The 144,179-nt window shown below is 37.8% G+C and overlaps 1 protein-coding gene across 2 annotated transcripts; it reads left to right on the plus strand.

Annotated features, from left to right (window-relative positions):
- The first annotated feature begins 41,697 nt into the window (after positions 1-41,697).
- On the plus strand, positions 41,698-103,777 carry pbx1a (pre-B-cell leukemia homeobox 1a). Of its 2 annotated transcripts, XM_081374741.1 has the most exons (9): positions 41,698-42,346; positions 43,390-43,463; positions 95,617-95,861; positions 96,076-96,266; positions 96,494-96,629; positions 96,771-96,930; positions 98,494-98,603; positions 100,677-100,766; positions 103,286-103,777. In XM_081374741.1, exons 1-9 carry the CDS (start codon positions 42,159-42,161, stop codon positions 103,376-103,378), a joined length of 1,287 nt encoding a protein of 428 aa, XP_081230867.1. In that variant the 5' UTR covers positions 41,698-42,158; the 3' UTR covers positions 103,379-103,777. The 2 variants fall into 2 exon arrangements, with proteins under 2 accessions (XP_081230867.1, XP_081230868.1); XM_081374742.1 differs by lacking the exon at positions 98,494-98,603 and having other exon boundaries at positions 41,728-42,346.
- The last annotated feature ends 40,402 nt before the right edge of the window (positions 103,778-144,179 follow it).

Raw genomic sequence — 144,179 nt, forward strand, 5'->3', positions numbered from 1 at the left:
ACCAAGTAGGCAAAAGGTGTGTGTGTGTGTGTGTGTGTGTGTGTGTGTGTGTGTGTGTGTGTGTGTGTGTGTGTGTGTGTGTGTGTGTGTGTGTATTTATATCATATGGTGTTTGTGTGTATATATAATGTCTGCAAATACATTGCCTGTTATATAATATATAATTAAAAACATAAATAAATAACCATTATAAAATGTGTGTATGTACTATATGCATACAGTATATGATATAAATATATAAATTTATATATAGTACTACCACAAATAATGAGAACCAAGAACAAATAACATGAACAAATATTTGTTAGACTCATTAGCAAATAGTTTTTTTCTGAATGAAAATGCATACATGTGTGATTTCCTTATGCCTCAAATTGCTGTTCAACCATAAAAATCCGAAAGCTAACTCGCAAAGAAACCGTTTATTCTGATTATTAATAATAAATTGTAACAAAATATTTAGTTCTCTGTAAAAAAAAAAGTTTTTTAGAAAAATGTTGTAAAAATGCTTCAGTAACTTATACTGTGAAACCGTATAAATGGTTAAACAAATTACATAAGTAATTTCACTGTAAAATAGTGCACAATTTGTTTGGCTTAAAATTTATATTGACATAATGTTGTAAAATATTCAGGCACAAAAATGTCATTCCATAATACCGATTGTCAACATTATTATTTTTTTTGTAATATATTTGCAACTAGATATAAATGCCATTTTACCTCTAAATAAACCAGAGTTTTTTTTAACTGTTTATGTATTCATCATTGATGGTCTTTTATTATTTTGCGACATCATATTCAGTTTTTGCACTGGTCTTTCCTATGCTGTTTGTCAGAAATCAAATCTATTCGCATTTTGTTGAGTTGCGTTTTCTATTTGTCACATCGCTGTCATTTATTCTTGTCTTTCTCAGCTCAGGGCTTTAGGGATATCCTTTATGCTGGGCTTGCATACTCCTCTATTCATGGATTAGGACCGCCCATACAATTTCATGAACCTGGCCTGTAATAGTAACCTTATTTCAGGCCAACAATGCTGAGCACACATTGAAGAACGGCAGCACGTACTAAAATAAAACCAGAAAGACACCCTGACTGTACCGGTGCAGATATCAGTCAGAGTTATGAGCAAATAACACCACTGAGACAGTTAAAGAATTACAGGCAAGCAAACACATCAACCACTTTTTATCTCCACACATGTTCAGCGTTTATCGAATTCAGCCTGTGTTCTTCAATATGTTGAACTGAGGTTGAAATTAAAGATAAGCAAATGACTTTGATAATGCTGTTGTGAACGTACAGGTTTGTGTGCATTTAATAAATGCATAGAGCAGCATTGCAGCGATGCGTCAATGCAATTTAAGCGCTGAGAAATTCTATATCCCAGTGTTGAATGTTGAATCTGATGTGCTGCGATAGGCATCCATCTATTTACGCGCTCAACATCACATTAGGTGAGGATGTGAAATGAGAGGCATTTTTTTAAACCACATGCCCACGGCACAACAGTTCCTCTTCAGAAAATAATTTTCTCCAAAATCTCTTGTTGCTGTGGTTGTTTCACCAGGAAAAGCAATACACAGGCCCATGAATCCTTCAGAAATCAAACTGTTGAAGGACATATGTACTAAATCAACAGGATCTTGTGTTACTTAAATTGTTATTCAGTTACTTCTAGCAGCATGTAATCACATATCGCTTAGAACGCCTTACACTTCAGAAGTGTTTCCGTTGACATTGAAAGCCAGTAAATAATACTGTGAGAGATCCATTGGGCAGCTGCCGTATCCATCCATCCATCCATCCATCCATCCATCCATCCATCCATCCATCCATCCATCCATCCATCCATCCATCCATCCATCCATCCATCCATCCATCCATCCATCCATCCATCCATACATCCATCCGCACATCCATCCGCACATCCATCCGCACATCCATCCGCACATCCATCCGCACATCCATCCGCACATCCATCCATCCGCACATCCATCCGCACATCCATCCGCACATCCATCCGCACATCCATCCGCACATCCATCCGCACATCCATCCGCACATCCATCCATCCGCACATCCATCCGCACATCCATCCGCACATCCATCCGCACATCCATCCATCCATCCATCCGCACATCCGCAGGAGAAATGTGTTGTTTATACTCATCACAAAATACTGAAATATTTTAGCTGCATACAACCCATTTTTGCTCTGATATTAAAACATTTTGGGCTTATTTGATACACTTCTTCCCACCTCACCAGTCCCGATTGAGCATCTCTGCGCTCTCTTAATGAAGTTTTAAGTTAATTCTGTACGCAGCACAGGGTCTAGTAGCATGCAACAATAAAACTACTTTCACAACCTAATACTGGTGCATTTAAAGCCATGTTTATGAGCTTGCAAAGGCTGCATATTTGGAGAAAATCTTCATTATAGGTGGCAGGTTCTTTTGCTATCTTTGAAATCCCTGGAGCGAAATGAACAGGGACAGCTACACTGCTTAATGCAACGTAGCCTAGCAACAGAAATTGCCACGACTTCAGGAACACACTCTCATATTTATGTTTACATGAGAGAATGATTCGTATGTCAAGCTGATGGGTCCTAATGTCTCCAACTCCCGTAGGAGTGCTCCTTCACTCGCTCTCTCCTCTCTCCATTTCTGCTTTTCTCCTATCCTCCTTTTTTCTTTCTTACTTTTTTCTTCTTTGCTTCTCAACATGTGCTGACTGATTGTGATCTGAAAGACGCGAAAGATTCTAAGTTATCAATATTTACTTACTATTCAATATTTGGTCCCACTTTTTATCAGGTTTCTTTAACTAGGGTGAATTCAGGTTGATTGGGACACTTTTTGCCATTGAGATGACTGGAAAAAAGTGTCCCAATCACCCTATGTACTAACATTTAAACATTGATACAATGCACTTATTGTGTACATACTAGTGCTGTCAATCAATCAAAAAATGTAATTAACCTTACTTTTTTTTATGTTTTTAATATATTTTTATGTTGTAATACTTTCAAAATAATGTAGACACTACTTAAAAACAGTATATTTTAAATATTTGTTTAATGGCATCTTTTTACTAAGCATAATGAATGAAGGTCAGTATCACTTGATACAGTATGTCTCTATTACATGGATTATAAAATGTAATAAGTTGACTTTACATAGAAAAAGTGAGGAAACTGATTGCCTTAAAAAAAGTAAAGTAGTGTATTCATTTTTAGTTGGCAAAACTTAATTAATTTAGTAAAAAAAAAACTTGTTGGTCAAGTAATATTAACTCAAAATCATTAGTTGTGTTAACATATTATTATTATTAAGATATTTTTTTTTTATGAAATCCAGGTGATTTCTATCCCTCCATTGAGAGTCCACGTAAACAAAACTTAAAAGATCCAAAAAGGTTATAAAAGTCATTGTAAAATGAATCCATTTGATTTTAGCATATTAATGACCTTAGATCTTATACGTTTTGGTTACCTGGACTTTTAATGGAGGTTCAGGAACCTCTCTGGTTTTCTTTAAAAATATCTAAATTTGTGTTTCAAAGACTAACCAAAGTCTTATGGGTTTGGAATAACATGAGAGTGACAAACTGATGACAGAATTTACATTTTTAGGTGAACTATACCTTTAACACAATCTCAAACAGCCTTCGCTCAACAGAAGGTTTTTAAGTGAATGTAGTTTTGGTTTTAGAGATTTGTGTCCAAGGGAAAGAAAAACTCAGAATTTAGCGCATAAATTAGGCACGTGGCACCTGGAAAGTTTTCAAGATCATCCATGACTATGGCTCTGTCTAGAATAATGCTGTGCAAGAAGACTCTAAATAGTGCTTGTGGAGCGAGAATCCTGGCTGTCTTCCCTTGTCACAGTCAGAATCCTGATTAAAGAAGTTTTGAGCGTGTCAATCAGTCCTAATAACAACAGGAACAGCAATATTAAAATTCTGGTTACATTACAAATGAAAATCCATATCCAAAATCCATATAACAAAGTATCAGGTCTACGTACAACCAGCAGAGATTAATTATGGTCGTTTAAGTATTGTCTGAAACTGACAAAAAATTAATAAATAACAGTATAATAATTAAGAACGTGCATTCGACAAAATGTTGGATTAAAAAAAAAGAAAATAAATGAAACAAATGCAGAGTTTACATGTCTGATCCAAGATAAGAGAGTTGAATGAAGCATATTGAATGCCTATATATAATGTATGTGTGGGGAATCAAAGTTTTTAATGAAATATACAGAGAAAGTTACCTGTAAACATTTAGTATAAAAAAAAAAAACAGGTTTCTTTTCCAAGAATGAGAGGAAGGCCATGAAGAACTGTGCACAGTGATGACAGTGCTCTGAAAAAAAAAAAAGTTTAAAATGGAATATTAAATTAGCTAAAAAATCTAGTTTTGCATTGACAAGCTCACTATATTTAATTTGCACAAGAAACTCAGAAAGTCTCTTTTCAACTGCCACTTTTTTTGTTTCGAGCAGCATGTTGATCAAGCGCTGAGAAGAATTCTTGCTTGAGGCTTTTGATTGTGATGCGATTAAACTCTGCATTGATCTGTGAAATAAAAAAAAAGTTAAATATACATTGTGCTTTTGGTTAATGTGTTAAAGGGATAATTGTTTGGTTTGCATGTTGGGAATGATTTCTTGTTAAATTCATCTTTAATGCATTAAATAACTTGAATGAACACAAAGTGTGTGCAGCTTCCATGTTTTAATGTTTTAAGCGACACTGCCACAACCCCCCCCCCCCCCACACACACCCACAATACTCACATTTGCATTGTATATCTCATTCTATAAAACAAATCCTGAAATTTAAGAAAATAATACTAATCTACATGTCTCATTCCACAAAACAACCTCTGCAACTTAAGAAAATAATATAAACCTACTAAATCTCTGTTCAACACATCTAAACATCCAAATATAAATCAGTAGAGTAATCTGTAAAAAAATTCCTCAGTCTAAATTGCACACACAATAAAAACATCTACAACATAAAAAAAGTTTCTTTACTGAATACATGCAGCCATATCAGTGACTTGCAAAGGCTGCTAATTTCGATTAGCACAATCCAACAACTTCAATAAAATAACATCACATCCAATATCACCATGTAACGCTAAGTTATTTAATCTGATTATACACAATCGATTAATGTATATTAGGCAATTCAGAAATAAAAAAAACCCCTGACAAACAAGCACCAACTCACTTTTCCATGTTTCTCCCCTCAGAATCCATTGTGAATTGACTCCACCTACATGTAGAACTGCGCATGACCATTCGAAAATTTCACAATACTCATTATTTAAGTAGAGGATAATTGATTATATTAAGTTTCATAAAGTAAGGTCACCAAACTTATTCAAAATAAGTTATAATCAATAAATTGTATTAGTAAGATATGGTTACCGTGATTAGTGAGTTTGGTTCAGCTGTGTTGGATAAATTATCTTGTTTGAGTCTGCTACTTAAGTTGTCACGTTTACGTGTGTTATTACTGCCAGTTTGGATTATTTTCATGTGGATTGTTATTAAACTATGTGTTGGAACTTTATTCATCATCTTTGTGCCTTCTTCTGCAACACACCATAATATGCCCTTTAAAGCGGGGCTCAGTAACTTCGGGATTTCTTCGCTGGATTCTCGCTTTTTGCTCGCAGGTTTCTCTCTAGAGCTCCCCCCACAGCTTCGGAATAGATATTTGACAACACTGTTGTAAAAACTCGTAGGCGATTCTCAGACACCAGAGGCTATAGATCAACGACATCAAAGCAGATGGGACATTCTTTAAAACGTCTTCTTCATTCGGGTTCAAACAGCGTGAGGGAGCGCAATAATGACAGCATTTTAGCAGATTTCTTTTGGCCGTAAAGCAATTGTTTACATCGCGAGACCTGATATCACGCGAGACTTCCTGACGCGCCGGCCGGCAGCCCGCCGGCTCAAAGTTGCAAGTGCGTATTTTCCGCTCACGGGCACCAGGGGGGTGCGAAACGACCACCATTCAACCCGAAATAAATAATGTAACCATTCCAATGACTCCGAAGCTGTTCAGTTAAGGTAAAAAAGTTACTCATGCTGTTTTTTTTCTTCTCTACTGGCTCAGGAGGGCAACATTTCAAATTTTTACCTGCCCTGCTAAAATGCACATTGTTCTTCATAGTTTTTGGCCCATGTAACCTTGTAAACAGTGCTTCAAGATTTTCAGGTAGGTCTAACAATTAAGTAAATATACAGAAATCAATTAATCAAACACTGCACAGTCTTCACTGCATAAATTAATTAAATATAGATTCATCCTTATTAAAGCTACAAAAGCTGAAACAGCTGCTGTCACTTTAAGACGCACATGATGCAGATCTGACACAAACCCTATTTTCTCACAACTCTATACGTTCATTTTACACATTTTAACTAATTTAAGACTTACGAGAATACATGAAGCGGGAATTTTGGCATCATTTTGTGTTTTTTTTGACCGTTCAAGTGAAAAAGAGAAGTGAAGCGGCATTCTGTGCGTCAGGTGTTTGAACACAGAGAGCCGCTTCACAGACAGCGCAGCGCACCAGTAAAGATTTGAGTTCCTTCTTTGCGGTTTAATAGCACCTGAATGAATGATAGCGTGATCATATACTCTAACGCAGACAAAGGATGACAGAAAAAATGGATGCTGCGTTAATTACATTAAATATTTTTTTAATTTTCACAGCACATACATGTTTTTAAATTGTACTTATATTTAAAAATACCTGCATGTAATTACAGCTGTAAGTAATTTCTGTAATTATATGTATGTGTTTGCTATATAACATGGACACAACAAATACATTGTACTTATTTTTTGATGTAAGTACATAGTAGTTAAAGACACCTATAAAGTGTGAAACAGTATTTTTCCAGACAGCTCACTTTTAATTGGAACCTCATCACTGTCATCTAAATTTTACAGTTCTTGATATTATAATATCCTGAATTTCCAGAATCATGGTTGGAGGTTTGGAGGGTCTGATCCCCATCTTTAAAACTTGAACCTCCTAAAGAAAAGGTCTTAGAAGTACATAGCCTACTCTATTTTCCAAATGTTACGGTAACACAAAGATATAATATGTATTTTTTACTTGTTGCCAAACACTGTCAGGCAGTATTTCGATAGAAAATTGTATTCATTACTTCATTATAGACATATACATATTAAAGATAAAAACAATAGACTTTTAAATGTTTTTCTAACCTTAATAATGCTGCCAAAATGACAATTTGTGTAGCATGAGACAAACCCCAACATATTTCCCCTGAAAAATACCCATAAAAATCCCTTTCTCCCTATGGGATAGACTTTATTGACTGTATGCTGCCTGGTAGTGGCACACTGAATTTCATTTCTCTTTCTACTGTTGTTTACAACTTCAAATGGCCTGCAGTATAGTAGCATTAGGAACTGTGCTTGAATAATAATGCTTTCAAATTGCACATCACTGATGATCCAGCTCACAAGATGGGAGACAAGCGAAGATGGTTTCAAACTTCATTGGAGGGTTCAGTCATCAACATTTAGTATGGGTGAAAAAAAAAGTTATTATGATGAGCACATCAAATTTGATAAGTGCTTTGTGGTCTTATATCGATCTTTGGCTGTGTATCATTTCATATCTCCTGTTCGCTTTTGTCACACACTCATTCTTGCTGTGTAAAAAATATCCTTGATTCCTTTCACCACATGTGAGACAATGGTGGGCCCTCCAGCCTTGTTGCCATAGTTACCAAGCAGTTTAGGCAGACAAGAATTGTGGGTGCTGACAACAGTGAATCAACTGATACTCCAGTGACCTCCCCATTCTATCAGCGATCACTGTTAATGGAACGTCTTAATGCGGCAGCTCTGAGAATAGTGCACGGTGATAAAAACCAGCAAAACATCCATATGTGCTGAAGAGCAGCATATCTGACCATGTATAAATGAGCATTTAAAGTCAACATGAAACCCTTTTCGTGCAACCCATGTTGCTTCTGTAATGTGATGATCTCATTAGTAATCGCAGGTAAAACGTGGTTCTAGAACACATATTTGTATATGAAGAACCAGATGAGCAAATGTTTACAAATCTTTTTAGATTTATTAAATAATAAAATCATAGAATTGATATATTGATTTTATTGTAGGCCTATTTGTTCAATGATATTATTCAAATATGTTCAGAGTATCGTTTGAGTATCACTATTCTGATTCCGATTCTGATTCTGCTTATTGATTCCAATTCTTATCGATTTCTAATTTTGATTCCAATAAGGTAAAAAAACAACAACAAAAAAACTTAGATATCATTCACAATTATACTAAGTCTTATTGCAAAACATTTCACTGTAGCTGAAAACCATGAACAAAAATCGACAGGTTAAAGAACACTTTCACAAAGAACTTTTTCCTATGGTTTAAAAATACCATAGCAAAAAAAAACCTCGCCTAACTAATATAAATTTCAAGCATTATTAAAGACAAGTAAACACTCAGTAATTAAAAAAGAACAAATAAACAAATTAGCAATAGCACAAATAAATACAAGATACGATTGAAATGAATGGTGTTTTAATGGCGTTACAAATATATTTACAAAAGTTATTCAATCAAGAACAGCAAGTGAATTTTCTGTCTTTTGTTGTTTGATTAACGTTATTATATAGAGACGGCAGCCGGAAAAGCTGCTGTCACTTTAAGAGCCGCATGGATCCAATATACCGTTAGACGTTTTCTTTGTCAACTGTTGACATTCACTTAAAACATAACCAACTGTGTTTAAGAGAATATTTTGACATTTTTTTTAAGTGCAAGTTGTTTAAAAAGTTTAAGTGCAAAAGAATTAATCGTGGAAGAGAATTCAGTTCAGTACTGCGCACTATTCAGTATGAGAGGCGGCTTTCTGTGCGCTCGCTTTAGGTTTGTGTGACCTTAGTCAGGTTAGATGCCATATTGAATTTAAGGGGAGACACTAGATGTTTCCATTGATCACACTGTATTTTATCCCTCACAGCCTCATTTTCATTGCTTTAAAAAGCTAAATATGGTGCTACCCCAACGCTATCTCACGACCAATTCGTACGAATTCGTACGAATGATAAAAAGTTGGCTAATTCGTACTAATTTGTACGACCTCACTCGTACGAATTTGTACGATTTGTCTAAACCCACGTGATGGGTAGGTTAAGGGGCGGGGTCAGGGGTAGGTCATTCGTATGAATTCATACGAATTGGCCAATTCGTAAAATATGTACGATTTTGCAAAAAACGTACTAATTCGTACGAGTCAGGTCGTATGAATTCGTACGAATAAGCCACCTCGTAGAATTTGTACGTTTTCCCGTGAGATCGGGCTCGCTACCCTGACTACGGTCTTTTACATGAGAAGCTCATTGTAACCCTTTCATCCATAAATTATGTCAACATCAGGACGTCAGGATTTTTTTCCACTGTGTGTTTTTATTGCTCTTAGAGCATACAAAACGAGATCAAAAATGTTTTTACACATATTTTTTAACCCTTTCATGCATGAATTATGATAACCTCAGTCAGGATTTTTTTTCCTGTGTGTTTTTATTGCTCTTAGGGCATGAAAAACAAGATTTTCAAAGAGATCTTCAGATGTCCACTTGAGTGGACAGCATGCGGTTATGGTTTAAACTGAAGATATACTGTATTAAATATAAGACAATAATCAAACAGATAAAGTATGTGAATTTAACAAACTAATCAATACAATTATATCAAATCATGTGAAAACTATAAAATATATACAAAAAATATAAATGTGAAATATTGCAAAGGCTTCATACAACTTAATACAAGTTGCACATCGCGTATCTTTGATATCAGAACATGAGAACGTGATTCCATCAGAATTTTCTACAGCCTGTCAAGGTACAACTGTGGAAACCACTCAGATGCTCCCTCCAGTGCACCAGAGTATGGACATTTACCCTTATTAGCTGATAATTCTGATTATGTTCAAGATAGACATGCACATTTCTATCATAGCCCTCCTCTGAGAAAACCTAGCGATACGTTTTTTCAATCTCATCTGAAATGATCAGTGTTGGGGGTAACGCATTACAAGTAACATGCATATCGCATTCAGATTACTTTTTTGATGTTACAAGTAAAGTAATGTGTTACAAGTAACATGCATTACGTAATCAGTTTTGTTTTAATGTTACGAGTAATGTATTGTAACATGCATTACCTAATCAATTACTTTTTGATCTAACAAGTAATTAACTACAAGTAATGTGCATTACCTAATCAGATTACTTTTTGATGTAACAAGTAAAGAAACGCATTACAAGTAACATGCATTATGTAATCAGATTACGTTTTGATGTTATGAGTAAAGAAACACATTACAAGTAACATGCATTACATAATCAGATTACTTTTTGATGTTGAGTAAAGAAACGCATTACAAATAACATGCATTACGTAATCAGATTACTTTTTGATGTTGAGTAAAGAAACGCATTACAAGTAACATGCATTACATAATCAGATTACTTTTTGATGTTATGAGTAAAGAAACACATTACAATAACGTGCATTACGTAATCAGATTACTTTTTGATGTTGAGTAAAGATACGCATTACAAATAACATGCATTACGTAATCAGATTACTTTTTGATGTTATGAGTAAGGAAACACATTACAAGTAACATGCATTACGTAATCAGATTACTTTTTGATGTTATGAGTAAAGAAACGCATTACAAGTAACATGCATTACGTAATCAGATTATTTTTTGATGTTATGATTAAAGAAACGCATTACACGTAACATGCATTACGTAATCAGATTACTTTTTGATGTTATGAGTAAAGAAACGCATTACAATAACGTGCATTACGAAATCAGATTACTTTTTGATCTAACAAGTAAAGTAATGCATTACAAGTGTCACACATTATGTAATCACATGACCTTTTTTCGATGTCAATGAAAATTACATTCTAATAATACAAATACATTTATTTACAGTAAAAAAAGTCACTGCAGATTAAGTTTTTAAGTTTCAGAAACAATATTCGCGTTATAATTATGAATTGTAGCTGAAATATAGCAATTGATGCATGACGCCCACTATACAGTGGATTAATCAGAGTTTTCTCTCAATCTAAAATCAAAACTTGGAAAATTTTACTGTGATATGACTCATTAGATATTGCTTGATGCTGCAATATTTTTTTTACCTACAAGAGTCTCCTAGGGTAGAAGGAATGGGTGGATATTCCGGAGCAATTTGGCATGTCTGACTGACCCTTGCATCTTGGTTTGGAGGGGGAAAAAATCAAAACACAACGGCTTGCCACTTGGTTGCAATTTATAGGATGATGCACCAGGGTCCAATGAAGAGGCTGATGTGCAGCTTTGCCATGAAAACCCGTGCAAATTCAAGAAAATGCTTTTTTAATAGCTGTCCACTGTAGTGACCACTATGTGTGAAAGGGTTAAAGAGTTTTTCAGATGTCCACTTGAGTGGACAGTATGCGTTTTTGGTTTTAACTGAAGATATACTGTATTAAACATAGCCCAAAACAGTAATAACACAGTAATACTGTGTATTTAACAAACCAATGAATAAAATTATATAAAATCATGTGAAAACTACAATATACAAAAATATAATAAAGCTTAAATTATTGCAAACGCAATTGAGTTTGTTCCTGTTCGACTAGAAGATGGAGAAGAACTTCAAACAAGTTGAACGTTGCATGTCTTTTGATATCAGAACATGAAGATGTGATTCCATCAAAGATCTGGTGGAGGTTCAATCAAAGTCTCTTTCAAGTCTTTGGTACAACTCTTTGAAAACCCAACTCATATTATGTAGAAAATGATCATGCTCCCTCTCAATCTACCAGAGTATGTCGATTTCCCCTTATTAGCTGATAATTATGTTTAAAATAGACAAATTTCTACCATAGCTCTCCTCTCTGAGAAAACCTCAGACTGAAATCTACATTGAACTATTTATGTTTTCGGACTGTGGAAAAAAATAGCTATCAGGAGTTTTGTGAAAACAGCAGTGTTGGGAGAACATGCATTACGTAATCAGATTACTTTTTTGGCGTAACTGCAAATTACGTTCTAATAAAACAAATGCATTTATTTACAACCAAAAAAGTTACTGCAGATTAAGTATTTTCAAGAACAACAGTAACAGTAATAGTTTAAAGAATAGGTAGTGATGCATGATTAATCAGAATTTCCTAATCTAAAATCAGTACTTGGAAAAGTTAACAATGATGTGACTCCTTAGATGTTACTTGATGTTACAACTTTTTCTTTTTACCTTCAAGAGTCTCCTAGAGGGAATGGATGGATATTCCGGCACAACTTGGCATTTCTTACTGGCCGTTGGCCATCTTGGTTTGGAGAAACAAAATTCTCTGGTGGCAGTGTATGATGATGCACTAGTGTCCACTGTAGTGGTTGATGTGCAGCTTTGCCATCAAAACCCATGCATATGCAAGAAATGGCTTTCTGAATATGTCCACTGTAGTGAAAGTGTTAACTGTAATTCGGTTCCCTTCATAGTTTTCATTTAAAGGCCAATTCACATTGCACCGACAGACGCTTTATCAGGTTTTGTCGGATCAGTGTGTTACCCCTGTCGGCGTCTGTTGGACGTTGGTTGGCACATGTTGAGTTGCCGTTTGTCGGGTTGTGGATATCTGAGAAGTGCAATGTGAATTGTCAGTGTCCGTCAGTGCAATGTGAATTGGCCTTAACAAATATGCCTTGTATAATTTTTTTTATTAAAAAAATCATACTGACCCCAAACTCTTGAACGGTAGTGTATGCAAATACTATTTTTTTTAAATAGTCGTATTTTATGTTTTAGTATGTATCCAATCATACACAAACTGTGTGATCGTTATGTACAAATACCTACAAATATTAATGACATTAGGCTGGGACTACATTATTCCCATCAATAAAAAAAATAAAAAACAGGCATGTATGTTACATTAATAAAGTAAAATATATAAAATATACTTCATGTTAACTTTAAGACACTTCCTTTTTGATTTTTCAAATCATTTGTTTTTGTTTCTTTTTTCTAAATATGATTAGTAGCCCTTCAGAGGGTCATATCTAGGTTGATGGATGAGGGTTTGGAACATTTAAATTGATACTATTGTTAGCATGATAGGGTGTGATGAAGCTGGTTGTAGGCGGATAATTAGGCTACTGTCAAAAGCTGCTGCCAATCAAAACTGCTAGTATAAGAACACAGTCATGGTGAAATACACCGTTGGCACGTTTAACTGCTTGTACATTTGCCCTCTGAGAACTTATATCTGAAAGTTGAAATACTATTAAAAAAAAAACAAGTATACAGCCAAGCATCTATTTTTGCTCAAGCTCAATCCATTGTCTCCTTTGTTAGCACCTACTGTATATGCTGTGTGTCAGATGGGATGGAGTACGAGCTTGCCCATGAACAGTTTTGACTGTGCACTAATGGTTTTATATGAGAGCTAATCACTGCTGTGCTGTTAGCCACATGCTCGTCTCTGGCTCAGCTTTGTGTTTCAGGGGTTAGCAAAATACTGGCGGAACACATGATGGCTCTTTACGAGGTGGAGGCCAGGAAGAGGGGGTCCGCAGACACCGCTAAAGAGACGATAATGACAGCTATTCACCGCAATCCAATTATGCAAAAGGGAGTCTAAACAATTCCATCATCCCCCAAATTAGATTGTCCTAACGAGATAAAGGCACCAATTAATCCTGAATTAATTTCTATAGCTCATTTTCCCAGAAAACACTCTAATATGCTAATGCAAATGAGAGACAGAAAAGAGAAAGCCCTTCAGCGGGGGTTGCCCAGAGTTCAGGTCGTTTAGTTTCGCAGAGTGTTCCCGATAAGTGCCAAGGTGCTACATGAAATTTTTAACAAACGAAGATGAGATTGCAAAACTCAGAAGTGCAAAGCCGTCTTTGAAAAGTCTGTGTGTATGAGCTTGTTGTTTGGTGGTTGAAACCCCAAAGGTCTACTGAAGCTAAACTATAGTAGGAATTATGGACATCTCTGTGAACAATAGGGCATCACGCCACAACTATTGGTTTGCTCAAAAGGATGATTCATCTGGCTGGCGTTGCTTTTGATATTGGTAAGATATGGTTGTGGGGCTCCAAAATGAACATTCGCCAAGTAAAATTAGACCTTTTTTTTATAGTAAATAAAGCTTGCCAGTTGGCTGGTATGAAATGACAAACAAAAACACAATGCGTCTAACTGTTTTTGTCAGACGTATTGACTAAAACAGGCTCATTTCCTACTGTATATAATGCTGCAAATGACCTGCTGTAATGCTGTGTGTTCTGTTTTTGTTTTGTTTTCTCTGTTCCCATTTGCCTGTTCTTATTAGTTCCCCTGGTTACTCATTCACGCTCTAGTTTGTTCCCATTCTGATTTTGTTCAGTTTTCCTTAGTTCTACGTCTGTTATTGTTGAAGTTAAGTGTTTGTATTGACGTGTCCCAGACAGGAACATAGTTTGGGCTATGGATTCCACGCGTACCAGATGTGGGCCGGATCTGGGCCGACACTATGTTGCTGTCAGGGGTACTTTTTTCCCTTCTACTCCTTCGTCGTGCGATTCCTACTGGCAACAACCAATCACAAATATGTTTGTCACAAATATGTAAGGAAAAAAACAAATTAATTCCATTGTAATAAGGACAGATATATTTGTATGTAAGTCACTGTGGATCAAAATCTCCAAGATGCGTAAACTTAAATGATTTTTTTTTATTTCATGGCCAGTAAGAAACATTTGTTATAAATAAATCTATAATAAACAAATGTATTTGTTTTCAATAAATGTATTTGTATCTAAATCACTGTTGATAAAATTCTGCTAAATGCATAAATGTTAATATAAAATGCAATGTAAAAGATAAATACATTTGAATAAATAAATGTGAAGTACATTTCATGGCTGGTAAGAAATATTTGTAACAAATAAATTAATGTATAATAAATTAATATATTTGCATTCAAATATATACAATTTATTTGTAAGTAAGTCACTGGATAAATGTGTAAATACGTACAGTAAATGTATAAAGTAATAATGCAAAATATGTGTTTATGGCTGCAAAGACATGTTTATGCTAGTAAATTTGTCTCATACTTTTTTTTTTTTTTTTTTTCATTTTGGACTCTGGGCTCTGGTTGATTTTAATCTCATGTTACTAAACACTTTTTTTTTGTGAGCGTAGTTATTTCCTCTATCGCCTCAGAAAAAGGGCAAAAGAGCCCTTTGAGAGCGAGCAAATCAGCCACCTTTCAATCACTGATCACAGAAAGACTCACCTCCTTCCTGTTGTCTAAATCAATCTACAGCAATGGACTCCCAGGGCTCCAAAATGTTCAATGGAAATGCTGCTATACTCTACAGTGGCCTCAATTCTGGATCCATGCCTTCAAAGGGGAGCCATAATTAAAATGGCATAATTACCATTGTCTGTCTTTCCAGCATTACCTTGTCTGTCCCAAATCAGCATCAGCCTGTGTGATCTGAACCAGGCCCTGCTGTAGGCCCACAAGCCCAGGGTCACGGCAGAAATTCTTTTGCTTTGTTTTAAAAAATAAAGGCATTATAGATTCAGTTCATCATCATCATCATTATCATCTTCACAGTCCTAATTGTTTTGCCTGCCAGCTGTCGGGTGGTGGGATAATTGAGTAATCTGACATTTCTGCAACAGCTTCCTGAAACAATCTCCCCATCAACACAGAATGTTTGTTTACCTAAATGAGGTGCTTATTTCATAAAGAGAAAATAAAAAAAGGCTTCATTTGGTGAATTGGTAATATATACTGTAGCTTGTCCTTGTCAGTCATGAATGAGCTTGCAGGAAATGGCACCAAATATATGGGAGAAGTGTGTTCTGATATTCTCTTTCACATTGATAAACAATATTTGGAATGATTTATGAATGCAAAAGGGACAGTAATCTTAATAATCAGTAAAGAGGTTGAATTGTCACTGGCTTTGATTTATTATCTCATAGAGCAAAACTTACAAGTCATGAATGCTATTGCGTTAACGCGTGCTTAATTTAAAATGACAGGTTTTTATGATGTCTTTTTAAACTCTTAAAAGCGCATTAGAAAAAGAATGCGGATATATGGTACATGGCTTTATTTGATTTGCTAACGACAGCTGCTAGGCTAGAGTGGATAATTAACAGAGAAAGAAACAAATCGACAGGTGCCAGCCGGCCTATTGATTGCAAAGGACTTCTAAATTTAGCTGTTCAATAGTAGGCGCTTTATATTTTGTTGAATAGCTTTTCAGTGTATTAGGAATGTGAAAAACCAAAGAGATATAATGGGAAACATATTTTGGATATTTTCAGTTGCACTGATTACACAGAGTAATACGTAAAAGCTAGATTTTCCCAATCCATGCCTTTGAGGATTGCACATAATGATTAATTATCCAGTTTGTTCATATCATCACCATTTCACGTTGCTTCAGTCTGTGTCATGTGTACATCTGGACTTGTATACCCTTAAGAAGACCAGTTAAAGGAAAGTCTTCATTTACTCGCCCTCATGTTGATCAAAACCTTTCTTTGGTGGAACATAAAAGGACAATACTCTGGTATCTTTTTAAATGAATGAAAGTGAATAAGGACTGGCGCTGTCATGCTTTAAAAATGAGAAAACAACTGCAAAAACAACAACATAAAAGTGGCACTGCACTGTACTGGGGTCTCATTTATAAAGCGTGCGTACGCACAAAACGGGGCTGGAAACGTACGTACGCCAGTTCCCACGCAAAGGTTGTGATCTATAAAAAAACAAACTTGACGGGAGAATGTGCGCACCTTTAAGCAAACTTTGAGCCGTGTGTACGCACATTCTGGAGACAAAGGGAATTGGCGACACCGATGGTGAGCTGGAGTTAAGTGTCTTTTTGGTCACTTTTAGACAGAAAATCTAAAGAAAATTTAACATATACAGAAAGATAATACAAATATAATTTTGCTCACCAAGCCTGTCACTTGAAGCAAATATCCATCCCTTCTTAAATGTCCGCGCCAGCGAGCGCGTTGGGCCGTTTAGTGAAACTGATGCAAATAACAGTTTAAATAAATAAAATAATGATTTAAACTATGTTTTACTCCTGATATAAACATTTAGATGAAATATGCCATTCAAATTAATGGAGTTAAGCACTTAAAGGTCCCGTATTATGCCCCTTTTCACAAGATGTAAAATAAGTCTCTGATGTCCCCAGAGTGTGTATGTGAAGTTTCAGCTCAAAATACCCAACAGATCATTTTTTACAGCATGTTTAAATTGTCATTTTTGGGGCTCAGAAAAACGCGCTGTTTTAGTGTGTGCCCTTTAAATGCAAATGAGCTGCTGCTGGACGACACAGGGGGCGGAGCTTCATGAGCTCGCGCTCAGTCTCTCAGGACAAATTCATCTCACGGAATGATGATAATATCAGAAACTCTCAGTAACGGTGTTCATTTCGAGTCGGACAATAATGCCTACAGAGTCAGAGTGCTGTATAGAGATGAAACATGTATAGTTTAGTAGTTTAATTACGGTTATTGTAACGTATTTGTCATCTGCTTGTATGTATCCATTATTTATTAATAGCATACAAGTCTGCTGTCTGAATGATGATCAAACATATACTGATGAGTTTAATAAAGTTAATTGTACATCACACAAAAGATGAAGCGTCAGTTTTACTTCAGAAAATCACCGTAAGAGCTGAGTAAACACAGTAAGTTATAAGAAGTGCGCAAGTACATAAACGAATTTCGGTAGAGTTGAGGGAGCATTCCTGTGGGCGGAGGTTAGTCAAAAAACGGTTTTAATGACGTCATTAAAGAAGGAAGTAGAGGGATGTAGTCCAAACGGGCCGTTCGATGTAGGCGACTTCTGTTAAATAAAATATCTCGCTTGGCATTGAACTTTGAGCTTTATCATTTTACAGATATTATTTATACTCTAACAACAACATTACACACTAACTAAAGTTTGAAACATGGGATCACGAAGAACGGGACCTTTAAACATGAAATCATTACTGAGAAGTTACAACATTTTTATGTTCAAATTCATTCAATAGAAATATTTGTTGTGGATGTGGTGTTTTTGAACACTTTTCCTCTGGCATGCTGTGTTTTAATGTTTTAACCACAGAGATAACTGCTTATCATGATAATACCAGATTGTCTGAGAAAATAGTTTCGTGCAAATAATGCCCAAGGCCTATCTGTTTCCATTAAAAATAGCAATTAAAAATACAATTCGGCCAGTGGAAAAGATTGAAAAAAACTTTCTCTGAAATGTATTTTACACTATTTGATTTATGTATTCAAAAACAAGGCAAGGATAGGCAACTACTTGATTTTTATTAATGTAGCCTAATGTGTCTTGTACCTTAAACGTTATCACGTGGATGAATAATCATATGCAAATGATATGCAGATGAGGATCTGCATAGTAAAACTAGGCGTTGTAAGCTCCATATATGGTTATTTCGGGCAGGAGATGCATGTGCGCACAATCTTCCACTGACTGGGATTCATTAAAGTGAATTCTGCGCAGGTTCTGGCGTACGAACGGTTTTATAAATCCGAATATTTTTTTGCGTACGCCATTTTTGGCTTTCAGGCGCACGTACACTTTTAGTAAGGTTCCTACGCACAGTTTTATAAATGAGACCCCTGGTCTGTACGACTCATGCGCATGAATTCTGAATTCATAAACCTCAAACATTCACAAAGCAACTGTGTGAGGAACAGACTGAAGTCAGTTTATTCACAGAAAGTATTCCCTTTATATTGCCTCAACTGGATCCAGTGTTATTTTAGTATTATTTATATGCTATTATATTATATTAATATTTTAAATTAGTTTTTGTTTTTAAAATTTCAGTTTTCATTTTAATTTTAGTTTTAGTTTAAGCTTTAGTAATTTTGCTGTGTTTCTTTTGCTTGTGGGTAACCAGACAGTTGACGGTCTCCATTGACTTCTATAGTAGCCTATTTGTTTTTTCCATAATATGGAAGTCGATGGGGACCAGCAATTGTTTGGTTAGCAACATTATTCAAAGTATCTTCTTTTATGTTCAACAGAAGAAAGAAATTCATATGGGTTTGGAACAACGTGAGGGTGAGTAAATGATGACAGAATTTTCATTTTTGGGTGAACTATCCCTTTAAGGACAGGATTCTGATCAAATCAGACTGGTTTTGTGAAATGGATCAAATGATTAATTGATCATTTCCAAGAATATATTGGATCTCAAGAATAATGAATTCATTATCACATGAACCACTTTAAAGGATACCTTTTATAGTGCTTTTTAACCCTTAAAAGCATACTGTGGGTCTTTAGTGACCCAGGACGTCATCATTCATTTTTTAAAGCTACACTGTGTAATTTTTTTAAGTTGATTCTTAGCAAAAAACACTTTGTTCTTTCAAAATGATATGTGCTCATTAATGTGTAATTACTTCAACTAACTAATCAAGTATTCTCATAAGCGTATAAGCGTAGTCTGCCATTTAGAATACATACGAGCGAGTCGCTCGAATGGCGGCAGCCATGTTGCGCCTCCATCTTGAAAATACATTAGCCAAAGAGAGACATACTTGGAAATTAAAGCTTCACCTTTTGCGTTTTGACACTCAGTGGCACAATGACGAATGCGAGGGGGAGATTACTCGCGACTGCCAGCAGATTTGAAATAATACGGCCACCGTAGGAGTTAAAAAGCCCTCGGAATGGGAGGGGCTAGAAAGTAATATTCAGTTGGTAGTCAAAAACAATTTCACTGCTAGATGGGAGAAAATCCTACACAATGTAGCTATAAAGTTAGACATCAGCCTTTTTAGTATTCCTCAATAAATTCATTATAAACAATATAACAAGAAAAAATAATACAATTATAAAATAATGCCTGTTTTCCCATTCCTTTTTTGTAAAAGTTGTTTAGGGTTGCTAATGACCCGAGGTGTGTAACAGTGAGGGTATATTTTTTTTCTGTGCAACAATAATTGAATCTTTGATGACTGAATATGTGCAATTCACCTTAATTCCACAAAGTTGCAATGTCTGATACACAATGATGAAGTGACATTTCACTCATAGTTACTGCAGGCAGAAAACAAAAGAATAGAAACTATCATCAGCAATAACTTGAAATGGCTCAGTGATTTACTGCAGAGCAAGTACTGAACGCAATTAGATATTAGTGTCACTGTCACTTGATGGTGGATCTGGTGAAGAAGCTGTCATATATCAAAATATTGATTTTGAAGATGTTGAAATTGATAGTTTTGTTTGAGATGGTGAATATAAGCCAGATGCTGAATGTACTGGTAAATGAGCTCTGATGAAGACAGTGATGATGGTATAAAACATCTGCTCAACTGAACCTTTCCAAGCTCCAAAAGGAAACAAAATATGCTTTGTTTTATTCTTTTGTAATTGTTACTCTAATATCAGGAGAGTTTTATATTATCGTGACAGGTAGAGATCCAACCATGTTAGATATAGTTCCGGGTCGCTAAAGACCCAATTATGTAATAATGATTGGCGAAACATTCATGCATTTAAGGGTTAAAAATTATTTTTAAGCTTTAAAGCCCCCCCTTTTTTTTACTTTTAATATATTGTCAAGATATTCTTCAATAATTGACATTTTGGTTTCTGTGTGTAAGACAGAATTATGTAAATTATGTAATTTTTGGGTAAACTATGCCTTTAAAAGTTCAGTTCATTCTCTCTAGTATGATCAGGGGTGTGATTGGTATGATCAACAGATAATGACCATAGACACACATGCTATTCTACAGTAATAATGTGTTTTATACGCATGACTCGTCCTGCACCCGCACCGATCCTCTTCTCCAAAGCTTTTGTTTGAGTGCTTGCTGACAGACATAAAACACCCCCCCCCCCCCCCATCCTCACTGAGATTCCCTCTCTCTCTTTCTCTCTCTCTCCCTTTCTTCCTCACCTAGAGTTGTTTTTCATTACGGTGTGAGCCGTTGCAGTAAATACGGCGCTCCTCAAACTGCGGACCTGGGCTGAACCACTGACCCTTGCATCTCAAACGCCAGTCCCAAGGTCCCTCGCCTCCAAGGCCTCCCTCTGTGCGGCTGTGGCCGGAGTGCGGCCTCTGTAATTCACCCGCTTGCTAGATCGCCTGCCAGCGAGTATTGATTTTTGTTTCCCCAATCTCCAGGAGAGAGGGCAAGAAAAGATTAAAAACACTTTGTCAGTTTGGTGGGGAATAAGAATTCCACGCAGGGGATACCTTGGAGTGTGAAGGGTCAGGGCTGAGGTACATCTTTATGGCCTTAACTCCTTCCTGACTAGAGTCGTTTTGCTCAGGCTCCTGCAGCTTCTTTCTCCCTCATTCTCTGTCCTTCCCATTTTTTCTATTTGTGTTTTCCCCTTTCTTTTGTATTATCTTATTGTGTGGAGGAAATATTTAGCCAACAGGGAACTGGCCTCATCATTATTAGGTTATTAAATGTGGCTGCATATGAAAGATGAAAACTTCCTGCAGAGAAGGTGGCCTGCTTAGTGTTTGTGGTGTTGTATCCACCGTAAATAATGTAAAAAAATAATGTTGCTGGATAAACGCTGACCCCAGGTGTTAATTAAGGGCTGATTGAGACATCATTCTGAGTAGGGTAACACTTTTTCAGCGGTCTGGGAACTATTTTTTCCATATGCATTTAGAAAAAAAAAAATCAGTAAAACATAACATTACAATTACAATGACCAAAAAACAACTTAAAGAGCACTGACCTGTATCACCTGACTGCTGCAGATTCATTTCGGTGTTGATAGTGTTACCATTGAAACGCATAAATTCGAGTCACAAACCGCTCAGAGTATAACATCTTGGGTTTCCATCTCTTACAAATGACAGTAAGCTCATTGTTTTGGTTCAGGAGGAACTGTAAAAGGTAGCTGCTGTTTTGCTCGGTGACTGACGTCTGGTTAACTCTGCAGGGTGCTCGGAATTATAGAAATACATATGTTGACTGGCAGATAGGACATTGTATCTTTGCATTCGGACCAATTGCAATGATTGGACGAACATTTTATGGTCCTACGCCTTACATAGACAACATAAATACATTTAGACCACTTAACTTAGAGATTGCTATCAGGATGTGGCAAGACTTTCAACCAGCATATCAAAACATTTCTGGAACAAATGACCTACCTACCTTTAATTCCCATACAGCATTGTGAATGATATAACAAAAACTATAATAAAAAATATTTAAATAAATATAATATTTAATTATTGCCTTGATAAATATTCATAATTTACTAACAAGTTATAAGCCATCAACCAAACACAACCTTATACATTTTGCTTGGTAGCAAAAGAGGACTTTGAAAATTTAACTAAATTTGTACAAGACTCTGCTTTAATGAGTGAAAGAACTACAATGCCATGAAGCATTGTGAATGACAATCAAAATTTTTTTTTTAATTACATAAATTACATTTTTGATTTAAAGATGTTGATTGTGTATATAGAAATAACATGTTTTACCTTTATTGCACAATAGCCTATGCATACCCTAGTGAAAAAAACCTATAGCAAATTGTATTTAAAAAACATTTATTTCATACTAAGTATAGCCTACTACAAACCCATTAACATATTACTGACAAACATCGCTTGAGACTTAGGCCTACTGATATGAATATTATAATTAAACTTTATTTGAAGTTCTTTTTTGCACATTGCACATTTCTTAAGATTCAGCCTAAAATATTACTATTAGTGAGGAGAGTATATGATCACTGTTTAATATCAGTCTTTAAATGCACGATAATTATAGTGTAGGCCTACGCAATAGTTCCACTTTAGCACAATCAAATATACTTAACACCGTGTAGGCCTACTACTAACTACACGCGACGCGACGCGACGCCGCGACACGGGATAAAAGGTATCTTTTCCATGTTAATCAGCGTTTTTGTCCTAACCAGCCGCGACGGAGACACGGCGTTTAACATTAAAAAAAGCACATAAACAGTAGGCTACCTGAGGTTATCATTGCCACACTTTATGTTTGTTGTTCAGGCCGCGACGTCGCAGAAAAATAGAAACCGCGACGATTGTCGGACACGCGGCGATTCTATTTTAAGAAACGGTTTCTATTTTTCTGCGGTCGCGGCTGGAACAACAAACACAAAGTGTGGCAACGATAATCTCAGGTACTGTTTATGTGCTTTATTTAATATTTAAAGCGTGTATTGTGACTTTGGATATCATTTAGTGCTCCCAGCTTTGTAGCTGTAGTAAAAGCAACAATGGATAATTCACCTCAGATCTTGAAATGAAACAGATGCAAACAAGAACGTTTAAACTGTGAACAAACACGTGTATTCTTTAACAAATATTGTTTTAGTAACTCATTGTTTTAGTAACTATTTTTAATAATGTTTAAATTGTGTAATATTTGTGAATTTGATTATGTACTTATCCATTTTCTTGTGATTTTGACGCATCTCGTAGTCACATCGCTTCTGGTGTGGACAGGCAAAATGCTTGTCGCTAGAATCTTATCGCATCGCGTCTGGTTAGGAGACGTCAGAATTATCGCGCGTCGCGCCGCGTATAGTTAGGACACAGTGTTAAGTACAAAATTAGTTATTCCAATTTAGCAGACTTTAAGTATATCAATTTAGTATACTAAAAATACAATTGCAGGGTATTTAGTACATAAACATGTAAATGTATTTGTAGTATACTTAGCATAAAATATTTAAAGAAATACATTTCAGGTAGGCCCAAAACACCAGTTGGTAGTAATGAACAGGGTGCGCCTCCCCCTCCGTACAGACATAATTGTCCCAAGCGAACGGGGATATTTATCACCCACACCCGGACAGGGTGGCTCTCTGGGCCTGGCCCGTGAGAGGACGGACCTAAGCGCACTGGGGCTTTCGCAGCGTACTTATGCTTCTATACAGAATGCCAGGGCCGTTTCTGCACGGTCCTTATGGCTGTAAGTGGCAAGTGTTTGAAGGGTGGTGCGATGGCTATGGTCTCGCATTATATCAGTGCTCAGTTCCTTATATTGTGTTTTCTTCAAGACCTCATGGAAAAAGGGAGCTACATGCACTCTCGGTTCATTCCTCGTGCACTAAATTCTCTCTTAGTGGAGATAAGGTTTCCCTTAAGCCTAATCAGGCCTTCATGCCGAAATGCTTTCCTGCGTTCACATCGGAGGTGTTAGAGCTATCCGCTTTTCACCCTCCACCCTTTTCCTCCATGGAGGATCAGAGGCTGAATGCTCTGTGTCCTGTCCATGCCTTACAGACATATATGACCAGGACCAGTGCTTTCTGGAAGAGCAACCAGCTTTGTTTCATGGGCGCCCCCTCACAGAGGGAGTCCCATATATAAGCAATGCCTCTCACATTGGCTTGTGGATGCTATAGCTTTGGCATATGAATCAAAGGGAGTGCAGCCCCCAGGAGACATCAGAGCTCATTCCACTAGGGGCTTAGCCGCCTCTTGGACTTTGTTTAGGGGAGTGTCACTGCAGGATATCTGCTCCGCTGCCAGTTGGGCTTCTGCTCATACCTTTGTGCGTTACTACCAGCTGGATGTCACCAGAATCTCGGTAGCACATTCAGTTTTAGGGGTGGGGTCTTCTTAGCCCTTCCCTGTAACCCCATTGGAAGTAAAAGAATAGGGGGTGAATGGGCCAGCAGGCCATGCACATTCCTGTCACCAAGCATGCATTTACATTCCTTCCTGGGTGTATATATACACATGTGCTGCTGGGGTTATTATCGTGTGTGTGCCACATACATGTTTCATGTCCTTCATGTGCACAGCAGTTATGTGTGTGCGTCAAGATTGCAGGTTCATGATTATGGGACGTGTCATGTACCGCCTCCCTGGGTCGACCGTCCTTTTCTGGCTTACAGAACCTCACTGTGAGTGTATTGGGCAATCAGGGAGCTGTCCATGTCTCTCCCATAGGGTTTCTATCGTAACCCCGGTTCTCTGAAACATCAAGTGGAGAGATCCACCAGCTTTGCCCCGCTTGCCGCACGAGAAGCGAATGGAGAATTGAGAATACTTACTGGAGAATAGCAGCGCTTGCAGGTGTTATATGCCCTCAGGTAAGGGGTTGGGGCCTTACCTGGCATTGGTTGCGCGCTTCTGTCTGTCTAGCCAGACTTGGTGCAACTGGATGCGTCTGCAGAGGTCAGGTACGGATGTCCTTCCCATAGCTGGATCTCTCCACTCGATGTTTCAGAGAACCGGGATTACGATAGTAACCTATTGCTTCCATACTCTAAAGATAGAGAAAAGAGAGAAATGGCATATTAGTCTTTATTCCTCACGTTTTTATAAGCACACACACGATTTTAACATGGATTGCTCACTGAAAGTTAATGGAGAGTGCAGACGAAAGCTCAAAATCAGAGGCAAATCTGCTCGTTTACGTGAGTGACAGACGCTTGTGTTTGAATTATCGAAAATGCAACATGATTTGCAGGTTTAAGAAGCACAGATGCAGGTTTAATATATAGACCTGTGTGAAATGTAACTGACATCGGCAACCACAGACTGTTGTGTAGTGTGAACAAAACAGCAATCTGACGACTTTGGAAGTCATGCAGAGTATGGGTAGCATTAGTGGCTAAACAAAAATTGTTAAATGTCAAAATGTGTTCTTTTAACAAGCTTGACACAAGAACTCCATGCCACAGTTCCGTGATCTTCCCAACAATCTCCATGCTGATTGCGCTGCACATTTAGTGCCTTTTTCAAATGATGCATCTTGTTTTCATCTGACATTTCTTCAATATTTGATGGCCCATTCATTCAAGTTCCCCTCCCCCGTCATGCTCTTACTGTGTTGTCCAGCACCTAGAGGTTCTTCAGCTCTAACCTGAGGGTAAGACATTTTGTGGTCTACCTTGCATCACATAGTCCATTATAACAAGTATCCTGTCCTCAAAAGCCTCTCCCCCCAATCTAACCCAAATATGGTTATGGATGATGGCCACAGCTGCCAGACCCCATCTGGATCAAAACTATACTCACCTTCACGTCTTTCCAAACCTGTATGACTTTCTTCTGTGGAACACAAAAGAAAGCCAATGGGGTCCAATAGTGTATTGGACGCCACTGACTTACACAGATGCAAAACATTCTTTACGATATCTTTTATGTTCCACAGAAGAAAGAAAGTCAAAGTCAAAAGCTTTTACATACAGTATTTAAAAGAACAGTATACATTAAATGCCGTATTTAAGGGATAATGTACTGGTGTCAGCCAGTCATAATCCCAAAATAAACTGACTGGGTGATCGGTTAATAAATAAGTGGACATTAAGAGATTTTAATCTGAGTTTGTATAATGTTAGACGAGAGAGACTGAGTGATTTGAGAGACATTAAACCGGACGGTAAAAATGATTGTTTTACAAGAAAATACTATTTTTCAGTCTTCAAATTGTCATTTCAGTACTTCAAATTGGCACATTTAATTCAGTGTACTTGCCTTTGTAATTATTTGTGAAATTTACTTGCAATTTCTGTGAGTGTATATATTGAATGTTGTGATTGACCAGCCAGAATCAAGTATAGACAACTGTGTAATAAAAAATGTGCACTATTGTATCTATAGTAGAAGTTGTTAAAACTGCTCTTGAATTTTATGGATTGCAATTGCAGATATCTAATCTTTCTCTGCGTTGCCTGAACCCTCTGAGGCTCCAGTCTGCATGACATTGAATGGTGTCATGACATTTACACTTGGCCGAGGGCTTTTTTATATGGCCGTATTCGCTATTTGATTCTGCAGTATATTGTCTTCATATTCAGCTGTACCTTTGAAAATCCTCTGAGGGTGAACACACACAATAAGTGCCCCGCTTAAAGGCATATAATTTTATTCTCTCATGCATATTCATTTGCTAAGCCTTTGAGCATAAAGATTTGTCACATTTAGATGCAGATTTCCTTTCCATCACTAGCTATATACTCTTTGCCCTGTAGGCATGGATGTGTTCTTTCTTTCTTTCTTTCTCCCTCTATTTTTTTTTCTTTCTTTCATTCTTTCTTTCTTTCCTCATTTCTTTCAGCATTTTCTCTTTTATCCTCAGCTCTTTTCAGCACCAGCCAGTTCTATTACGGGAGCCATTGTTCCTCTGAATCTTTATTCCTCTTTTTTTGAGGCTGGCCAGGTGAGGTGTCCATGTGTGTGTCGCCGGGGACCGTGTGTGTGCATCCATGCCTGGACACGTGGCTTTGTCTTGTCCTGGCAGCCCTCTGCACACACCAGATGTTCACATACATTATCCTGCTCCTTGTGGGCCACAGATTCCAGGGGAGGCTTTCCCTATTGTTCCAGCACCATTTACACCTATTTAACAATACGACTGCTTGGTTATCCTCATTTTTAAGGGATTTTGTTTGCCAGTCTAAAAGGTCATTAGTTACGGCAATTAAAGCAGCTGCTCTCTGCAATAAATCAATTCGGATTGTGGAAAATTGTTGCGACAGACATATAGACTCCTATTTGTTTTTTATGTGATATTATGATGCTATATTGAGAAACAGTTTTGGACACTTATTGAAATTGAGAGACACTCCTTTCCCTACATTTTCCCACAGTATTTTACAATATGCACCCCAATTAATGAATAGGTGATGAATGCATGTCCAGGTAACATTTCACCTCAAAATCAAAAGAAAATTACTATTCTTTAAGTAATTTCAACTTTCTCAGTGGTCATTAATTTCTCAAATCTATATACAATGCAAATAATGCTTTAGCGACTCGTGACTCTTGATATTTCAGAGCTTCCTCTTTTATTTTTTTATTTTATTTTTTTTCTAGAGAAACACAAACACAGACAGACTGGAATCTGATGGCCAGGTGGAATTACGGTTAGCTTGTCTTCTCTGTCCACCTTGGTCACTCACCGCACACGCTCACTGGGAATGGAAACATACGCCAGAGCTCCTTATTATGAGAGGGGAAATATTTTATTCAGATTTATTAATTCAAAACTGAAGCATGCCTGTCGACAGAGGGACAGTTCTTCTCAATCTGTCATCGTTGAAGTCAGACGCGCCTGACACCGCGATTCATTTGTCTTGTCGTCACTGACAGTCGGATTTTCCCACAGCACTCCCGCGAGGAGTTGCTCAGGGATTTTATAAGACGGCATAAAGAAAGGGAGGGGGAATAAAAGACAACACACTGTGACAAGGAACAGCCATTTCATTAAGGCAAATACGCCTGAAAAATGCTATGAACAGCACTGAAAATTCATTCTGCATTAGTTAGGTTTTTTCCCCTTCCTAACACTTTCTAAAGAGGAAAGAAAAAAAATAAGTATTGAGTGTGATGGTCTAAAAAGTCATGTTAGCACAGGGATGGAAATCGTAAAGAATTGAGCAATTCTGGTTTTTTAGTATTTTTAAAGACTAAATATTTTTGTAAAAAATAAATTAAAAGACATTTTCAGTAATAAATAAATGTAAAACAAATAATTGCAAAAGGTATGCTTTTAGAGTGAATACAATGCAGTGCAATAATTATTATGGTATTAACTATATATTAATATAAAAATGTGGCAAACATATTTAATTAATTAATCAATATTTTGTAAAATACTACGAAACTCATAATGTCAATCTTAATCTTAAATAAAGTAGAGGTGCGTCTTAATCAATTCCCTAGCTTCTTAGGTTGTGGACAAGTATATCATGTACACGAATTCGGGCACTGACATTAAGGATACTGGTTCACTTCACATTGGAACACTGATGACTCTTTCTGGCGACATGACAACATCCTCATTGTACAACATCACTACTGGTATTCATGAACAACAGCAGAAGGGATATCTTCATTATATAATTTTTTTTAATGTTATTTAATGCAGATCATGATAAATAAATGTGATTGTTACATATATGTGCAACATTTCAGCCGTAAGTAAATTATAAATGTTAGCTTGATTATGTTCATTACCTGTCTATGTATGCCCCCAAAAATTTAAATATTGTTTGTATTTTTAATAACGTTCATGTTTCATGCTTCCATTAAAGCTACACTGCGTAATATTTTTAAGTTGATTTTTAGCAAAAAACACTTTGTTCTTTCTAAATTATACATTCTCATTAATGTGTAATCACTTCAACCAACTAATTAAATATTCTCATAAGTGTATAATCTGCCATCTAGAATACATACGAGCGAGTCGCTCGAATGGCGGAAGCAATGTTGCGCATCCATCTTGAAAATACATTAGCCAAAGAGGGACATACCTGGAAATTAAAGCTTCGCCTTTCGCGTTTTTACACTCAGTGGCACCGTGACGAATGCGAGAGGGAGATTACTCGCGACTGCCGGCAGATTTGAAATAATACGGCCACCGTAGGAGTTAAAACGCCCTCGGAATGGGAGGGGCTAGAAAGTAATATTCAGTTGGTAGCAATTTCACCGCTAGATGGGAGTAAATCCTACACAGTGTAGCTTTAAGGGGAAAGATGGCTGCATCCAAAATAACTTCCCTACTATATAGCAGGCAAAAAACAGTATGTGACAAAAGAAGTATTTCTTAATTCACAGCACTCATTAAAGAGTAGGCAAAAAGTACCCGGATGACATACTACTTCCAGCGGGATTCGGTGTGGACACTTTCCTATCCCATGAGGCCACGTGAGAGGATTCATGAATGGCAGTGAAGCGACGTAACTGACGCTAGTAGGTCACATGATAATGACAACATTTCTAATGTAGTACGTCCAGATTACACTCATACTACACACACTCACTATATAGAACGTACTTTTTTAGCGGTCGTGAGGTAATTACTTAAAGGGATACTTCACCTCTGGGAAGATGAATGTGTATTTAAAATAGGTCATTTAAGTAGAAGAAATGTGAAGACATTTCTTAATTTGGAGCTTTCTAGACTGAGAAAAGCCAGAAAATGTATTTTGGCTTATGTGGATGAAAGACAACAACTCCCAGAATGCACTTGCTTCGCTGCCTTAGGAGGCCACGCCTACCGGTAAGAGTGCGCAGTTGAAAACAACAAGGCTAGCCTACGTGATGAGTTTGCCAGGGATTTACAGATCGCCCAAAATGTCCGGGATTCGGCTTTTGCGTTCTACAGTCGCCATTCATTCATCATGTTTACTGTGGCGAGCAGGACGAGGCTGACGGCCGCGGGAGAACGGCGCGAGGCCGGTGGCGTCATTACTGAGACGCGCCGGGTCTCGCATCTCTCGCGGAGGAGCGGGAATTTTCTTAGCAATGGTAAAACGCACATCAGCCGATCACTTGTTTAGCGTTCATGTAAACACTACATTCAGATTCACCGATCGGAATGAATTCAGTTAGATTGAAACAAAAGGTGTGCATGTAAACAATGAATGGCGACCGCAGAAAGCAAAAGCCGAATCCCGGACATTTTGAACGATCTCGTCTGCCGGACAAGTCCGGGAAAAGGAGGATGGTAACCCCTACTTACTCAGCTTTCTCCTACTTACTCAGCTTTCTCCTATTCAGCTTTCTCCACAGAACAAGAGCCTACTAGCTTAGCTTCCAAAGAAAGATGGCTGACACTGTGTGTACATTCTGTGAGTGAGATCCCTCCCTCTATGGGCGGGCTGAAAACATGCGGAACAACGCCATCTACTGGCTGTAGTCTTTAGCCTCTGGCCAGAAAATCCTCTGATGACGCAAAATGACGATTTTTGCGTCATCGGAGGATTTTTTCCAGACAAAAAATACATAAATCTCTTGTCTCAGCGGGATATGAGGGTGGAAAGCACGGTAATTCGAAAATACTACAGGTTTTCTACTAATACAAAGCTTAATGCTAAATCCTGAAGTATCCCTTTAATAAAAATAAGTACCTACTCAAGAGTGTATGCAATTTGGGACGCAGCCATTGTGAGCATTGATGATCCCTGCATGGGTAGCATAGTGCATTGTGGGACTTTTTTGGGGAGCGAACGTTTCAGTGCACTGGTAGGATTTTGCAATTTGAGAAAGCTCCATAATGGCCAACTTTAAACTTTCAGTGTGTCTATTACTAGGGGGCGAAATTCGACAGTTGTATGCAAAAGCCACAGATAGTAGAAATGCAACTTAATTCAATCATTTGGGGGAGTCGGACAACAGTTGAGCTTTGTGGTTTAGATTCAATAAAAAGTACCGGCTCTCGGTCACAGTTATCTTATTCATCTTTAGTTTCACTTTCATGGACTTTCAGTTTGTTTTCATTCATCACATCTGTTCCTTTGTTTGATTTTCCCGCCACTCATCAGTTGTCATGGACACTCATCAGATCATCACACCTGTTCATCATCTTCTTATTATCACTGTGTATTTAAGTTCCTCATCTTCACTCTGTGTTTGTTGGTTGTTGTTTGTGCATGCATGCATGTTACACACGCTGTTACTTTCTCTTTGTCGTTGTGGATTACCTGAGTTTGTTTGTTTGTTACCTGAGAAAGAACCATTTTGTTTATAGAAACCTTTTGAACTCTCATCTTCATCCCTGTGACACTCATGAGAGTTGTTCATTCAGAAATCGTTTGTTCAGACCTTCAGTGATCATGCTTTTTGTTTCGTGCTGTAGATTTAGCACTGGTGAAAGATTGCATGTGTGCAATGATCATAATAAACATAAACTTCATTCAGTTCTGGTATTTCAGGGTGTGTTCACACTTGTAGTTCTGTGTTTTATTTAACAAATGTGTATATGTTTATAATTCTATTGTAATTAAAATTTTCTTAAGGATAAAAAAATCTATCTTAGCTAATGCTGTAAACTATACGGGGAGCCCTTAATTACACATCACTATACTATTAAAGGTTACAATTAACAACAGAGTCCAAATTATTACATTGAGCTGCTATTTATTTTTAGATATAATAATTAACACTCAAATAAAAAAGACGTGCTGTAAATTGCGCATAAGGCTGGTTTTGCAATAACTTCTAAATCTAATTATAAAGTTCAGTTTCTACTCCAATTCATTTTTGAAATATAATAACAGTAGCTGTCATAACTTGTTTTCATGACAAATTTATTTTAAACATACATTAAATAATCAAGACATTACTAACAGGTTAAGTAAATATAAAGAATTGCCTAATATAGTGCATATACAAAATGCTTCTTTCTAGACTTCATTTCTCTAGTGAACTAACCTGCTGTCGACACTAAATGCCTGAGGTAAATGTAATGCTAAGTTGGTTATTATTCTCAAGCTGTTTTATTGATACACTTTATTGCCAAAAGTTTTGGGACGTCTGCCTTTACATGCATAATGACTTTAATGACATCCCATTCTTAATTCATAGGGTTTCATGTGGAGTTGGCCCACCCTTTGCACCTATAACAGCTTCAACTCTTCTGGGAAGGCTTTCCAATAGGTTTAGGAGTGTGTATATGGGATTTTTTTTTACCATTCTTCTAGAAGCGCATTTGTGAGGTCAGGCACTGATGTTGGATGAGAAGGCCTAGCTCGCATTCTCCGCTCTAATTCATCCCAAAGGTGTTCTGTCGAGTTGAGGTCAGGACTCTGTGCGGGTCAATAAAGTTTCCCCACACCAAACTCGCTCATCCATGTCATTATGGACCTCGCTTTGTGCACTGATGCGCAGTCATGTTGGAACAGGAAGGGGCCATCCCTAAACTGTTTCCACAAAGTTGGGAGCATGAAATTGTCTTGGTATGCTGAAGCATTAAGAGTTCCTTTCACTGGAACTAAGAGGCCAAGCCCAACCCCTGAAAAACAACCCCACACCATAATCCCCCCTCCACCAAACCTTACACTTGGCACAATGCAGTCAGGCAAGTACCGTTCTCCTGGCAACCGCCAAACCCAGACTCGTCCATCGGATTGCCAGAGAAGCATGATTCATCACTCCAGAGAACACGTCTCCACTGCTCTAGAGTCCAATGGTGGCGTGCTTTACACCGCTGCATCCGACGCTTTGCATTGCACTTGGTTATATAAGGCTTGGATGCAGCTGCTCGGCCATGGAAACCCATTCCATGAAGCTCTCTACGCACTGTTCTTGAGCTAATCTGAAGGCCACACGAAGTTTGGAGGTCTGTAGCTATTGACTCTGCAGAAAGTTGCCGATTTCTGCATACTATGCGCCTCAGCATGCGTTGATCCCGCTCTATGAATTTATGTGGCCTACCACTTCGTGGCTGAGTTGCTGTTGTTCCCAACTGCTTCCACTTTGTCATAATAACACTAACAGTTGACCATGGAATATTTAGTAGTCAGGAAATTTAACGAATGGACTTATTGCACAGGTGGCAATAAGCTTGTATAGCTTGAATTCACTGAGCTCCTGAGAGAGACCCATTCTTTCACAAATGTTTGTAGATGCAGTCTGCATGCCAAGGTGCTTGATTGTATACACATGTGGCAATGGAAGTTATTGGAACACCTGAATTCAAGGTTTTGGAGGGAGTGTCCCAATACTTTTGGCAATATAGTGTATCTTTCCGCAGTTGAAACACTGGTTAAGAGATGTAAACCTATTTATCATCCTCTCTTCTCCTGCTGCACTTTTTACTGATAGCAAACAGCGCTGCACTGCCGCGCGCACCCCCTTCTGTATTGGAGTGTGGATCGCCTGTGACTGAATGTATTTGTCGTGCGACTGCATGCAGTCCGTACTATATGGTTCGGGATTAATACATGTACCATTACACCCCTAATATATATATATATATATACAGCTTTAATTACATATATTTTGTGACAGAACTTACCTAAAATCCAAAACAATACTGTTCGCTGGGCTAAATGTGCCCATATGTGCGTACATATGGCAGTCATCTTTTTAGATGTCTTTGGTCTGGTTTCAGATGGCAGTGTTCACACTCATTCAAATGAACTGCACTGACAGAGTAATCCCACTATAGTTTGTTTTAACCAAACCAAACCTGCCAAGTGTGAACACAGTTTAATTTGATTGAGAATTGAGTTCTTATTCAGGTGCTCGGTTCCCAAACCTGCATTTACTGTAAGCTAAGGTGGATGATGTGTTGTCAGTGTTAAACATGTAGGTCTCTGTTAGTCCTGTTTATTTCTTTTCTCAATTTCTCTCTCCTTCAATGTCTTTCTCATTCCCCAGCCTCCCCCGGCCCAGCCCGCCCAGCCCCTGCTATTTGTAAGTTTGATTTGGAGCGCTGGGTCAGCACATAAACTCAGCCTGCTATCTGCCCACTGCTCTAAGTGGCCTTTTCGCATGGGAGGCTGGGAGGTGCTGAGTGGCCTTCCAGTAGCATCTCTTGACATTTACAGTAGTGTTCTCTCTCTCTCTCTCTCTCTCTCTCTCTCTCTCTCTCTCTCTCTCTCTCTCTCTCTCTCTCTCTCTCTCTCTCTCTCTCTCTCTCTCTCTCTCTCTCTCTCTCTCTCTCTCTCTCTCTCTCTCTCTCTCTCTCTCTCTCTCTCTCTCTCTCTCTCTCTCTATTCCTCCAAGCATCCACCCTGCAGCCGTAAACGAGAATGCTTTATGACAGGTCCCGCTCCCTTTTTACTGTGGTCAGGAAGAGCTGCGTGGTGTGTGTCCTCACAATGGCCTAGGAAACTGACAGCCTTGTGGAGGGATGATCGGGGGAAACACTCAAAAAGGGACATTTAGATGAGCTAAAGTTACCAGTAACCAACGTTTCAGCATTTTTCTATGGAAAACAGCCTTTTGCATATGAAATAGCGGGGTAACATTGTTCCTGCTTTTTGATCGGGTTTGAAATCACTCAGATCATGGGGTTTGTGTGTTAGGCTGTATTTATAACATTGAAGGTAATGACTGCAAAAAAAAGAGACAGCTTTTCCTCAGAGGTGCGATGCTAAGTGAACAGGTAGATTTCTTCTTATCCCCAAAGCTTTAGGAAAGCGCAAAATGCTGAATCAACCGCTGACCTGTAACCCATTTAAAGCTCAATGAAAGTTTAATTCCTCTAGCTCCACCTGAAGTCTGCGAGATGGAGAGGTTTTCAGGTTTGCACTTGATGCAGACTCAAGCTGTGTCCAGGTCTCTCTATTTCACACTGCCTTTTATACATGCTTGGGGGATACGGCGCCCCAAACAACTGAATATTTCATCACAGCCTCCCGCTGATAGATGTACTTGAAGCTTGCAGCGCTGCAATGTCTTCTCAACCTGGTCTGCACTCACCGTGCAACATTGATCAAAAGACGTGTCATGTACTTTACTCAGCCTCTGTTACATCGTGGCATGACAGAGGTGATGAGAATCTAATGTCTTACTTAAGAATAATAAATGATTGATAGATTAAATCCCAAAGGTTTTTTTTAACGAAACCCAAAGCTTCTGGAAATCCTTCACAATGTTGCACGCAATAAAAAAAACACTTTCATATTTTGTAACGTTAATTGCGTTAGATCCCTTGTCATCATAACCTTTAGTCTCTCCCTTATATCATTTTTTCTGTCCTCTGGTGTCGAAGATCACCAGTGGTGAAAATGAGAAGCAAAAAAAAAAAAAAAAAAAATGCTAAAAGAAATGCTAATATTTATTTCGCTGAGAGTTTAAGAGTCATGACTTGTGACGCTTATTTTTTGTATGCGACTATTAGTTAATTTAAAAATATACATTAAAAGTGCAATTAATATAAACAATGACTTAAATGATGACTTTACATCTATTTTGATGCATGTTTTTAATTTCTAATAATAAATTAAAGTAAAACATGTCAGGGTGGAACAACTGTCCTGATATCATAATAAAGAAAAAAAGACTCATTAAAATAATTAATTCTTTTAATAATAACTTAACTTTGTGAATGATGATAAATATAGCCCCAAGCAGCTATTAAGAGGCCATGCACAAAGAAGGCATGATAAGTCATGCCATTATGACTGGGAGCATCAGACGAACTGCAACAATGAGCAATTTAAGACTTATTAAGATGATTTAAGGCAAAATGGCTGAAAAATCAGAGACCAGTCACTAGTAATATGATTTAATGGTTTATCACTTTTAACCAATAGGTGGCACTGTGTACAAATTGATGGGGTGTGGTCGGAGTAATGTGACAATGACATACAAAGTTTGGTGTCAATATGACAAAGCATTGCAGAGATACAGCCCTAGGCCCCGTTTACACGAAGGGAAGACGCAGATATTTCCCTGCAGTTTGGCCTCTCGTTTACACGAAAACCCCGTTTTTATCAAAGAAAATGATTATTTCTAAACTCAAAGTGGAGATTTCTGATAACGTTGGTTATGTGTTGCCGTGTCAACTGGGAGAAAAGGGGTTTACACGTCACATTATGCGCCAGAAAATGCTTAACGTCGCTCGTGTTATTCGTTGTTGTCTATTCTGAGGATTCTGATTGGCTTGCATGGCTTTATCCTTCTCCCTACACTGCCGCCCATAGGTTTGGCATAGTTATGATGGTGCTCGATGGCGTATTTATGCGGGTTGATGTAAATGACAACTTTTTTGAAAATGATGTTGTGTGCACGATGTTATTATTGAAAACGGAGGGGGGGGGGGGGGGGGGATACTTGTTTCTCTAAATACCCGGCTATGTGTAAATGTGGCCTTAGTCGTTTTGGCATCATGTCATCATATTTGTTGATGCGGTATACGAAAACGGTTTTGTCTATCGACATGAAATCTGTTACTTTTTTGCCACCGTGGTCTGAAGATGATCTGACGAATTTCGTGAAAATCGGACAAAAGGTCTAGGAGGAGATTGAGCTTGAATTTTGTTTCTAGCCCTTACTGTTTAAAAGTTATTATTACATGGCTTAGCTGAATTTCAATGTAGAATGCGGTCTGTTATTTCTTGATAACAGACCGCTGCGAACTATAACAGACCGTTGCCATGCAAAACAAAGCGTTGCTATGGACGCGGAACGGACTATTTTCTTTGGCGGAAGCAATACAATCGTTTTTAAAACAATAAGCGCCTTTTTAAATCAATAATTTGTGTCAAATTAATTATTTATTTTTTAGGTAGCCATGTAATAAGCGGGATAATGTATAGAGAGGCGGTCGTTATAGCGAATAACAACCCCTTCAGGCTGATTCAAGACCCCTCCGCTTCGCGTCGGGGTCTCGTTCAGCCTGTCGGGCTTGTTATTCGCTATAACGACCGCCTCTCTATACATTATCCCTTACTTAACATAAACATGAGTGCAAATTTGGACAGTTGGTGGCGCTAGAGCGATTGAGTTAGAGACTAGAAAAATGCTGTGGTGACAGTTCAGACTGTCATCTATCTGTCTGCCAAATTTCCTAACTTTCCCCCAAGTGATTCTATAAGCTGCCATAGACTCAAGAGTGGAAGAAGATGAAGAACACTACTGATTACAATAGGTACACACCTTTCGGTGCTTGGCCCTTAAGAGTAATGTAACAGGTATTCTGAGTTTGTGTTGTTTTGGGTGGGTTTTGTATTATGTTTCACTTCTGTGTCCTAGTTTTCAGTTCGTTTCCTTGGTGATTCATTATTTGATTAATTTGCACACCTGTTGGTCATTTAGTTGATTGGTTTGTTTAGTGTATTTTTTTACCCTGTGTTTCCTTCCGTTCTTTGTCAGTTCTTGTCACGTTATGTTAGGTTGTTCTGTTCTGGTTTCATGTTTTCTGACTCCTATGTTAAATTTGATACTGCTTCCGTTTAGATCCTGTATTCATCTATATTTTGCAAGCTGTGGCAAGTAATATAAAAAAAAAAGACAATTTATTACAAGGCAAGATGGTTCTGGTGGTTCAGGTTTCATGTGGTCCGAAACCACACAAACGTAATGAAATGTATTAATTAATGACTGATTTGTCAAACTTGTTCTTATGTAAAATAAATAAAAATCTTAATGATACATTAGATGCTAACACACATGTATTTAAGGTGCAAGGGAATATATTACTTTTTTCAAAACATGACATTTTTATATTCGAGTCATTAAATCAAAACTTTTCGTGTAATTTATATAAAAGTTTTTGAAAACCAAATGAAACCAATGTGAATAAAGAGTACATTTCTAAAAATTGTCACATGTTTTACACTAGATTTTTTCTTTTCTTTATCGTGGACTCTCTTATTTTTGATTGACCCAACTGTCCAGCCTCACACTGCACAACCATTTCCATTTATAACTATTTAAATGTTTCCAAAGCTTTGAAAAAGATGAATGTGCTTGATATAAGTGAGCGTATGCAGATCACACGTTATTAGAGAGGACAATTTAGATGAGCTGGCATAAATATGAATGAAACGAGTGAGCTAGAAAAGTGTTCGGCAGCAGCACAATGTGCTCCTCTCACCGCTGGGAATACAGAAGTGCTGATCGGTAGGGAAAACCAAACTACTCTAAATTCAAACCACAAGAGTTCAAGCGTCTACAAGAGAATGTCAAATATCTGTAAGTGTGTTATTTGCTGCGTGAAGCTCATTGTAAATTCAGACTGGGCATCGTTTTTTTAAAGTGCGGGCAATTTCTGACACTGCTAGAATGACCGGGAAATGTTCAAATGTGGCAAACTATATCAAAAGGCTATATTCAAGCCTGATGTTGCATTTTTCTTCATTAATAAGAGATGTTCATACTGTTTATGCAGCAGTTAATTTTTTTGCTAACATTTCTGGACAAGTATGCAAGCAGCCAACTCTTTGTAAGTCAACACCGTATTCTTTCCTGTTTCGTTTGAAGATGTTTGACATTGAGCTGTGCGTCTATGGTGTACGTGATGCTGTAGAGTCTGTTCTGGCTGTAGGATATAGCTGTGAAGAGGTCAGACAATCAGTGTGGTTTGGTTTTACAGAGGAAGGTCACTTAGCCTATACATCTGTTCCAGCCCAGCAGTCTTCAGATACTATCACAGCAGCAGGGCCGATTCCTTTCACCACTAACTAGTTCCTCCTCTTCTTCAACTAATGAGAAATCTGATTGATCGATTTAACTTCTGCCACGGTGTGAAAAATGTCTTTTACCAAGAGTAATCCCATTTTGCCATTATTTGCAGAGAAACATTAAGTTGTTCCAATACAACATACGAATTGCGCTAGTCGCTCATTGCAATTCGTAACTTTTTTTGTTTTGAAGAATTGATGACTAATTCGTATAAATTAGTATGATGTCATTCATGTGTTTTCATACAATCTTCTTATACCCCATTGATGGTTAAAGGCCCCCTGAAATCAAAATGTAATTTTTTTTTTAGCTTTTAGGATAAATATGCTAGCCTTAAGGTTAAGAATAAGCTAGTGTGTTTCAAAACAAAGACAAAATTTGCATTTAGGAGATATAAACATTCAAAACAGTCTCTCACTTCCATTAAAATGGATCACGGATTTTTATGACATCACCGTGGACTTCAGCTTCTCATCACATCTTCTGTCCAATCAAATTCTCTTTAGAATCTAATGTGTCCCGCCCCCTATGCTATATACCACCTGGCTAAAGCGACCGCCGTTGACACATCACGGAGGAATATGGGTTGGAGATATGGATTCGGTTGACTAAATGCTATTGGCTATTTGAAAAGGGGGAGGGGCCATTGAATATGCTTTGTACAAAGCTGCATAGGCACTTCAGTGGGCTTTTAAGTTTAGGGGTTGGACTTCATGCTTTTTAAAAAAAAAATCTTATGTTTTTGTACGAATCACATTGTATGAATTCATATGAAATCACAACATCGAAAAATAGATGCATTTTCTCATGTTAACGAGTTGGTTGTTCCTATAGATAGAACTAGGCTAGAAAATTAAGTGTTACATTTATCATTTTCAATTATTTGTAATTTGGCACTTGTTATCTATCTTTCTTAGTAGGGTTTTTTATCTATCTTTCTTAGAAGGTTTTTTTTTTAATAACCATTTTTTGCTTAAACCATCTGAATTTAATACATGAGCTCTGAAGATTTAGTCAAAGGCATTGAAGGATTTATACATTATCCCTCACATATCTGTTTGCTCTCTGAAATTGATGATATTGTTTCCAATAAAAAAGTTGAGATATTACCTATACGACCAGTATATGTCAGCAGTCGCCTTCTAAGTAGGACAGTTTAAAGTGGTGTCGTTTCTCATAAGGAACATAATGGAAGGTGACACACCTCATATGTTGAGCACGGAGATGAGACATCACATGAATAGTTGGAGTGGTGCTTCTGAATATTTGTTCCAGTGATAGGTACTCAGGCATCAGAAATGGCCTCTTTAACACTCTCTTTATTGGTCCTTTTCCCAGCACCTGCAGCCAGAGCGTGACATTTCTGCCACATTCTGAGCTCCATGTCAATAGCCAGTGAATTTAATACCGTTAAATAGACCACATGGCTGAGCAAACTGCCTGCCTGATCATTTTCCCAAGACACATTGAGTGACCATAGTGTCTTTCAGCAGCATGAAGGTCTTTTTTTTTTTTTGTGGAAATGAATGTGGAATATGAAATTATATATCCATATTAAACACGCACACACACACACACACACACACACACACACACACACACACACACACACACACACACACACACACACACACACACACACACACACACACACACACACACACACACACACACACACACACACACACACATATATATACAGTATATATATATATATATGTGTATGTGTGTGTGTGTGTGTTTAATATGGATATTAAATATAGATATACTGTATAGGTGTTTACATGAGAAAAGTAGGAAACTAAGATGTCTTGTTGCAAATTCTTTAATAAGAGACTCCATACAGCTTATAGTCCTGTCAAATGCTTTACAAAAATCCCAGTCAAACAGATTTAACCCATGTAATTCTGAATTCATTCCCAGCTAGGTTTATTTATTTATTACTAGGTATGTATGGTTAAAAGGGAATGACGATCAAAAAATAAAATGTAGTGATGCTTTTACTTTGTTCAATTTTGTGCTATGATGACAAAATTTGTAAATGTTTCTATTTATTTCCCTTAATAACACATTGGCTGATGCATCATCAATATTATGCACATGCCAAACTTACATCTGCCATTGTTCTTAAGGTGGGCATCTTCCTCCCATCTTGCACTACATGTTTATTATGATCATGATTTATATGACATGGTAATCTAATCTTTATGATTGAATAGATTCTGTACAAACACCTCTGGTCATGTGACTATCCAGCCATGTTTGATTTATACTTGACAACTTTGAGTAAAATGCATTAACAACTCTGTTTGGACCCTTCAAACGCAAAAATAAATGTTGTTCATAAATGTAACCGGTGGCATCAAATGAAAACAGATCTTAAACGACCACATTCATTTACAGAATAAGATAACATGGAAGTCCCGAGCGGACACAGAGCCTTTACACCAAACGGCATTATTTATTTTCATCTTCAACCCCTATCCATCACCGTGTTACCACCCTGTCCAGTCCAAGCGCTAACGCCACATCTTAAAGCTTATTACGGCGACCCACCTTCCTCAGGAATATGATTGACGCACCGTGGAAGAACCGAGGCGGGGACAACAGCGCGCTCTCGTCCAATCACGGGCAATGGGCGGCTCCCCATCGCTGTGTGCCAGTGTTGGTGGGCGGAGCCTCCCGTTATGTGTCAGTGTTGCCAGCAGACCTGTGCGAAACAAAAGCACTTCTCTCCCCACGTTTAACGCCTTCAAAGCACGTCTTAGAGCTGTTTCAGTCGTAAAGCTGTCAAAGGAAACAAGGAGTTACGCGGCAGAGTCGCAGATTACACAGGATTACAGCAGCCCTTTCAGACAAAGTTGGGCTCTGTTGTCTTGGCTTTGGTGGCAAGAGCAGGAGTGGCTTGATCCTAAAGCAGCTCTCCAGATCAGATTTCACCCAAACCAGCTGTGAGAGGGAGCTTTGCCTTTTCTCCCCTCTCTCCCTCTCTCCATGTTGTAAGCGCGCTCCAGACATCCAGAAAGCGAAAGGGGGAGTGACGGCGAGAGTTTCTGAAGGAATTTTCCTTCTCCTAGGGAAGAATTGAAAAAGTCACCAGAGTCTAGAGAACAGCGGCGAGGATGGATGATCAGCCCCGGTTGATGCACTCCTCTCACGGGGTGGGCATGGCCGGACACCCCGGCCTGGCGCAGCATATGCAGGATGGCACGGGAGGAGCGGACGGCGAGGGAAGAAAACAGGACATTGGAGACATATTACAACAAATCATGACCATAACCGACCAAAGTCTGGACGAGGCACAGGCCAGGTATATATCTAAGAGTGTATGCATGCTGTCTTTTTTTATTATTATCTTCATAGTAGCTACTGAAACACGTCGTCAGTATTTAACAAGTCAACTGCTTTATATTTTGACGCGCCACCCGAAGCGCACCGACTTTCTTTTTGCGTCTTCTTTCAAACTTTTATGCAGGCGTACATTTTTTTTTATATTGCATTACAAATATGTTACAGCCACTTCCGAGCGCCTCTGTGCACAATCTGGAGCTGTCGTCTTCTTCTTCCCAGATGCATCGTTTCGATTTCCAATTGCTCCAGATCTCGCAGGTTACAAATGAGAAGGCGCATTGATTCAGTGCCATATAGACTTACTACATGTTGCGGGTGGATTCAGTCCTAGTTTTTGGACTGCAAGTATCTAATAATTAAATAAATGTTAGGCTACTGAGCATGCATTCTTACAAATTAAAAAAAAATGTAATATAACATCAATTTATAGTAGTTAAAATCAATAAGGCAGTAAGATGAAGACTAATTTATGTCAAATTCATTCACTTGACCCTATTAGCCTTAGTAACTGTCAACACGTGTTTCTAAAACAAATTTTACATTTGAAATCATATTTGAACAACTTGACTTTAAAGCCTTATTAATAAGTATCATGCATATTGAAATACTCTTAGACTGATATGTAATTTAAATTTGCTGTTTGATATTTATTCATGACATGTTTTGTTGTTCTACTTTTTTTTTTTAAAGGAAAGCATCCAGTCACATTAATTGAGTATTTGATAGCAATTCCACTTTGCAATCCACTTCATGCTGCTCTCTATGATGCACATGACATATTCCTTTTTTTTTTGCTCATTTAACACATTTTATCACTTCCAAAAGTGCTGCACAATTTAGTGCCATTTTCAGCTGTCTTCTATTAAAAACCATTTGTAAAATACAAAAAATTTCCATCACACATAGCAGACATTCCTTCTAAGCCTAATGTCTGTGTTTTGACAGTTTTGACAGGTCATGCATAGTGACGGCTTGTTATTTATTTTCTGTTTGTGTTTTTAGGAAACATGCACTGAACTGTCACAGAATGAAGCCGGCTCTATTCAATGTCCTGTGTGAAATAAAAGAAAAAACAGGTGGGTTTCCTGTCTCACGTAGAGAACAGAAAGCGAAAACTTGCAAGTCTTTGTTTAAATCCAGTTATCACTTTAAGCTGAATATTGAAATATTGATTTTCTTGCTACAGAGCTCTTTAATACAGTGATGTATTGTGTCTTGTGAGCATAACGTCTTGTGCGTTATTAGATATTTAGACTGCATCATGTGAAAGTTCTGATATTACACTAATACAAAAATTCATGTTATCTGGTAATTTATACAGCATTCAGATTCCTCAAATAGATAGCTATTATTATTATTATTTTGTGTGCTATGGTTATAATTTGTGCAGCTGAGCTAAAGCTTATTACGGAATACAGCATTTTACGTTGTGTGGTTAAGTTATGCTGCATTGATGAGGCTTTTTCTCATGTTATTTTTGTTTATAGCCAACAATATCAATGGCTTTAGTTAGAGAATATGATTTTAGGATGTAATTTTACTCATTAAATTGTGATTCTGACTGTTAGCTTTAAAATACTCTGCCTCATGGTTTTGATAATGCCCATCTGAGTTTTATAAACTCGACTTATTGTGACATACCATTTCTTTTTTTCTTTTTTGCTGCGCTGTCTGGTTAGATGCGGATTCTACATTATTACTGGATAAGTTTTGAGGTTTTTGTGTGCATAAAATGCAGCTGGTTGAGTACGGCACTTTAAGAGCAGTTTAAAAAGTCCACCAGAAGCACTATTCATTAGAGTGAAATGAACATGCTGTTTTGATTATGCGATTGTCCCTGAGTGAAGGTTTTCGAGGCAGATTGCTACAGCGAGAAACAACAACAAATGTAAAAAAAAAAAAAACACAACAACCACCACAACACACAGCCGTATCTTCCTTCTAATTAGCCCCAAAGTGTAATTTACAAAGATTTCATTACATGGCAGCTGAAGTTGGCTCTCTGCCACGCTGTCTGAAAGGCGCTGCAGTGGAGAGGTTCCCCCATCCTCAGTGAAATTCTGAACCGAATGAAGAGGGCTTCTGAGGGCCACAGTGTCAGCGATCACAGGGTCCTCATGGCACTAGCTTCGCTTTTTTCCCTCCTCTTGTTTAGCAAGGTTTTCCAAGGAGGGAAAGAGTTATGCCTGACTCTTTTGAACTGCCTTGGCGTCACCCGGGGTTCACTCAAAGTTCGTTTCCAAGATGAAGAACAAAGTGACTTGGACCTCTTCCTGACTCTTTGCTCCTGCTTCTCTTCCCACAGTTCCTGGCAACCAGGAACCTGCAGAGCTTTTGACTAGAGTGATAAACCCGGTTTGACTCCAAACAAGCTATATTAGAATTGTACGATTATGAGGATGGTGCATTTTTTTATTTTTTTTGGTCGAGTTATAGTTGTGATGTCACTCTCCTGTGTGGGAATTAGTTGTTTGTTTGTTTTGTCTATATTATCTTCATCATATTTCATGTGAGATGTCACCCCCCACACACACGCACACCCAAAACACCCCTCATGTTGAGCTTTTGTTTGTAGTTGAACGCAGCCCTGGTGTTGTTTTTGTCAAGGGGGGCTCATTTCAGCTTCCTCGCAGTCGCTTTTCTCTCTCAGGACTTCATTAGGAGCATTGGATCATCAAGATCAAACCTACTTGCATTTGATCAGCGTGCATATCGGAATATTAACATTAGCTGATTCCTGCTTTTTGTTTGTTTCACTTTGAAACCATAAAAAAGTTTGGGCTTTCCAGTTGTGGAAGGAATTGAAAGGAAGGAAACTTGTTAAATGGAACAGGAAGTGTTTTTTTTTTTGTTTTTTTTTATAAATATAAATATATCTTTTTAATTTAAACCATCAAATATTCTGCCAGAAGCATTTGCAAGCTATTTTTGCAGGGTTTTTTTTTGCCTTGGCCTGGGAATTCAGAGAGAACAAATGATTTTTTTATGCTTTTTAAGTGGATGCTATTGATAGTAACATGTTTGTGACTTAAGTAAACACCCCAAAAATAGCAAGAAAAGAAATTCAGTGTTTTTAGGTGTCAGTGTTTTATGCTGTTGAAAATGCTGTCGGCAACACGGTTTAGCTAACACTGAAAATAAATGAACTCAAGCCCCGATGGTTGATTTGAAAGATCCTTGTGTTTCAACCCCCCCACCATGTACTCTCTCCTACGGAATTAGCCGTGAGCTGTACCTCGGTTCACTTCTGTCTCTTTTTAATGTGAGGGTGTAATTTCACACTGCACAGACAGACACCACTAAAAATCCACCGCCGCCACAGAGAAAATGGCTCAAACCTCCGCCGTGACATTTACTGCAAATGTGCTGAGCTCAGAGCGCCCAAACGAGAGCAGCCACCATTTTTGTCAGGCCCCTTTTTAATTCTTTATTTATTTATTTTTAAATAAAGAGTCAGCCTCGTTCATGGTTTTGCATTGTTGCAGCCGTAGAGTCCCAGGTGTAATCCAGAAAAGCGAGGTTATTAAATCCGCAGCAAGTCTGTTTTGTTGAAATGGCGTAGTGTGCTGTGGAACAGTGGTGTCTTGGCTTTCATGACAGACTGTGGAGGTCATGGAGCCGACCGAGAGCTTGTCTCAATGAAACAGTGGCTCTGTGTCTAAAAAAATCTACTTTTTCTGCTCACAATAACCTTGATTTACAAGAACTTTGGATCAAGTGCGTCGTCACCTCGGCCACCTCAGCTCGTAATTCCTATTCAGACACGACACAGTTTCTACGACAGGAACAATAAATTTTCCTTCTGCTAATATATTTCATCTGCAGACGTGTTGAGAGAGCACAAAATGACACGGCTCCTGTAATTCTTCGTAACCTACGGCCGCCTTGCCGAGATTGACACGGCTGCGAGTTGCCCGGCGCGCAGCACGTGTTGCGCGGTGGCGTCGGCGTGTTGACAGTCCTGGTGATGAGCCCTCCTCTGGCAAGCAGCTGACAAGCGGGGCAGGACGGTGTGCCAGCAGCAGACAGAGCCGGCCTGAACTCCTGACCTCGCTGTGTATTTTTACACAGGGCCTGACCGAGCTAACACGGCACAGGCCGGCGTGCGAGTATAAACAAGTACTGCGGCTCACGGAACAGGATGTGATGCGGGGTGGGGGCTTTTAAACAAGGCTGCTTTAGCACTGCAAGCGTTTCAGATTATTTTAAGTGTCCGTGTATTTGTGTGGACCACGTGCTCTGGGAAATGCAAGGCCAATGTGTGCATTTGAAATAGATGGTCGTGTTTGGAAAGGTGGACATTAACTTGGGATGTTTTGTTGGTATCAGGTTTCAGCTCTGTTTTACCCTTGGGGCTTTCATTAGGTCTGTTTCACATTGACACACATTTGCCTGATCATGAACAGAGCTTTGAAAAATAAACTTAAACTTAGCGTGAACTCCCTGAGCCATAGAGGGTCAATGACGAATAAGAGTCCACGATAAAGAAAAGGAAAAAACTTTTCTAAAAAACTTAGAAATGTACTTTCTTGTTGTGTTCATGTTGGTTTCATAAAATTTTGAACACTTTTAAGAATTACATTTTCTATTTAATAACTCTAAAAATGTCATGTGATGTAACCGTCAAGTAAAAAGGTATCTCATATTTTAATATATTGTAATCATTATGTTCTAAAAAGTTTTAAAATATATTTTCAAATATTGTAATGAATTATTAATTAATACCATTTCATTTTTGAGGAATCTGTTAGAACACATTTTAGACATTTTACTGCTATGCTTTGCCATAAAAATTATCCCCAATTTTTTTTTTTTTTTTTTACGATGAAGAGATTTGGCTTTGACGCACAGTCATGAGGGTTTGTCACCCCAATTATGCCCTAAAACTATTTTATTTGAGAAATTAAAAACATTCTCTCTTCAAAATATACTGTACTTATCACTAACCACTACTTTTGAATAGATTCTGGACAAAATGAATGTCATGCCATTGACCCTAATTCATTGGCCAATGTTAAATGTGGTAACCTTTCTTGTCATTTATGGTGCGATGAAGTAGCAAGAGATCTTTTTTTCCGTATTGAGACCTACATCCGAGTGAAACCGGAAAAACTGTAGTTCAGGGAGTTCATCAAATCCAGCAGTTGTTGATTGGATAGTGGATCTGAATGTGAGTTTGCGGTCAATTGTAAGAAAGGGGTGGGTTTAAGTTTGAGAAGTCCAGCGTGCATCACCTGAGAGAAGTTGACATTTTGATTATTTATCTATTTTTAAATTAAATGCAAGCATGAATGATCAATAACATAGACAAATTAATTCCCATTTCATACAAATTATACATTGCTGATAAAAGCAATATGTAGACATTTGATGTATTGCTAACAAACAAGTCTCAAAGTAATGACCTTTAACAAGATTCAGCTGGGAATTTCATCCAAAATAACTTTCAACTTCAAATAAATGTCTTTCTTTCATATATTAAAATTGCCATTATGAGATAAACACATAGGTAAACAACAGAGTACACTTTGTGAGGGCTGTATTTTGATATATTGCTCTTGTAATATTCACATATTTATTCACAGTGTTCTTTTACCTTTATTGTCGCGTTAGTAGTGCTTGCAACTTAATAAAGTTTGGGCTTCATTCCTTAACTCGTTTGTTCTTTTGCGTGCCACGGAATTTTAGAGCTGGCGAGATATCTAACGACCGTCGTGGTGAATTGTGGAGAAATATTGCGTTTGCTCCAGCGACATGAGGGGAGCTTCTCCTCCTCCTGTTTTATTTGGAACGTGATTTCTAATCATACTTAGGGCCGTTGGAACGGACATGCCTCAGTAGCAGCATAATGTTTCCTGTGTGTTTCTGTTATTACCCAGCTTCAAGTCTAAACTCACTCGCAATTAGAGCTCCTTATAAATTATGCAAATGATGACTGGCGTAATTGAGACATGTTAATCATGTTTTAAGAGCCTAATTACAGAAATGTATAACGGAGGTGGGAGTCTCTAATTAGCTCTGATAACAGGTTGCCCGTGTGAATAGTGAAGAAGCGCTTTTTTGTGTGGGAGGTGTTTTCCTCCTGCTGATGGTCAATAAAGGAACCGAAAACCTCATTTTATGGAATAATTATTGACATGGCTTAAGGTTAAAGTGGTCCTGTTTGAAACGGTTGCTTTTCGTACTTGTGTTCCGTACAGAGTATTGGCTGACGACATCATGTTAATATTATTTCACATTGCTTCAGGATCAAAACCTTTATTTACATGTAAACCCATTCCTTCCTCCATTAAATCATCTCTACACATGACATTAATCATCAGCACTGTAATTTGTGGCAAACCAAACCTTATTCCTGGATTAGGGCTGCACAATTTGGGGGGGGAAATCCATTTTTTTCAGATAGAAATTGTGATCGCGATTTAAAATGCAATATAAAAAAAAAAAAAAAAGTCCAGGTATGCTGTACACTTTTGTAGGTCTGCACAATTTGCCCCCAAAAATGTTTGATTATACATCAATATTATTTTTTTGTTATTATTACTTAATAAAAATATTCAACAAAATAAGAAATATTACTATTGTAATATTTCACTGTAAAGAAAAACAATATAATGATAACTGTAAAATGGCCAACTAATGTTTATGGCTATATTTTTTAAATGTCAAAACCCTCAAGTTTATTTACCGCATGGACCCCTTAAATCTGATTTGGTTGCTGGTTTATAAGCGCTTCTTATTACAAGTTTGGGAAAATGGTCAGCACATGTTGCTTTCTCAACATTATAAGCAAAACTCTATTACTGTTATTTACTATAAATTTACCGTTAACCAAGCCGCTCTGAGACCCTGAAAACATGAGCTTTTTGCGTAAAAAGAACACAGGTCCAAGCACAAAGTCATATTGTGATATTGATTTCATTTCCATTAATCGTACAGCACTGCATACATCATTACTTTTTAAATAAGGGATATGCCGTTTCTCTTTTACTTTTGCATGAACTGACTAACAAAATGGATTGCTAGTCACTGTTTGTTTTAGTGTAAGGCACAATGGTCATTTAATATTTCCTTTCAAAAGATTCAAATGCATCTAATGTGCATATAAGCATGGCAGCTCAGGCCGGTTTGGATATCTGCAGCATCAGTGCCAGCCATTCTGCAAACTGAGCTTTGTTCATAGTTGTCTGACAGATATCATATTCAGAGCCATTACAGTGAAAACATCTACTCACTTATTGGATTAAAAATTGCTTTAGAGAGGAAATCTGCTTGCAGATGCGACGGAGCTCTTTTTTTTTCTGTCTGATATTAGTCTGTGGTGCAGTTTGTAGCCCAATGTAAAAAAGCGAATTACAGTAAAAGGCTCTGCAGATGCTATTATTGTCTCTGTGGAGTCAGACTCAGCCCCTCAGCGGTGCAGTCAATGGCTGTGATCCATATAACAGCATTAGGGATCTCTCTGCCACAAAATCCTCATCGTTACAAACATATTTCAATTCATTCATTTCCTTACGTGGCTTAAGTGTAAAAGGCGGTGCCGTTTCCAGCTACGGTTGCCATACCAACACCCCGGGAGTTCATTTAGTTTAATTCAAAGGCCGGCGATTGCCGTTCTCCCGCGTCCTGCTGTTTGATTTTGACGACGGCAGTGGCGGCAGTAGCGGCGCAATACATAAAAGATCCCCCTATATTCCCCCCAGCCATCAGCCCCCCCTCCCTCCCGCTGCTGTGAGCAGTCAAACACGGACTGGCGAGCGCCCCTTCCTGTCTCGACTTAGTAAAAATGACACAAATTAATATATGCTACTTAAACCAGACCAAGATTAATGGCCGCCTATCGCCGCAGCTTAGGAACACTGTCAGTCGACACGCGCTCGTTGGACGGAATCAACACTGATCAACATTTATTCGCTGTTGTACCTCTGTGCTCAGGGAAACGTGGAGGGATCGAGGACCCGCACACGCACACACACAGAAATGTGACCCGACACATCATGTAGACTCTATTCACAGCCCAAAAATGTCATTTACACACCTTTTCATTTTAAATAGTGCGCATTAGAGTAATAAAAAGACACTGATATCTTGTGCCTTTGTTAGATTTCACCATACACTTATAGTGTTGCCTCAGCCATATCTTAGTGTTTTACTTGAGGGAAGTGCATTTTCATATTCATTCCATATACTGTACTTTAAGCTAATGGTATGATGTGCGGAATGTGCTGGGGAAGAGGCATGTTGCCTGAGTGGTTTAGCATGTAATGAATGTTTCTAATGTAGATTAATGTAATGCTATTGGCGTGGTGTGGCAGTGCTAAAGATCCCCTCCACTCTCTTTAATCAGCAGGGGGTTAGATGTTACAGCGGGCGAGGAGATAGAGTCGAGGGGTGCGGGAGGACGTGTGCCGTTATGTGAAGGTAACGCATAGCTATGAGTCGCTCTCTTGCCGTGAAATATTCTAATTTATGCTAATGAAGCTGGCGCTGTCGTGAGAAACAAAAGGGCTGGCTATGAGCCTGCGTAACCCCCTCCGTGAACGCATACATGAGTGTACATATTTTCTCTCTGCGAGAGTGAGGGAGAGAAATGATGAATTAAGGCACCGTCCTCGTTGGTGTTCGTATCTGATTGGCAACACTTTAAAGCATTTATAAAAAAACACTGTTTTAGGTCTGCTTCTAGATTTAAATAGAATGTTGTTGGTGAATGATGAACAGTGACTTGCCAACACTTTTTTCCCATTTAAAAATGTATGTAGCCTACATTTTCATGAGATGCTATCTTAAAGGAACACTCTGACTTTTTGGGACTTTAGCTTATTCACAGTATCCCCCAGAGTTAGATAAGTCCATACCTTTTTCATTTCTGTGCGTTCTGTAAGTGTTATTTGACGCACCCACCGCTAGCCTAGCTTAGCACAAAGACTGGAGGTAAATGGATAAGGTAGCATACTAATCCCAATAAGTGACAAAATAATGCAAACATTTTCCTATTTACATGTTGTGATCTATATAGTCACAGCGTGTACAAATAACAAGGCTATATGAGACAGAGACCATTTTTAATCGTATAAATACTGGGAACTATATTCTCATAGGTGTTGGAGCACAGCTACTTGGGCGGAGTGGCTACTTTGTTTACGGAACCATCAACAGGGCGTCTCGTGTGCTGCGCTAATCACTCCGCCCAAGTAGCCACACCGCCCAAGTAGCTGTGCTCCTACGCCTAGTGAGAAATAGTCCCTAAAGTCCCAAAAAGTCGGAGTGTTCCTTTAAAGAACATATCATTAAAATGGACATCATCTTTTGGTTGGCATATAGTGTATACTCAAATACTTTTTGAATATGATTTTTTAATGTTTTTATTCTGACATGTAACATGAGTTAGAATAAATAATAGAATGAAAAAGTATTTATCATGATAATGAAAAAATCATACAGTATATGCATTTTATTCCGAGTTAAAGCTGTACTTTACTATAAAGTGTGTACTGTATTTATTTGTATATCTTTATATTTCAAGTAAATGCTGTTCTTTTAAACTCTCGATTCTTTAAAGAATCCTGAGAAAAATGTATCATTGTTTTCACAAAAATATAAAGCAGTTCAACTGATTTCAACATTGATAATAATAAGAGAGGTTTCTTGAGCAACAAATCAGCATATTAGAATGATTTCTGAAGGATCATGTGACACTAAAGACTGGAGTAATGACTGACAAATAATAAAGTTATTTTAAATTGTAATAACATCTCACAGTATTACTGTTTTTACTGTATTTTTGATCATATAAATGCAGCCTTGGTGAGCTTAAGAGACTACTTAAAAAAAACCCAAAAAACATTTACATATCTTAACTGACCCCAAACTTTAGAATTTTTCAAAAAAAGTGTCAATATATACTCATATGTTTTCTTTGTACACATTTGAAAATTGCCATTTATTTGAATAAATTACTTTGGAAGATTAGCAATTTCTACTCCTCTAGCATCACCAAACAAAATTGCAAAAACAATGAACTTTTAAACAGATTTCCCAAACATTCCCCCCTGTCTGTCATTGGTCAGTCAAACAGATAGCCCCGCCCCAAACTCACACCATTGGTTGAGGCACTGTTGCTCTGTCAGGCAGTTTAAAACATTTTGATTGCGCCACAATATTTACACTTTTCGGGAGAAATGAACACACTATTGTCTTACTGTTTTCTGCACATTAAGTTGTGATAGAAGAAAGTGTTTTAACATGGTAAAATCCACACTTAAGCTGTCGGCACAGCAGATGTGACCGGTTGTGGAGGAGCAGAGCGCGCAGGGGGAGTGCGAGGAGGTGGATTTGGATCACTTCCCAACATGGTGGCCAGTGAGCGCGTAGGTAGCTTTTAGCACAGCGGGGTGAGGAGCAGGAGCTTTATCAGGGGTCAACGCTCACCACGGCCGCCTGGCAACACCACACACACACTGAGGAACCGTGACACTCTCTGCCCTGAACACTCAGGCAAGCTTAATCGAGGGGAAACAAAGAGCCCCTCATGTGGCAAGGAATTCAAGGTCTCGCAATAGCTCAGTGGGCTTCCCCTAGCAAGTACGCTAGATGAAGAATGAAATGATTCGAAGGCAATACTGTGCGTTTGCGAATTGCAATACAGTCACCTTCTATAATTATGTGGGTGGTAATTATTTCCTGTATGCAGAACACAAGATATTCAATAGCGTCTGACCTTGAGGACGCAGGTCTTGCATCTTTCGGCTAATTGCATGTTTGCTATTATAGTTCGTTTCTAAACTGAGAACTGTTTGTGCAGTGTATGCTCGCTGTCCCTGAATACACACACACACACACACGCACACGCACTCCTGATTGCCTCTGTTTGCCAGCTCGCCTTTGGCAGTGTTAGTTATGGACAGTTAACTCCTGGAATCCTATTAATGACTGTCATTTTCTTTTTTTGCCTTTTGCATAATCAGCATTGTGCTCCGCTGTCCTACATAACCACTTTTAGCTGCTCTTGTCTAGGTCTTCCGTTGCTGAGAGCACAGGCGGAAACATGGGTGGCAGGTGTGTGTGTGTGTGTGTGTGTGTGTGTGTGTGTGTGTGTGTGCGTGCATTTGGGAGCAGGGGAGGAAGAAGGCTGTTCTAGTGATATATTGCATTTCAAGCCTCCTGCCAGAAAAAGGAACAGTGAGATGTCAAGGCATGTGCAGTAGAGTTTACCTCGACCTGAAGCCAAACCTCCGCCATTGAATCCTTATCGACTGGAGGACTCTCATCGGAGGCTTGTGTCGTCAGGCCAGCTGGTGACATTGTGTACTCTACCCTACTGTCTGTGTTTTTTAGATTTTGATGTCCTTTCTCTATTTATATCTGCTTTAAACAGGAACTCACCCTGACATTATTGTCTTTTCCCAGCATGCAATTCGAATTCAAAGTAGGACAGTGCGATTTGGACAAACAAATCATATTGCGATATTATAAACATTACATCTCACACTGAAACTATGTTATTACATTACATTACATCATATCATGTATTATTCTATTCTAATAATTCTATTCTGTTCTATTCTATTCTATTCCATTCTATTCTTTATATTACAGTTTTTGCTGTTTAATAACAGGCCATATAATGAGTTTGATCTTATTTTGATTTATTTGGTGCAGTCCTATAAATGATTTTGCATATAAAAATAGGATATTATCAAATATAAAGGTGCAATTGAGTTGATATTATGTGCTATAAATATTGTAGACTGAATTTGTTTTGGTTTATTTATTTGTATTGACTTGATAAGGAGGTACCGACACTTTTGACATCCCTAATGGTCTAACATTGTAAGCTATGATGTTCAGACCTTTCTTTGCTCTTGTCTCTGGCCAAAAATAAATAAGGGGACCTTTCAGCATCAGACCCAGAGCTAAAGCAGCTGCCTGGCGTCTCCTCTTGCTGCCATTCCAATGTTTTTTTTTCTAGGTAATATCCCCTGACAGCATCGTAAGCAGGTGCCTCCTTATATCTGCATACACTTTGCTTTCATTTGATTTCCTATTACCACACCTCATAGTACGCGTCTTTCGGAAATCCTCCCCGATAAGGCGCTATTGATGAATTGATATCGGTGGAGGCGGAAGGGAGATAAAGCTGCGCAGGTTAAGAGCTTTGTGGATAGTTTAACCTTGATATAACAGTTGTTTCAGCGAGGTTGATTTTCTCTCATCCATCTTCATCCATCAAGGCCTCACTGAAGTATGCAAATGAGCACAGCGGATAGGCGCGTGCTGCCGTTAAATGGGCCGTTTCAAATGTGCGGTGTACCGCGCTGACAGGGTGATACTCCTTACTGTCCAAATTTAGTGTGTCTTCACAGATATCCCCCCTCCACCCGACCACACGCACACTAGCCCCCCATTACTCTCAGCCGAATGCTGAAAGCATGGCGGCTTATAAAATATTAATAACGTCTTTTATTTTTGTGCCTGCCACATTGTTCATCATATTCAAATGTGTCAGTGTAAAGTGTGAGAGGAGACACGCGTTTTTATGTGCGTCCGGTGTGTGTAAAATGGTCTGACACTAATAAATACTGTTATTCCCATGCCAAATTAAGTCGTTTATTTATGTTAGTGGGTTGTAACGAATGCGAGTGTTATTAGTTGTTTGTGAAATATGGATGTTTAGGTTAATTAGGGAGTGCGGAGATGTTATAATTATTATGCTTAATGTCCCAGAATACCACGGTCACAAGACCACTAGAAAGACACTAATGCAGAAAATAAAGTGTGAAAACAATGTGTTTTTATTGCAGATTTGACATTAATCTGACACCTCTTGCTTCTTTGTTTACTTGCAGTTTGCTAAAGGGAGAAATGAAAAACAAATTAGATAACAATCTGCGCCAAGCGAAGAGTTTTACTAGAAGTAAACGTTTCAGGGTTTGTTATTTCTGAGCTTGTTTTTTATTTCCTTTTTTTTCCTATTTTGTTCGTATCCGTTACTGCCTGCAAATTTTTATAGAGCACTTTTATATTATGCTTATTGAGTGTAGCTTCTCAATCATTTCTTATGATTCTCATGATGATCCTGAGGCCTGTAGGTTGACATTTTCACTTAAGTGGCTCTTGAATTTGATCCTAAAAAAAGCATCTGCCTTGTTCCTTTGTAATTGCCGTGCAGTCAGAAAGTGGGAGTAGATTTCTTCTCTTTGTAATTTTGGCTTCCTCTGGGATGTCACCAACATTTCTTTTTATAGGAGCTTTTAGTTTATAGCAGCTATTACGATCCATTGTGTGATTTCAATAAGCAAGCGTTCAAAACGATGAATCTTAAGAGCTGTTAGCATCTCCGCTTCACAAGCTGTCAACTGTCCAATCGCTGTATCGCCCAAGGAGGACTGAAATACACCAATGAGGTGGATCTTAGTCATGAATGGTGTATCTCTGTGCCAATCAGGGTTCAGTGTGGAGGGAATCAATGTAACAAGCCTGGGAAACCTGCCATGTAGACCTAACCACAACTGGCCTCCACTAAAAAAGCCCATTAACATTAATGAAAGATGGGTTTTAAAGCTTCTTCAGCAATCAAGTCCGACAGGATTTATGAAATGAATGGACTGTCATTAAGAATCATGATTATCGTTAGCCAGGTCCACACGATAGATTGGTGAGGGATCAGTCAAAGACTTTGAATGCCAGCCTTTCCCTACCATTGATAGATGCATCTCTGTAATGAATATCTTCCATCCTTTCCCTTAATTTTTTTGGCAATTCTTGAACATTCTAAGTGACGTTGAAGGTAAATGCTGTTTACTGTAGTAGGCTTGTATTCTGTTATTCTTCAAGTCTTCTGGAAAGATCCTATACATATTCGAAATGTTAAGTATGTCAAAATACCCGTCTCGGCAAGTATTGTCTTAAACAAAGTCAGTTATGTCTTACGTGAATGTAAACAGTTGAGAGAGAAACTGTATGTGTATCATTATATTGGATCCGTTCATTAGGTCTTAAAGTGACAGCAGCCTATAAAAATCTGCTGCTGTCTATATCGTTAATAATCAAACAACACACCACATCTTTGACAAAGATTAATCAGTCACACTTTAGATTAGGGTCCAATTCTCACTATTAACTTTGGCTTTTACCACAATAAACTCCTAATTACTGCTTATTAATAGTTAGTACGGTAGTACTAAATAGTTAGTACGGTAATAATAAAACGTTAGTACGGTAGTTGTTAAATTTAGTTTTTGGGTTGGATTAAGGGATGTAGAATATGGTCATGCAGAATAAGGCATTAATATGTGCTTTATAAGTACTAAGAAACAGCCAATATCCTAGTAATATGCATGCTAATAAGCAACTAGTTAATAGTGAGGATTGGACCCTAAAATGTTACAGATTAATCTTTCATTTATACAGTGAACACTATAGCGTTGTTTTATATTTTAATGAGTACATTTCTGTACCTGAATAATACTGTTAGACCTTACTTTATTTGTAACTTTGTTATATTGTATTTATCTATGCTTGTAATTTGTGTATTTGTTCTTATTTTATTACTGACTGTTGACTTGTCTTTAATAATATTTAATTATTAAAAGCTAGATTTTTGCTGTGGTATCGAAGTACTTAAAGTGGGCTTTAAGTAATAAATGAAAAGCAAAGTTACATTAATCCCACAATTTTTGTTTTTGCTGATCCAAAAAATTATCTGATCCGTGACTCACAAACTGTAATATGATCCGACCCGTGAGTTTAGTGATCCGTTGCACCGCTGTTTTTAGGTGAAAGCTGATTTTGATAGTCCAAGTCGATCAGTATATTAACATTATATCACTTAATGAAATATACAGTTATAAGTTGTAAAACATAAAGGCAACCACAGCTGCAGGTTTTGTACTATAAATATCACAAAATATTTTTTCAATGATTGCGGACTACAGTGTACGACAGGTTATTATGATCACTACCAATTTGCTTTTGCTATAATACTTTAATTGACACTGAACTTGGGGTTTAAACAAAATTTCCCTAAGAGTTTCCCTACTGTTAATTAAACCGTTACTTTTAACATACAGTAAGCATTTAATCACTCTTTAAATAATAAATCAATGTGAAATGATAGACCTTTGAGAACAGTAGCTACGTTCATGAGCATCATAATATGTCATGGACAGCACAGACAGTGCTCTATAAATCTGTCTTGTAGGTGTCATGATCATTTTTCCTATGCGTAATGCTAGCACTTTCTCTTAATGTTTGTCTGTTTTAGCAATTAACCTCTTAATCAGTTGGTATCAGATGACTGCTTGGGTTATGCTAGTGAACTGAAGTGCTTAGTAATTCTTATTTTATGTTTCTGAGATTCAATCAACATTATATCTTGTGCTGCTGAGCTCAGTAACCAGGAAGCTGTATGTTATCACAATATAACATAGCTCTATGACTTTCGGTTTAAAAGAGAAAGCCGCCAAGCATTTCTCTCTTTTCGTCATTTTCTCTTTTTCAGTCAAATCTTTTTCTACATGTTACTCTTTTTTGCCATGTTTCTCATTCCCCCAACCCTCAGAAGTCATTACAGTGCGGTGGAGTTGTGTAATGGAGCCCGCGGTTATCAACTTAATGAATTCTGCCCAGTCGCCTCCATTTATTGTGCTCCCTCTCAAATCTAAGTTACATTGTGTCAGTGTGTTTGTACGTCGAATTTGGCTGTACAGGTGCGCAATATAAACCAAGGAATCACCCTGAGGATGACATATGAATTTTTTTTTTTTTAAATGGGAAATGTCACCTACAAGTTTTTGGAAACTGCTTTCTTTGCAAAACCATAGATTCAGACATCAGTTGATTATTCTATATAGTTTTAAATTGGATTTAACTGAAACTATGCAGTATGTGTTGTGGGGCAGGGTGATTATATAATAGACATTTATTTTATACTCACACTATTTAAGCAGCATTGTTTTGAATATTGTGACAACAATGTACTTAGTGCTCACTACATTTCCCTGAGATTGTGCCATAGCAGGGATGCTCTGATTAGGATTTTTGCAGCCGATAAATGACATCATGTTCGGCCGATAGCGATCCCGATCATTCAAGCTAATTATAAGTAATATGTAAGCTGTCTGTTGACTGTCACTGTTAACCCCTTTCACCTATTTTTTTATGATTTCACATCATTTTAAGTGGCATACTTAAAAGTAATGGCTTATAACTATATAATGGTCTCATTAGATAGAAAACCTTAATAGAAAATAGAATTTGATCAACTTCAAATGTTGTATGCGATTCAAATGTTGACATATATTGATGTGGTTTTATATAAGACATGGTTTTATATAGTTTATAGGTGAACATATTTGGACAAGTAGTGAACCCTGTTTTATTTTCAGGTAGATAAATATAACTTTTAAAAAAGGTTAGAACAAACGTTACTGCCGCTCATCACTGGCACTGGCACAGTTGCTAGTTGAAAAGAGCAGTACTACGTCATAGGCTAGACCGTCCCATTTAACAACGCTCGGCCCTTCGAAGGATGCAGCCTCTGAAATGGGGATATAACCACCAAAGTTTGCATAACCACTCAAAAACATTTGCAGATTTGTCTGTGTGACACTTTTCATATTTTATAATATGTATAAATTTATAAATATAAATATATATGAATAAATTATTCTAGTAAAAGTGCCTACTGGCTACAATGACTGCTAGGGTGTGCAGTTTTTGTTTGCCATTCTTGCTTCGGTGACAAGCAATGTGAACACACTAATGACGTGTGATGTGCGGAGGTATGCAAATACATACATGCTATTTTATTAATAAAAGCCGTGGGGCAGCGTTGATAATTTCTGTGCTCCTGGATGTTTCTGTGTGCGCAGAGCAATCTCTGCTCTCTGTGTGCAAGTGACGTATGTGTGTGTGCATCACTGAAAACAGCACATTTAGTATAGAACGGTTATTCAACTGATTTGGAACTACCTGTGCATTAAATTATTTTATTGGACACCTTCCAGCCAGTCAGAATCGAGTATTCAGACAGACCACGGTAACAGCCAATATGCTAGTAATTAGCAAACTAATAGTGAGAATTGGTCCCCAAACTAAAGTGTTACCCAAAAATGTTTATAAAACATTGCCTACCCTAGCTTTAATTGAAAATAACACCCCTTTAATAACACCTTATTTATCACATATTGTCAAAAGGCTGAAAAGTTTGATGAAAATAGGATTCTTTTAGCTATAATGCCTAGCCGTAATATGTTGCTAGTGAGGTGGCAGCCATATTCCCAATCTCCTGTGTCAGTTGTCTCTCTCTCTCTCTCTCTCTCTCTCTCTCTCTCTCTCTCTCTCTCTCTCTCTCTCTCTCTCTCTCTCTCTCTCTCTCTCTCTCTCTCTCTCTCTCTCTCTCTCTCTCTCTCTCTCTCTTCTTTTTCTCTGCTGTGTAGGTTGGGGTTTTCTTTGGCAGACTTGGACCACAGCTCGTTAGACTGAAAGAATGCACTTCTTTAATTAATGATATGTAAATATCTTTCAGTGGGCTGCATTTGCATATTAAGAGAGATTTGCGGAATCTGTGGAGTAATATATTTTAATTAGGGATTAATTAAAAATAATGGGAATTTCATTTTGCCTGGCAGGTTGGTTTGTGCTCCAGCACGCGTCTGGCACATTCGCCCGACTAAATACCGGCCTCCCACCTCCAATCAGCTTTCTTTCTCTCTCTACTGTTCTTTAAGGTCCTCTTCTCTCTTTTCTGGCTTTCTTTTTCCCCCACTTCTTATCAATCTCATCATCTCTCAAACCCTTTTCTTTCCATTCTCTCCATATCTCATACAGACACATCTTATGTAAGGTTTCAAAACGAACTCTCAGCTCTCTGAATGAGACAATAGACAATTATAATATGATAATGGTTTAACTGGTTTGCAGTATGACTCACCTTCCATCCCTCCATCCATTTATTCCCCCTTTCTGTACTCTCCCTCTCTCTGTCTCTCTCTCTTGCTCCGTATTTTTCTCCTGAAGGATAGGGAATGACTCTCAGACACGGAACACTAGTTGTGTTGGCAATTATGTTAATGGGCTGCCATTAGGCTGTGGTGCTGTATGAGCGATCGGGGAGCCGAGCTGGCATGGTGGGAGAAAATGATCACAGCCTTCGGGCCTCCTTGATACAGCTCCAGCACCCTCATTTGCATAGGATAACCCCTCCCACTGGCAAAAGCATCACCCCGTTTCCACGGCACGGGGAGGAATGTGCACGGGCCAGGTGACGCTCCGCTACATGGCTTCGACGCGCATGTGACAGGCGTCGGACATGATGTCTGCTCCCGTAGCCAGATGGGAGCATAACCCGAAGCATAGGCCTACTGAGGGAGTTTTTATAGGAGTGGCGGAGTGGTTCATAACATTTCTGAAACATCATCATAACGTTGGCTTGGCGGCATAATGAGGACATAATGAGGTCTGTTATTACCAGAGGCCAGCTGAAAATCCCTCCACACTCATTGTTCCCATTCGTGACTGTACCGTGGGCTGGAGATTGTGCTAGTGTGGTGCATACGTGACACAAATGGGTGTATATACTTTATATATATATATATATATATATATATATATATATATATATATATATATATATATATATATATATTTACACCCATTTGTGTCACGTATGCACCACACTAGCACAATACACACACACGCACTCACATATATATAAATATATACATTATCTCACAAAAGTGAGTACACCCCTCACATTTGACCATTTTAGTATATCTTCTCAAGGGACAATATTATGGAAATTAAACTTGGATATATTTTAGAGTAGTCATTGTGCTGCTTGTATAGCAGTATATATTTACTGTCCTCTGAAAATTACTCCACATACAGACATTATTGTCAAAATAGCTGGCAACAAAAGTGAGTACACCCTAAGTGAACATGTCAAAACTGTGTCCAAAGTGTCAATATTTTGTGTTATCTAGAATTGCCTTAATCCTCCTGGGCATGGAATTCACCAGAGCTGCACAGGTTGTTACTGGGATCCTCTTCCACTCCTCCATAATTACATTATGGAGCTGCTGGCTGTTAGGCACATGGCGCTTCTCCACCTTCCGCTTGAGGACACCCCACAGGTGCTCAATAGGGTTCAGCTCTGGAGACATACTTGGCCACTCCATCACCTTCACCTTCAGCTTCCTCAGCAAGGCAGTTGCCATCTTGGCTGTGTGTTTGGGGTCATTATCATGCCGTTCGGCCCAGTTTCTGAAGGGAGGGCATCTTGTTCTGCTTCAGAATGTCATAGTACATGTTGGAATCCATGTTTCCCTCAATGAAGCGCAGCTCCCCATTACCAGCAGCACTCATGCAGCCCTAGACCATGATGCTACCACCACTATGCTTGACTGTAGGCGAGACACAATTTTCTTGGTACTCCTCACCAGGGCGCCACCACACATGCTGGACACCATCTGAGCCAAACAAGTTTATCTTAGTCTCATCAGACCACAGGACATGGTTCCAGTAAGTCATGCTGGTTGTCTTCATCAAACTGTTGGTGGGCTTTCTTGTGAGCCAGCTTCAGAAGAGGCTTCCTTCTGGGACGACGGCAATGCAAACCGACTTGTTGCAGTGTGTGGCGTATGGTCTGAATACCGACAAGCTGACCTCCTGCTTCTGCAACCTCTAAAGCAATTCTGGCAGCACTCATGCGTCTGTTTTTTTTAAGCCAGCTTCTGCACCTGATGCACAGCACGAGGACTCAACTTCTTTGATTGACCCTTGCGAGGCCTGTTCCGAGCGGAACCCATCTTGGAAAACCTCTGTATGACCCTGGCAATTGTACTGTTACTCAGTATCAGGGTGTTACCAATCTTCTTATAGCCTAGGCCATCTTTGCAGAGATTAACAGTTCTAATTCTCAAATCCTTAGAGAGTTATTTGCCATGAGGTACCATGTTGAACATCCAGTGGTCCGTATGAGAGAATTGTTCTCAAAGCATCACATTTTAACTGCTCTAATACAAGATACACAAATTTGTATGGTCCTGTCAAGCAGTCAAAAACATGAACATGTGGCATTGCATAGTTAAACAACATATTACTGTTATCACTTGGGTGTACTATTTTGACAAAAATGACTGTATGTTGAGTTATTTGTATACTGTTGAGGACAGTAAATCTATACTGCTTACTAACAGCACATTGACTACTCTAAAATATATCCAAGTTTTATTTCTATAGTATTGTCCCTTGAGAAGATATACTAAAATGGCTGCTGAAATGTGAGGGGTGTACTCACTTTTGTGAGATGCGTACGCTCTCCCAAGTGGATTAATTTGAAAACGGTGGAGGTATTTGAAAAGGTATTTGAGTCAATCACAGGAAGCAGTATCTGCCGATATGATCACCGATACAGATCTATTTGAAGCCTTCTTTTTATCATATATAATCATTTATAGGGATGCTCCCTAGGAAAACAGTGCTTTAAGTTTTTTCAGGTAGGTCTAACAGTAGTATTGTGGTAAGAAATACTAAAGAAATCAAATATTGGATGGTCTTCCCTGAATAAATTCAATATGGATTAATCCTTACAATTAAGGTTACAAAAGTAAGTCACTGAAAAGCAGTGTCATTAATGTTAATCAAACAACAAAAGACAAAGAAAAAGAATCAGAGATAGCGGCAGGATTATTAGGCTGATGTCACTTTAAGAGCTGCACAGATCCAATATAGCCTACTGTTACACAATTTTCTCAACTGTTCACTTAAGACAAAACCAACTGTGTTTACGTGCATACTCATCAAGACAGTAATTTTGTACATAGATTTGTGTGTATTTGACCATTTAAACACAATTTGGTACTTGCAAGCTGTTTGGATGAAAACTTTTGTGTTTTGGAGAAGACAAGATATACTAGTCTGAAACAACGTTAGGGTGAATGTAATGTTCCCTGAGCAAAATCCATTTAAAGGGATTTTCTTTGTATCCATTCAAAAAGTTGGCAATGACCAAAGACATTCATCTAAATATGAACATAAACCAACATTTAACTAATAATAGTTTAAAAACAATTTTGGACCCCATTGACTTCCATTGTATGGACAAAAAAAAACATGGATTTTTCTTTTTGGAGAATATTTGGAGAATATTTTCTTTTGAGTTCTGCAAAAGAAGTTTTACAGGTTTGGAATGACATGAGGATGAATAAATAATGATCGAATATTCATGTTTGGGTTAACTATCACTTTAAATGTGTTCATTTTGCAGCCCTAATTTCTACCAATATTTAGCATATTAGATTTTGTCGTGATATCGAAAATTGCCATCGAGAATCATGAAATTTCTCTAGTATTGGTATCATTTCAACCCTCGCTTTCTCTCCAGTGGAGACCATCAGCGCTGACTGCTTGTTTGGTCTTTCTCTGTCTGATCTCACCGCTGCAGATAAGAGCACCCCACCCCCACACTAGTTCACTTCATCAGCAGCCTGTGTGTGTGTGTGTGTGTGTGTGTGTGTGTGTGTGTGGTTGTGTGTGGTTGTGTGTCGCTGTCGCAGACTGCCTGACTCTTTCTCCATCTCCTCAATACTCAACATTATGCTGTATTGTCTGTTCCTGCTGTGAGAAAGTCACTGTATCAAATCACACACCTTTTATTTTCACCACATCATATTTTAAAAATTAACTAGTTAGTGGGTTGTCTGAATAACTGGCTGGCCATGCAGAAGCCATGTATGATTACACAGGTTTTAAACCATCAGATGTGTTTATTAAAGTGCAATCACATAGACTACATTTCACAATGAATGAATCAAACCTATGCCAATTTCTGACATTGTTTTGCATGTATCAGAGACAAATGGTATGTTGCAGTGAAATTACTCACAGTAACATGAACTGTTTGCTTACACTTGAGGCACAGGTTATAGTATCACAAGAGACAGATTGTGTGCTCCACTGTCTTCTCCTATTTGTTGTAGCCAAATCGTATGCACAATGTATGTCAGCCATATTGGTTTCTGCCAATATATGTGATATGTGTGTATATAAAGTATGTAAGAAATAAGTGATGTTGGACCATTGAATTATTGAAAAATAATGCACATCCGAGGTGGAAATACACCCACGGTACGGAGTGATTCGCTGATCTAATATGACAATTTAGTGCTCAAGAAACATTTCTTATTATTATTAATGGTATGCATATAATCAATGTAACAGTTGTGTTGCATATTTTTTTCAGGATTCTTTGATGAATTGACAGTTTTAGAAAGTCTTCACTGCATTGTGTGATCATTTAAAGGCGTCCTTGCAGAATAAAAATATTAATTTCTTAATAAAAACAAAAATCTTACTATAGTAAAATATATATTTGTATATGCACTCTTTTATAATTAGAGTAGTTTGTTTTTATAGCAGATTTGAGTTTTTTTCAAATGTTTCATACTATTCCTTATAATGTAATGATAGCTTATTTTAGCATACAGACCTTTTTTTAGTGTATTATTGTTTCTTTTTACTGTACATAAAGAAGTACATAGTACATTTAGTAGTGCATATTTATAATATCTGCATTTAAACAGCTACATAATGCAAACAAGAATCTGCTTATCTGTAATCTGCCATAAATTCAATATGGTGCATTCAACTTTTTTCAACTTTAAGTTCCTGGAATGTTCCACGCTAAAACACACGGCTGAACGCAAAAAAACTAAAACAAAACAAGATATTGCACCTCCAAATTCATCACCTTTTAAGCACAGACACAACAATTGTTAACTTGTGCGAATCATTAGTTGACCTCCATAATTGACAAGAGGGTTCTTGAATAGTCTACCATTCTGACCAAACCCTACTTTTCAGTAGTGATTTCAAAATGTTTCTTTCGTAGCATTTCTGTCATCCAGTGGAGTCTTATCTCTTTGACTGTATGTGAGCAGCCCTTCGCCCGCTCTCACTCTTCTTTGTGTATGTATAAGGTAGAGTCAGAGTGCTGATATTATTGATCCCGGCCTTCAGAATTCATTACACCGCTGCGCCACATCTTTATTTATGCTCCTGCTCGGCGCTCTCCTCTCCTCTTTCTCTCCTTTCACATTATTCTTTTATTATTTCTTTACCGCCACCTTATCTGCTGTATTTGGGCCTGGATGAGACCTGCCATCTTTAGGCACTGCTGGCGGATTTGATTGGAGAGATATCTCAGGCCTGTGGGGGGGATATTAAACACCCCACCCCCACCAAGACCACAAGACTTCTCCGTCCGACCCCCCCCCCTAATTATTCCAGAGATCAGAGACTGTGGCTGCGGAATGGCCCGGCACGGCCTGGTTAGGTTGTGATACCGGGGACGTGACTGTTATGCTGATGGAGGCAGTGGATCAATAATTTAGGCCTTGGCCTTAATGGTAGTGTTAAAAGCTCATACGTCTGGAAGCCCGCAGGCTAGGCTGCTTAAAGGTGCAGCACAGAATGAATGGACGTTGACGTAAAATCCTTCATAAGGACGAACGAGAATCGGTCTCCTTTTCAAATGTGTTTTTGAACCGCTTGTTTGAGCCGCGCTATTGGTATATTCAAATCCAGGCGCACATTATCGTATATGTCAGCATTGTGCTCCTCAACGCGCTCCTACCGGGGAGTCTTTAACACGTTTATGCGAGCTTTGTTTTGCCGCTAATCCTTTTTAAGACCCGATCCACCTCTTGGTCTTATTGATTCGCACAAAGCCGTCCTCGTATCCACACATCCTGGAAGAACAAAGAGGCCCGGTGAACGAATGTGCTTAATCTGTCTTGCTCTCTTGTTTCTTGCTCTCTGTCTGCCTTGTCTGTCTCTCTACCCTGTCTTTCTCTCCTTCTCAGCCTTAAGGCGATACACACCACACACTCAGGATTTGGACATCCATTGATTTGATTCAGGGACATTAACGTCAAGGCCCTGTGCATCTTGCCAAATCCAAGAGCCAAGCCAAGCTTTCTATTCCCCAATGGCTGGATTCAAGCACCTCATCTACTCATTCAGCCCTCCCTCCTTCCTTCCCTCCAACGTTCATTCTCATCCTCTTTCTCTCTCTCTCTCTCTCTCTCTCTCTCGTTTCTCTCACTCGATCTCCCCCCTTCCCTTTGGGGGTGGATATATTAGATATAACCAATTCAATTTTATGCAGCCAGGACAGACTCCCCTAGGACATAAATACACACATTTTTTAATACACTCCACACCAGGAAAGGCCCATCCGCCACAGCCGCGGGCTGCACTGGGTCCCCTCGCACTCAATTATTAATGTAACGACTCTGCGACTTAATTAAATAATAAAGACAGTGTGGCCCTGCAAAGGAATGGAACAAGGATGGCTCATGTATAATGGAGCCCCGGCACCCGCGGATACGGCCCTCTGCAAGAATAAAGAGAAGGGGGTAAACAAATAAAAGCTTGCAGGATGACCTAAAGTCTGGAACTGGCAGGTTGTTAGCCTCAGAAGAGCTGAATGATTTATTAAATAAATACATGCTCAAGGTATAAATGGATATTAGCTTCTGTTTAAACAAACTTGGGTTTGGCCGATATTCTGAGTGCTAGCGGGGCTGTATTAGATGGGTCGAGATCTATGAATGTGTTATGGTGGGTAAATTGTTTTACGCATTCATTTGGGAGGGCTAAAATACAATAACTGAATGGCTCCAAACAGAATAGGGATGTGTACAACCTGCTTAATGAGTAGTTGACTTAATTGTTTTAAGGAAGCATTGTGTAATTGTGTAATTATTTTGTGCATATATATGTAAAGATGACTGTTGGACTGTTCTCTTTGGGAATATGAATCACATCCTCATTGGAGTGTAGACCTCATAATTGTGAGTTGACCGGTCTTTGATTTGACAGCTAGAGTGCAGGTTATGACCTCAGGTCAAGAGTCAGCAAATAACCCTTTAGACTGAAGTGGAGAACCGGCACTCCAGGCAAATTCATTTCTTTACGGTGAAATCACACATTTCTGCTCATAATGGATGAGTGCCACCTCAAAAGCACAGCGCAGGAAGCGCTCGAGAGTTGACGTGATCGAATGTGACGTTATCTTTTACTTCTGTTTCATTAAATTCGGCTGAGATTGCTATCCTTGAAGATTAGCTCTCAAATGAGAAATCCCTTTGGCCTCTGGGATGAAAAAAAGAGTTCAAACTCACCGTCTGAGCCCCGAAGCTCCATTACTGTTGCTCGTGCCTGGTTTATCGTGTAATTAATTATTCAAATTCGTTCTTAAACAGAAGTCACATTTGGAGAGGCTTATTCAAAAGCAGATGCCTTTTTAGCTAATGGCAAGCAAGCCCTACCATTAGCTTGAAAAATAGGGCCATTGTTGCTGTTGACTTGGTGGTGTGTTGGGGATGAATAATGGTGACAAACTGAAGTGTTTCAAATGGGCGAATTTAAATGAATGGCTCCTAAGAGCAAGAGCAGTTGACAATATGTCTATGTCAATACTCCTGTGGAGCAAAACAAATCTTTGGGTTTTGGATGTGAAACACAGGAAGCTTGTGTACAGCCGGAATGATTGAATCTAGCCGAGGTAAATCTTCCCAGGTTGGCGACGTTAAAATGAGACGGGAAAAACAAAAACACGCAACAGCATGTCGCCTGGTTTGAATGCGCAAATCTATGTTATTTAAAAGGCTAGAGGTTAAACAATCTTTTTCTGCCATAGAAAAATCCAATTGTTGACGTTTTTGAAAGGGTATCAAATGTCCTTGTGAGCTTGTGGGGATTGTTTTTTATAAATGGAAACTTTTGTGTAAATGTAACAATAGCTAACGCAACAGTCCATTTTCACCTCCTCAGTCGTTCAGCGAGCGTTTATTGATTTATTCAACCTTTCAATGTGTATTTATCCAGTTGCTCACTTTCGAATCCTTCCTGCGCTCAAGAACCTGCTTAACTTCTGGTGCCAAATCTTGCCGAAACAAACCGAGTGACAAATTAATTACCCCATTTCATTTTGCCAGCATGCTGTAATCATTCATACAGGAAATGGAAAAGTCTATGAGGGCTAAAATTGCCCCTTTCCCCACCTCCCTTTCTTTTCTTTCTTCCCTCTTTGAAATGGACTGTGGCTGGCCGAGGGGGTTATTTATTTTCCTCAGTCTGCGCTCAGCTATCCTGGAGTTGGCAGAGTGATTTTGTAGAATTGAAACATTATAGACTGTTACTGTCAGAGTGTTAAATGTGATATATAGACCTGGGGGGTGTTGGAAGAGGTGTGCGTGTGTGGGGTGGTTGTTGGGTTGTTTAACGGTCTGGAGCAGGGTGCTCATGGGAGAGCGAGGCCATCCAGCATATGAGCTGGCACGGCAATGTGGCGAGAGGTAATGGCTTAAAGCAGCCTGCTGGAACAGACCGTTTGAGCGTGCGCGCACGCACGCAGAGTAGAGCCGACGTTAACCCCTCAATGCCATTCCCTTTTCACGTGTGGCTGAGGATGCACAGACACCAGGAGTGTTTGTGTGCCAGCCAGCCAGAGCAGAAGCACATCGGCAGGCGAGCCGGCGTCCTGACAGCAGCCACTGATCTAATGAGGGCCTAGGATGCTCCGAGATGTCTTCCCAGACTAGCACTCCGACTCAGCCGCGCAAACGCTTGATACACTGACATTTACGTAAACAGAGGGACGCCTGTGGTCGCGGTTCATCACCTGCTTAAGAAATGATGTTAAAAAAGAAGCGCACTGACATTTACTAGATTATACTCGGGGATGGAAGTCTGCATGTTAGCAGAGGTGAGCAGATGGCTGGTTTTAGTCCCTCGTTGGTAGTAGTAGAAGTCAAAATACAGACATACCTACTAATTCTTTATTATTACTATTTTCCACTTGTTAGAATATTACTAGAAAATGGATGCTTTTTAAAACAGTTCAAAGAGATCCTGTGTATGCTGGACACTTAGTGTTTTTCCTTGACCATCCACATGCCCATTTAAAAAAAAATAAAAAGAATTTGTGCAGAAATGTATATAATACTGTTCAAAAGTTTGGGGTCGGTAAGCTTTTTTCTTGTTTTTGAAAGAAGTCTATTGTTCATCAAGGCTACATTTTTTTGGGATCAAAGTAAAATATGAAATATTATTACAGTTCAAAATACCTTTTCTGTTTGAATATTTTAAAATGTATTTAATTCCTGTGAGGGCAAACTCATCCTAAACTTTTAAACCACAATTGTAATGTTTAAAGATAATAAGAAACATGAATTCAAGAGTGTCTGAACTTCAAGGGTTAGTTCACCCAAAAATGAAAATTATGTCATGTCTCATGTCTTTACAAACTGTAAAACTTTCGTTCATCTTCGGAACACAAATGATATCTGAGAGCTTGCTGTCCCTCAATTGACAGTCTACACAACTACCATTAAAATAATCCATGTGACTCCATTGGTTTAACCTCAATTTTTTGAAGTGTGAGTGCTTAAGAGTGCTTTGTTTGTGAAAAAATAAAATAAAAAACATAATTTACCACTTTATTTACAAAATATTAATCTTATGGAATGAAAGTATAACGTGTTTGGAATGACATGAGGGTGAGTAATTAATGACAGAATTTTTGGGTGAACTAACCCTTTCAGACTGTCATGCTTCATGAAAATCCTGTATAATTTACTGACATGATTATTATTATTTTTTTTTTACATTGTATCCATCTATATCTTCATTTTCAGTCTGTTTTTTTATTTTCCTACTCTAACAGTACTATTAGTCCAATGAACGACAATCTAAATAGATTTACATTAATTTCATTTTCCATTCACATTCAATTCTGAGTGAATTCTGTTTTTTGAGTCCTTCCAAACTCCACAATACAAACTGAAGACAGATCGACGTGGCAAAAAAGAGCCTGTTCGATGTGCTAATATTAATAAAATCTACCAATTCTTCCCTCGTTGACAACCTGCAAAACCATTTTTTTTATGGCTGATTGAAACATATAAAACTTTATTGCGTTAAAGGAAAATGACTCATTTTTGCAATAGCTTTCCGAGTGCCATTTTTGCATAGCTTTCCTAGCCCCAAGCTTTTATATGATCTGGGTTATTGCCCCTCTGTGACATTTTAAACTTTATTGAACAAGACTTTTAAATCTGTGGGCAGTATATAAAAATTGAGGAATTTATTGCTTTCTCCCGTGGATGAGTTTCCCAGGCACGGGGCGTACCGGGGGCGTCAGCAACACTGCACTTCTGTCAAGCGAGAGTCTTGCTAAACCTGACGGTCAGGTAATTCATTCATAAATTTGCGTTCTAAACACTAGGGTTTCTTGGCGGATCAGACATAATGCTGTTTATTTTCATCGATTCACTGTGCTCTTGATGTCATGTAGCATTTTACTACCGTGATAATGTTTCCATGGCTACCGAGGCCATTACCGCTCAATCTAGCTGTCCTCCGTAATGGCTGAGAAAGCTATTATAAACCGTAGGCCAAACTCACTCGAAACAATCTATACCATTTGAGACAGACCTAATATCACCCCTGTTTCCAAATTCGTAGGTTCCTCTTTTCAATTAGCGCTGTATTATTTAAAAAGGTGTTTTATCTCACTTGAAGTGCAGTCCTCTTTTATGTTTCTGAACTGAATTAACCACCACCCAATGAATATTAATCACATGGCTGCTTAAAATGAAGTAAGAAGTGTCTCAGATAACATTGCTATTGAATATTGGAGCTGTGCACACGGATGAAAGCCTTGGGACCAGATTGAGCGCTGAACAAAGATCAATTAAGCTGAATAAATGTGATAGAAGTTAAACAAGGAAAATGAATAATGACCTTCAGAGACGACACAAAAACCCTCATCTTTAAACATGGTGTATGTACATCTCAGACACAAGGAGGCTGAGGCGCTGGGAAATATATACTCCCTAGTCTCCTGAAAGATGTTCAAATGCTGTTTTCATCACAATTAAAATGAGGTGTCCATCAGGGCCTATCTGTCTTTGTGTGGCCCCATATGTTTGGGTGCTGATACAGTGCGGATTACTCTGTTTGGGAGGCCGATAACAGGCTGTTTATAACCTTGGCACAGAGCAGAGGCTAATCTGGCTAGAGCACATTTCCCCTCAACCCCTCTGATAAAGGCTAGCTGGCTCTGACACAGGAGATGGAGAGAGAAAGAAGCACACACCTGCAGGAAAAAGCTATATCTATTTTGACCTATTCCTTGATGTATTCTTGTATTCGTGTTTTTTTTCACTCACTCGCATACTAATTCAGAATGTGTACTTTTAGAATGTACTGAAATGGAATATAAAGTGACTTTTTTACATTTTAGAATGGCACCTCACATTACATTTTGCTTTTCTTATTCTTTATTCTTTGTCATCATCTGCCATAGATATCGATTTGAACTAGACATGATTTGGTTTTGTTTTTAACAGATATTAAGTGACATTTTAAGATGGTGCAACAAAGCAGAACATAAAAAAAGATTGCATTACAAAATGCTACTTTTGCCATGTACAGTGGGTTTCAAAAGGCCACAACCTTGAACTAATTTTTAGATTTTTAGGATGTTGATTATTATTATTATTATTATTAACATTAGCAATTTTTATATATATGATTGATTATGATTGGCTGAGCCGCAATTAAAGCCATTATAAAACACCCTATAAACACACACCTGTGACCTCATTACAATCAGTATTACTGCACCTCTGCATGTGTGTTGCTGCGCCTTTGTGTTGCTTGACAACCATTATGCTAATTGTTTGCTGAAGAACTACATTGCTGGTTGGAATAATTATTATTTATAAATAAATTATTATCATTTTAAACGAAACCTTAGCAGGTGTAGAGTTTCATTATTTAGCTGTTCACAGCTTCTAGGGACATTATTATCAAACATTTTGTGGTAGATAAAAAAAAAAAAAATCACAATTTATATGTCAAAAATAAAAGTAAATAATTGATATTATGAGTAAATCTTGTTATAAAAATCCTAAATACTAAGGCTTTTGAATTTTTAACGCATTTTTGAATGACATTTTTAACTAAATATTTGTGCTTATACTATTAATACTTGGAAAATACTTTAATTCAAAAGTATTCAATTAAATGCAAAGCATCTTCCGGACCACACTGAATGTAATTTTTCATTTGCTTGTGAAACCTTTGATTTCATTCATTTATAGTTACAGTAAGTAGCCACATAAACAGGTCCAAAGTGCCTCAAAGATCCCTCTCCTGTGCTTATTTTTACTACACATCCTGTTTAGAGAAGGTCAAAGCACAACCTTGGTAGAAGCCCATGTGAGTTTAACATAGACAGACTCAAATTAAGAAGTGCAGGTTCACAGAGCTGAGAGTGTGAGAGAGATGGAGCTCATAAAGCCCCTGAGCCAAAGCACAGTCATGCTTTGTAACCACCGCCCCCACACAGCAATGTCCCGGAGAGGCCCAGAGTCAACACTGAGACTCTGAGCGAAGGCCTGTCTGCCCATCTCTTTCTTTCTCTCTCTACTTCACCAGCCGGGAGAAAATACAGCCAGTCCCAGCCACTGAGGCAAGTATCTGAGCCTCTGGAGGCAACTCCCAACTAGGTCAGACTCATAATGTAATCCCACCATCTCTACCCTTAACCAGCTGTACGTGAGGATGGAGAAGATGAAGCGAAACCTCCCACTCCCATAGCATATTTCAGCTTCTCGCCTGCAGCGCGGTTACAAAAATCCTATTTCTATATTTCCAAGTGTCGGAATCGGCATTCATTATCATGCTAATGTCTGCGCTGGCCCAGATCATACCAAGTGCCACAGTGGCACGCTTAAATCATTTTGTCAAGTTCGCTGTTTGCCGTGTGCCGGAGATGGCTCAGGTTTTGCATGCATTAAAGATGCACTAGTTGTATAACATCTTGTACATTTATGTGAGACATTTACATTGTAATACAAACATTTATCCTTAAGAATCTTTAGGAGTTTCATGGGGAGATACACGTTTTATATACAGTACAAGTACAATTCCTTGGAATAGTATACCAGTATCTATATTATACAAGTAGAATGAAGTAAAAAGATTGCTCTTTTGTAATTGATATTATTTTTATTTAGACTAATTATGTGTTTTGGAAGTATTTGTTGTATAGTTTGCTGTATTCCCATCTTTAAAGCGTAGGGCACTACAGTGGAAATAAGCCTTGGCTAAATTGTGTTTAATTATCTCTGACATTTTTTGTTTATTGTATAAATCAAAAATAAAATATAATAAATAATAATTTATAAAAAATAAATCCTATAATAAACGATAAAAGTCATATCAGTACCCTAGTAAAAGCTGATTTATTTTACATGGAGCAGGTGACCTCGTGGGGCCTCCATTTTTAGATCACATGACTAATTGAATACTACTGACTTTATCTCGGTAATATGCTTTTATAAATAAATAATCACTGCTATGGGATTGAAAACTATTGCTTTTACATGACGCTTCATCCACGCCACTAGGTCTCAGTAAAAATCCTGTCATATAGGCCACTGCAACATAGACAAAAGATTACTGTGTACCTAGCTTTCACAACAAGCCTTCAATATGCAGGTGCGATGTCTTTAGAGCTACACGTCCAAAGGATGGATTGTCACGTAGCGCTTCAAAACCAGGCCCTTGCCAGATATAGGCCTGTTCTTCACGCAAACAGGCTGATGAGTAAACAACATGTGTTTCCATTTACTGTACCTGCCTGCAGCCAGAGGGGGGAAAGCCCAAAGTCGACTGTGAAAACACTCCCCGCAGGTGTGAAAATAAAAGCCGTGGCTAAAAATACAGTCAGCAGCTGGGAGTTATTTGGAATGGGCTGTGTGCAGAGGAGAGCGCGGCAGTCCAGCTGGGGAGGCAGGTGTGGATGGGCTGACCGACAGAAAGCTGCCTATTTAGTCACACTACAATCCCTCAAAGCAGATGCCGCGCAAACACGCCTAGCGTTTGCTCAATTTCCTTTTGTGTTGACTCATGCATAGCTTATTTGCAATGGGCATTTCGGTGAGGGATGGGTTGGGGAAAAAGCTTCCGAGCCAGCCGGGTGAGGAAGGAGAATGACAAATGGAAAGAGCGAAGGAGAGAGAGGGAGAATGAGGATGCTTTATGCGTTCTTAGCGCAATCGACCGGCCCCTGAGCCGAGACTCCGATTCCCCTTGACAGTTATGCACTTCACTGGTTTTCGCATTGAGGCGTTTTCAGACGAAACAGGATTCTCTCTCCTTTTTGTTTTGTGTTTGTATAACATGTGAAGCGCCCTGTATTGTAGCTCTATCATCACCTTTCCATTTAGCTGTAGCGTCAGACCGCAGTCTCTTTTTCGGGTCGAGCGTGGCTGCTGCCTTCCGAGACTTGCCTCTCATTTTTCATACATATCGCCTCAAGGACAGAAGGAGATGTAAAAATGACCCCCCGCTATTTTCTCTAATGAGTTCATATACAAATGACCTCCTCTCTCTACTTTAGTCTCTTGATTGACAACGGGGGTTCCCTTTGACCCACATATGCATCTGTTATGCGACCCACATAAGCCAGTAAAGATTGAGTGATTGAAGTGTTGTGAACCTTGGGGCGCGTTGGTTTTGTCCAGGCCGGCCTTTCCTCGAAGCCCGGTCCATGTTGAGCTCATTTGCATGTTCAGCCACATTCGTTTCTTAACTCGTCGAGTCTGCAGGAGTCCCCGTCTCACTGGGGAGTCAAGTGAGTAACGCTGTTAGCACTAATTAGCAAGATTAGCTGCGCCGCTAATCTCCAACCCAAAACAATCAGAACAGAAAATCCCATGCTGTGACAATTATCTTTGAATATGTGAAAAATTGGATCACATGTTTTTTCTAAGAGTTCATTCTGTTTTCTCCTCAGTGATATGAGGTTTGGGAAATTAATGAATGCTGTCTGTTTCTGAGAAAAGATTGTTTTTACTAAAGTAGATTTGGGTGTGGCAACTGATTTCATTTTAGATTGTTTTAAAATCAATTACTATGTGTGTTTCCTGTAAGCCTACTCAAGAAATATAGTCAACTAATAACTTAGTTCACCCAAAAATGGAAATTCTGTCATTAATCACAACCCTCATGTCCTTCCAAACCCATAAGACTTTCGTTCATCTTCAGAACACAAATGAAGATCTTCTTACAGTTTTTTTTTTTTTTTTTTTCATTTGCTAACAAGCATTGGTCAATATGAAGCCACATTTTTCAAAACTCTTCATACATTACCAAGATGAATCTTGGCCAAACAGTTAATCTCACCTCCAAAACTCACTCTGACCAACAAAACACTTCATACATGTATCAAAATAAGCTCGTTCCACCATAACACTGGCAGCAATTCTCATTCAGAAAACCTGCATTTCATTCATAACACACTGACCTAAAAAACACTAACAACAGGGAGCATTACATAAATCATGAACTTTTTTTTTGCATAAATATTCATTATATGATAAGAATAAGATCTTTTCATTTTACAGTCAGTATTACAGCATAAAGAATGAATAAGAGATGCAGGAATTAATTTCTATATATTTACACACAGTAATTTACTTGCAAAAAATAATACATTTGGAACAACAACAACAAAACCCTGAAGCAATCATAATTACAAAAAAAAAAAACATAAACAACATATATAGCATGATGGCATATGTGCAGTATTGGAGAGGCAGCTCTGCAGAAGGTCTTTCTGTGTGGAGTTTGTATGTTCTCTCCGTGTTGAAGTTGGTTTCCTCTGGGTTTCCCACACAATCCAAAGGCTTGCAGGACAGGTGAATTGGAGACTGTAAGTTTGCTCGTATATTTGAGTGTGAATATGAATGTGTGTGTCTCATCCTGTGATGGACCGGCCATCTGTCCAGGGTGTTTTCCTGCCTACGACCCGAGACGCTGGGAAAGACTCCAGCCTCCCCACGACCCTACACATGACAAGCGCTTTAGAAAATGGATGGAATAGATTGATGGATGGATGGATGGATGGATGTACAGTACTGTGAGGGTTCTAGTCCTCCCTCTCTCTGTCACTCTTCTTTCCACACCAATGTGTCTTCCTTGATCCATGTTTCCAAACAAAATCATTCTGAAGCCATCCCGATTTACCAAAAGATGTCTGAAAAAAAAAATATTACTGTAATAGAGACTAAAAGTAGGACGCCTGGGTAGGCTTTCAGCTGAAATTGCAATTAGTTGTGTTTGTAATAGTTATTATTTAATTTCATTGTAAATATTCTGCTAAGATTTTATATTTCAGTATAATTCCTGCAGAAATGCATAGAGTTTGCCATCATTCTGATTTGAATGTGCTTATCAGTTTTGAAAGCAGTGTGTTAGCATTTTAGGAAATGTGGTTATTGAATGCATTTTGTGTGAAAGCAATGCAAAATGATTCACAGTTTGGTCCGTATATAGACTTCTGTTTTGCTGAATGTGTAAAGAGTTTTGAAAATGTGACTTCAGTATTGACCGATGCTTGTTAGCAATAAAAAAAAAAAAAAAAAACCTAATGAAATCTAAGCTTTCTGTCCCTCCATTGACAGCCTACACAACTACCACTATAATGCCCCAGAAAGGTAGTAAAGACATCATAGAAGTAATCCATCTGACTCCAGTGGTTTATCCTCAATTTACTGAAGCGATGCAGGTGCTTTGTTTGTGCGTCGCATCATAAATTCGAGTTTTAACGAATGAACGAATGTCTTACGGGTTTGGAATGACATGAGGGTGAGTGATTACTGACAGAATTTTTGGGTGAACTAACCCTTTAAGGAAGCCTTGTGTTTTTGGGGTCACCTTACCTCGATCAGACACCAATTTCTTGGGGATTTCCTCATGGGATAGTTCAACCAAAAATTGTAATTTACTTATTTAACCTTATGGCATCCCAGATTTATATGACATTCTTTCTTCACATGAACACAATGGCGTGAATGTCAACACACTGTGAAGCGTGATGTAAGCCGGTTGTTAAACTTGCATGAGAACTGACGTCCCTCTGCAATTCTGCACTGCAAAACCTTTGTTTGTGTTCATCTGAAGAAAGAAAGTCAAAAACATCTGTGATGTCATGAGGGCGAGTAAATGATAAAATAATTTTCTGTTTTGGGTGGAGTTCAATGAGTTCTCTCACGTCGTTCCAAATCTGTATGACTTTCTTTCTTGAAATGTATAAATGTTGTTGTTTTGTTGTCCATACAATAAAGGTCAATGGGGTCCAATGTTGTTTGAACATAAATTGGCACATGAATTAAAACCAAAAATAATAATGTGCACAGATAAATCATTAATTACACTGCAGTATTCCATAAAAACTGGAATAATCCATTTTGATTTCATGTTGACTTTAACAAACTTTATTCACAGAATCTTATATTCTTTTTTTCAACTTGATGCTTAACTTGCTATTGACAAGTCTTTAGTTATGTTGGAGTAAGTGAAAATTATGACTGGCAGTAACTGAAACAAACAGTCCCGTCACTGAGCACAGACCTGTATTCTCCAGGGCCTGCTGCTTACCACTCATAAAACGCTGGTCTCTAGCGGCCTGGTGTCTTGTGGATGGGAGTTGTTATGAAGTTTGATGTCTCATGTTGTTTTACTCTTACTTACTGCACAAGGCAGCCTTAGTAAAGCCAACACACCACAGCTTGCAAATGGAACATTTCAGCGGGAGACAGACACATCACGATAACAAAATGTGTGTGGGAATAGAAAGTGTATGGCCAAATATTCTTTTATTTGCAAGGTAACTTGACATTTTCCTCTGCAGATTCCAGATGATACTTGTTACTACTTTTTAAGTAGTCGGATTCAAAAACACTACTATGTTTGCTTCCACAAGACATTTATAGTGTACGAGGAAACTGTTAACCAAAAAAAAAAAAAGCTTATAGGCTGTAGTCCAATTAGAGATGGTACTTGTGTCAGTATTGGCAAGCTCTCTCATTTTTCTTGTTTACATAAGACGTGTCAAGTCCGGTACACAGTGTGAGATCTCCTCTCTGACTTGGACTTGGAGTGAGATCACGTTAGCAATGTGTTATTGAAGTAACAGGTTGACACGTACAACCATTAAACCGGACTTGAACCTGCCTTCCGTTACCGCTATATGTACCTTGGGGTCATTTAAGATCCAATTTCTTCGCCGAAATCGGGTCCAAGCGTGTGTGCTAATAGACTTTTCTCGCCTTCTACCAGTGCTCTAATTTACACCTCAACAGCAAACGATCTGTGGGCCAATCCTGCAGAGACATGCAGACCATTTGTTTAAAATACTTCACTAGGATGGGCTCACAGAGTGCAGTTTACAAGATTCTCTTGATAATTAAAAGATGAGTTCATCCAAAAAAAGAGTTTTTACATAATTTAATCACCCTAGTGAAAAATAAATATGCTAAAATATATATGGAATACATTTATGTTATGCTAAGTTAACTACATACTTTATATAAATACCCTGCAGTTGTACTTTTAGTATACTAAATTGGTATACTTTAAGTCTGCTAAATTGGAACAGCTATTTTTGTACTTAATGCACTTTAGTTATCCGGAAATAGTGCTGAGGTCCAACTAAAGATAGACTTATATACGAAGTATATAAGTATACTTTAGGTACGCTTTAAATATTTTGCATTTAAAGACTGATATTATACAGTGATCATACTATCCTTACCATTAGTGATGTTAAAACATATTTTAGGCTTAATATTAATTAATTAATATTAAGAAATATTAAGAAAATGAAGTATAAAGTTTAATTATAATTTTTATATCACTAAGTCTCAAGCGATATGCCAGTAAATATGTCAATGGATTTGTAATATACTTAGTATGAAATAAAGGTATTTTAAATGCATTTTGGTATTGTTTTTTTCACTAGGGCACCCTTATGTCATTTCAAAGCTGTTGGTTTTTATGTGCAACACAAATGAAGAGATTTTGACAGTTGACAAACAACAGATTGATGTAAAGTGCTTTGAGTTCCCAGAAAAGCGCTATACAAATGTAAATGTAATGAATTACAATAATAAAAAAGAAGAGGAATTTAATGACTAAATAATTAGTCATAATTATTTATTTACTAGATGATTTCAATACTAAATCATTTTAAAACAATTATTGCAAACGGCTGATTAAAAGTGACAGTGAAGACATAATGTTACAGAAGATTTCTAATTAAAATAAATGCTGTTCTTCTGAACTTTCTATTTGACAAAGAATCCTGAAAAAAATGAATGTATCACGGTTTCCACAAAAATATAAAGCAGCACAACTGTTTTCATCATTAATAATAATAATAAATGTTTCTTGAGCACTAAATCAGCATATTATTATGATTTCTGAAGGATCATGTAACACTGATGACTGAAGTAGCCTAATGCAGCAATATTACTGTTTTTTGATCAAATAAATGCAGCCTCGGTGAGTACAAGAGACTTCTTTTAAAAACATTAAAAAATATTACCAACTTTTGAACAGTAATGTGTTTGATTCATTAAAATGGTTCCCAACGCTATTCTCAAATCTAATGATCAGAAGACTCTGAATTTAGCTCACGTCATAAGGACTCTTTTATGCTTCTTTATTGTGCCCACCAGACACAGCAGAAACACCGAATTTTGGGGAGTTGTGATTGGATGTGGAACATTGGTATGAATGTTGGTGCAGTGTTGACACATGGCATGTTTGTGAATATGTTCTGGAGACGAGTGCTTATCTGCCGGATGTTGTGCCAGAGTTGGAGCTGTTGGATATGGACACAGTGTAAAGCTTTGTGGTTTAGTGGGCGGCTGGGAAGGCACATGGAGGCATAGGCTGCCTGCGGGTGTGGCAAATAGCCTAATCCCAATTTAATCTGCTCACACTCTGTGTAAATAACTGATTAGAGTGACACACACATGCCAAGCATCCACAGCCCACAGCACTTTCATTTCTCTGTTTGAGTGTTTAGTTTATTGGTGCATCACTTAAGCACTATTGGGATGAGATTAGCTTTCTAAACAATGTTTGAGTTACAATTATTAAGGTAGGATGTCTATGATTCTGTGTACTGATTTGACAGGATTGGGATCTCCAGCTTTTATTAAGATGGGAGTATGTGAGCGTTAAGGAAGGTCATGTGCTCTGGATACATCCATCACAAAACCCACTGAAATAAACAAGACTTGTAGGGACATTGACAAATCTGATTGTGCTAAAATATTAGACATGTTCTCTTTGTATTCCTGTTGGTTTTTAATGGTTTTAAAAAACGTCATACTTTTTTTCAAGAAAAGTTCAAGTTTAATGTCTTTAATGTCATGTGGTGCAACCATCAAGAAAACAGCAGTGTTATTTTAATGTTATTATATATATATATATATATATATATATATATATATATATATATATATATATATATATATATATATATATATATATATATACACTTACACTTTTAATACATGTGAGTGTACACATCTTAATCATTATTTTTCAGATATTTTTTTTTAAAAAATACTATAAAATACAAAAAAAAATATATTTTTGTACTTAATTTCTTATTGCAATTATTACATTTTTCGGGGTAGTCGCACCTGATGACATTTACAACCTTGCATTTTACTAACCTTGTCTTGTCAAACAAAGGTCAAATTATCTGATATTTTCTGACTTATTCACCCTGACACATAGTCATGAGGGTCTGCAGGGGTCCTTTCTATTATATAATTTCCTGTTTTTTTGTTCTGCATATTTCTGCAACAAGAAAATTAGCTTTAGTTACAGTATTCAACAAAGGTCAAAATAAATGAGTAGAATTGTTATTTAAAAAATAAATAATGCGCCACAATCACAGACTGGACGAGATCAGATTTCTCAGAGGATGTCTGATTCAAAAAACATTGTGTAAATTACTCTGTAATTTTAGCTGTGTAAAGAAAAACAACAACAACAACTTTGTTGATATGGACTGGATTAAAACCACAAAGTACATCTGTAAAAAACACAAATTTATTTGAGCTCCTCAGGGAAACCTAGTCTTATGTGAATAGGGCTGTATTTAATAAACACTCTCATGCTTGCATATATCCATAGAGGGATTGAAATGACTCGGGATCGCACAGAGATGGATTTATCTGATGAGGACGGCTGTTATCTCTGAGAACCCGGTGTCATATGTGAGATGCAGACATCCATGTTGCAGAGAAGCCAGACACCACAGGCAATTGTCTGTGTGTCTGCGAGTGGCCATATGTTGCACGTCCTTGTGTCATAGCTTAAGGGAGATGCTCCCCTAGAGATGAGAGGTTATTGTAGTTTGAAATGAATCCCTCATTCCTCCCCCTTCCCATCATGCTCCATCCCCCTTAGCTTCACTCACTCAGTCATTCTCATGGGATCGAGAGCGAAAAACACAGGAGTCTTGATCAAACAGGTAGCCGCCACCAAATGCTGTCAGATGGCTTCGGTTTCGCCCCCGGTCCTCTAAAAAAAAAAGTAAAAAAATAAATAAAAATAGAAAACAGACCGCTTCGGTTGCCGAGCCCCTTTCATCTGCCTCCAGATGTGGTTTAATTTACTGCGACTTGGCTAATTATGGTAATTAAGGATTAATTACTGTTAATTACTTTCGCATAAACTCATCACCAGTCAAAGAGCGAAGCCTTATGAAATGTGCCACGCGTGCAAATACACACCACGGGGACCTCGGCGAGTGTGCGGGGGCTCTCTTTACATGCTGTCGCTCATATAGAGACCCTTTTTTAGGGCCATAACAGAGCGAGGTTACTGCTCTCACACGATCACCTCTGCTCTTAACCCCACCTGCACAGATGAACATCAAAGTACAGTCACGCTCAGTCCGGCTACGTTGTTATTTTTAAAGACATAGCGCTCTCTTGAAGTTGCTTTTTTGGTAATATTTAGATTTAAATAAAAGAATAGTTCAACCCAAAATGAAACATCTGTCATTATTCACTTATGTTTTTAGAAACCACTAATGGAGATGTTATGAAGAATGTCCACAATGCTCTTTTCCACAATGAAAATGAATGGTCACCTTTGACTGTCATGTAAGATTTTCAAGTTACATTTTCAGGATAAAATTTCAGTCTGTTCCTCTTAGGGCTTTAAAAAAATAAAAAATAAAAAAATGAAACCACAATATAGCTTAGTTCAAATCTCAAAGGCTGCAATTTAAATAAATAAATACATGGCATGCGGGTTTCCAAGTAAAGTGTGTACACTGTGTTCATTTACCTGCATTTAGGCCTATTTGGCGGAAAACCACTACAATAAAAGCTTGATGGTTCAATGTTTGAAAATAGAGTAAGAGATAAATAATACATAAATGCAGTAGTATTAAATTATTTCTTAATTGGTTTAAGTTTTTATTTAATAATAACCATGATAAAAATCATTATTAGTGTTTTAATGTTCATATTGATGGGTCAAAAACAGTGGGAATATGGCCTATGAAGACTCAAGTGGAAATTTTGTGGAAGATTTTTAAAACCTTGTTCACTTTATGGTTACTTAAAAAAGGCTGAAATTGGTTCTTGCTAAGAACATTTTCTCCCCCAAATCTTTCAGCCATAGAAAGGTGGTTTACACTCAAGAAAAGTTTTTAGCTTTTTAAAAATTTTTTATTGTCTATGCAAGTGTACTCCCCTACACAAGGATCCCACTATTTCTAGCATGATTGACTATTTACAGTACATGCATAGATTTTCAAGAAAATGACAGATTTCCCCCTATCGCAATATTGCTGAAAAACGCTTTTTCTAATCTCGTGCATTCCCAGTTCCTCTCATAAAGTTGTTAAAAAAAAAAAAAAAAACGGACACGTCACATGGGCTACTTTTATGTCGCTTTTATGGTGCTATTTTGTCATCTCTGGTCCCCATCCACTTTCATTGTAAGGAAAAGAGCAGCATGAACATTCTTCAAAACATCTCCTTTTGTGTTCTACAGAAGAAAGTCATACTACTTCTAAGAACAAAATAAGATGGATTGTGAGAACATTACAATCCCTTCAAAGCTATATTCGCTGCTTTGTGTGTGTCAGCCTTCAAGTATAACTCTGCAGGTATTTATTCGAGGAGAAAGATGACTTGATTTCCTTGGTGGTTGATTGTTACAGAGAAATTCCTCTCTAACATGCAATCCTCATAAAGAAAGCAATATACAGAGAACTGGCGGATTCCCCAAGGAGCAGAGATTAAGTCATACGCACCTCTCCCTTTAGTAAACAGGCACCACACGCATGCAAGGGATGACAGAGAGGAAACCATTCCGCTCCAGCTCGATTAGATTAGCAAAATTCACTGGGAGAGGAGGAGGGGGAGAGAGACAAGCGTGCATAATTAATTCTGACTTTGATCACTGTCGCTGTCTTTCAAAGGGATCATTTCCCATCTCCAGCTCTTTAAGAGACAGACATTATAGAGTAACTCTGTAAACTCAATACGTGTCTGTTAGAAGCCAATACAAAGTGTCAAAGTGGAGGGTTATTGACAAACAGCCAAAAGCTGTGTGAACTTTGTGTTTTTAGTAAGTTCAGATGTTATGTATGGTTTGTATGTCATACAACGTGAACTAAATGAGCCGTTCTCATGTATTCTTGTCTCTGTGATCTGTCCTGGCAACATACCCAAGCGAAAGATATCTAATTTAGCCCAAAGGCTATCAAAACTCAGCTAGCTTAATGCACCAAGCTGAAGTCTGATTAGATCGTTTCTGAGGCACCTTAAAAGACAGGACTTTGATAGCCCGAGGACACTTTGCGTCGCCTGTTTTGAATAACAAATTCTTTTAATGAAGGTCTTTAAGTAGAAGTGCGTAGCTCTAAATTGTCTTGTGGTGTGCACCAGACTGCCTGGTGGAGGCTTGCTAATGCTAATCACGGTTATTAGCTGTAGCTTGGGGGCCAGTGGTGTCCCAGCTCTCCGCTCTCCGCTCTCCTCCCAACCCGTCTCGCTGACCATCGTCCGCAGGGAAGGGGGAAGGGGGGCAAAAGAGGGAACAACGGGAGCCACCAAAGCTGCGTAATGTAACGCCTGTCATCTCAGCTCCCACCAGCTGTCATCACGGCAATGTACTCCAGTTCATTTTTTTAATTGACACCGTACTTTACCATTCCATTTCAGTTCTTTCCCCGCCTTCTCTGCATCTTCAGTGTTTATTTTGTCACCCTCTGATTCCTTGAGCCTTTCTGTCATTATTTTGGAGAGTCCACCTATAAGACGTCAATGCTGACTTAAACGAATAACTCTTTGTTGTAACTCTAAACCAAAACGCAAGTAAATGTTGCATACAGGACCAGCAAAACAATTTTATTTGTGTTTGTGGGATGAGATTTTCAGCATGTGACAGTAACACAGAATGAAATAGATTGGCAAAACATAGTCCGAATCCCTACATCACAAACAAAGAGTGAAGAACAGAGCTGTGCTGAATGACTGTGGATGTTATTATTATGCTGCCTGTACATTGATAGTGTCTCTCTCTATCGCTCTCTGTCTCTCTCACTGTATTCAGGCTGTGTAATGAATGACGGCAATGTTACATTAGCATGCCGCTGTCCCTCTTTTGGTCTCACAGACGAGTTGGTGACAGGCCCACCATGACACAGACAAGAAAGAGAAAGTCAGAAATAGAGAAAATCTGAGCAGATGGGCCATGAGATTTATAACGTTTTGATGCTTTGCACACTATTAAGTAAGGAATAATTGACAACGGGCCGTTGAATTATTAGAGAAATAATACACACCAGAGGTGGTAATGCGGTCACGACACTAAGTGGTTGTTTGTTATTTTACCATGGTTTAGTTTCCACTAATATACCAAAGCAACAGTTATTGTATGTACAATAAATGTTGGTATCTTGATGTACAGAGGCCTATATAAGGCTGTGCAATTAATCGTAATTGATTTTTGATTTCGGCTTCCAACGATTATGAAAACAAGATAATCGAGGTAAAGCGATTGTTGTGCCGCACTCCGTCCAGCGCACCTTCCTTTCCTTCACGGTGTGCTTTCGTTCCTCAAGCCAAAACTTAACATCCAAATCAGCCAAATAAGTGAGTGTTGTAAAAGGCAGTCTACTGCTGCTAAACTGCGGGACGTGTTTGATATTAGTGTTATTAAAAGCGCATTAAGCCGCAAAAGAGACACCGTTCCTCAGGCCGCTTTCTGTGTGTAAGCAAATGGGCTTTGGGTACACGCCTAAACGCATGCACACAAAAATGTGTGCTGTTTGGAGAGTATTCACGTAAAAACACAGTGTCTTAAGTAAATGTATACAGCAGAGAAAGAAAACGCGTGTAACAGTATATTGGATCTGTGCATTAACTCTTAAAGTGACAGCAGCCTAATAAACCTGCTGAAGTCTGTAATTACTGGTAATCAAACAACAAATGACAGGAAGATCTTGTCTGAATAGATTAAGTAGCTTTAATAAGGATTAATCTATATTTAATGTGTACAGTGTTATTTTACATTTGATTATTCAATTTGTTGTTGTAGGCTATTATTTATCTGAATACCACTGTTAGTACTGTTAGTATCTTCCTGAAAAAATTCCTGAACAAACACTGTTTATTTAATTCGTTTTTTCGTTATGTTGTGTTAATAAGAATTTGATCATATCGTCCACCAATAATCGTGTTAAATAATCGGGATTTCAATATTGACCAAAAATAATCGTAATCATAATTTTTGCCATAACCGAGCAGCCATAGGCATTTTTAACCATTGTGATCATAGTTTACAACAGCCATTGCACAGAGCTCAATGGTAAGGATTTTTATTTGCCTTGCCAAAATTTTCACTGGCCCCACCACAAAAGAAAGTAACAACAATAACTATGGATGCAAACTTTATCAGTGTGCATTTTGATATCAATATTAGGTTTTGGTAAATTATCAATCTAGTTAGGCTGATTTGCTAGGTAAACTTGCTAGGTAATTTTTTTTTTTTTTTTTTTTTTTAGTACACCATTATTTAAAAAAAATATATAATACATAATAATTTTAATTTATTTATGCATTTTAGGAAAATAAAAACTAACATTGTATTGACCATAACATTACAATTATTATTGGATGTCGATATCGGCCAATATATATGTGTGTTTGTGTGTGTACATCCCTGTTAGTAGCTTAAGTACTTAGGCAAAAATTAGGGTACCAGTGGTAAATTCTTTGTAAGGATATGTCATAACACTTGCCTTATAATATTAAATTGTTTACATGCATGAAACTCAAAGATATGTTAGAAGGTTTACTTTTATATTTTTTTTAACGGTTTATTCTAACCAAGGCGTGTGTGAAGCACTAGTAAAGTGTTTTGTAGTGAGGTGCTTTAGATGCTTGTTGGCTGACTGCATGAGTCTGCTTGGAGATCTCAGGTCTCACATTACCGTATTGACTGCATCTGGAGAGGCTCCAGGGCCCAGTGCTGGCTGCCAGTGCCAGTCCAGGAAGGCAAACTTTCATCATCCTTGTCAGGGCCATCACAAGCGCCTTGTTTGACCATACATCTTCCTAATTGTGACAGAATACTTCAACATCATTAATTAAACATGCTTTCATTTAAGACGCTCACAGGGAGTTGAGGCCAGGGAGGGGGCTGGGCAGTACGAAAACACAGCAGCGCCGGGGCGGCTTGTTTGCATTTTTTAGTTTTTCCTTTCTTTTTTTGTTTTGACTGGCTGGCTTTGTGGTCGTGTCTCTGTCTAGTTTTTTTATGGGATCGTGGTTGTGTTCATGTAAACACCAAATGACAAAATGAAGTGGTTTGTAAGAGGCTTTCACAACAAGACAGTAGATTCAATGCATCAGAATGTTCCCCTGTCATCAGTATATTATGTATCTTGTGTGTGTGTACATTCGTTCCGGTGCAATTAACACAATGTAATGTCATTGATAGGGCCTCCTCCATCCACAGATTAATTATAGATGAGTACAGAGAGAGGTGGGAATTGTCTCCTGTCACCATTCAATTAAAACATGCCAGAGAGGGACGATTGCTTAATCTCTGGCTTTACATATTCAGGCTAGACACATCGCTGTAATCTCGCTCAGAAACAAATAAACTTTGCCCCACAGACTATGACTGGTTATATCTTCTAGTAGAATGAAGTAAATTAATTTTCTAGGTAAAATAATACATTTACACTAAAAATTAAGATGCGTTAAATTGATCAAAAGTGACAGTAAAAGATTATACTTAAAATATATTCTGTCCTTTCAATACATCAAAGAATCCTGAAAAATATGGTTTTCCATCCAAATATTAAGCAGCACAACTGTTTTCAACATTGATAATAATAAGAAATGTTTCCTTAGCATTAAATCAGCATATTTAATAAATATACCTTATTGCTTTTTTAGATGGCAGTGCAACTTTTAGCAACGCTGAACATTTCAGCAAAATTGTTCAGACGTTCTTCTCCAAGGAGGTTTTACAGAGAACTAAAGAGCCACGAGTCTGCTGTGTGCCATATGTCTGTTTTTTTCTGAAACAAAATCAGGCCAAATCCTCCTGTCTCAACAGTAATCCATTCCACTCTTTGACTCCCAACTTAATTCCCTGAAGTTGATACCAGCCTTGGTTTAGACATTGAAAAGATAAACCCCCTGACTAAACCTAGCTCGAAGCCCCTGACTGCGCAAACGCCTCGTTTCGCCTAAACGAAACACTTTTTATTGCTCCAAAGGAGGATTACAATACTGTTCAACCTCGTGATCGAGCATACATTTTAAAAAGATTACAATTTCACAAACATGAGGAAGATGTGAGTTTTGTCAGGATTATCACAGGGAATACCAGACCCGCTTGGCCTTGTTGTAGAAGTGAGGAGAGTGAAATTAGGTCTTGTTATCAGGTGCGTGGGTTCTAGATTGGCAAATCAGCTGTGAAGAGGGAAACGACTGCTTGGAGGGTGAAAAGTCTCCAAAAGTGAAATCGTCCATTAGAGACTTCTAAAAACTGCTGAAGTTCATGATGCTAAATAACTCATGCGAAAAAGAAAGAGAGAAAACAAGAGAAAGAAAGATAGGGTAAGATGGGGTAACATGTCCCTCCCACCTTTAATTTTCTTCTCAACATGTCAGTAAATTTCATCTGAACACATTCATTAAATGGTTATGCTCTTATTTATTTTGCCATGTCATCAGAAAGTTAACATTTTTGTTGTTTTTTGAGGATTAATATCTTTTTGTCACTGGTAAATAAATAAAAAAAATGGGGGGGGGGTGTTGGGGAATGGGCAAGCATTTAGATCGATATCATTGTAATACTTTGGTTGGTTGGTTGATTGATTGATTGATTGATAGATATTTGGAGCCTCAGAAATATGAAAAATGGCAGAAGATCACCATGGGTAGTGTAGTTGTTGCTATGATTAGTCATTTATGATTAGTTATTTTTTTTAATCTTTTGTACGTTTTTTTTTTTTTTTTTTTTTTTTTTTTTTTTCACCCAGATTAAATAAACTACAAAGTAAGATGCATACGATCATTTTAAAAATCACATTACAGCTGGAACTCACCTCGATAGTATGGCTGTAACCAAAACATATATACACACATACATATATATATATATATACATTACTATGTATATATATATTACAATTCATCCTATTCTGTACATACTGTACACAGTTCTGTAATTTACGGGAATGACTGTCAACCGCTTTCTACAACCAAATTAACTCCCGAAAAATCACTATTACGCAACTTCTGAAAAAGTACTGAATCTCTTGATCAAAAAACAGGTGAAGAAGAAGCAGAAACAAGCGATATCATATGTAATATGCATATCTAAAATAATGTGATCATCATCATTAAACAGCATAATAAATCAAAACTGCCTAAAGTTAGCATGTAATGTCGACCCAGGATGAGCTATAGGACTGTGCAGCTTTGGGGGTGTTGATGGACTCGGATCTACTCCATCTATGTTTTGATCATCGTTCTGAATCCGATCCAGATGAAGTCTTTGACAAAAATGTGTTTTTTTTCAAAATGTTGCTTTTTTTATGAAACTTACCCACATTCAAGTGTTGATAAAAAAGAATGCATTAAGCTAGAATAATTTTACTTTATTTTTTTTTATACAGAGTGTCTGTTCTTTCTTTTGATATATTGCATATTCAGATATTCATACAACAAATCTTTTTGGGGGCCATGAACATTTTTTTGGTGGTGGCTGGCAACAAAAAAAAAAAAAAAAAAAAAAAACAAGTCCGAAAACGCTTATACTGAGTGGACATGGCAACAAGAGATCGCTCTGTGAAGCAGCCTTTCTAAGTATAAGCAAAACACGACGCCTCCGTCGACTGTGCTGTGGTTTAAATTGCTGAACATAACGAGTCTTTTGTCGCTGTAATATTTCTTTGGTCAGAATAGGGGATACCAAACACTCGAGACGGCAGAACGTCAGTGTGTACGTAGCTGTAGTTCTTGAGGGTGTCGTCTTACTCCATCTTCCCCTACAGAGAGAGAGAGAAAGAGAGAATGATCTGCTCCTCAGAAAACTGCTAATGTTTGTCTGCGGGTGGTTGAGTTCAGCTCAGTTCACATCAGCAGCGCATTGGGCACGGACCACACACACACACACACACACACACACACACACACGCACAGGGCCGGCAGCATTACGGCCTAATCGATTGCCATGCCATTACTGAATCAAAATAAATAAAGTGCATTGCATCGGTTTGGGGTAATTAAGCAACAGCAAAGTGAATTGTATGATTATCCGCATTCATTGTATTTATTTAATATATTTCATGCATTTAATTGTGCACTGGAGGATATGGTTGGAATGAATAAATCATTATTTGCCTCATTAGATTTCCTCTCCAGATGAACGTTGCACACTTCTGGGCCTGGGTTTCTTTAGTCGATGCCATACACCAGTCACGTTCCACTGTTGCTGTCTTTCTATTATAAAGGCATAAAAGACTTGCTCTTTCTCTCTGGTTTTGAGCTATTGATACACGCTTGTGTTTTTTTATTCGCTGTGAAATAGTTGGGTGGGCAGACAGTTGAGACGAGCCTGAAATTGGACAGACATGGTTATTTGAAAAGCAGAGCAAGATCGGTTGAAAACAGGCTGAAGAGTTGAAGCGAAGAGTTCAAGAAAAATAATCACTTAAAGAAACACACGTACTGTGCAAGTGCCGCTGAAGGACACGCTAAAGAAGCACGATGTTTGCTGTTCTGCCAGCGTTCTCTGGAGATATCTGACCTCGCTCAACCCGTGCCCTGACCTCTTGACCTCTGACGGCCCCTGACATTTGCAGTGGGAGTGAGCTGATTGGAAGAGGCTGGGCTGATTGGGTTTGGGTTGTGGAAACAGATCACCCTCCGCTGCCATCTTCAGAATGATGTCACAGGAACGTTTGCGTTGGCTCTACTGCAGTACATTGCAACAGCAACAGACATTGGTTGTTTTTGCAGGTTTGCTCTGGGTTCGGGCCAAATTCCAATTTTTCCAAACACTTTCCTCGGACAGCACGCCAAATACGCGTATTTTATACTATATCTGAAGTGTGAACTTGTGAATACATAGAAAAACAATGCTTAATGCAAATAAAAAACAAATCATATATTTCCATATAGTTGGACTAGTGTATACTTTTAAAAAGGAGGGGAAATGCTTCCTATATCTTTTGTTTTGAATGTTATAGGCTGTATTTACACACAATCTCTTTTTTGGTCACTATTTTTTTCATTTTTTTTCAAAGGCTGTATGTATTTGATCAAAAATACAGTAAAAACTAGGGATACATGATATATATTGGCCACTATATCGGTATCGGCCGATATACTGTATGTTCATTTTTAATGTTATCGCTATCTGCCTGATAAGAAAATTTGGTCGATATATTAAATAAATAATGTTTCCTTCAGCTGAAACACTTCAGATGCGCACTGTTCGCCATGATGGTAGATTGATGATATACTGTAGGCTACATAAATTTGTAATGAGAACATTATAATTGTGTGCTTGGGACATGGCTTTTAATGGTGAGACTTTTGTTTTTGTAATCGGGCTCTCAAAAATTATATAAACATTTGGATTTAGATTTATCGGCCAATATATTGATTATCAGCTGTTGAATATAAAGCATTATCGGTTATCGGTATTGGCCACAATTTTCAGTAAAAAAAAGTGTAATATTGTGTAACTTTAAAAATATTGTTTCTACATTGTAGAAACTGGTATACTTTTTTTCAGGATTCTTTAATGAATAGAAAGTTCAAAAGAACAGCAAATTGAAATCTTTTGTGACATTATAACTGCCTTTACCGTAATTTAAAAAAATAAATAAAGTTAATGCACCCTTTCTGAATAGAATTATATATATATAAATTAGATTTTAAGAAAAATCAAATAAGCAATTGCTTAAAATAAGCGATGTTGATACTGTTTGGTCACCACTTGGCGTCCACTGTTACTGTAACCAATATAGAACTGTTGCTTTATATAAGGAGTATTGGTTTTATTTACATTTAACATTGTTTACCACTGTGGATCTTTATCATGAAGCTGTAAATGTGTGGATGGTGGTTTGCGAGATTATTTGTAAATCAGGATTTGTGTGCTGTCTTAGGTTGCTCTTTGTTGAATCAATGGCTGGTGCAGGTTCTGTCTGCTGTCGGTCTGCTGTCCCTGAACAGAACAGAAGGAGAGACATCTAGTGGCACACAAAGATACAACAGTTTATCATAGTCTAATATCACTGCACAAATACAGCAAAAACTCTTCTGAGAGTCCTTATAAAATCTTCTTTTCTTAGTTTAGGAATTACCAGACCCACACAGAATCTTAAACATCCTCCACTCTTTGCATGTTTGTTTCTTGCTAATTTGATAATACTTTCTGCTACCAATAGCAGTGTCTTACTCCTAGCTCTGTTTAACATATTTTACCAAATACTTTTTTACCATATTTTACATTTAAATCAGGTGATTAAGGTCTTTGGAATAATTGGATCCACACTGGAGTTAAATGTTGTAGTAATGTAGATGTTCGTTCACTGTTCAGTACCTTTGTAACACAGCCAATATAAACAGTGATACTGTACATGTGTATCACTAAAATCAGAGAGATTCAAAGAGTAGAGATTCGTTGTATATTGACTTAAATTGGAAAAAGGAAAGATTTCCAGAGAACTTTGACAGTTATATGAAAATAAAGAAAAATGCAGCAGTGTGGTGGGTAATAATCTTAGTAATAATTTAGTATAATGCTTTAAATAATGATCATTTAATGCTTTTACTCCTCACTGGGTAAATATCACAAGATCAAGAACCAAAAATGAGCTGTGATATAATAATTTATTCTAAATTATAGTGCAAATCAATGAAATGATGGTTTTATTATCTCATCCCCTGCCAAGATCAGTGTATAGTTCCACATTGTTCCACATTTTTTTTATCACAAAGAAGAGAGCAATTAAAATGCAGGCCATATATCATTTCTCAAGCTCCATGAAAGCTCATAAGGAGACAATGAGATGTTATTATGTTGATTTTATTGCAGACATTTACTTTAACTTGACCTTTATGGAGATCACTCATATTAAAATTTTTCACAATTGCTAAGACACTAAACCCCATTCTCTTAACCAAGACCTAAACGCATTTGTCGAATAAATCATTATTTCCGTAAAACTTAAACAAGGTTTAATGTGGAAAAAGTCCTCAGGCTGGACCGAACATGAAGACATAATGCTGAGGCACAATGAATCTCTCATTAACATTGATTTTGCAGTTGCACAACATTGTAGAGTGTACTGTACAGGGAGCTACACTAACCTTTTTCACTGGTGGCACTTGCGCTACTAACTTTTTCAGTTACTGGCGCAAAACATGATTTGGTCGCACAAATTGTTTATAGTAAGCCGCTCTGGATAATAATGAACAATAATGAAACTGTATTGCATACAGATGTGCTTTTTATTTTACTTGCCATCTTTTAAACCACATGTCTTCTTGTTTTTGTTTTCTTTAACATTGGTTGGGATAGATTTACTGCAATAGAAAATACAGTACACAAAAAAGTGCAAAATGGATTTCAACATGCTATGGTTGGCACAGATGGGCAGACTCCTGAACTCTTAAGTAGTGATGCACCGATGTGAAAATTGTGGCCGATATTAATATTGCTGTTATGGCCGATACCGATATCTCTGTATAGAAAACAAATTTACTGATAATCAAATAAAGAGAAATTTTCCAAAACACATTTTTCTTTTTTTTTTTTTTACTTTAGAAATAACTTATGTTGGGCACCTTTACCCGTGTGCAAAATATGTCACACATAGGACACACATGCATTATATTGCATTGCATTGCATATAATGTGTGCTGGTCTAAAATTAAGAAACCCCTAGAAAACAGAAAAAAAAATGAAAAAAAAAATGAAAAAAACAGGTGTACAATAAAGATAGGCTACTTAATTTATTATTCCAATTACCAAATATGATACTAAATACCACAGGGAAAAGAGCTTCTATTTGTGACGTGCTGTCTTTGCATTTGAACATTGCACATTTTAAACAGGACAGGCATTAGCTGCATAAATGTTAGCCAATACAAACATATTTATAGAAAACAGTTGACAATGAATAGACAGGAGTCCAATAATAGCATAACGAATCACTTATTCTAAAAATAATATCAAGTAGGCTAAGTTTGACGAATCCGACATAACGAGGGCTGTTGTAAAACGTCCGTCATTTAACGAATTTTAAAAACACGGATGGATAATACAATATGCTTTCCGACATTTTGACAGAAAAAACAAAACAAGCAAGAACAAAATTTAAATTATAGCCCGTCAATTTTCATTTTACAATTATCTTCTCTCTCTGTTTGCGCGCGCGTCCGTATTTGTGTGAGAGAGAGAGAGCTCGCGAGTCGCGCAGATACAATGGTACGTTTTAATCTAAGTAACGGTCGCGGGGCTGAAGCCAACTTGATGTGTTGAATGCTCAGAGCACGTTATAAAACGTATTCTTAAAATACACATTTCTGTTTTAATAAATGCTCATAGTAAATCATAGCATATTGCCTAAAACATAGGTACAAAAATAATCAGTGATACATTTGCGACCCATTAAAAATTTTGGTCGCAATGGCATTTCAAAAGGTCGCATATGCGACCATTTTGGTCGCAGTGTAGTTCCCTGCTGTAACATACTTTTCATTTAGAGTTTTCTTGGACCTTTTGGCCGTTTGCATTTCAACTACTGTATTTTCAAAGTATGCAAGTGCTGAACATATACAGACATTCAATAGTTTACAATATTCAATACAATGCTATACTTGCAGTACATACATTATACAATTTCTTCACCTTAGTTGGAATTACTATACTTTTTTACATAATTGCAGATTTTGTTTACTGTATATTGTATACTTAGTTTCTTGAACCTCACGCACTGGATGCTGTGTTCTCAATGTTTTATGTAGTGTCTAATGAATGACCTGTAGTGTTAATATATTGACTGGTGTGTATATGATCTGAAAGCATTGTTTGATTTTGAGTGCAGGTGATATGGTTTTGGTTTTGCCAGAAGAGTTTTGTGAATGTAGATTTGGTTTTGTGTTTAAAATGGGTGAAGGTTTCAAGAAATATGTCTTAACAATTGTGAAAAACTGAATACATTACATATTTATGTGTTTCTCAATTTTGAGTCAAGTCAAGTCACCTTTATATAGCGCTTTTTAAAATACAGATTGTTTCAAACTAGCTTTACAGTGATAACAGGAAAATACTGCAACAAAGTTTGTTTTGATTTGGCTGTACAGCAGCTCTAAAAGAAAGTAGTGTCATTGTCCAGCTTAAGTAAGTTCAGCGTTGATTCATTCCAATTGTAAAAATCATTAGTTATTAATTTAGTACATTTATCTAAACAGCAGCTCTGGAGAAAACTGTAATGTCATCGTCCAGCTCAGTTCAATTCTCATATAATGGTGTCAATGCAGGCAGATCAATAATATTAAGATCTCCTTGTGTTGTATTGAGAAATTGCAAATCTTAGCTTAACTAAGTTAATCAGAAATGACCTCTACATGGTCATAAACAGTATAATATATCAGAAGATTTTCCAGTAAGAGGCTTTCAGGATTTCTTTGATGACAACTTAAGGCTGTTTTTAGCAGTTGAGCCCACAAAAATGACTCAAGTTTTTATCCTCTCTTTCGTTCTCGACAGTACTCAGTATCCGTGGAGCTCAGGAGGAGGAGCCACCAGATGCTCAGCTCATGCGATTGGACAACATGCTGTTAGCCGAGGGCGTGTCCGGTCCCGAGAAAGGAGGCGGGTCGGCTGCAGCTGCCGCCGCCGCTGCTGCGACAGGTGGTTCCGGGTCCGATAACTCGGCCGAACACTCAGACTACCGGGCCAAGCTGACCCAGATCCGTCAGATCTACCACACAGAATTGGAGAAGTATGAGCAGGTGAGAGAACAGGGTCTGGAGTAAAACAAAGTCTCCTAGATCTGACCTATGTAAATTCAAATGTTTCAAAAACAAAATGCTGTAGGCCTTAGCACACCCCAAAAAAAGAAAAGAAAACATACACATACTCTTCTCAGGATAGGAGATATGTCCAGGAGAGCAGCTCCTGTAGTTGTGATCCTGATCCTTGTGCCGCCCTTCTGTGCATGTTCAGGCGTGTAATGAGTTCACAACCCATGTGATGAACCTGCTGAGGGAGCAGTCTCGCACTCGGCCCATCTCCCCCAAAGAGATCGAGCGCATGGTGAACATCATCCATCGCAAATTCAGCTCCATCCAGATGCAGCTCAAGCAGAGCACCTGCGAGGCGGTCATGATCCTGCGCTCCCGCTTCCTCGACGCCAGGTCTGTATGAGTGTATACGTGTGTTTGTGGGTGGAAGTATCTCATACATTTTATGAGAAATAAAATAGCACAATTTTATGAGTATCTCACGCGGCAGGTTCAAATGTGACGGACTTTCTAAACACTAGCTTTGAATCAAGCTGGCTTTGCTCTTTCCCTTTCTCATTCTCTCTTTATCCTTCTCGCTTTCTCCCTCTCTTTCTTTCTGTTCTGTCATTTCCCATAAGACGAAAAAGGAGAAACTTCAATAAGCAGGCCACAGAGATCCTGAACGAATACTTCTACTCCCACCTAAGCAACCCGTACCCCAGCGAGGAGGCCAAGGAGGAGCTGGCAAAGAAATGCTCCATTACAGTCTCACAGGTGAGACCTCCAAACCTTCACCTCATACAGTGACACAGAATACATTGAATGCTTAGACATTTGTAGTACAAAGAAACTTAAGAGATCTCAACTAACATTAAAGTTGAATTCTGGTTTAACCATTAATTCTTGTTTTCTCAGGTATCCAACTGGTTTGGAAATAAGAGAATCAGATACAAGAAAAATATTGGAAAATTCCAAGAAGAAGCCAACATGTACGCTGCCAGAACCGCCGCTACCGCAACCAACGTCTCCACCCACGGCAGTCAAGCCAACTCGCCTTCCACACCAAATTCAGCTGGTGAGTATTGCAGTAAGTCCACACACAAACAACAGATGTGCTTGTTTTTCATTGGTCTTCAACAGAAATGCCAACTTTAATGTCACCAACTGGCAAAAAAGAAGTTCACCATGGTAATGTTTTGAATATTCCACAATTGCCTGCCTTCAATACACTTCCTTTACTTTAGCGTTACCATAATGCCTCTCTGAAGGAGACCCAAATCCTTCCCTTCTTTATCTACATCAGCAGCTTGACCTGCAGCACAGCTCATACAAAACTCTCGCTTTTCAATACCAAAAATGAATCTTCTACTAATCTCTGCTTACTATTTCTCTACTTTTTTTAAAAAAATCGCCATTTGGACTTAACAGTTATTTGCCTAAAATGATATTTTGCTTTATCTGGATTCTGGAACGAATGCACCTAAGGTATCAGTCGGCTCGGTCACTGTTGTCTGGTTGACCTCCTGGATGTCATTATGAAGAGATGGTCAAGCCTTTTGTCATATAGCCTTGAAGTGATTAGAGGTCCATGTACATTTGATTAGTGCCCTGCGGCTTTTAAAGCGGAAATTAAGTTAAGCCCTGCTCTCTCTTAAACATCTAGGGCATCTTGTGTTGTCTCCTCCATTAAAAGACAAATAGCATTCTTTGATTCCTTGTGTGACTCAATTAGCACATCCTGAATGACTTGGCTGTGGCCGTGTACAGTAACTGTACTGTCCATCTTAGATATCATTGTAGTAGTATTAATAATCCCTTCTTCACCCATTGTTGTTCTTGAAACCCTTCAATAGCTTTTTTTTGTGCTAAGGTAAAGGTGCGGTCACATTAGCAAAATTTCTGTGAAATGTCTATTGTCATAATGTTTTGATGGTTTTAGAGGGATTTGGGTATTGGCCAACCAGCTAAAGACCAGCATGACCAGACTGAGAACAGTAAACAACCTTAGGCAGGTTCAGCAGGACTGTTTCAAAACCTAGTGAGCTTCCTTGCTGTCTACTTTCTATATAGACAGCATCCTAATTAAAAAGGAACCTGATTTAGTATGTTCTCTTGCATAAAAAAAAAAAAGTGCTTATTTGAAGCGCACTGGAGACTGGACTAGACAATTGATTTAGGGCTGGGCGATAAATCAATATAGTTATTTATCAATATAATTAAATTTATATTTATCAATATAAATAAATAAATTTTAAATACTTAAATGAATACTGTGATAAATACTGATATTCAGTATGGAAGAATATTGTGATAATATTTTTGGTCATATAGCCCAGCCCTGAATTGATTCCAACAGAGTTAATTGGCATGTTGCTAAGCTAACAGAAATATTAGGTACTTTTAGTGACTGAATGAATTGTAAATCGATTTATATTAATCGGCATTTCTCTCGACTCATTCTGAGCTTGGCTCTGACATTTGGAACAAAGCCGGTGTGTTTTTTATCATATAACCCACACTTAAATTAACAGCTCTGCACTACTAACCCTCCTTACTTCAGTCTTACTGTTGCATGACTGTTTCTTGTCTTTATCTATCCCTATCTTTCTCTCTCTCTCTCTGCCTCTCTTCTTCTTAGGTTCCGCTGGCTCTTTTAATATGAACTCCGGGGACTTGTTCATGAGTGTGCAGTCTCTGAATGGGGACTCATACCAGGGGGCCCAAGTGGGGGCCAACGTTCAGTCACAGGTAGGGAGTAGTGCTGAGAGAAAGGGCAGATGACCGTAACTAATTTCATTCAATTACACCCACTCACACATTGTGCTGTCGTAATGGTGGTCCTTATTACCCAGCTCACAAAATCACGTCATGGCTGCGGCTTGCCCAGTGGGCCTGGAACCATTAGTACTCCAATTCTTTTGTTATCTTTATTGAATTTCTAACAAAGGAACCTTAGGAAAGTGCTTCTGCCTTTTTGTGGGGTATTTTTGTTAATTAAGCTTCGCTTTTCGCCGAACCCCTTTTGCAAGCAGGCACATGCTGTTCCTGAAATCTAATAATTTGTTCTTGTGTTAGCCAATGTTTTCAAGGGAACCTTCTTCGTTAGTACCGAATGGCATGTCTCTGTCATAACTGATAAAATAGTCAACATCTTGTTATATATCCTTGTCACTACAAAGTTCATCTCTCAGCTCCAGCCCGGTCATCTTAGTGTCCGACGCGTGTAGATTTCTGCTCAGTCGTGGCTGACATGACGGTCCTCCTGACCTTGAGAACGGACTGGGGTTACAGTTTGCCTCCAGCAGTCGTACACTGCTTCGTGGCCATTGTCAACTTCCAAATGAATAGACCATCAAAGACAGTCTTGGAAACAATACAGCTCTTGTCAGCGGGATTGCGTATCTGTCATGCTGTCACGTCCGCCACCGTGGCTGCCTGACCTTGCCCGGCACGCTTGCATCCAAATATTCGTAATATTTTCCTCCCATAACGAAGCAACTTCTCCGAAGGCTCGGGGTGCTTAATGAATATTCAGTGCTGGAATCCCAGAGGAAATCTTCTGAAATGAGTTCATGTGCTGCAAGAATTACATGAGAGAGATTTCACATGAGGTTATTTAATGTGTTTTGATAGAAATGGTCAAAATATAAAATGTATGATATATATATATATATACATCTATCTATCTATCTATCTATCTATCTATCTATCTATCTATCTATCTATCTATCTATCTATCTATCTATCTATCTATCTATCTATCTATCTATCTATCTATCTATCTATCTATCTATATATATATATATATATATATATATATATATATATATATATATATATATATATATATATATATAAATATATATGTGTGTTTTTAATTAGGGCTGTCAAGCTATTAATTTTTTTTTTCCAAGTAATTAATGTCCCAAATCGCATATCAAAATTGGCTGAGAAATTACCCCCAAAAGATCATTTCAAGTCATTATTGTGTTAAATGAGAAAAAACATCAAATCAAACACTACAAAAAGTAGCTTAAGAAAGAAATATTTTATTTGATTTTATTTTATGTGTAACGTTTATATTGCGCATAAATGTTTAGGCTAGCTGTGGCTTTACAGGATTTTTTTCTTTTGCAAATATGAGATAAACAAAAACAAAACAGACAATATTGTGTTTAACATACAGCACAATATTACCTAACTGTTGTATAAAATCAATATCACATTTGCACTCATGCTATTTGAGACAAAAACAAATACTGGTGTGATATTGCTTAACTATTTCATATGATATAAATACAAGACAAAAACTCATACAGGGGCATTTTTCCCTGATATCTTGAATTTTAGGGTCATTCTAACTGTATTCTATTGGCTGCATCACACAATGAGTTCATGTTCGTCACCAATCAACTGAATGTACTGTTAACCTACGTAGGTCTGGGGCTGGGTGGGTGCGTTAAATGCATTATTTCCATAACTAATTAAATAAATGCCTTAATCACTTTTAATATATATTAATTATAATTTGTATATTTGTGGTTTGGGTTTTTCATCAAATTGAATTCTCTAAAATCACACATTCACATTATTTGTCAATTACATTGTAAACATGGGTTTATTTTCTCATCAGGTCTGGAACAAATTGTGTCCTTTGTTTGATATCTGCAGCACAAACATTTCATTCAACATTTGATGACCTTTTCGGTTGCCAATATCCTTTTGATATCAGGGTGACCTTTTCTCAGCACAAACGTCTTTGTTTTGTGTAGGTATTGTCTGACCCTGTCTTTTGTTTGTGTTGTGTTGTTCTGTCTGCAGGTGGATACTCTTCGCCATGTTATCAGTCAGACAGGCGGATACAGTGAAAGCCTCGCTGCCAGTCAGATATACAGTCCACAGGGCATCAATGTAAGTCCATGCTTAGCCTCTTCAATTTGATCTTCTCTTCTTTTACTCTTGTACCTGATTCTCAAGACCAGTGCCATTAGCTTGATATGAAAAAATTTGGGGATGGTAAAAAAAAAAAAAAAAGAAGAAGCATAGTTTAGCATATTTAATGCGCACTTTTTTAATGAATCACTCAAAAGTCATTCATGTTCTTAAAGCGAGTTAAATGAACATAATCCAGATCCAGGTCTTAAAGTGACCGCAGCCTAATAAACCCACTGCAGTTTGTCATTAAGGATAATCAAAGGACAAAAGAAAAAGAGAAAATCACTTACTGGTCTTGAATTAACTTTTGTAGCTTTTATAAGGATTAATTGATATTTAATTTATGATTTATGCAGAGAAGATTCTGGAGTGTTTGATAACTTTCTGCATATATCCTACCTGTTAGACCTATCTAAAAAAGCTTACATGGGTCAAAAACAACTAAAACAGGTCTGGGCACAGGTAAATGTGACATTTATTATAATGGGTTTATGTGAAGATTGTTTTAAGTTCACTAAAATTAAGGTTTTTTTTTCTCAAGCCTAATAAATGTAAAAAATTATAGCTTTTAATTATGCTGAATGCCTATAATTAATCATACACACATCGGTGATACTCGACTTCTTTTATAAAAAGATGCAATTAAACAAATATTTCAAAAAATACAGGCTATACTATATTTATATTGTTTCTATATTAATTTGGAGATTAAATGTAAAATTATTACAATATAAAAAAATATATTGAAAAATTTAATGTTAGGTGCGATTAATCGCAGAAAAATGATTCGTTTTTTTTTTTATCAATTGACAAGACTACAATATATTCGTGTCTAGTATTAAGATACTCTCACATTGATTATTGTAATATTTGATTATGATATTTTGGTGACACTGCTTACCTCTAGCTGCTCTAGCTTGTCTGTTGCCATATTGATAAGTGGTGCCAGTGGCAAATATGCACACGTAAATCATAAATGATCAGTGTCAGCGTTACCACGGCTCCTTCAGCCACATAAACACCAACAACATCAAAGAAGCCCAGATGCAGGTGCTTTTCTGACCATCAAACTCTGAAAGCTTTCGATTGTGTCCTCCACCACAGCTCTGAGCGCACATTAAAAGAATTGCGTTAACCAGAGGAGACGAGCAGCTCCAACCATCAGTTTTGAACTGGGGGAGGAGTGTTTAAGAGAGAGGGAGAGAGAGAGAACGAGAACACAAGCGGCAGAGGCCAGCATGTAAAATCCACAGCGACAAGCCGTGTCGCCAGCAGAGGAAATTGATCAGACAGTCTCAAGGGAGGGCTGAGTAGAGATTTGGGACAGCAATCCAAGTGCATTGGTCATATCACACATCTGCCACCTTAACAGCACTGACAGGGAGCCAGCAAAGTGTGAGGAGGGGAAAAAAAGGGAAAAAAAAGACAAACACTAACATGGTCTCTCTAAATAGCTGGCTTGAAGCAAAGCCGAGTGTGTCCTGTGGAAGTGACCCAGCGCTTCTGTGCCATCTATGGCAAACTCACAGGATATTTTTATAGTACAATGACCTTGTTTATTCCAAAAGATCAAGGAGGATTTCATTTCTCAATTCACAACCCCTTTAAAAATGTTGTCCCGTATTAAGGTAAAAATATTAAATTGATGCAGTCATTTCTAATGCAGATTTCGTATCAATAATTAAATCAACATTGTTTTACACATGAACAGCATCCATTTAAAAAAGAAGAAAGCAGCATCCTGAACATTTGCATCGCAACGCTGTGATAATGTAGCCAGAGAAAGTGTCTCAATCTTATTTAAGACAGAATTCACTGTCTTAAATAACATGATGTTTTTCCTTCTCCACCCAGATAAGTTATTCTCCTTTTTTCCGGTTGTGAATAATGACGGCCTGAGACATAAAGCGTTTATGTGGGGGAGCTTTCCTCTCGCCCATGCGCTGTAATTACGCCTTTGAAATAGACATGGGGTGTCACCAAAGCTGAAGATTTGAAAAGTTTTTTTCTCTCCTCGCTCTGCTCTTTCTTTTTTTGATTACAGACTGCCTCTATCTAAAATAACAGGCTGGGAAAATAAGAGGCTGCCAAAGCCCATTTCTAGTCCTTTTTCTGATGGCATGGAAATTGCTATTAATGCCCCAAATGCTCTTTAGGCAACCTGTCTCCCGGACATGAAATGGCCTCCATTTTAGGTGCCAATTATACTTTCATTCCTTTAGCCAATGTGATAATTTGCAATAATTGATTCCTCCATCATCTGTCTTTTGAAAATCGCGTTCTGGAAATGACTCGCTATGACTCGTAATATGCAGCATAATGTCGTTCCTTTTTACTGCCTCACTTTGTGACTCACTTTCTGCAAAAGTGTGTTTGTAGTGAGGGAATTCATTATAGTCGCTCTCGGTTCGCATACGTCTTTTCATTCGGACGAGCGTTGTGTTTTGAAATGTACACTTCATCATTTTGTCTTTTTGCTTTTTTCCTCACGAAAGGCGAACGGCGGCTGGCAAGACGCCCCGACACCCTCCTCAGTGACCTCGCCCACGGAAGGACCCGGGAGTGTCCATTCCGACACCTCCAACTGATCAGCACCATCCATCCATCCATCCACAAAAGCGCGTGGGATCTTCAGACTGCTCTCGCTAAAGATCCAGCGATCCACCATCCGCAGATTCGGATTAACGTCCCACATGGTCATGCACAATCATGCCATTACCACCATGGAACATTTGGGATACTTTACAAGATTTTAGAAAACAATTATGAATTTGAAAATTTTAAAAAAGAAAAGGAAAAAAAAGATGTGTTTGTACAGTTTTCACAGTGTCTTTTAGGTGGCACAGGGCGACTAACTAACCTGTGACTGTTTCAGTCTTATGAGGCTATTGTTTATGATGGAACAACCAGTCGTTGTGTTTCAATTTAAATGCTTCATTCTACCTCTCAGCAAAAAGAAAAGAGAAAAAAAAAAAAAAAAGAGAAAACGACAGCCTTTGTTTTCTAAAAAAAAAACCAGATACCACTTGATATTGTGCTTGGGAGGAAGCTCTCCTAATCGGTACGATCAATTATTATTGCCTCTTTTGTTCGTTCAATAGTGATATATTGACTATTTGTTGTTTATTTTTCAAAAGATCCTCCGATATCAATTCATCTGTATTTCCTTTGACAATTTTTGCCCTATAAAAAAGATTTTTCTTATAAATCTGTGTATAAAACGGATATGTGGAGGTCACTCCATTGACCAGTCGAAAGCTGATTATCATGTTTTCCCCATAAAACCATCAAAAGCTGTCCATTAGATAAAGGTAAATGCTTACTTTTATCGTAGAGAGCAGTCCAAACAACTCTGTCGTCGTAGATTTCATTTGGAGTCATTTCCTCACTCTGTTTGTTTTTGAGGACACCGTCTGTGAGTCGATGAAAACATAACTGATTCCGGAAATGGCGGAAGCATCAAGTCATTATGGTCTATAATGACATTTCCTCCCCGCTTTCACTTCAGATCGCTTTCAAACGCTCCCTTATTCCCTTTCTCCCTTAAGTGAAGGAATTTGACATAAAGAGCAATATATTTGTTTGGTTTATACAAACAGATGTCCTTTTCTACCCCAAATCATGGACAAAAACAAGCACTAATGCTCTTTATCATTTTATTCGTTTTAGTATGCTCCCTTTTTAAAATGATTATTCCTTATTATGTTCCGTTGACTAGCAAAAACCCAGAGGATTTCATCAAAAGGCCACGCCATAACAAATGCTATCCTGACGTCTTGATGTTTTCCCTGTAATTTCAACTGTGAGTGTACAGTTTTAGAAACAAGCTATGTACATTTAACATTACAGCTGAGTGTTGCTGGTAACCAAAATCCGTTGTGTAAACAATGTAAAAGAATATGAAATATCATGCTCATAGCTGTTTAAACATATTGAGCTTTTCTCAGTTTTCTGCAGCATTTGTAAGGAAGTTAGAAAAACAGACAAGCGCTACCTGATTGCTCATGTCTCCTCATTTCTTTTGGCCGATTTGTATTGCTGAAGCCACTGTTTCCATTGTGAAATCATGACTGATGTAGCGCTTCTGCCTAATTGAAAAAAAAAATCGTGAAAAATTCAATAGTTAACTAATTTTTGTTGAAAATATATCCCTGTCTGTCAGGGCTCCGGGTAATGAAGTTTGTTTTGCAGTACATCGAATCAGAATCCATTTAAATGGGGAAGTCATTAGGTTAATAAGATTTGGACATTTCGACGGTCACTCTTAGCTGTGTTGATGCAGGTAAAGTGCCGTACAACCATTCGGTCTATATGGACCCTTTTGCCCCCAAACCCAGAAATCAGTTCAGCGGCTTCTGAGCAAGTTCCAAAACCCTGACCTGAGGTGAAGCCAGTCGATCATCTCTGCTCTGATGTGTATGTATCACTAATATGACTCCAGTTTCTAATAGCATATCACCCCCGTTGATTTGTGCTCTCTAACACACGTTCTACCAAAAACATTGCCAAAAAGGAAGAAGCTCCACCTCTTTAATGGATTTTTTGGGGGAAATGTTTGGGAATGTTCATATCTATTCACTATCAAAACCAAAAATGTAAAAACTGAAAGTAGCTTATGTATGTATAAAAAACAGAAATATGTGACCGATATTTCATTGCCTTTGCCTTCAATAATGGCTTTGATGATTCTTTTTCTTTCTTTTGTTTCTTGTTTTTAGCTTTCGTTTAGCTCTCATTCTCACCATTTTTTTTATATATATAGTTTGAAGATAATCATGCTAATCCATATGGAAATACAAACAGCTGTTATTTGAATGACATACTTTTGACACATAAGAACACAAATTCTAGTTTGCTGATGGTTGCCATTGTGAAAATGTATATATATTTTGTGAAATAGACTTGACCGCACCTGCTATAAATGCATTATTAGACTTCACGATTATGTACCATATGAAGCATTGAAGTCCACACTATTGTGTTTGGGTTTCCGCCACAATTCCCACAAACTTTGTCTCAAAATTGACATGATTATCATCAATAAATGTTGTATTGCTCACTGAACAGTATTGATACACATCAGTATGTATTTTGTGAGATTCTCTGTTTTGGTGTTATTTTTTTATAAAGGTTTTACAGGGTTTAAGGCTTTTCTTGTTCTCCAATTTATGTTTAGGGACCATTCTAGTACAGTAAAGGAAATATGGATACACAGTGTATCACACCTGGCATTAGTCAACTCAATCCACAACTTAGATTTTGCACATTTCTTGTCCAATATCACATCTTTTCATAGCCTGATATTTTTAAATTCAGCCCTTAACAAATTATCCCATTTTACTTTGTTGCATGTGTTTTGCTTACAATAAAATACTGCAGTGTTTTAAGTAAATCCTGATGTATTTTTTTTCCATAAGGTTTTTTATTATTTATTTATTTATTTATTGTCTGCAAATATACACTACTGTTCAATGTTCGGATAAGATTTTTATAAATGTTTTAAGGCTGCCTTTAGTTGATCAAAATACAGTAAAAACATTAAAAATGTGAAAAGATTATTACAATTCAAAAATAACTTTTCTAATTGAAAAGATTTTAAAACTGAGCAAAGCTGAATTTTCAGCATCATTACTCCAGTTTCAGTGTCACATGATCCTTCAGAAACCATTCGAATATGCTGATTTGCTGCTCAAGAAACATTTCTTACTAATCAATGTTAGAAACAGTTGTGCTCGTTAATATTTTTTGTTGAAGCTGTGATAGATTTTTTACAATCAGGATTCTTTGATGAATAGAAAGAACAGCATTTATTTAAAAAAAAAAAACTTTTGTAACGTAAATGTCTTTACTGTCACTTTTGATAAATTTAATGCATTTGTGGTGAACACAAGTATTAAATTCTTTACAAAACAAAAACAAAATTTTGAATGGTAGTGTAACCATATAAGGTAAAAATAGATGTTTTTACAAATGTTTCAAAAATGAAGATAAATGTGTCGTTTGAAATAGAAAGTACCATAATACATTTGAAGGATACTTTGGTGGCTTTAAAAGTGTGTGTAATGTATCAGATTTTTGGCACAAAAATAACAAAAAAAGTTTTAAATAAAACAAATACTGGTGATTTATATCCATTTAAAAAAAATAATTAAATTATTTTAAATTATATTTTTTTATTATGACTTAGTACCCCCCCCCCACACACACTTTTTTTTTGTATTAAATTATATTATTTTATGATTACTAAAATTATTGATTCTGATTCATAACAATTAACATTTTGGCCAAACCACTTTGTACTGTGGAGACACATAAACAAATAGGTGGTTGTTACAGTAAATAATCAACATCTTTATTTGTCTGATTTGTGACTCTGTGGTTCCATTCCTAAACACAAATATATATAAATATATATATATATATATATATATATATATATTTTTTTTTTTTTTTTTTAGATGGTCCAGGCATGAATATCAGTAAGATCTCTGCAACTCACTACCTGAAAGTCATGCTGTTCCTGCTCCATGAGTTCTGTCGTTTCCTCGTGCCGAGAGTGAAAGTGGGCCAAGGTCAGACCTCGACTTCACAGGTCTGTCAGGGTCTCATGCCTCTGGACTCAGAACAGCTTTGGGCTGCTTGGCCTCAGGAGAGCTGGCAGTTTGTTTTAAATACATATTCTGGCAGCCATTTCTCACTGCCTTCAATGAGGGGGGCTGATGAGTGTGAGGGGCATGAGGGTTTTAACATGTCTCCCACCTCCACAGGCCCATACTGACCCAGTCTCCCACCTCCAAACCGCAAACAACCCCACGTCTTTCACCCTACACATCCTCAATCCCGCTCAACCACATCTTCCACTTGTCAACACGTGAGAGAGAGATGTGAACGCTAACAGAAATGAAATGTGAAATTGTCCTCTGTAATGTCAAGTCTTGTTTCGCATCCACAGGGGAAATATAGTTGCTGAAAGTCGTAGATATATATCTAGATCTCCAGACAGAGGATGGATGTCTATTAAAATACAGCTTATTTTGACATTATAGTTAATAGAACAGTGTGATTTTATGTGTGGTATTAACATGCCTAAGACTTTTGCACAGTAGTGTATAATAATCCTTTTGACTGTGACCATTGATATTGCAAGCTATTTTGTTTTTCTTCATCCATATACCAGGAGAACACATTCAATGCCACTGACAGTGAATCCAGCTCTGTGCATTGGGAAATTAAAAAGGGCAATAGGAACATCTGTGACCAGTTCCGTTTAATTCTTTTTATCTGTTTAGCGCTGTAGGAGCCTCCCCGGTCGCCTCTGTGTCATTTGGCATTCCATCTCACGACTGATCTTCTCAGGTTTGAAAGGACAGGACAAATCCCAGAGATAGGCCGTCTGGTCCAGACGCACAGGCTCTGCATATCAGCCACTCGCAGGAGGGATGAGAAATCCCCTTCCTGACACTCGCAAAGGCTTTCTTTGTGAAACCTGCTGAATTATCTGAGCTCTGCACACATAAGCTTTGGTGCCAGTAAAATATTGAGCAGCTTCCAGCCAACTTTAAATTATACTGAGTCCATGTATTTTCCCCCAACAAAAAAAAATCTGAATCGTATGAGCAGTGAATGTCTGATTATTTTCAATGTAAGTTTTCTACTGTATTTGAGACCACTAAAAGTTGTATTAAAAATCTGAGGTCCTGTCTGTAGAGAGTTTTAAATCTGAGTTTAATTGTATGTAAAAAGTAGTTTTATAGTCAATTTTTGAGAGCTCGGGCAAAAAGGAAACCCCAAACTAAAACACAATGAAACTAAACATAACCCTTACAACAAGTTTACCTGTTCTGCGTGATAATGTTTAATGTCCCTCTTTAGTCCCATTTAGTCATTTGTTAACAACCGCCTTTTTTGAGACACATAAAAGCTTATATATATATATATATATATATATATATATATATATATATATTTTTATAAAATCACAATTACTGATGTACTGACCTTATTTCAGGCATTTAACTAAAAACCCATAAAAAAAAAATAAAAAAAAACATTGACTTGACATTACATGTATGTATGCATGTAGAAGTGCTAAAATGCCAACTTGTTTCTGGGTTTTGGCATGCAAACATTCATCATCCCTGCAGCACTTTACTGCAAAGTTAAAAAAAAAAATTATAATAAACTGTGAAAATAAACAGTAAACAAAAAAAAAAAAATTATACATACAAATATAATAATACATAAAAAGTATTTGCAAACTCATATATGTAATATAAAATAAACTGTAAATAAAATGCTATATGTAATTAATAAATAGTATTAATACAATATTAATAATTAAATTGAATTAATAAAAAGAATATACATTTACACAATAGATGACTGTTCATTTGATGTCCATGCTCTTTTAAAAAAATTCAAAATTCAGTTAGTGTCTGTTATTTTTGTTAGACTGCAGTCACTCAAATGTCAGTGTCCCATGAATGTGCTTTCCACATGCTTGAGGTCACACTACACAAGCAGTAGCTCAGTATGGGGTGGTGGGTGCTTGGATGACCGGCGTTAAATTAGCCATCTCAGCGCACTGCTGTCGCATGAGCGGGGTCATGCAGCGTGGCAGCGGCCATGACTCCCGCTGATCTCATTACAGTGGCAGGGCTGAGACCTCACTGGCCTGGCCCGGTAATGATCACACCCTGTCAGGCCTGATCAACATCTCACCGACGCTCTCCCATCAGTGGGGTCACAAGCACACATCAATACACACATACACAACAACATGCTCACATACATTCCACTCTCACCAGCCACAGAAAAAAAAAAATACTAAATAATAATATTCCACAATATTGCTGTTTTTACAGTAGGCTGACCACCTTATTGCTCTGTTGCGGGACAGTAGATGTGATTGTGCGGGACACGTGTGTGAAAGATACATTTACTACTATACTATGTAAATGTTGATTTACATTAGTTGGAAAGCTTATTTGCCATCACTTTGGATGATAACGTTTTAAATCGCCATTAAGCTTTATTAATTGTGACCGGCTCTGAATTTGCCCAGGTCGAGTGATACAATGTAACCCCCCCCCCCCCCCCCCCCCCCAGACCACAAAGACTAATCATCCACAGAAATTTTGGAAGATCATTTGTTAGGACCTCTGCATATTGCTGGATTACCACTCCTGTAGATGGAGCCCAGTTGGGCTGATGGGATGGGGTGTGGCAGGCAGGAGGAACACAGTCTCATACAGTCATTTCCTGTAGGAATCATCCGCGGTGGACGAGGGTTGACACCTCACCCTCATATCATCTGCTGCCCTTTTCTTACAGACACAAAGAGTGATTATGAGGAGCATCTCCTTCACAGCAGCAGAATCTGACCTAAACATGCGTGCTCTCACTTTGATGATGACACTATTGATATAAAGATAGATAGAGTCTCAGCTTTTTGTTGAAATGAAATTAATATCATGCAAAAATGAAAATCATTACTCATCCTCATGTTGTTCCAAACCTGTGACTTGTCTTCTTTATTTAGCAGATTATTCAAGCTCTTTACACAATGACACTTGTCAAGCTAAAAATATAATAATAATAATAATAATAATCATGATAAAAGTAGTTCATTTGAACTCAACATTTTGTTTTGGGGAAGTTTGAGGAAGTCATACAAAAAATTGCTGCTAAAACTCCAAAAATAAATTAAAGTATTAACAAAAACTACAATGATACTAAAAACACTGCATACAATAACTTTGTATGAGGAACAGACTAAAATATAAGACGTCATACACTGAAAATCAATTGACAGCGATGGAAACCATTCAGTTTCAACGAGGACATATCTACTTTTGTGTTACGTGCAAGAAAGTGTCACAATTTTGAAATAACATGAGGATGAGTTAATGCTAACACAATATTTCTTTTTTAGTTAACTATCCCTTTAACTAGAATGAGGCCAACTGTTTTGACTGTTCGGTTTAGAATATAACTGAGCATTGATGAGACATTTCTGTCCTGTCCATTAATTGATCTAACTTGTAATATTTTGCGGTTGCCACGTTAACACGCTTAAAATCATGCTGGACATACTGAAAGATTCTCATGAGGATAAAGGGTAAATGAGATTTTAATTGTATTATGGCATTATATGTTGACAGTTATATAGATTCATAATCTCAGGGAAGGACCACAAGACCTTGAGCGTGATTCGGCATCCATCCCGACAGATCTACAGCATTTCTCCCATGATTCTCTTGGATGGCAATGCGTGTGTGCGAATGTGGTGGATGTTTTATATGTAGGTCAGTTAGCGGTGCATATCGCTAGCTCTGGTCATTGTTCTACATCCATATGAGACAGGCAGCGGAGTGGACAGGCCACATTTTTTTGAAGGCCCTATCCCCCCGCATGTGGATCCTGTTTCCTGCTGCTAATGACTTTGACATTATTGGGCCGGACAGTGGCGTGTCTGGCCACATTACTCTCAGCACTATTGCATATTCATAATCGACTAAATATAGTCAGCCAAAGCGAAGACTAGCGGGCAAAAAGGCTAGGGATGGACACTGCGGTTGGCCACTGAACAATGGCGAAATGGCACCGGACCCTCTGACTGGCCGCGGGCTGATGGGTAACGGGCCAACTCTCAACATGCAGGGAAATCAAAAGGATTCAACTTGAGGAGCTCTTTTCTTAGAGTCCCTCAGGGTTAAATGAGGGAACTGAAAAGACACAGATTTGTACATGTTTATGAACATTAAGTGATAGTGACAGAGGAGTAGGTCACTAACATTAAATGTGCTTTCATTTGAAAATATTCTACAAACTTTTTGTCCCATTCTGTTGTAATTTCTAAATGCATGTCTGCAAGCTATCACTTTTTTTGGATTCCCTTTGGTCTCAAAAAACAAAAACACAGAATAGCAGCTGTTGAAAGGTGCGCTCATATTGTTTGGGTTGCTTGTTTTGTTCAAATATTCTTTTAAAGTATGTTAATTGTGTGTAAAGCACCTTGTTCACTGTATGAAAGCTTTACAGTGGTGGCCAAAAGTGATATTTGTTTTTAATGACCCTTCATCAAAATATAAGGAAAATATTTTATTTTTACATAAAGAAAAAAGAAAAGAAATCAATATGAGGGAAGAACCAAACACTAAATGATGTTTTATTAACAAAGTTCGGGAGGAGCAGGTTCAGATAATTAACCAAATTATGCACAGCTGGAGATTAATCAGTAATCAACTCAATGACAGAGTATAAATTCACAGCAGACCTATCTCTGTTCATTGAAAGTTTGTCAGCATCCCTCCTCCACCCCATCTCCTCACTTACAGATCCATCTACACTTACCAACTGGGGGGAGTACTCTGGGTTCGGGCCTAACTCCGAGCTCGGAGCCCTCCCCCCGGACAGCACGCCAAATACGCATAAACTTATTGTACTAATTATATGTAGATGTGAACTCGTGAAACGTGGTTAATGTATTTATCTGACAAAAGTATTTGGCAAAAAAAAAAAAAAAAAAAAAAAAAAAGTCACACTACAGCTACAGGTTTTCTAACTAGAAAATTGAAAAGCTCACAGGAAAAAGCATACAATGACTACACCATAATCAGTTCTAAATATTGTCTTGGTTCTCTCCTGTTTTTGTATGTGTTTATGATTTCTTTGTATGACAGCCTGGCAAATTATGTCAGCACAATTTGGCATGGTTTATTGAGTTATCACAGAAACTGACTCCAGTCCAAGCACAACTATGCAATATGCTTACAAAATCTGTATTTGTATTAATTTTTAAATAAAGGGTACAAATGTCAATTTTCCTATAGGCAGAGTATCAATTTTGTCCATTACTGTACCTAAATATATAAATACATACATGCATACATTCATACATACATGTGATGTCAGCATTGCGGCGACTATAAAAGACTGATATTTTACCTTGAATTCATCTTCAAGTGTCCATTATTATAATGATAATGAATGTACAACAACGTGCATTCATTTCTTTATATGTGAAACTTTATTTTTTAAATAGCATGTTTTCTCACACAAACCGCTCGTTTCGTGTCTTAGGCCATCAATGTGTACTTACGATGGGGAATTGTTTAATTTGGACGATGGAGAATTGTTTTAATTTGGACTTTGTGCATGCTCTTTGAGATAGTGACCATAGACCTGCATTATATGACTGACAGACAAAAACGGTTTGACCTAAAAATATCTAAATTAAAAACTACTGTGGAAAAAAAGACACCTACATCTTGGATGCCCTTGAGGTAAGCTACAACATACCAAAATTTAATTTCAAAGTGAACTATCCCTTTAATAGAACCATAAACACATGTGAAGGTTTATGCACTGTGCACTTCTGCCACAAGAGGGAGACATTGACCCATGTTATTTGGATTGTTTCAGAACTGCTCTGGAAAAACTGACACAGTTTTCATCTGATTTTATTGTGCAGAAGACAAACAACACAGTATGACCCCTGGCAAATCTTGCTCTTAAGAGACTTATAATGCTCCTGATCCTGAGAGAGGCAAGGACTAATGTGATTCGTTCTCTTATGATAAAAACACATGACATTATTCATTGTATAATGCTGTGATAGGGCGCAGATGAGATGACAAATATTCCATACTTCTTGTCCCAAATGATACGTTAGGGAGGTGATGCATGTTAAGAGATCAGAGTAGAATATACCAGTTGTGTGACGTGCTGATGGATTCTTAGTCATCCCCTTTCAACTATGCTGTCACTTAAGCAAAATTGCAGCCCTCAAACTTACAAGCCATTTCCTTCAAAGGAGCAGTCTGGGGTGACCCTAAATCAGCGTGTTATGATTGGAGCTTTTCTGTTCCAGCACTCATGAAAATAACACCCTTAAACACAAACATCTATCTATCTATCTATCTATCTATCTATCTATCTATCTATCTATCTATCTATCTATCTATCTATCTATCTATCTATCTATCTATCTATCTATCTATCTATCTATCTATCTATCTATCTATCTATCTATCTATCTATCTATCTATCTATCTATCTATCTATCTATCTATCTATCTATCTATCATTATCTCTTTATTGATTTATCAATCAATCAATCAATCAATCAATCAATCAATCAATCAATCAATCAATCAATCAATCAATCAATCAATCAATCAATCAATCAACCAACCAATCAATAAAACAGGGACCTTCGTTTCAACCAAACAGACATTGTTGGAAAGAAAATTAAAAAACTCTAGCAAAATGGCATTACAGTTAGATTATTGCATTAAATATTGATACTACTTGTCAATAATTGCTGTTTAGTTGAAACAATGATTCCTCAGATAGACAGACAGACAGACAGACAGACAGACAGACAGACAGACAGACAGACAGACAGACAGACAGACAGACAGACAGACAGATAGATAGATAGTCAGATAGATAGATAGATAGATAGATAGATAGATAGATAGATAGATAGATAGATAGATAGTATCAATTAATGAGTATTTATACTGTATATATCAAATTAAATGAGTATCAATTAATCACCTAGCCCTTACATTCAGTCAGATGCTAATGAACAGATGACAAGCTCAATGCCAGCAGAGGCTTACGAATGGCTTTTGCAGGTCCAAACCATCTTGATTCCCACAATCTTGTTTCCTGAAGCCAGCAGGCTGAACGTTTCCAAAAGTCTAAGACATGAGGAAAAACTCACTGGTGTTCTCTCTCATCCTCTGCCAACACCTCGGGATAGCCATCAAAGATCATCTTCCAAGGACAAGAGTTGCCATGTCCGTCTCCATCTATCTGTTTCTCCCTCTTTTCTGTTCCTTGGTCAACCCCCCTCCCACCAACACTTTTTGGTTCTTCTTACTGCCTTCCCACCTCAGTTCTTTTTTTTTTATTCTCTCTCTGTTTCAGGTAGGGTGGTGGGATGTATTGAGATGAAAGGCTGGCAGGAGGGATGGGGTGCATAAGCACTCAGAGACAGCAGTGGAAGGTGATGTGTGGTGATAAAAGAGCCAGTCGTGCGCTGTGTTGAGTTAGGATGTCTCTATTATATGCTTCCATTCAGGAGATGCTTAATGAGGTACCCAGCAGGATTATGGGTGGTAGCAGAAATAGGCATGATTGATTTCCCCACATTGCATAATGCAGGGCAGTTAAAGCACAATTGTGCGGTATCAACATAAACCACCAGATGTCAGTCTTGGGCTTCAGGACTTTTCAATATTTAGGACCGCCCTGCTTGCCATGGAAAGTTTGTTGTGAATGTGAACAAATTCTAAAAAGTAAAAAAAAAACGAAGATAAAAAAGCAGCATGTTTTTATATTAAGGTTTTGAGCAATTTCAGATTTTTTTTAAAGGATAAACAAAAGGAGATGTTTGCTCATATTTTGATTGTTATTTTTTTCTCCAGTGTCTTTCAAAATGTCTTCTTGTGTATGTCCACAGAAGTAAGAAAATCATACAGGTTTGGAATGACATGAGGGTGAGTAAATGATAACAGAATGTTCATTTTTTGAGGTAAAAATTCTAATATGAAAATGATAGTAGCCTGCATCGCCTCTGGTTGGTCAAGTAAAAGTATTAAAAGTCATTCAATATGAACTTTTCTGAACTTGAGATGGGTATGTCAGGGGACATTACAAGCGGATAATACTGTTTAGATTTTAGTGCTCTTAGGTGCTAGTCTGTATGCAGTAGTTTGTCCTGAGTGGTCTTTCTCCACAGGAATGATTCCATTAAAAGACTGGCTGGAGGAACATGACATCAGCTATCACTTTGCTTGCCCTGAAAGTGCACTTAAATGCAATAGCTTTTGGAAATAGCTGTTAGTGAGACCTGTTTGGTATTCAATGCTTTTATACAGATAAAATATCAAAATTGCAAACTAGCCTGAAAGCAACACGAAACGACAGGGAGCCTAGCCAAAGATATTCTGAAGCGTCTTTAATGCATTGTAGATCTTTCTTTTTCATTGAGCAGAAGTCAAAAACATTGGACAAGGTGACATTTAGGTGACCTTTTGCTTTCAAGACTTTATTCTGGAGTGTGTCCATTTGCAAAGATGATTCATCGGGACTTTATTCTTTCAACGAGCCTTACCATTAAGCCTACAATGTCTTGAGGCATACATGCACCACTACTATTACACCATTATTTGCATATATGATTGTGGGATTTAAGGACACTGCTCATGAGGATGTTCCTGTTTCTATATTTTCTACAAAGGAGAAATATTTTCTTCATTTAATAACAGTTAACGTTTAAAATACTAAAGACACTAGTCGAGCGAGTCAGGGGTGGGAAACGTGAAGGTACATCTCAATTGCACAGAACTGGACTTGAATCCAGTGTGCAATCCAAGCAATACTATGGATTTGGACATACTCTGTTGGCATACTGTTTTTCGCATACTATATAGTAGGGAAGTGTTTGATTTCGGATGCAGCATTTGACTTCTTGGGCCCTGTCCCAAATGGCACACTTCATATGCACTTTCGGTCTTGTGGACTTACAATGGCTGCCGCGTGCGCATGTCCGTCAAGTCCGTCAAGTCCGTCAAGTCCGTGAGACCGTAGGGTGTCCCATTTGTCATTTTAGGCCTCAGAAGGGTGCTCGCGAGAGCCCCCTTTGGGATCGATATGCACCCTCGATGCGCGCTTTTGCCGAGCCCGCACTGATGTGGACTCCGCAGCAGACTTCTTCCCGACAGTCAAAGCGGCATTACGTCACGAAAGTGCGGACTCGTAAGAAGACCGCGAGTGCTTAGGGTGCCATTTTGGACAGGGCCTTGGGTTATCCGATGCCAAATGGTCAGCTGGGAATAATATACGTCGCGAGACTCGCGACTATAACTCATGTGAGGTTTAGACGCACAGCTCTTACTGGCCCACATCCGTTACAATATTATGAACTATTATTGCAATCTAAAATGACAGTCTATTTTAATGTATTTAAAATGTAATTTACTCCTGTGAATTTTCAGCAGTCATCCTTTAGGAATCATTCTATATGCTGATTTGGTGCCCAAGAAATGTGTGCTGCTTAAATTTGAAACCTTTTGTCTTTTCAGAGTTCTTTGATGAATAGACAGTTCAAATAACCAACATTTATTTAAAATGAGATTTTTTTGTAACACTATAAATGTCTTTACTGTTTTATTTGATGAATTGAATAGGTTCTTGCCAAAGAAAAGTATTCATTTCTTTAAAAAAAGAAAATATTACTGAGCCCAAACTTTTGAACGGCAGTGTATGCATTTCTCACTATGTCAGTGTATCAATAAATTACATAACACCTTGCCATTCAGCAGTGGATGGGCTCAAAATATAGCTAATGCTACACATTTTTCATAGCAAATCTGATAGCAAAGAAAGTTTAGGCTAAAAATATTCTGGTAACTCTATATAAAAGATAGAAAAACAGTGGAATATTGATGGGAATAATCTGCAAAAGCGACGTCCCTCTTTCATGCGGGCAAGGGTAACGCTGACATGTGGCACCGTTTATTCAACCATGCTTGCAATTTAGGTGTCATCAGGAAAGATTGTCAAGCATTATAGCGTGGAGAAAAAAGTGCTGGTGGCTTAAGAAATGGAGTCAGCAAAAGGACAGACTGCATCCATCAATTTGCTATTTAAAGGGAGGGAGGAGTTGGACTGCACTTTCACACTGTGAAACTCTTCCCAATGTGACTTGTGTGACGGGGCAGAGGCGCTGGTTAATTAATCAGCCTGTGAGCGGAGCGCCAGTGTAAACACTCCTGATAACAGAAGTGTGAGCGATGAGGTCGGGGGGAGATAAACAGAGTGCGATGGGGCCCTTTGGCAAGAGCACTTCATTAAGCTGTTTTAGGCCACTCCTGCTCTGCCTGCTCCTAATGCCTGAGTTATCAGTAAATTTGCCTTGGCTATGATCTTACTCAATATTCACAGAAGAAGTAATTAGGCAGGCGAGACCAAAATAAGCTGTGATATTTGCATATTTATGCACAGAGTTAATTTAGGGTGGAGTCCGTGGCTGATGTTGTTGTTCAGAGAGCTGTTGATGGAGAAAGAGCTGTTCATGGAGGAATTGGTCAGCTTATTCTTTCTGAATTGAATATGTGATAGCTGTTTCATTTGGAATTCAGTGTCTGCTACAATTAAATGGAAATTTAAACATTTCATTCCAATGGTTATGAAGATGGAAGGCTTTTTATTTCCCTGGAACATTTTATTTCTTTATTTTATGCTTCATGGAAGTATCAACTTTGTCTCAGATGTTTTTCTGAAAATTCCTTATGAGAAATAAAGAGAATTATAATATATTTGTATACATACAGCTATAAAAGTAATGCAGATCGCACACAGTATAGCTCAGATTCAGCCTTGAAGAATTTGTTGAGAAATGTTGGAGTTAATGATATTTATTTGTTTATTTACTTTTGATTGCAGACTTCCAAGTAAAGCCATTAATGAGATATTTTCTGGCACTCTGGAGGAGACACATGCAGGGTTCAAAATCCAGGCGCCAACTGGCTTCTGTGGGTAAATAAAATATAGATACAAGCCAACTGGTGTGTTTAAACAAAAACAACGTAAAATATAATAACATATCTAATGATATACTGTAAGTGAAGCAAGACATACACAAATTGTCTACTAATAAACTGTCACAATTTGCTTGTCTTCCAACAACTTTGACCTCAGTAGAAAGGTTTTTCTGGAATTTTGTTAATAGGATCTTTTTCCTCTGAGAACATATTTCTAAAGTTGGAGAGTATGGCGACCCCAAAATGTACCATTTACTGACCCTCAAGTTGTTTCAAACCTACATGACTCTTCTTCGGTGAAACAAAAAATGTAGTTTGAACTTGTTTGGACCCAGACATTCCTTGGAACAACATTAGAGTGAGTAAATGATAACTATACAATAATTTATTCTCATTGCTGACTAGCAGAAACAGATGAGACATTCATGAGATCTCATTAGCATTATTTTATCTAGCAATACACCTACAGTATCTCAAAGTTTCAAAGTAAATGGAAGTGAAACTGCTCTACATAGTTACATAAATACCATGGTTCATGATGGACCCATTATACCAGCATTCCTAAAAGCTTGGCAGTCCATTATTACACCCCTCTCATCTGTGCCCCACATTAATATCAGGCTGGTTTTAAGGGGCCAAAGACCTCAGAGGCTTACAACCAACAGCAACCAGTGATGGTCTAAAGACGGCATCTCTGTCCTTATGCCTGTGAGTTTGAATAACCCAAAAGCAGGGCTAAGGGACAAGGCCAAGCCATGTGGCTCTCCTGTGACCAGGCCCTACTGCTCCTGGTGGTTTGCCTGGCCTGTGCTCTGCACTGCCTGCTCCTTCCTGACAGATGGCAGGACTAACCAAGCGTGATGCTCCACTGGTGGCACACTGTGTATTTATAGAGTCAGACCAGGGCATGGAATTTTTTTTTTGAAATGCTCATGGATATTGATGGTGGTGAGAGCTACACAGAATGTGAAGATATCTGAGATAAAATGAAGGACAGCAGGATTTGACCCACTCTACATGGAAGATTGAGCCAATTGACCTCATTTTATTATGCAAATGTATCAATGCTCCATGCACTCTGATGGATCTCAAACCGGGAGGCAGCAGAAGTCTTAGGCGATATTTCTTAGAGTGAGAATGAGCAGTGAGAGATCAGTCCGCTAAATGGCTACATAGTGGATCTTTATGATATGTCTACCTGCAGGAGGAGTCCAGTAAGCATCTGTCAGATTAGGGAAGGCCTTGTTATCAGTATTAATGCCTTAATTAGTTGGTTTAGAATGAAGTCTGGTCATTTTCATCATGTAATATGTATTAAACAAGATACGCATGAAGAAAAAAAAGTTAATGTAAGAAGATTAAGTTCATCTAAATGTTCCCCTCCTTTAATATACAGTAAATGTATTAAGTGCAATTAAATGTAATGTACAAGTAAATGACTCGAGTGTCTAAACTCGGTCCTGGGCCCTCCAGTGTCCTGCAGGGTTTAGCTCCAACCTGCCTCAACACAATTTCTAGTAAGTTTCTTAAGAGTAAGATCTTGATTTGCTGGTTCTGGTGTGTTTAATTTGGGTTGGAATCTGCAAGACAGTGGCTCCCCAGGAGGAGGATTGAGCCACCCCTCTGTTAAAGGAATAGCACTTCAAAATGAAAATTCTCTCATCATTTACTCACCCAAGTTGTTTCAAACCTGTATGAATCTCTTTCTTCTGCTGAAAACAAAGGAAGCTATTTTGAAGAATTTTGGTAACCAGACAGTTGATGGACCCCACTGACTTCCATAATAGGAAAATAAATCAAATAAAAATACTATGGAATGGGGTGTTTTCGTAGAATTTACACACTTTTGTTCAGCAGGTATCACCAGCAGGTATCACCAGCTTGTGATGTTTCAAGCTTAGTTTCTCCCATCACTAGTAATGACAACACACTACCCAGAGGACATCATGGAATTTACCTCTCATCTCAACAAATTACTTGAAAGCAAGCAGAGACATCTACCTTATCGGAAGTTCTCTTTTATGATGCTTTGCATATGCCAGCTGGTGCACAAGAGAGTACTGGCACTTTTTTTCCCCATTTCAAGTACTAGTTACAAGAAACCTTTTGAAAATGTTGATATTTTATATATTTAATGAAAAAAAGCTCACATTGATCCATACACGCCATAACAAATCTCTAAACAGTTCAGCACAGGCCTCCATGGGCATCAGCTGTAGTACCATCATCAGCCTACAAATTCAGGCATTTACTTCCTGCTGGCAGGCTGAATGGCTGTTGGTTTGTTTTATTGGGGGCATGAAGGTTATGTTGCTTGAAGCTGTTTCTGTACAGTGGATTGCCTGCTAACAGTGTGCTGTGCTGAAATGAGAACACGTGTGTTTGACGCTGCTGTAAATCCTTATTTTTTAATAGGTTTGGCCCTGCACCTTTTTCAGATACTTCATAAGACTAACATGTAGGATAATAGGTGTAAAAACTGCTGAAAGTTAAAGGCACACTATGTAATTTTTCACCACTAGAGGTCGTTTATTCAAAATAAAGGCGTAGCTTAATGACGCCTTGATTTCGTGAAATTATAGGAGTTGTTGACTTCACCTCTACAGCCGGTGGAGAATACGACGGGACTCGGGCAGAAATCATATTCATGGATGATCGTTAATGTATTCAAGATTTATTAACGTTAGAGTGATGCTAATGAGAGATAAGTGCGACAAAAAGCTTGAGAGCAGTGGAGCTTTTATTATGCCGCAGACCGCTTTCGCTTATTCCGGTCATGCGTATGTGGAGCAACGCAGCGCTGGTTTATCATATTAGATATATTTGAGTGTGTTGAAAGTTGTTATAATACAACTCTGTGCGTTCACTTGGCGGCTACTATATGAGACACTTGTTGCACACTGCAGTGAGCTAGATCGATATTAGGCATGAGAAATATGGTGCTCGCAGTAAATCAAGAAAACGAGATTTAAACAAAAAGACTAACTGTGTTGAGCTGTAAAACAATGATTAGTTTTCTTTTGATGAATGCATCCAAACAGTTGCTCACCTGTCTAATAAAGCACATAATATTTCAAACATCTTTAGTGTTTCCATGGTTTCTACAAAATAAAACGAAAAATCGGAAACCGGAAATCGAGTGTATGATGTCATTGATAGGCGACGCATGGACACGGTCCGTGTTCTGGTTAAAACTACTTATTTCTCCGGATTTGAACATTCTTAGATACATTTGGGATAATGTAAGTACACAAATCAACAAAATATATAACATTGTTCTAGTGGTTTTTGGATATTTTATTCCAAAAATCTTACATAATGTGCCTTTAACTAATCACGTGGCTTGTTACGTTGATATTTCCATCATTAAATTAGCTGGGGTTATGTCCTGTATCTATCGGGTCCTTATTAGACTTAAGCATGAGGTTGAATCAGGAATAGTTACTGTAATTATAGTGGTATACAGAACATTAGCAGAGTAGCTAATATTTATACAGGCCAGTTTTGACACATGGCGGACTGGGGCACTTCGACCACTGCTTGTAACCATTTAAGGAATAGTTCATTCAAAAATGAAAATTCTGTCATCATTTACACAACTCCAAATCTGGATGACAGTTTTTTTTTTGTATGACAGAACATTTAAAATATCTTACTGTTTTGTTCCACAGAAAATAATATTGATACAGATATCAGTGAACAGAATGTTAATAATGAGATAAACCTTTTTTAAGCATTCTTATGACCAAGTTCATTGGCCCGTAACATGTGTACAAATCAATAAGTAATATAGCATAGTTAAACCAAAAGTTGGATAGAAAACTTGAAAAATCAGATGTAATTTATTTTCGAGATTATTAAAGATATCAAAAACAACAACAACAAAAACATTTATCACCATGAATACACAGTCTTTTTCTGGGTAAATATTATATATACCAATTATCTCTGTGATAATATCTTCATGACAGTTCATTATTATGTGCATGTTAAGTATTCAGAGCCTATAAGCATACTGCACCTGTCTAGTTAGTCTGAATCCCAGCTGCCTCCCTGTCAGATAAGCTGTTTTGTTTTTTGTTGTAAAGACAGAGCTTGTGAGATTGCCCCCGCTGTCACATGTTGCTCCTCCATAATGCATCAGTCAATCTGGTTTTTATCAGCAAAGAAAACACATGTTAAATCCCTAGTCGGTTCAGGGGACTTAACAATTCTTTATTAGTTGTATATTATGCTTGAAATAATACGTCTGTTTTCCCCCCACTAAATGTTTCATAGATGGAACAATGTGTGGTATATTTTTATACCTCATGCATTTTTCAGTACTCTTCAGGGTGTTGGCTGAAAATCCACAAGGAACTGAAGTATTGTTTCAGGTACTACTCTAGTGCTTCACCATCTTGAACTTTTTAATAGATCTCAATCCCTATTTCTGTCAGCCTTCCCTCAGAAAACCAACAAAAATCATGAAACATCAGGTCCAGTGTGAGGGAGTTTTGGGCCAGTTGACTGAACAGTCAATTTCCATTTCAGGATAGTGCTGTGTTGCTGCTGAAAATTTCACGTTTGTTGATTCTGTGTACACCAATTTTACATCAATGTTGCAAGAGGCTTTGTCTACTTTGGAAAAAAAATGACTTGAATGCATCAATAAGAATGTGTGGGAAACTATAATCCAATCAGCTATGTTTTGTACTGTATGCCATTAGATAATGATAATGGGCAAAAAATTCAATCGATGGCAAGGATAATAGAAATCTGATCGAATGGCTTTTGTTGAGCCCTGAACATGGAAAAATATCACAAATCAACAGTTTCTGCTGGTAGATCAGGCCAGTAGTTAAGGTTTGTACTTGCCCTCGTGTAGAGATCATTAAACACAGGCAGACAAATAAATAAAAAGTGTCAGAATTGTATTATTGTGTTCTTTATATTGATTTTCATTAACCAGTTTTTACTAGAAATCATTTAAAGTTCTAAACAAAACATCTTGTCAATCACAACGCATCACTCCATCACGCCAACCCCACCTTTTATTTTTAATCTCTGTACATATTAACAAACTTTCATTAGTTAAGTAGTCAAGGGTGGAAACTTGGAGCTTGAGCTGTCATTAGGGCAAGTGACTATCCGGTCAACATGCTCAAAACTCTTTCAAACTGGCTCTTGCGAAGCAGGCCATCCATATTTTTGAGCTCTGAAATATTCAGTCATCCTTTGTGAGTTTGGATTATCAAAGAGTAACAGTATAAGACAAACTCTTTGAAGCGTGTCCTTTAAAGAGCCTGGACGTAGAGCAAGGTTGAAGGCGCGTACATGAGTAATGAAACCAAGGTCAAAGGTCAGCTGCCTGCGGCGTAAATGCCAACTCCACAACTGCTCTGCTCTGAAACACCATAGAACAATGGAGGAAATTGTCTGATGCATTTTTATTGACGCCATTGCTTCTTATATAGGTTCATAATTGTTACGAACTGCTCTGAGACACGAGGGTAGAGGATCCAAATGCAGCTTTTATTAAAGGGGTTATCCAGAATCGTAATCCAACACAAGCAGGGGTCAAACACAGAAAGGCAGACCAAACAAACTAATAAACAAACAAACAAAACAAGCAGGGATCAGAGGCAAAAGAGTAATCCAGGGAACAGGCAAGAAATCCAAAACCAAGAGACATGAAACCAGGGAAACCGCTCGGAAATGCAGTAGGCCTACAACAACATGCAAAACTTCGCAGTGAGTGATGGGGTGAACCAGGCTATATGGGGTGAACTAAACAAGATAATGAGATACAGGTGGATGTGATAATGAGTGCTGATGAGTCCAGGCAGAGAATGATGGGAGATGTAGTCTGTGAGTGAACAAGATAGTCTGGTGTGGAGTGCCCTCTGGTGGCTTTCAAGGGCATTCCAGCTGGTGACCGTAACAATCATGATCTTACAATGGAAAACCAGGTACTATTTTTATACCACATAGGCTACTGTTGGCTTCCATTCTGCACTCCAAAACAATTGTCCTTGAGTAGCAGTGATTTAATGGCAATTGTTCCTGTTGATTCCAGTAAAACTGGTGAGTAATTATCTCATAATACTCCACTGGTTTTTAGCAGACCAGCTGAGATTTGTTCATGTGAAATTTTTAGGCTATTTTGGCTGAGGTGCTTCTCACTAGTATGTAATAAGGTGTTAGGGTGACATAGGTCAGAGCTAATAAGCTTTGAACATGCTGTTTGGCTGCCCTTTTCAGCATAGTAGGGAGTGATCCTAATGCCTTCTGTTCTGCTTTGATTGACAGTGTCACTGTAGATCCAAAGTGAAAGACTACCTGTTACTGTAGATGTGGAGGTAAAGTTTCTTCCTCCTTTCAGCCTAATTTTTTACTGGATAGCTGTGGGATTCTGAGGGACTTTATATATTGAAAACCAAGAAAAAGCAGAGCCCTGTCTTCAACAAGCACTTTTGCAGTCTCTCATTTTCTCGACTCATGCACCTCCTGTATTTCTTACAGAAGCAGCTATTGATGCCACTTTGTGAACAGTATAGGCATATTAGAGGCCGTTTCTGCTGATGGGGGATGTGCAGCGAGGCAGGAAATTTAAAAAGCGGAGTGACAGCAGATTTAGCATGTCAGCGCTAATAAGCCTTGTTTGTGAAGACAGGAGAGCACACACGTCAATTTCACGCTTTAGATTTAGATTGCTACTGTTACCTGGACCTGTTTAGCACTTTCCAAATCCTTAACGCATGTTTGAAGTTCAAGGTGCTGAAAGGAATCACAGAAACTAAAACAAACAAACACACATCGAATGCACTGCTCACTGAAGTCAAATAATCACCCTTTGGAATTAACATGTGAAGTCAAGTTAATTTTATTCGTATAGCACTTTTCACTATACATATTGTTTCAAAGCCCAGTAAGCAAACCATAGGCATAGACTGTGGCATGGATGGACAAAAACAACATTAAGATATTTAGGTTTAGGTGAAGGTGTTTAGATGATTAATTTATAGTGTAGGAAATCCATCCTAAAATGACTGGCAAGACACAGGCAGTGGGCAGTGAAGCATTTTTCACTGTCTGGCTGGTAAACGCTGTAGTTGCTCAGGAACGCCTCACTATGTGAGATGTGCAATAAAATGAACGATTAGCTGTGTACGAGTGATTGTTACATAATATGCAACCCCAAATCCAGAAAAGTTGGGACATTTTGGGTCCCAAATTCTGGATTTGGGTTTGTAATATATTACTAGTTATACCTACTGATATAACATCTCTTGAATACACAGTCAGTTTTTGATAAAAGCATGTCAAATGCATAAATGCAAACACATAGATATTTTATCAGCCTTTATTTATTGACAAATGTTGTTCAATCATTTGAAGCCTGGCTAATGAGCTACTATTTATTGACCTTCAACGTAGAGCTTCTGTCGATCTGTGCAGAAGCTGATTTTTTGAGATATGTTGTGTTCAGTGATGTTGTAAACTACAACTATTAAAAACTATTTTATTATTTGAAATAAAGCGGAATTAAAATATGTTTAAGCTGAAGTACTAATACTAAAACTGATAAAAAAATAAAGCTAAATTAAAAATGTCAACAAAAATAAAGACAAAAGCAAATAAAATGACTAAAACTAACATTAAACTGAGAATTGAAAATATGAAAATAAAAGCTAATTAATTAGGCTAAAGCTAAAAATTAATTGATAATATATATAATGCTAAAATAACACTTTTTTTAAATCCACAGTTCCACAGTGAATGTCGCCAGCCTTGATCAAAAGCATATCTGACTTTGTCTTGACCATTAAGATATACATTGAGTGGACTTGAGAGTGAGAAATGAAAGCTTTAGTGTAAGTTCTGCTGGGAAGACTCAATTGTTACTTCACTTATTACCTTCTCATCTATCCAATCATGTTCTCATACTTGCAGTATAAAAGATCGGTACTTACACATGTCTGAGTTCGCAGATGCTGACGCCATCCTTCCCACCACCACCAGGATGGTCCCTGTCCATTCCTCCCAGGGGGTCGGCTGCGCCCCTGCCTTCGTCTTCAGGCAGGAAATGCAGATTCCGTGCCCTCAGGTTGCGAGCTACGGACGGGGCCAACGCCAAAGAACTTTATATCATAATATTGCTTGCTGAGCTGTTAATAAATGTATACTTGTTACGGTATTTTGCCTCCCGATTCTTTCTGGTAGAAATAGCATTACAGGGATCATTTTAAATAAAAGCATTGTACCATTGAGCTGAATCTGCAGGTACGGCACCCAGAGCATGACTAGCAGCACGAAAATGGGTCACGCTGAACAGCTAAAGCGACTGCTGTGATATTCCAAAATCATTTGTACAGAATTGAATTTCTAATAACGCTGAATGAAAACAGAACTCTGAATATGTTCTGCTCCCTTTCTGCCATTATAGCAGGAGAGGAAGGCAAGAGGGGGAAAGCAAAAGCATGGTTTATGGAAATAAGAAGGAAATCACTTATTGTGGCTTTATGAAACTTTATGGCTCGGTGATAAGTCTCTCAGGCTTCTGAGATGATATCGCTGGGATTCCATGATGAAAGGTGAACGATAGCCGCCCTTTGCATTGTGCATCTTATTCTCAAACAAAGCACCATAATAATGTGCCGCCCTTGCTGAGATTCTCCGAAAGTTATCAAGCACTTCTAAGCATTTCAACTGCACCTTGCTCACACCATCTGCCATTGATTTAAGGGAAAGAATCCTCATTAAGCTGCAAATCCACAGCTTCTGATAAGGTTAAGTTCTTAATCTTGTATCAGCGCTCTGAAAATAACACTGTTATTAAAACGCTTAGACAATAATTGCATTCAATATTTGTAGGATGAAACTGACGGATCATTCGAATCTATCCATGAACATTCACTGTTAAGGGATCATACATTCTTAGCTTCTATTTTTACAAAGCAACACTTTTTTTTTTTAAATCAGGATTGTTGCTACTTGTCTTAAAGGTGCCAACACACCTTTTATTTTCTCCTCCAAGATATTAGTCATTTCATTATATTCTGATTTTGTGTTTGTTGTGCAGAATAAAAGTCATAAAAATATAGTGAAGAAAACAAAATATTTATTTTCCTGAAAAAAAGACAAGCACAGTGTTATCAAAGCTACATATAACAAGATCATTATTATTTACTCAACTGCTTTTTCTTGCTTTTCTTGTTTCTTGTATGTGGATTCTGTTCATGAGCCAGAAAAGAATAGTAGTGTGCTCTATGATGCTAAATGAGACTAAATCTTAGCATTTTCTTTTATAAAATGTTTATTTATTATTATTATTATTATTATTATTGTTGTTATTTTGGTAACACTTTATAATAACGTTCAGTTGTAAGTCATTTATAAGTGATTAGTTAATGATGAACTAATCATTTACAAAACATTCATAAATGAGTAGCAAGTGACATACTAACATTTTATGTATGTTTTGTAAATTGTGTTACAAGTCATTTACAATTGATTAGTTAATGATTAACTAATCATTTAAAAAACATGACTAATCATTCATAAATGATTAATTAGTGATATGTTCATTATATGTTTTGTAGATTCAGTTATAAGTAATTTACAATTGATTAGTTAATGATTAACTAATCATTTACTAAACATGACTATGTGTTTCATAAATGTTTAATAAATGATGTTACATTTTTTTTGTATGTTTTGCTCACATCAGGTGTACAATGGTTAAAGACTCCATGTGTTTCAGAGAAGACAGCTGTCTATACCCTCACCAGTCAGCACTTACACTGCAGTACACACTACAGTGTTCAACACCTGTTATAGATTTGTGAACGCATGAATAAATCATTTACAACACTTTCTGCATCCCCTAATCTAAAGTGTAAACTATTCATCACTTGTAAATGTGTTACATATACCTACAAATGATCTGTATGTGTATTCAAGGCATTTACAACACTTTTTGCACCCTCTAATTGCTACATACATACAAAAAAACAAACATTTATTAAACATTTATGAAACGCATATTCATGTTTTGTATAATCATTAACTAATCAATTGTAAATTACTTATAACTGAATCTACAAAACATACATACAATAATTAACATATCACTTATTAATCATTTATGAACGCTTAGTCATGTTTCGTAAATAATTAGTTAATCATTAACTAATCACATGTAAATGACTTGTAACGGAATTTACAAAACATACATAAAATGTTAGTATATCACTTGCTACTCATTTATGAATGTTCTGTAAATGACTAGTTCATCATTAACTAACCACTTATAAATGACTTACAACTGAACGTTATTATAAAGTGTTACCCGTTACGGGCTGTTTTCTGGTCAGCAATATGCAGGAAAAGAGTGCGAAAATGTATTTCTGGAATGTCGGAACATAAGGCGGGACAGAGGATTTATGATACCTTACTTAACCTTATCTGAGCCTGTAAACTATAGACTGGTTAGTGCTTTAAGTTATTTAATGGTTTTAAGCAAGCCTTGTCCAATCATATTTTTAAGTCTAAACTATGAAAAGACGTTTTTCACCAAAAATGATCAAGGCTGCTTATGCTCGGGTGAAAGCTAGCTGGTTGTATTAAGGCAGCTGTATTGACACAGCATTCATTTTGCTGTCTAGATGTGTTCAATGACTGTCATCACACTCTGTTTGAATCTTTTTGTCTAAAGCAGACCTCATTGTCGTTTCACCTGTCCTGTTACAAACCACATTCATAAAAGACAAAATTCAATATGACTGTTTTGTTGCTCTGCACATCACGCTTTTTCCAATTTCCAGCCATTTATTCATTCAGATGTCCAATTTCCAGTCTCCAATTCACTTATGGTTTGGGTATTTCTTCAGTTGTGGGCACTTTTAAGTCACGTTTTAGTCTATATCATACATGCATTTGTCGCATTCTCTTTCTACTTTAATTTGTCCTCTTACAATATCAAATAGTGTATGAACATACATAATTTCTTTTTCTGAAAGTAACAGCAAAAATGAGCATTTTAGTACATCCGGTTCCATTGTCCTAAAGCCAGTGTTTTTTTGTGTGTTTTTTTAAATGTGTTTTTTTGTTAAATGCCTGAAATAAGGTCTGTGGTTTAAGCTCAGGATATTTTCATGTTTTAATACATTAGTAACACCCCACTCGTTATATTATTATAAAAAAATATAATAATAATAATAATAAAAAAAAAATCCTATTGGGATTTTGTTGAGGGAACCAGTAGTGATGCTAATTTCTGGGTTGGCCTAAAAAAACCCACAATTGCTGCATTTTTAGTTCCATATATATGCCTTACAGTTATAATTGAGATGTTCTCAGCTCTGAGTATTGATTTATTCAATGTGTCTGGATAGAGGAAGTGTGGTGAACCCTATCTGGTGCCTGTATTTGGCCTTTGTACATTTTTGGCATGTGGCTTGAGTAATGGGGACATTAGACAGATAAGGGTCTGCAAGTCAAAACATTATTATTAGTTCTGGCTCTGCTAAAAGCAAAACGCCTTGGCTGCCCTGAAGTTTTGAGGTTTGAGGCAGCAGGGGGTGGGAAGCTTTTCTCATGAGATATTATAGCTACAGTGGCCCTGAAACCCAAAATAATGAATGTGTTCATGGTCCACTGGGGAAAAATAGGCCATGAACCTTACTCTTTTGAGCAACTTAAAAATGTCCTGCACATTTCTGAGTTGTTTGTATTTGTGCAACCTCAGCAAGGACCTTTTTCACTGCTGTTGTCACTTTTCCCTGGACGGGATCATGGTCATTGTTTAAGGTGAGTTTTTTTTTTTTTTTTAAGATGTACTGTAAGCGATTGTAATGGAAGTGGATAGTGACCCAGCTCAGCACTAAATAACCATAAGCTGTGCTATAAAACCCACTCAGTGTGACTGTGTGACCTGTGTTTCATGGTCCATTGACCATGACAGACATTGCTTGATGGGACACAGCATTTAAACCAAAGAAGTGACTTTGCCATCTAGAAATTTTGTATCGCTGAAAAAAAGAAAGAAAAAAACCCGGCCTCCAGGCAATTAACACCAGTTTAACTGTGAATTCATTGACACCCATTATCTAGTATCCAGGAAACAAACAGCTCGCTGCTTATGTCACTGGTACAAAAGGCTCACCGGAGATGAATCCAGCTTTAAAGGTTTTCTGATGTTTGAGATGTACTGATGACCTTAGAGCAGCCGTGACACAATTCTCAATGCAGTTTAGGATCACCATGGAGTCATCAGCATTATGCGGCAGCCACATAATGTCCAAGAGATTGTCATCTCTAATCAGGACATGAAATGTGGTCATTACATGTATGTGGGGAAGGAGGAAGATGATTGCACCCGGAGATAAGGTCAGCTGTTAAATGTTATCGTAGGCCACAGGAGAAAGCACTGCGGAACTAGAATAGACAGGTGAAGCTGCAAAATGGCTACATAAATGCCAGTTTTTGTGAAGCAGAGAGAAAAGACTGGAATCATATTGTGTGTGGTTGCAGATAGTCTTGCTCTGTTCCAGATCCTATAGTGAGCTGTTAAAAAACATAGACTCAGACTTTTCCAAAGAGTTGGCAGCTTACCCTGTGTTAGCCAAATAAGACAGATAAAACAAAATCAGAATTAGTGAATATATAAATCCAATATGGCAGACAAGGTGACAGAAACATAAAAAATTGTTGAATTTACCCAATAATTGTCAATGCTGTGCATTTTTATGCTTAAAATATTATTTTAGCTGAGCAACATGCCAACAGTCCCTCCAGAATGTTTTTTTTTCTTTAATTATTGCAGCCAAACATGACTTTTTCAGCAGCTACAAAACTGTAGTAACTGTTTTTTGCAGATTGTCTCTTTTTATTACCATGTTTTTTCAAATATTATGAACATTCCTCTGCCTACATTTTTGCAAAACTCAAAACACATACCTATACATTAAATTATCTGCCGTTTCCAGCTGAAATGAACACCGATGACAGTAAAACACCAAGAACTTTTGTTCCTTTTTACACAATTATGATTACAGAGGCAGATTATTGATTAATTAAGACTACTATTTGCTTGGTTCCTTGCACAATACTATGTTATGACATCAAAACACCTTTTCCATAGTGCATTATTTGTAATAAACAAATACATTTTGACGACTGCATCACATAATCAGATCCAAATGGCTTTTCTGATGTAGAAAACTTGCTCATTAGCTCACCTCGTACAGCGTTGCTTTCGGGTAAGAGTCCTGTGAAACATGAGTCACAACACCCAATAAAAGACTAGAAGAAGCCAGCTATTAAAGGGGTGGTTGATTATGATTTCACTTTTCTAACATAAGTTGGTGTGTAATGTGGCTGTTTGAGCATAAACAACATCTGCAAAGTTAGGACACTCATATTTCAAAGCAAAGGGAGATATTTTCTTTTAAAGTAATTGCTTTTTAAAGACTACAACAAACGGCTGGTAGGGACTACACAAGCTTCCTCCCGGGTTAGTGACATCACAAACCCTAAAATTCACATAAACCCCGCCCCCGGAACACGATTTATAGATTATCATTACAGAATATGCTAATCAAGGACTAGAAGATAACTACACAAAAGCTACATAAATTCACCAACTAACCATTCAGAAATGTTGTCTACATGTTGTCACTTCTTCTTGAGTCTCTCCATCTTTGTCTGACTCCGGTTTGAACATAAAAGGCTAAAAGTTTTAGAAATGTTCAGTGCATGTCTGTGTGAGTGCAAGCTGTTGAAGCTCCGCCCCCTGTGCCGGGAGCAGCAGCTCATTTGCATTTAAAGGGACACACACAAAAACGGTGCGTTTTTGCTCACCCTCAAAAAGTGACCATTTTAACATGCTATATAAAAATATCTGTGGGGTAATTTGAGCTAAAACTTCACATACACACTCTGGGGACATCAGAGACTTATTTTACATCTTGTGAAAAGGGCATTATACCACCCTTTTAAATAGCATGTTTGCTTCAGAAAATGTGTTTTTATCTATGTCTCATGTTTGCTTTTGTTAACACTAGCTGCGTTTACATGGACCCTATAATCCGATTGTAATCACACTAGTAGCACATTCGGAATAAAAAAGTCACATAACCATGTCAGTCAGAATGAATTGGCCAAACAAACTAATTTAATTCAGATTGTAAGTGTTATTGGTTTAAACATTTTCTAATGCGATCAAGAGGACATGTAAACACTTGATCGGATTGAAACTCAAAACTGGAAAGTACTGCACAGTCCATGTTTCGGACTCTTATGTCTTGTTTTGGGCTCAGGAAGGGGCATTTTCACTGTTTGATAAATATAAGCAGCACGGCACAATGTTTAATGTGCTTGTCGTCTCCTAATTAGAACCCGGAATAGATAAATATTAAGTCTGACAAAAACAAAGAAAAGATGCAATATAGGAGAATGGTTTGTATGCGCAAACAGTGGGAAACCATATTCGCGCAGTGTGCGCATGTCAAAAAAACAACTTGATTTGAAACTTGTGACATATAAACACGGACCGATCAACCTGATCACTTTATTTAGCGTTCATGTAAACACTATGTTTGGATTCATCAATTGGAATGAATTCATTCTGACTGAAACAAAAGGCATCCATGTAAAAGTAAATTTAGTGTAGGTTTTTTTAATGCAATAGAACAATAACCTTTTAGCAACAGCAAGCAACAAGGTTTTAGAACAATGTGCTTTCACAAATTCACACTTTAAAATAATCAGAGTAAAAGAGTATGCGTATTTGGCATCCTGTCTGAGGAGAGGGCTCCGAGCTCGGTATTTTGGTTCTCCACCCCGTATCCCGGGCTGTGATAGGAACCAGCTAAGAGTGAGGAGTCAGGGTGGCCAAGGAATGCTGAAAACTGTGGAGGAAAATAGGTGAGTCGGCTACGTATATATATATATATATATATATATATATATATATATATATACAGTATAGTCCTCCTCTTGTGCTGATTGGATAGATCATTTGAACATGTTCCTCCCCAACTTTGTTAATAAAACATCATACCTTTACATACTTGTCCCAGGGCCTAAACCAAATCAGACTGCAATAGAACAAATTACTTTTCTGTGATCATTTTCCAAGCGTTTTATTACTGTCTTGGCATGAGCAACCACCTGTCCTGACTGAGTTAGCATCCTAATTCTGGTCAAAAGTACAGTCTTGGATTGTTTTGCCCCCGTGCTCTTGAGCATGAGGTGAAGTCGTACTATTAACCGAAGTTAATTTTTGCCCCCATGCTCTTGAACAGCGTTAAGATGCTGTGGAGACCTTCCACCACCTGGATCACCTTAGTGGATCACTCTAATAAGCAGCGGTCAAATTGCTCCTATAAATCAAAGACTTGGCACCTCTGCCCTCCTTTCTGAAGAACTGTACAGTAATCGTACAAGAAGCGAAGATAAATTGTTATTACAGCACCGCGGTACAATAATAACCCAGCAGAGCTGGTCTCCTTAAGTGAAAAGAGAGCAGAAGAGGAAGAGGAAGAGGAAAATCAATTTTATAATAACAAGTGTAGTAGAGGAGGAAAGGGCAACATGAAAGGATTCTGTTCTCCTTGGTCATTTCTCTTGATGAGGCTGAGCACGGCCCTGTGGTCTAGGAAGGGCAAGAACGAAACATATGGAAAAATCTGTCATAACGCCAGTGCTAATTCTCATTTGGATGAAGGCAAAACAGGCGAGCTGCTTTAATGTTTCCATTTAACACACATTTTCTTGTACCCGGAGTCATTTCATTAGCAAACCCAATTTTCATCTGACTCATTGACCTGGATGATAAAACAATGCTTGTGGAGACAAATCCAAACAGACTGGAATTCATTGCTGCAAATTAGTAATGTGCTCAGCTCTTTTCTTTTTGTTTGGGCTCCTGGTAAAACGTCTACACAGGTGTCATACTTTGCAGAGCCAGAGTCCTAATCAGCAGCCTTGGGAGATGCCTGCCGGAGGAGTCAGGTAGGCATTAATTACAGGCTGTCAGCACACAGAATGGAAGCACTGAAGTTGGGTGCAGTGTTGTATGACTGTATCAACTTATCAGTGCCAGGGAGAGAAAGCAACCTGACTGCCAGGAGAAGAAAACAGAAAACAGTTCTGTCAACTCTCTCTCTCTCTCTCTCTCTCTCTCTCTCTCTCTGTTTTTCTACTGCAGGATGAGCCATGTACTCCAGTTATTTTTCAAGGTTCCATCAATAGCACAAAATCAATTATTTAAATTTAATAGCAAGTTACTTTCCCCATGCAATAGTGTAAAGAATACTAATTTTGGTCTGTTTAACGGTCATTAAATCAGAGTTAATTATTAAATTTTCCAGCTATATTCATCTAAAAAGGTCTGCATGTCATTTTAACAGCCTTTGGAATATCAAATATTGTTCTAACTGTCAAGGTTTTTTTTTTTTTTTTTATGTGTGTGTGATCTGAATCTGATGCAGAGTTGTATTAATGGAGCAACACTATAGGGAAAACTGCAGAGGAAGCATTTTACTGACAAAAGAGATATTTAAAGTCTGAAATTGCTGTCAGTTTACAGTCATAACATCACTGTCCTGAACATGAGGTGAAGCCATATTATTTACAGAAGTCAAATTTTCATCATGTGCCATATGGACATTGCTGTTTACCTTGGTCATCTTTTCTGGGTTAAGTAGAGTAACATCCCTGTTTAGAGTTTATGGAGTGGACTATTTCAGAGTTAAAGTCAACTTTATTGTAATTTTTATCATATTGTGTGGCAATGGTTAAGACGAAACAGTTCCTATAAATATGAATGTGATAAATAAGAGAAATATGAAATATGTTTATATGTGATATGTTGTTGTGTTATACACACACACACACACACACACACACACACACACACACACACACACACACACACACACACACACACACACACACACATGTATATATATATATATATATATATATATATATATATATATATATATATATATATATATATATATATATATATATATATATATATATGGGTCTTGAATCAGCCTGAAGGATTGTATTCGCTATAAAAACCACCTCGCTCTACATTATCCCGCTTATTACATGACTACCTACCAAATAAATCAATAATTTGACAAAAAATCTTGATTTAAAAAGGAGTTTATTGATTTTTAAAAATTATTGTATTGCTTCCTCTAAAGAAAATAGTCCGTTCCGTCTCTACGGTTAGAATCCTGCGTCCATAGCAACGCTCTGTTTTTCATGGCAACGGTGTGTTATACTTAGCAGTGGTCTGTTATCAAGAAATAACATATATATATATGTATATGTATATGTATATATATATATATGTGTGTGTGTGTGTGTGTGTGTGTGTGTGTGTGTGTGTGTGTGTGTGTGTGTGAGAGTATCATATTCTTATTGGCTGATTGTCTTGATTGTTCACAGGTGTTTCTTGTTAGTCATTAGTCTTGGTGTGTAAATAGCCTTAATGTTTCCATTGTATCTTGTCTAGTTTTGTTTGTGTAACCGCAGTTGGTTAGTCTCATGTCGGTGTGTCCGTCGATATGTCGCGTCCGTGTCCGTTCCGGTGTCCATGTCGGTGTGTGTCTAAAGTTAAAGCAAGCATTTGAGAGAAAATCGGCTGCGTGCCATATGTGTGATACATCATATCCGTTCCGGTCCCGGTGTGTCCGTGCTGGTGTGTCCGTGTCGGTATGCCGGTGTCCGTGCCATTGTGTCCGTGTCGGTATGCCGGTGTCCATGCCGGTGTGTCCGTGTCGGTGTGCCAGTGTCCATGTCCGTGCCGGTGTGCAGATGTCCGTGTCGGTGTCTGTGCCGGTGTGTCCGCGTCGGTGTGTTGGTGTCCGTACTGGTGTCTGTGCCAGTGCCCGTGAAAGAGGTTTCAAAGTGCAAGTTTTTGCAATTACTTGTCTGGCATGCATAATACTGCTTTTGTAGTCGTTTTCACGGATCCGTGTGGACGGTGACCATTTTGATAACATTTTTATCTGTACAGAGGGAGAAAAACAGCAATAGGTGGTGTATACACTAATGGTGGGGGAGGAGAGAGAGTGAGCAGGCTAGACATAAAGACTGTTGAAAGAGAGATAGCTGATATGTATCAAAAGAGGAAAAAGTCAGATGAATATAATTAGAAGAAGAAGGGTTACAACCTTTTTTTTTCCACTAACACTGGAGGGTCGGTTTACAGCATTTAAAAAATCCTCCTGTGTCTGATGTCAGGAATATTTCAAATACTTATGAACATTACATTTCAATAAACAGCGAATGCAAAACAATTAGCACACAGACAATACAGAGAAATCTCCAGTTTGTAGCCTTCTTTTTTTTCCATACCTTTTTGTAAGCACTGTGCTATTTGTAGAGAAGGACTCACTTTACTAAACAAGCTTCCTTGTTAATTCAGATATGAGATTATTAGTCATCGACGCAACTGATGTAACCTCAGGCTTTCATCAGCCCACATATAGGCCTTTAGTTCTCCCGAGATGTTTAAATTTGGAAACATCCTCACAATTATCTGCCACAGAGTTTTCAGTGAAGTACATCTTTAAACCATCAATAACGGTCAACTGATAGTTGATCAAACTGTACAGCTCGATGACCATTTACAATGAAAGAGGCATTTGCAATTTGCATGATGACTGGGAAACCCAATTTTCCAAACTAATTTTTTGCAGCCATCTCAAGTTCAAAATAACAGCATTTATTTGATATAGTAAAGACTTTTACATCGTTACAGACATTTTCTGTCACTTTGGATCAATTTAATGCAATTTTGCTGAATAAAAGTATTAAATTCTTTCAGACACGCACGCACGCACGCACTCACACACACACACATTTGACAAATTTCTAAACAAATATGAAACCTGAATGATATAAAACAATCAGAGTATTCTATAGTGATGTGAAATGTTTACAGTATTGTTTAATATTTAAATTATTAGGTAAATAACTACATGTTTAGATTGGCTATAAATCTCTTTGCAAGGCTAGACCTGTCTGTATCATGCTAATAATGTAGGAGTTTCTTTGAGTGTTGTGCAGCAGGCTGTTAGTGGAGAATATTACTCTGAGATGACATGATGACCAGACTCAGAGGAAAACAAAACAACAGGAGATGAGAAATCAGCGCAACCAATAACTCACTGCAAACCTGACATGTGTGCGTGTTTGCTTTAGTGTGTGTGACTGAGAATGCATGTGCAGAGTGTCTGTGTGCATGTGTTTTTTTTTTATAGGAAAAAAATAACAAGAATTTTGTGTTCAAATTGACTGTACATTAATCCCCATATCTTTTATTAGACAGTACTGTACAATATTGTATTTCTGTTTGGCACATATTTGACAGTCTGACTTGCTTCGCACTGCAGGCTTTGTGGAAAAGCAGAATGAAGCTAGATTTACATTTTCTGATAAAAATGTGAGTGGTGTTTGTTCAAGAAAAACTTATGTAGATGTTGTAGATGGTCACTAGGGTGTTGCAATGCAGTTGTGTGCTGTTGCTTACTGACTTAAAGTCACCATGAAATCAAAATGAGCAATTCTTGTTTTTATGGAATATACCAGGATTTATTATAAATGATTTATCCATGCACATCTTTAAAAAAAAAAATTCATTCATGTTCCCCGTAATTGTTAATTAAAATAACTTCCCCTCCCTCTTGTTATGATATCACATCTCTTCTCTGATGATGTGTTTGCTGGCGCGAAAGTGGGTCAACCAGTCACTCAAATGAGATCACAACAATATTAACCCACAACAATCCAATGATCCAATCAATTTGATGAACAAAATCAATTCCTGCTCTACATTTTTTTTTCTTGTTCGAGAAGCCGCTTCATTGAGATATGTGTCACAATCTGTATCATGCTGACTTTAAAGAGATATTTCGGCAAAAAAGAAGAAAAAAATATGTCACCTGTCTTTCCATGTGACCATTTGTGAAACATAAAAGGAGAGATTTTGAGAGAGAGAAAAAAATACCCCATGCAGTAAAAACTTTGTTGTTTTTGGACCCCATTGACTTTCATTGTATGGACAAAAAAAAAAAAAAAAACATGTTTTTCAAAAAGTTATCTTGACAGAATTTCTTTTTTGGGTGAAGTGGCTATAATATTGTGGTCTCTACTGTAGGTATTCCTCATATTCTATGAGGATTCCAATGTTACTCTGCAGTAATTCTTTGCACATCCACCAAAGAAAAATCAAAAGCTTAGAAAAGTAATAGTACACCCTCTCCTCAACAAACCTCAAATATGTGCAAATCCCTACTCCTAAGTATAAGCAATAGTAGTAGTGATGCTTGCCTTTGCAAACCCCACTAATTACCTAGTATTTTCAGTGTGTGTTCATATTACATTCCAAATGAGATACAGATATGGTTTTGATATGCTACATTTCATTGGACAGTATTTATCACTGCACTAAGATGATCTTTAGTTCCACTCCATAAAGAGCTTGTTGAACATGGTAATTATAAAGCTTTGAGCGCTAATAGTTACACTGCTAAATTAAGCCAGGGGTGAGCATGAAGCTCATAAGGTGCGACTTGGTCTCCCCTCCTGCTATCAGTCAATAATAGGTTAAATGACTTCAGATAGAGTAGTGGTTGGAGAGGGACTACGAAGAGTCTTCTTAAGTGTAATTACAGTATGATTCACTTGATCATCAATATCTTTATTGTAGGAAATTATAAGCTAATGTTCACCAACTATGATTCCCACCCCAGGTGGCTGTGGATGGATCTATCTCTCATATGACAGTAAAATATTTAATAGCAATTAACTATGCGAAAGGATATAATCATCTGTGATTTCTCTGATGAAACATCCTGAAGAGTATTTGAAACTCAGAACTCTTGATTCCCTGTTCATGCTCCCCAACAAATGTACAATATATCCATCAAAACATCCTTATTTCTTTACTGTGCGGTCCAAAGACCGAGTTTAAAATGTAAAGAGATTCTATTTATAAATGTAAAACTGACGAGATCCCCTCCATTATGGATTCGTAGGTGATTCGGGCTCAGTGGGGTCTGTCCCTCCTGTTCGCCTGTCTAATGTTCGCAATATCTCACTGACACTTCAACAACTTATCACTGATGATCATGAGCCTTCTTTCTGTCTGCATTCAGCCATCGTTCTATTATTAGATATAGGGTGTTTCTATAATGTCGTCACAGAGTCTATACCTGTCCAGAGTCTGTTTATCTGGATGTAAAAGGCCATTTCACTCTGCTCAGTTTTTTTATGATTATAGCTCTCAGTGCCGAAATAGAAATGGAGATACAGCATGAGCCCTTGATGGCAGCAATAACGCTGAATAAGATCCCATATGTCTGTGTATTTCCTGGCCAGCCAGGAGCTCTCCTGTCCTTTGGGCTTTTGTTCTGATAAGTAATTACAGTGGGTTTCATAGTCCCTAATATCCTTGTTGGAGAGCACTTTATAAACATTGAGCACATAATAGCTGTCTGAATGCATTGGCAACATTGTGGGCCAATGTGTATGGAAAACAAACAGCAGGCTGAAAGATTGCTCTGAATTACAGGTGTGGTGTCATTCACTTTATCCTGTTTGGATGTAAGGCAATGTATTGTGCTCCATGTGGCCTTGGATCCACCCTCAGCCATCAACACAACTTGTTGAAAACACATTAAGCTGTCAATTGTGGCAAAACATCTCCATTCCATCCTCTCCTCAGCTTCTTCAGTGCTGGTTTTTCCTATACCTATACCTTTTGGTTTGTTGCACAAATATTGTATATGCCTGTGTGTGTTCTTATGTGAAGATACTTTTATTGGACACATGCAACTTGTTTTAATTGGTGTCCCTCTGCTTTTTTTTTTTACTTATTTAGACCCATTATAGTTTAAATAATAAATTTATTTTAAGAGAGAATTGTGATTCACATCCTACCATTCAAAAGTTGTAGGTCAGGATTTTTTTTTTTTTTTTTTTTTAATCAGCAAGGATGCATTAAAGATAATTTTACAAATAGATTTCTATTTCAAATAAATGCTTTTCTTTTGAACTTTCTATTCATCAAAGAATCCTGAAAAAAAATTGGTTACCACAAAAACATTATGTTAAGTAATTGTCAAGAAATGTTCATTGAGCAGCAAATCAGCAAGATTCTTCAGAAGACTGGACTAATGATGCTGGAAATTTAGCTTTGTCATCTCAGGAATAAAGTAGGCTAAATTAAAATATAGAAATAGAAAGTATTTATTAATCTTTGTTAATGTTAGTTAATAACAATTCATTGTTTGTTACAAATACAAATACAACATTTGATTTTAATAATGTATTAGTAAATGTTGAAATTAATATTAACTAAGATCAATAAATGTTGTAGAAGTATTGTTTTGTTCATTCTTATTTCATTATAACTAAAGTAGTTAAAAGGGTGGTTGATTATGATTTCACTTTTTTAACTTATAGTTAGTGTGTAAAGTTGTTTGAGCATAAACAACATCTGCAAAGTTACGAAGCTCAAAGTTCAAAGCAAAGGGAGATATTTTCTAAAGAAGGACTACAACAAACGGCTGGTAGGGTCTACAATGTGCTTCTTCATGGGTTAGTGACATCACTAAGCCTAAAATTTACATAAATCCTGGCCCCGGGAACGCGATTTATAGATTATCATGACAAAATATGCTAATCAAGGACTAGAAGATAGTTAAGATAGGTAACACATCAGCTACATATTCATCAACTAACCATTCAGAAATGTCCTGTTGCATTCTACATGTTGTCACTTCTTCTTGAGTCTCTCCATCTTTGTCCGACTCCAGTTTGAACATAAAAGGCTAGAACTTTTTGAAAATTTCAGTGATTTAGATTTCTACCCACATATTTATTTATTTTCCTTGTGCACAGAATGTTTTTTTTTTTTTTTTGAAGTAGGAAATTCACAAAGTCATTGATGCGCAACTGGTTTTAATAATCAAAATCGTTAAAACAGATATTTACTTTGTTTCACATATCTGCCCAGGAAATCACTGCTTCTGAGACACGCTCAAGGTCTTAACTGTGATTGTCCTGATCCCCACTGTAACATTCAAGAAGGTACACGTGTAGCCTGCAATAGCCCTGAAGAAACAATTTTGTATCATTCAGTTTGAAGGATTTAGGGAAGATTTGTATTGTTTATCTATCTGTCTGTCTGTTTTTGTAACCCTTTTTCAAACCTTTGCTCTCTAGAGCATCTCATCATACAAAGTTTGTCTTCTCCTCTTATTCTTCACTGTTTTTACCACATTTACTGTTCAGTGAATAAAGAGAGAGAACTCACAGCTAGTCTATGCCCTTACAAGAAGAAGGTATGCTGTGTTCATTACTTAATTGGCTCTTAATGAAGGCTCTGTTGGCTAATAAAACCTCACACTTTTCCTTTTTGAGCTAATGAACCTCTGGAGGAAGTGATTAAATTTGTTATTAAACAGGTAGAGGCTCAGACGCTCGAGCGATTAATTCCCATGGTAATGCTTTTACCATTCTAAGGCACAGTCTAAAAATAATAATAGATGCAATTTCACAAATTTTACCCCCATCTATGAGTTTATGTTTTTGGAAACCTGTGAAAATTTGCTATTGCTTTCAAACATGTTATATGCACATGCAAACACCTTTGATTATGATTCATTATGCTTGCATCCCAAGGATACTTATGCAAGGTGCTTTTCACTGTGAATAAACATCCACTTTATAGTTAAAACCCATTTTTCAGTTCTTGCATATACATTTCAAGTCAGGTTTACCTATATCATGACCATTTGAAAGATTGAAGCTTTAATTAATGATTGTGTGGAAAGACCGCAGAGATAGACGTGAAGGTCAAGAGATTACACTGCCCATTTAATCTGCAGAGAGGAGCCAGACTCATTAGTTAACATAGCAGCAGACTGACAGGCTTGTATCCTAAAGTAATAAGGGTAGACTGCAGCTCCCTAATTGCACTTCCACAGAATTCAGGAGCTGATTCAGACACAGCAGGCCGACGGCTGGCTGACAAGCTGAGAGACTGACACACTGTGAGATATATTTCATCTAAGAAGAAAGGAGAAATTCAGATGCAGCTTTAGATAACGTCAAAGGGTTTAAAGATCTCTATGGAACAACGTCTAAACGGTCAGAGAATCGTCTCAAGTTGTGACTGTAACCATGGTTCCCATTCAGTCAGTCATGTTTGATGCATGTTGCATCGATACTAATGTATTGGGGTCTCACTTGGGAGCCCAATCACCTTCGAGTGGTAACAAAACAAGAGCTAATGAACTATGCAAGAACAAATGACATTTGCATGCTGAGCCACTCCTACCTGGACATGTGGGTATATAAGCCGGCTTGCAACTCATTTCTTGCATCTCGATCGCGTGCAGTCATCTTCACAAAGAGCTTTTTTTTACCGATTGAAAGAGCTATATATCCATTCTAAAAGAGCTTGTTTTCAAGAGGAGATCTCTCTGCTGGTGTGAGTGTTTCGCCATCCTAAAAGAGCTTTTACATGGTTGAGTGCAGTGATGCGCTTCAACCCAAAACAGCAGATTTCAATGAAAGAGCGAGCACGCAAAGATACGAGTCCTCTCTGCTATTACCCAGCCCGCTGACACATCTCATAGCAGAGCCACGAGTCTGGTTAACACTTTGGGAGACCTGTGGGCTACAGTGGGTGTGCTCCCACTCCTCTAGCAAGCCATTTGCTGTCTAGGTGCCAAATGATGGTGTGGGTTCTTCTCGTGGGGGACCCTGCGTGTCATTTGGCACTCCTGATGAAGGTACGATTTCAATCATTGCATCGAAGAGCGGGATATTGTCCTCTGGAGAGGAAGATGAAGCTGAGCTTCCCCCCTTGGGGGCAATTCCTCATGCTGAATCGAAGTCAGAGTTGACGGCCATGCTTGCCCGATCCGCCGCAGGCTTTGGACTCGAGTGGAACCCTCCGCCTTGTCCGGAACGCTTTGTGGTTGGATGATTGGTTCTTTAGTTCACAGCCGTGTTCCGCCCCAGTGCCTTTCTTCCCTGAGGTGCATGAGGAGGTTCAGAAGTCATGGAAGGCACCTTTTACTGCCTGAAGCTGCTCTAAATACATTATTTTGAATTTCCTGTATAGTAGCGGTTCTACACTAACCTGCAATTTTTGCTGGTTTCAAAACACACCACGTTGGACCTGCCATGGTAACATATCCTCGTATAAACTCCTGCGATCCAAGAGCTAATGCCAGCAGCAGGAGGATGTGTTGTGCCAGTTTGTAAAGTGAGCGTGACCGTAGACACCCCTGATGGTTTATATAGGAGATCACCAATGTATTGTCTGTCCGGACAAGCACATTATGGCCCTTCAGGTCTGGGAGAAAGTGTTTCAAAGCTAAAAAGACAGCCATCATTTCCAGGCAATTTATGTGCCTCGAAAGATAATGACCCCTCCACAGACCCTGCATGGATTGACCCTCCAGGATCACTCACCAGCACTTGAGAGAAGCATCTGTCGTAAGTGTCCTGTGACGAAGGTGCCCCCAGCACGAAACCTTGGGACAAGAACCAAAGCTTCATCCACATCACCAAGGTACGAAAACACCTGCAGGTAACCTTGATCATGCGTAACGGGTTGCCTCCCAGGGAAAACCCCTTGGTCTTGAGCCACCACTGCAAAGGTCTCATGTACAGCAGGCCAAATCACATTGGACACAGCTGCCATCTGACATAAGCATCTCTGTAACTGTTTCACAGTGAATGACTGGCCTAGATTTATCTTTTTTATGGCTGACAGCATCGATATGATATGAGCAGGACA

The sequence above is a fragment of the Scardinius erythrophthalmus genome, assembly GCF_964197995.2.
Source record: "Scardinius erythrophthalmus genome assembly, chromosome: 9".
Lineage (NCBI taxonomy): Eukaryota > Metazoa > Chordata > Actinopteri > Cypriniformes > Leuciscidae > Scardinius > Scardinius erythrophthalmus.

Excerpts from the sequence above, each read along its gene's own strand:
- pbx1a (XM_081374741.1), top strand. The coding sequence starts at position 42,159 with ATGGATGATCAGCCCCGGTTGATGCACTCCTCTCACGGGGTGGGCATG. Across the intron at positions 43,464-95,616 it reads TGAAATAAAAGAAAAAACAG|TACTCAGTATCCGTGGAGCT; the intron begins GTGGGTTTCCTG and ends CGTTCTCGACAG. Across the intron at positions 98,604-100,676 it reads GGGCCAACGTTCAGTCACAG|GTGGATACTCTTCGCCATGT; the intron begins GTAGGGAGTAGT and ends TTCTGTCTGCAG.